The sequence below is a fragment of the Malus sylvestris genome, chromosome 16 (assembly GCF_916048215.2).
Source record: "Malus sylvestris chromosome 16, drMalSylv7.2, whole genome shotgun sequence".
NCBI classification, from domain to species: domain Eukaryota; kingdom Viridiplantae; phylum Streptophyta; class Magnoliopsida; order Rosales; family Rosaceae; genus Malus; species Malus sylvestris.
Genome location: NC_062275.1, coordinates 25,419,662 through 25,559,611, shown reverse-complemented (window position 1 = coordinate 25,559,611; position 139,950 = coordinate 25,419,662). Strand labels below are relative to the sequence as shown.

General features: G+C 38.7%; 3 protein-coding genes and 4 long non-coding RNA genes across 9 annotated transcripts; 3 read left to right on the top strand and 4 right to left on the bottom strand.

The window, feature by feature from the left end:
* Nucleotides 1-36,260: 36,260 nt before the first annotated feature.
* On the bottom strand, nt 36,261-44,982 carry LOC126608992 (uncharacterized). The gene is made up of 4 exons (XR_007618053.1): nt 44,547-44,982; nt 43,822-43,879; nt 36,506-36,576; nt 36,261-36,341 (listed from the first exon to the last, which is right to left on the bottom strand). It is a non-coding gene; the product is annotated as an uncharacterized LOC126608992 (long non-coding RNA).
* Nucleotides 44,983-50,480: 5,498 nt separating this feature from the next.
* Nucleotides 50,481-50,792, bottom strand: LOC126609238 (metallothionein-like protein type 3). Its single transcript, XM_050277215.1, has one exon. It carries the CDS (start codon nt 50,709-50,711, stop codon nt 50,481-50,483), a length of 231 nt encoding a protein of 76 aa, XP_050133172.1. The 5' UTR covers nt 50,712-50,792.
* Nucleotides 50,793-60,778: 9,986 nt separating this feature from the next.
* LOC126608395 (calcium-transporting ATPase 10, plasma membrane-type-like) lies at nt 60,779-90,231 on the top strand. The gene is made up of 34 exons (XM_050276271.1): nt 60,779-61,307; nt 62,572-62,688; nt 62,772-62,814; nt 71,657-71,766; nt 71,855-71,986; nt 72,103-72,192; nt 76,017-76,086; nt 77,322-77,392; nt 77,481-77,564; nt 77,654-77,731; nt 77,822-77,893; nt 78,095-78,178; nt 78,259-78,341; nt 78,422-78,530; nt 78,612-78,667; nt 81,793-81,835; nt 81,933-82,016; nt 82,417-82,554; nt 82,653-82,718; nt 82,816-82,914; nt 83,223-83,333; nt 83,958-84,125; nt 84,294-84,353; nt 85,287-85,451; nt 85,578-85,694; nt 86,339-86,437; nt 87,626-87,763; nt 87,878-87,978; nt 88,602-88,647; nt 88,767-88,892; nt 89,267-89,374; nt 89,467-89,558; nt 89,721-89,820; nt 89,914-90,231. Exons 1-34 carry the CDS (start codon nt 61,167-61,169, stop codon nt 89,923-89,925), a joined length of 3,213 nt encoding a protein of 1,070 aa, XP_050132228.1. The 5' UTR covers nt 60,779-61,166; the 3' UTR covers nt 89,926-90,231.
* A 771-nt stretch (nt 90,232-91,002) lies between these two features.
* Nucleotides 91,003-92,439, bottom strand: LOC126608400 (senescence-specific cysteine protease SAG39-like). Its single transcript, XM_050276277.1, has 2 exons — nt 91,911-92,439; nt 91,003-91,740 (listed from the first exon to the last, which is right to left on the bottom strand). The coding sequence occupies exons 1-2, from the start codon at nt 92,344-92,346 to the stop codon at nt 91,148-91,150; spliced, it is 1,029 nt and encodes a 342-aa protein (XP_050132234.1). The 5' UTR covers nt 92,347-92,439; the 3' UTR covers nt 91,003-91,147.
* Nucleotides 92,440-93,977: 1,538 nt separating this feature from the next.
* Nucleotides 93,978-95,153, top strand: LOC126608405 (uncharacterized). The gene is made up of 3 exons (XR_007617858.1): nt 93,978-94,543; nt 94,630-94,785; nt 95,084-95,153. It is a non-coding gene; the product is annotated as an uncharacterized LOC126608405 (long non-coding RNA).
* Nucleotides 95,154-106,230: 11,077 nt separating this feature from the next.
* Nucleotides 106,231-110,461, top strand: LOC126608404 (uncharacterized). Of its 3 annotated transcripts, XR_007617857.1 has the most exons (4): nt 106,231-106,742; nt 106,967-107,064; nt 108,408-108,487; nt 109,184-109,500. It is a non-coding gene; the product is annotated as an uncharacterized LOC126608404 (long non-coding RNA). The 3 variants fall into 3 exon arrangements; XR_007617856.1 differs by lacking the exons at nt 108,408-108,487; nt 109,184-109,500 and adding an exon at nt 109,923-110,461; XR_007617855.1 differs by lacking the exon at nt 109,184-109,500 and having other exon boundaries at nt 108,408-108,569.
* Nucleotides 110,462-113,942: 3,481 nt separating this feature from the next.
* LOC126608408 (uncharacterized) lies at nt 113,943-114,709 on the bottom strand. Its single transcript, XR_007617862.1, has 2 exons — nt 114,312-114,709; nt 113,943-114,198 (listed from the first exon to the last, which is right to left on the bottom strand). It is a non-coding gene; the product is annotated as an uncharacterized LOC126608408 (long non-coding RNA).
* Between the last annotated feature and the right edge of the window lie 25,241 nt (nt 114,710-139,950).

Here is a 139,950-nt window from a genome sequence, read left to right as displayed (position 1 = left end):
AGAAACCACGACTTCTTTGATAATAACAGAGTTACAATACTTTTGCAAAACCCTAAACTATTCCCTCTTTGTCCCTCTCAGCTGTTTCTAGTTGTTCTCACATATTTCTAGCCAGTAGCGGATACAGAGAGACCTAGAAGGTCCCAGGACCCCTCGGCGACCCTAAATCGCTGCTAGAAATTTTCAGAGGACCCCTCGTACTCAAACACGAGGTCTGTACAGTGTAGGTTGCAGGTTGCAACGGCATCTTCTTCTCGGAGAAGAAAGAAAATCCTCTTTTAACAATTGGCACAAAATGACAGTGCTTTGGCCAATTGTTTTAAATTAAAAAAAAAACAACAGTGGACAAAACACCGTCGTTTGTCCATTGTTTTAAATCCCATCCCCAACCCCACATCTTTCCCACTGTCCCACTATCCCACCCTTCCCCACTCTTCTGCTTCCCCCAATGCCCAACTTTAACATATTCACCCAAATTCTAATCCCCAACTCCCTAGATTTTAAAACCCTAAAATTCTAAATCCCCCCCAATCCCATAATAATTTTATTACTCCAATATCATACCTCCACTTTTTCTAAATCTTTAGGCCACCACTATTTGGTTCACAATTCAATTAAGTTTTTTGGTATTCTAATCTAATCTCAATTAAATTATATTAGATATTGATGGATATTTTTAGTCTATTATTGATATGATTGTTGATATGTTTTATGTTTATACTCATTTGATCATTAAAATTTAAATGGAATTTTTGTTTATTAGTTAATTGGTATATGTTTTGTGTTTTTTGTTAAATGTGTAGTTTAGAAATAAGAAATATGGAAAGATTTTTCAAGCCAAAGCCAATAGGACTATCTATTTGTTCGGGTAGTTCGAGCTCAAGTCAAAATGAGTGTGACATTGATTTTAATAATCTTGAGAGAGACCCAGGAAAAAGAATTCGAATGAAGGACTATCCTCCTAATATTCAAGATGAGGTCCGAAAAGCATATTTGCAAATGAGACCTTGTAGGCCTACAAAGCATGAGTTCCCATACACTTTGCATGCAAAGAAAAAGTGACGATTTTTTGTTTCGTGGTTTGAAGAATATGATTGGTTGGAGTATAGTATATCTAAAGATGCAGCATTTTATCTTCATTGCTATCTCTATAAAATTAACTTTTCACAATTAGGATGTGATGCCTTCACTGGAGTAGGCTTTAAGAAATGGAAGAATGCAAGAGAATGTTTTGACAAACATGTTGGTCCTATTGGTAGTGTCCACAATAAAGCTAGAGAAGCGGCTAGTTATCTAATGAACCAAGACACATCTTGAAGCAGTTATGATCAAACAATCAGAAGAAGAGTGTATGAAATATCATCGTTGCTTGAATGCATCAATAGATTGCACTAAGTTCTTGTTGCGACTAGGTCTTCCTTTTCATGGCCACAATGAAAGTGACACTTCGAATAATAGGGGGAATTATTTAGAGCTCTTGCAATTTCTTGTAGATCTTGATGAGAAAATAAAGGAAGTTGTGTTGGAAAATGCTCCTAGAAATCTCAAGCTAATAGCTCATTCAATTCAGAAAGATATTATCAATTCATGTGCCTTCGAAACCATTAAGGCTATTATGAAGGAAGTGAGAGAGTAAATTCTTTTCTATAATGGTAGATGAATCACGTGGTGTCTCAACAGATGAGCAAATAGCGGTGGTTTTGCGTTATGTGGACAACAAAGGTCAAGTAATTGAAATGTTCGTGGGAGTCCAACATGTTATCGAAACAACTTCTAGTAAGCTAAAGGAGTCAATTGATGAGTTTTTGAAACTACAGGATTTAAGATACTCCAACCTACAAGGTCAAGGCTATGATGACACAAGTAATATGAGAGGTGAGTTCAATAGCCTTAAAAAAAAATTGGATGAAGAAAGTTGTGCATTCTATGTTCATTGTTTGGCTCATCAACTACAATTAGCTCTTGTTGTAGCAAAGAAAAACTCCGATGTTGCCATTTTTTTTCACATTGACTAATAGTTTGGTGAATGTTGTTAGATGCTTATGTAAGCGTCATGATGCACTTAGAGAGAAATAAGAAAAATATCATGAAAGCTATTGAAAATGAGTGTCTTGAAACAGGGCAAGGATTGAATCAAGAAACTAGTCTCAAACATATTGAGGATACATAATGGAATTCACATTATGATGCTTTGATTAGTTTTATTACAATGTTCTCATATGTGGTGGATGTCCTTGACATGATTGTTGAAATTGCTACAATGATAGTGTTAGTGAAGTAAAAGGTTACTAAAAGATATACAATCTTTTGAGTTTGTGTTCCTCCTCTTTTTGATGAAATCCATATTGGGAGTTACTAATGATTTGTCACAAGCATTACAAAAGAAAGATCAAGAGATTGTGAATGCAATGGCTTTAGTCAAGACATGTAAAGAACAACTACGTTGCATGAGGAATGATGAAAAATTTGATATTTTGGTTGATAAAGTATCATCTTTTTATGTCGAACATGAAATTGAGGTACCTAATATGGATGATTCATATGTCATTCAAGGGAATTCATTGTGTAAGGCTCCAAGAAAGACCAATCGTCATCATTACAAAGTGGAACTCTTTTTTAAGGTGATTGATTTCCAACTTATAGAATTAGATGATTGCTTCGCTGAAGGTAACACCGAATTGCTCATTTTCTTGGCATGTTTGAGTCTGAATGATTCATTTGTAGCTTTTGATAAAGAAAAGCTTGTTCGCCTTGCTCAGTTGTGTCCTAAAGATTTCACGGATCAAGATAGATCAACACTTCAAGATCAACTTGATATTTATATTCATTTTGTGCGTTATGATAATGATTTTTCTCAATTGCAGGGGATTAATGATCTTGCTAAGAAAATGACGGAAAAGGGTTGCATTAAACATTTGCATATGTATATTTGCTTGTTCAGTTAGCTTTGGTTTTACCGATTGTAACCGCTTCAGTGGAAAAGGCATTTCCGCTATGAATATCATTAAGGGTCAACTTTGCAACAAAATGAGGGATCAATGGTTGAGTGACAATTTAGTTGTTTACATTGAGAAATATGTTTTTTCATGTATTGGTAATGAAGCTATCATGGAACATTTTCAGACTATGAAACCTGGTTGTGGACACTTGAATTATGATTTAATAGCTTGTTATGTTATTTTGTGTATGATTTTTGAATGAAATGTATTATATTTAACTTTTCAATGTTATGTTTGTCTATAAATTTTTTGACCTTTATTAATGGGACCCTCCGAGTTTAAAATCCTGGATCCGTCACTATTTCTAGCCTTGCCGCACTCTATTTATTAAAATAAGGTGTGAATTATTTGCCTATTCTCTAATTAAGTTTCCTATTCTATATGGAAATGGGAAAGTACTTTATTTCCTATTCTATATGAAATAGGAAAGTACACTTACTTTCCTATTTCAATCAGGCTCCTAGGATGCCTAATAAGGAAGCTTTGATTCTTTCCTAATCTTTTTAGGAGAAGAATCAGTGCACCTTTAATTTCCCTAATACAATCATAAACAAAATAGGAAACTAACTTTGACAAGCCAATTCCTAACAATCTCCACCTTGGTGAGTCAAACCAAGTTTTAACTGTTGCTCCCCAGAGTATCTTCACCTTCTTGAAGCAGCTCTGGAAATCTTTAAGAATCTTCACCTTAGCAAACTTCTTGTTGCCTCATTGCACCTTAAGTGTGGCGATGCTCCACCTTAATCAATCAACAAGATTGATCAAGTAAAAGCAATGTTTGAACTTCTTGGCCGACACTATCTTCATGTGAATCTTTTCAACCCAAATCTCCTTGGACTCCACCCAATCTCGGATTCTATGATATCTCATTTCAATGTGCTTTGATCTTCCATGAAAAAGCATGCTTCTTCACACATTTGCTATCACATTTTAGCTTCACATCCTGAGTGATTCCCATTTGGCTTACCAAGCCACTAAGCTAAATTGCTTCATTTCCAACTTCGACCAAAGCAATATACTATGTTTTTGTTGTTAACAAAGCTGTAATTTCTTGCAGTAATGCCCTCCAATTGATTGGTCCTCCTGCACATGTAAAGACATCACCAAAAGTTGATATTCTCTTGTCCAAGTCCCTTGCATAGTTGACATCAACATATTCCAGCACCCTGCATTTTCTTTTTGCTTCTCAAACATAATCACTTGTCACCAAGAACCTTTCAAGTAACACGGAATCCACTTGACTACATCCCCATATTGCTTTCTTGGATTTGCAATGTACTTGAAAACGACGTTGATTTCTTGAGCTACATCGGGTCATGTGCATACTATGCATACATTAGGCAGCCCACGACATTAGCATAATGCACCTTTTCCATCGCTTGTTTCTCTTTTTTCAAACTTAGAACATTGTTGCCACTTAATCTGAAATGAGCTGCCAAAGGAGTCGAAACTGCCTTTGCATCTAGCATGTTTAACTTCTCAAGAACCTTATGAATATACTTGTCTTGTGATTTCCAGATTCTACCACCGGTCCTATCTCTCTGAATTTCCATGTCTAAGATCTTTTATGCAGCTTAAGGGTGGGTTAAAAAAACCGAAAACCAAAAACAAAAGGGACAGAACAACGAACCGAAACCGAAAAACCAAAAAAAACCCAAAGAAAAACAGGAAAAACCGAACCGAACCAAACCGAATCCCTTTACACTTAATGAATGTATGCCCATAAAGTTTCTTTTGTGAAACTTTGTTGCCAAGTTTGAAACTAAGCCTAGAGCATTTTCAAGGAGCATACTTGGTTCAATTAGGGAGGATATTCAATTGGTTATAGAAAAAAGTTTTGGAAGGTTTTGGAATTTGGAAGAGCTTCTTTATTTGTTTTGTTTTGGAATGGATACGGTAATCATTTTTCTTTGCAATTGAGATTGCTGATAGAATATGATTGATATGATCTTGTAAATGTACAACTACCTTCTCACTTTCTCTATTTTCTTATTATTAGTCTAACAAGCCTCTTTTCTAAATTCCATATTAAAAAAAGATCAAGTTTTATAAAATAAAATAAAAACTTAAACCAAACCGAACAAAACCGAACTGAAAAAAAACTGAATTGAAGTTTTGGTTAGGTTTCGGTTTTGGAAAAAAAGTAAACCTAATGAAACTGAACCCACCCCTAATGCAGCACCTAGATCCTTCATGTTGAACTCCTCGCTCAACATCTTCTTTAAGTCTTGAATTCTTGACTTGTCTTGACAAACAATTAGCATGTCGTCCACAAATAGCAGCAATAATGTAATCATCCCATCTTGGAATGCATGATAGTACACACAACAGTCATATAAGCATCTCTTAAAATTATTTTTCAGCATAAAGAAATCAAGATCTTGTTACCACTGCCTTGGAGACTGTTTCAGACCATAAAAGGACTTCCTAAGTCGACATACTAGGTTTTCTTTCCCATACTCGATAAACCCTTCTGGTTGACCCATGAAAGTCGTCTCATCTAGATCACTATAGAGAAACGCAGTCTTCATATCCATTTGCTCAATCTCTATGTCATGATGTGCTGCGATTGCTAAAAGCAATCTGATAGAAGTATGCTTGATTTCCAATGAAAAGATCTAATCATAATCCACCATTTTCTTCTATAAGTACCCCTTATCCACGAGCCTTGTTTTGAATCTCATGGCTTACTGATCAAGTCGTTCTTCTTTTTTCCTAAAAACCTACTTGCATCCAACTAGCTTTTTATCTTTGGGTTAAGAACCAACTCCCAAATAGAGTTCTTGTAAAGAGACTCCATTTCTTTTGTCATAACGTTTATCCAACTATCTCATTCATCATTTGCTATATCTTCTCGATAAGTAGTTGGATCTCCTTGACTAATGTTAAGAGCATAGTTAAATTCATCTTAGTCAAACCCAAACATGTCAGGTTTCTTCTTGTTTCAAATGAGTTTGTCTTATGCTATGCATCTCTAAAATACATGTAAATTATGCGTTGGAGTTCGAACCTCTTAAGATGTTTGATGAATTAGAGTGCCTTCAATTTTCCTTTTTCCTTACTCCACCTAATTGCTAACTGGTGAATGATGTTAATGCTATTTTGTTTCCCCAAAATCATTAAATTCGACACCTTGTTCAAGTGGCTCCACCTGAGCTTTATCTTACTCTGATATGATTAACGAAAATCTTGTTATTTCAATTTTAGCATTATCTTTCTTATCTCCACTGTTCTTGGCTTTATTCAGAGGCATGGTTGTCTCACTCAAAGATAAAATCTCGGCTGACAACCTTTTTTTTGCTATTGATATCCCAAAGCTTGATACCCTTCACTCATTTCTCAAAACCTAAGAATATGCAGTGTGCAGACTTGGGTTTGAGCTTGGACCTTTCATCACTTGTAAATATGTACATAAGCACTGCAGCCGAACACTATGAGCTTGTAGTAGTTCACTAACTTCTCAGACCACACTTCTTATGCATTCTTAAAATTGAGAACTGTAAATGGTGACTTGTTAATCAAGTAACTTGCATGATTAACAACCTCTTCCAAAAAAATATCAGGCAATCCTGCATGAAATCACATGTTTTTTTCTCTTTCTATGAAAATTCTATTCATTCTCTCAGCAGCTCCGTTTTGTTGGGGATTCTTCTTTATTGTGAAATGGCTTATGATGCCATCTTACTTACAATAATCATCAAACTTCTTACTTGTATACACCTTCATTGTCACTTCTCAAGTACTTGATATTTCTTCCAGTTTGATTCTCGATTTTTGTCTTCCATTCCTTGAACTTTGCAAAAACCTTGGATTTCTGCTTCATGAAATAAACCCAAACTTTTCTTGAAAAAATCATCCATAAAAGTAACAAAAACCTGACTTTACCATTGGATTTAGTTGGCGCAAGGCTCAAACATCTAAATGAATATAACTGAGTTGCTCATTGCTTCGGTTATCACACTGCTACTTGTGAATGATACATTCCTTGACTTTTTTAGAACGCAATATTCACAGAAGTCCAGCTTGCAATGTGGCACACTCCCAACATGCCTATCTTGTGCAATTCTTGCAACCCCATTTGACTTATGTGCCCTAGCCTGTGATGACAGAGTTCAATCTTGTCTTCTATACTCTCCTTTATGGAAACAATTGCTCCCCCAACTATCGTGATCCCTATAAGCTTGTACAATGTATTGTGTTGTAGGTCACCCTTCATTACCACCAATGATCCTTTGTTAACCTTGAGTCTTCCTGCTTTAGAACTGTACCCATAGCCGGCTTTGTCTAAAGCATTAAAGAAAATCAAATTCTTCTTCAGTCCAAGGACACATCTGACATTAATATAAGTGCTGGGGTTTTAGGGGTACGCAAGGATCACGCGTGGAAAATTGCATTCTATAACTTCATGACAGACTTGCCGAAGCCGGCCAGCTATCGGAAGCTAGAACTTGTAGTATTGCTATCTACATATTGTACGACCAATATTTGGTAATAAATAACTTAAGTTAGCTTTTGTAGATTGGTGTTCGGTACGATTCATCCATCATTTGCAAAGGAAACCTGTATATATATCTAAGCTTATCTACTATGTTTCTTATTTATAATGCAACCCTAAATCAAACGAAGCTTGAAGGACAAGAAAATTATGTGTTTTGCTCTGGCCTTGTTCCCCAGAACTGAAATTTTGGTCTACTTTTTTACATTCTATCAAAAGTCGACTGTTGAGCTGAGACTTATCGTACTACATATTTATCCATATCTACCGTCTAGCACGCGTATACATAATATTTGTGTTTAGGTTAATATTTGAACATTAGGCTTAAATGAAGGAAAACTCAAGGATGCCAATGAAATGAGGACTTGCCCGAAGCCCAGCATTGAGTCCAGAGGCAATTGAAGCTTTCTCAGACAAATACAAGCCACGTGCTTGCCATTGAAGTGGCAAGTGATGGAGTCTAACCTACTACTAGCCAAAAACCACTTTCTAGTGGCAGTTCTAGCAAAAAGTTGATGACTCATTACCCTCCAAGTGATTTCGGGCAAGGATAAAGGTTACATCAGTCGGGCAAATTTGCCTATAAAAGGAGGAAGAGGCCTCAGAGACAAAGACACTCAACCAATCAAAGAAACAAACATACAAACTCTGCTCTCAAGCTAGATTTGCATCTAAAAGCTGTACTCAACTCTAATCCCAGTCATTTTCAGGATAATTCCCTACAAAAGACATATTTTGTTTATTATAAAGCTCAGCTACATCCCTTAGTGGTGTAGTATCAATCCCCTTGTGTAAACTTGTTTATCATCCATCTCTTTTTAGCATATAAACCCTGTAAATACAAAGAAAAGTGATTGCAAGAATGTCACATCCTGGCCCGGGCCTCCACCACATCCCGGGCTCGACTTTGTTCTAGCACGATATTGTACGCTTTAGTCCCCGACCACGCCCTCACGGTTTTGTTTATGGGAACGCACATGAGAACTTCCTAGTGGGTCACCTATCATGGGATTACTCTTGCGTGAACTCGCTCACTTAACTTCGGAGTTCCGATGGAACCTGAAACCAGTGAGCTCCCAAAAGGCCTCATGCTATATGGAGGTGGGCATGTACATATAAGGCATATAAGATCCACTTCCCTGGGTGATGTGGGATTTACCAAAGAAGTTCAACCTTAACAGAAGAGGTGAAATTTTGCCTGAAGCTCTTTGTTTGTTTTCTGAATTAGTAGATCTATTACTTAATGCATTCTTCAATATGTATTCAAGTTATTTCCATCAGTTTCCCTAGTTTAAGAATTCCATTTACATTTGGATCCGGTTAGTTTAATGGATATGTTATCATTAAAATCAATCAAGAACCAAGTAAATGACTTAAAGGGTTCTGGACTCCCTCCATTCGAACATACAAGACCATGAACTAAAAGTCCTTGTTTACAAGGGAAGAAAAAGAACTTAATGTGGACTTAACCCATCCACGATAATCCTTTGATAACAAGAAGTTTGAAGTAACTTGAAGCGTAAGTAATCAACTTAAAATACACTTGTTCTACATCTGCTATACTGAGATAGCAGTGGCACGCCTAGCACTTAGTTATTTTTTATTGTGAGCTTCAAGGCCTACACCTAAGGCCCCACAAAGGCACCTTTTAGAACTAACTTTGTTATCTACTTGTAACATCTCAGCAAGCAAAAACCCGACCATACATCCAAAGTGTCAATCCTTTGGGGAGCTATGCTGAGATCCAAGGAGCCTTCTCTTGAAGAATCTTTGCCCGAATATAGTTTTGGCACGCTTGGTGAGATCCATTTTATCTTGTATGCCAAGAAGAAGAAGAAAGAGAAAACCTTCAAGTGGAATATAGACCACCCCAATGTCTACCAAGATCAAGCATGACAGATCATCCGGAAGATTTCCCTTCTTTACAAGGACCATCTATTTTAGAGAGCCCAACTCAATCTGAGAGATTAGGAGGAAAGGTGACCAATGAAGACTTGCAAGCCACCATGAAGCAAGTATTGAAGATTATGGAAAATATCACTCTGGAAACCAGAGGAGAAGTAAGTAGACTCTGTTCCTTAACAGGAAGTCTGCAAAGAAGATTAGATCTAGAGTGCTCTACTCCAAAGAATGGTTATGCTAGGGATATGATAAGAGAAACAACCCCTGAGAAAGAGCCAGTTATTCCCTTATTTCCTTTACTTAAGGAAAAGAGGGATAAAGGGGAAAACAAGAAAAGATTTGGAGTTAGTCAACCAGTATTAGAAGAGGTCCTGGACATAGAATAGCCCTGTTGGATCCTACATCGCCCAGGGGAGTGGATCTTCTATGCCTTATATGTACATGCTTACCTTCATTAGCACGAGGCCTTTTGGGAGCTCACTGGCTTCGGGTTCCGTAGGAACTCTGATGTTAAGCGAGAAAGGGGCCAGAGCATTCCCATAATGGATGACTCACTGGGAAGTTCTGCTCATGTGAGCTCCTAGAAACAAAACCGTGAGGGCGTGGTCGGGGCCCAAAGCGGACAATATCGTGCCACGACAGAGTAGAGCCCAGGTCGGGATGTGACATGCCCGACCCCCTATTTTCACTAGATAATAGGGGACAGAGCGAACATGATAGAAGGAAGTATGGGATGCCCCAAGGAACCGGGGAATCCAGTGGGAAAGGTGAACTCACAACGGTGGACAAACCTTTCCCTTATAGGCCACCACTATTGGCTAATAAGGGAGGAAGGGCCAAGTGGAGGAAGTTCAAATAAGAAAATGAGACGTTCTTGAATAATAATCATAGCCTGAAGTGGGAACTTCCTCATACCCCGCCTAATAATACAACCAATTAGCAACTCAGAGATGAGTTACCTGAGTTAAGGATGATGATAGTCCAGAATGCTCAACCTCAGGCTCGCCCGCTATTCAAGATCACATATCAGAAGCCATACCCTAAGTATATTGATGAGCATAATCCTTTTCCCCTCGACTTCAAGATGCCCACATTCCCAACTTTCAGTGGAGAAGATGGCAGTGTGTCCTCTAGAGATCACATTTTTAAGTTCTCCAATCATTGCTTGGCATTTGAAGACAATCCTAACTATAAGTTAAGATTGTTTGGGAACTCATATTTATACGACTTTATTATCTTATTTCTTTGCATCTACTTAGTTAATTTCCATTTATTATAGTAATTTAAGTTATTTTCGTATTATTGTAGGTCCAGTTGGTAAAGATGACAATAAATAGTCAAATGGAGCAATTTGGAGCAGTTTTGGACTTAGATTGGATAGCAAGTGTGGATAACATATGGGTTGGATGTTTTGGTGTTTAAAAGGGGTTAAACATGTGCTAAAATTTGGAGAAATTAAAGTTGAGGCTTGGAAGGCAAGGAATTACACAAGAAAGAGAAATCCTAGTTGGAGAGAAGACCAAATAAAGAATCATAGATGAATCTGGCTTGTTAGAAGACCAGGAATAGAATGGGAAAGGAATTGGGATATCTAGCCTGATTTGGAGGTGCCAAATAAGGCAAAAACATGTAAAATAAAGGCTAAGTTGCTGGGATCACTTGGGAATATCTTGCAGCCTCTTTTACCCTATAAAAACTTGCCTTTTTGCCACTTTTACATGCCCTTTTTATTCTAGGCGAATTACCCAATTTGCATTACCTAATTTTCCTCTATTTTCATTCACTCTAAAGAAAACCCTAGCTGTGCCCTATATATATATGAAGTGTTCTGCAACATTAAGGGGTGTGCCGCGTCTATCATTTATCCATTGAAGTCGCTAGAATTTTCAGAGTTCTTTCTCTCTTTGTTTTAAGTTTCAATGTTTATTTTAGATTGCTTTTCAGTTATGATGAACATGTGTAACTAAGTTTCTTTTTAGCTAAAGGTGAAGTCGAAGCCATGATCATATGTTTTATATAAATTGATTACATCCAATTATTGTTTCATAAAACATGAATGCGATTTACTTATTTTCTTTATAGAAAACTTATTCTTGTATGTTTATAAAGGATGTATACTTAGTTTGCATGCAAGGATTTGATGCTAGAATATAAGGGAATTTCACCTAATCGTTATGAACTTATATTAACAAGTAGTAAAAGTCACTAGTCATGATTGAGTTAAGTAAATCCTTGGCAGGAGTATCATGCTTTTCATAGTTACGAATGCTTTGTCAATGCTTATGATTTTCATAGAACTTAATCATGTTTGAGATGTACCTCTATCATGCATTTCATAGTTAGGGAACTTGAGAAGAATAATTTGGTTGCATCGCTGAGTCCATTTCAATGAACTTAGGAAAATCTGAGAGTTAATTAGTGCTGTTCATAGTTAATTTGGGGCATTGTCATTCATGGTTTATAAAGAAGAACTGGAAATCGATTTGTATGCATATGATTCATGTGTGGAGAAGAATCATTTAGCTATCCTTTCATTCATATTTCATTCACAACTTAATTTACTTACTGCCATTTACTTTTGTTTTTATTAAATTCGTCCAAAATCCCCCCAGTCATTATTTTGTTGTTAGTTTAACTTAGTTTTCAGTTGTATAAGTTTAATTTGTGTTGATTAGCATCCTTTCTAATCCTCGGAATAGAACGATCCCTACTTACTTGTATTACGATTGCATAATTTATAAGGTTTAATTTGTGTGTTAGTTTCTACCACATCAAATTCTGGCGCCGTTGCCGAGGATTAGTAAAATTGCTAATCACTTTGTTTTTTTTTAATTTTACTTTTGATATTTGATTTAGTTTTATTTCTTTGATTTCAGGTACTAGTGTAGCAAGACATGGCAATTGCTAATCTTCAAGCTCAAATGGGAAATCTTACTTCTCTTATGTTGCAGTATATCGAAAGGTCCACAATGCAAAATGTGGGTACATGTGGTGTGTCCTATAGGCAAGGATATCAAACTAATCAACATCCTCAATTAATTGGGAATGGAGGTTGGAAAGATCATTCAAATTTTATGTAGAAGAAGCCTCAACAAGTTCAACAAGAAGGATATTCGCAGCCATCTGAGGAGTTCTATTCAAGACCTATGCAGCCACCACAGCCTCTCCCATAACAATCCCAACCAAATTCAAGTTCATCAATGGATTATGATAAAATTCATCAAACACTAACTTCTTTGACTTAGGGTTTACAAGACCAAGCTAAAGAGATGGGTGACGTGAGGAATCAAATTGGACAGATCGCATAATTTATGGGACAAATTTGAGAACAAAGCGAACTTTCTAGCTTAACCAGTGTCAATTTGATGGGAGAATTTGAAATCGCTGAAGCTATCACTTTGAGAAGTGGCATGGAGGTCGTAGGTGATTTAAAGGTGTCCAACCATAGCCTAGAAGTAGATAAAGATGAGCTGTTCGAAGAGGATGAGGAAGACTCAGCCATGGCAAGCTTAGAAGAAGCCTTGCCGCAACATCCAATCATCCCCAATCCTAGTGCTGCAGCCACCCTAGCTCCACCACCATCCAATTCTAGTAAGGTTGTTCATAATTCAATTCTTTCTAACCTTAATCCACCAAATGTCCCTTTTCCTTGTAGGTTTTTGCAATCCAAGAAAGAAGAGAGAGAGAGAGAGACATCTTCGTAACCTTTCCAAAGGTGCAAGTTAATATCTCGATTCTTGATAAAGTAAAGCAACTTCCAAAATTTGCTAAAAATAAAAAAAAAAGTTTGTACAACAAGAAGAAGTATTCAAGAGAAAGAAATGGCTGGGGAATATCTAGAATTCATTAAAGATGATGCACTTGAGACTACCATCGCCAAAGAAGTTAAATTTTATGACAAAGGACAAGTCACTGCCTTCACACCAAATCTGGCCAAGAGCAACATTCCTGAAATTTTCGAAGTAGTGTTTGTCCTTGAGTTCTTGTCGCAGCACACAGTTAAGCCATCTCCTCAAATTTCAATTTCATTTTCTACTAACATGTTGTTGATTTCAATGATTTAGGCACCTACTCAAGAATTTAAACCATTACCGGATCATTTTAAGTATCACCTTCCATTTCAAGATCAACTCCATGCCGCTGGTCCTAGTGAGGATTAAATGGAGATATCGTCCGGCTGGAAGACGTTGAAGCAAGTGCTTTTTAGGAGGCAACCCATGTGTTCAAATAAAGAGACCATGAAATTTCCAGCTCCTACACCAGATTTGCTCTCTTTTACCCTTCTCTTTATTGTTTTTTACTTTGCCACGATTGTCTTGTTTGCTAGTTATCTTTTATTGCTTTCTTGTTTAAGTTTATTTTTGAAACATTGAGGACCATGTTTTGTTTCAGTGTGGGGGGTAAACATAATGCTTTTCGTGAGTTCTCTTCGAATTTCACCACCTATCACTACTAATGTTGTTATTCATTGTTTTAAAGTGTTTTATTGTAGGTCATAAAACAATTGAAAAAAAAATCGAAAAAGCTTGAGAAAAAAAAAGTCGTTTTTGTTGCTTGTTTGTGTCTTAGGGTACCTTCCAACACAATGATGAGGATTTGATTTTTAATTGCATGACTGTTAAAGAAAGTTACAAACATGGGTGGAAGTTTGATATGTTCTTTGGTTAATACTTAGTTGTAGTTGTCATTTACGAATTCACATGTAATCACAAGAAAAAAAAAAATCAGTTTTTGTAAAATGCTTGAAGGAAGAAACTCAAACTAACACTACAACCCTGTGAGACTTGAGCCTATTCTTTGTTTGGAGAGTTATTAATCTGTGATATTCTTGTTTTCTAAAGTCGTTGCATGATCTCATTATTTCTTTGCTTAGTTGCTACTTAGAATGCTTTTTCATCATTTTAGTTCCAAATACTAGAACTCATACCTGTTTCATTCAAAGCATAAAATTGATTGCATAACAAATAACAAGATGAAGGTGTTTAGTTACCACTAGAGTAAAAAAGTCTTATCCCTTGCATATGTATTGTAGGTTTAACCCATTTGAGCCTTATTTAGCCTATTTTCTTTGTTAGCCTGCATTATCCCTACCTAGCCTAGTATAGGAATATCCATACCCTTGTTCTTAAAGAACAGTGAAGCATGACTTGTTGGGAATTCCTTTTGATCTACGATTTGCGGAAAAACAAGTGTGGGGGAAGGATTTGTTCTTTTGAATATGAAGTAGTGTTTATGCTTTATGTCTAAAAAAAATTAAAAAAATTAAAAAAGAAGAAGAAAAAGAAGAAAAGAAGGAAGAAAAGGTTGAAAAGAAGGGAGAATGAGTTCATAAGTGTTGGTTGTTGAAGAATGGTCCACAAATGTGAATCTAACCCTAAAGTTGTTCGAATCTCCCCTTTGTGTTTAAAGTTGGGTGCTGCAATCAAAAGTTGAATTCTAAGTGTTGATTTCATTACTTTGCCTACTATCACTTTAAGAACCTTTGCTTATCCTTGACCTTTCTTTGTTAGCCAATACCTTAGCCCTGTTACAGCCTTTAGACTTTTATCTTGATTTTTATGTTATTCAATATATGGAGTTTGAAATTGGTATGAGCATATGGAATCCCTAGTTCTTGCTTCTAAGTAGTGGCATTCTGTTCATGAGATCATATACATGTTTGTATTAACAATTTCAGAAAGTGCTTTCTTTGTTATAACATATGTGAGTGCTAGTCTACATGTTTACATAAATTTTCTCACATATAGTTAGTATAGGGAGTGTAGTCAGAAAATATGTGTGAAAATAGAGAGTATATCCGGTGAGGAATTAAGTGAATTCTCTAAGGCATGTTACTATTTTCAAATGTTGCTTTAATTGATTAAATGTGAGCTAGTGAGTGGTTACTGCGGTTAAGTAGAAACTCAAGAGTAAGGATGGCTAAAATCTATGTGAGTAGCGATTTTTAACATGTCATGTTTCAAGGGTTGGAAGGTTTAGGTTTTGTTTTGTTTTCTTTGTTTTGCTCAGGGACTAGCAAAAGCTAATTGTGGGGGAATTTGATAGGAACATATTTATGCGATTTTGTTATCTTATTTCTTTACATTTACTTAGTTAATTTCCATTTATTATAGCAATTTAAGTTATTTTCGTATTATTACAGGTCAAGTTGGTAAAGAGGACAATAAATAGTCAAATGGAGCAATTTGGACCAGTTTTGGACTTGGATTGGATAGCAGGCGTGGATAGCATATGGGCTGGACGTTTTGGTGTTTAAAAAGGGTTAAACATGTGCTAAAATCTGTAGAAATTAAAGTTGAGGCTTGGAAGGCAAGTAATTACACAAGAAAGAGGAATCCTAGTTGGATAGAAGACCAAATAAAGAATCAAAGATGAATCTGGCTTGTTAGAAGACCAGGAATAGAATGGGAAAGGAATTGGGATATCTAGCCTGATTTGGAAGTGCCAAATAACGTAAAAATGTGTAAAATAAGTTGCTAGGATCACTTTGGAATATCTTGCAGCCTCTTTTACCCCATAAAAACTTGCCTTTCTGCCACTTTTACATGACCATTTTATTCTAGGAGAATTACCCAATTCTGATTACCTAATTTTACTCTTTTTTCATTCACTCTAAAGAAAATCCTAGATGTGCCCTATATATATATATATATATATATATATATATATATATATATATATGAAGTGTTCTGCAACGTTAAGGGGTGTGCTGCGTCTATCATTCATCCATTGAAGTCGCTGGAATTTTCAGAGTTCGTTTTTCTCTTTGTTTTAAGTTTCAATGTTTATTTTAGATTGCTTTTCAGTTATGATGAACATGTGTAACTAAATTTCTTTTTAGCTAGAGGTGAAGTCGAAGCCTTGATCATATGTTTTATATAAATTGATTACATCCAGTTATTGTTTCATGAAACATGAATGCGATTTACTTATCTGCTTTATAGAAAACTTATTCTTGTATGTTTATTAAGGATGCATACTTAGTTTGCATGTAGGGATTTGGTGCTAGAATATAAAGGAATTTCACCTAATCGTTATGAACTTATATTTGCAAGTAGTAAAAGTCACAAGTCATGATTGAGTTAAGTAAATCCTTGGTAGGAGTATCATGCTTTTCATAGTTATGAATGTTTTGTCAATGCTTATGATTTTAATAGAACTTAATGATCTTCGAGATGTATCTCCATCATGCATTTCATAGTTAGGGAACTCGAGAAGAATAATTTGGTTGTGTCGCTGAGTCCATTTCAATGAACTTAGGAAAGTCTGAGAGTTAATTAGTGTTGTTCACAATTAATTTGGGGCATTGTCATTCATGAAGAATAACTGGAAATCGATTTGTATGCATATAATTCATGTGTGGAGAAGAATCCTTTAGCTATCCTTTCATTCATATTTCATTCACAACTTAATTTACTTGCTGCAATTTACTTTTGTTTTTATTAAATTCGTCCAAAATCCCCCCAGTCATTATTTTGTTGTTAGTTTAACTTAGTTTTCAGTTGTATAAGTCTAATTTGTGTTGATTAGCATCCCTTCTAATCTCCGAAATAGAATGATCCTTACTTACTCGTACTACGATTGTATAATTTATAGGGTTTAATTTGTGTGTTAGTTTCTACCACATCAAACTCGTTGGTTGGATTAGCATCTTAGTGGTACTTTCTATTGCCTCCTAATTCTAGTGCTAACTGGAGGCAAATGAAGATGGCTTTTCATGAATAGTTCTATAGAATGGATCCCGAGATGATTATTAATGATCTAGTTGAGGTAAAGCAATACGAACATGAGTCTACTGAGGACTTCATGATGAGATTCAGGAAGACAAGGATGAGATGCCAATTCCTTATCAATCATGCCCAGCTTATATCCATCGTTCAGAAGGCTTTGTGGCTACCATTAAGGAAAAAGTTTTATGATGTACAGTTTAATGAGTTGCAAGAGTTGGTAATTGCTGCCACAAAATATGAAAAGCTGTTGCTTGAAGAACAATAAGTGAAGCACTAATCTAAGGTCCCTCATTTTTACAAAAATAAAGCTGCAATTTACCAAGTAGAGTTTGAGGGAGCAGAACCAAAATAAAGTGATGGCTATAGAAGAGAAGAGTGGACATGTGTGCGACAGAGATAACTATCCCCTTCAAACCGTTAATAGTGAAGGGGTTAGTCCAACTAGTCAAAGATCAGAAAGTGGTGATGAATGATGGGGGATTTGTCCCTATGAAGCCCCCTAAATACCAGAGTTATTCTTTTGATTTAACCAAGGCCTCGGAGATCTATGAAGAGTTGGTGCAGGCAAGAGTAATTGTGCCTGACAACACCAAAAAATTCCTTAGCTAGAAGAGATAAGAGGAAAAAAGTATTGCAAGCTGCACTATACTTCAACCACTCTATAACCAACTGTGTCCAGTTTAGGGATTAGATACAAGACCTTATAGTAAAAGGAAAGTTGTTGTTGGAGAAACCACAGGCTAATATGATCATTGACACATATCCCTTCCTAGAAGTCCAAATAAATATGATTAACTTGACTTGGGCTAAAAAAAGGGAAAGGGAAAGCCACCTAGGAAGTGAAAGCAGAAATGAGGCAAGTTGACAGACCTACAGAAGGAACTATCAAGTTGCCCGAAAAACCCAAAGCAGCCATAGTTAAAGGGCTGGTGTTGTGTAGCAAGTTCCAGTGTGAATGTGAGTTAGAAGTGCCAGCATCATGAGCTATTATTAATTAAGAGTTGATTAGAAGAAAGGAGAAAGAAGAACAAGAAGCCCGTAGAAGCATCATGCTGGCAGTTAAGAAAGAGACCTCCAGGAATGTTTTCCGAAGGTTGGGAGGAGATTCTCAACCAAAAAAATTGTCTGAGGTATTTAGAGATTACGAAGCCTCAGAAGAAGTAGAGGACAAGGAAGCAAAAATGTCAAAATGGGTGGACTTAAGGCCTCCTTAACCAAGCTATGTCGGCGGAGATGTCAGAATAAAATGGAGGATAGTGAATCCAGTCACGAAAAAGAATCTTGCCCAACTTAGGCATAAATGGTATGTAGTTGGAAAAGATGGAAGACCTGTTAAGGAAATGAGAGCTTCTATAATTAGGAGAGTCCAGAGGCAGCATAAAGCCCATATAAACTCACTAAAAGTCCTTGCTACATCAAAAACCTCTGAAAATGTGAAGTTTGATAAAGTACCTCATGAAGGAAGAAATCAACTTCATTGGAGAACCAAAAAGGAGATAGAGAAGACAAATAGCAAAACTAAAGGAGAAGGAGATCACGTGCCACAAAGCCTTCATCCAGGAAAATACAAGATCTTGAGGAGAGCTTAAAAGGATATGGTAATGATGCCAACCCCAAGATGGAGCCCAGAACCTATATGTTTTAGAACTATTTCGCCAGAGAGAGGATTGCCCGCACCTTTACTGGTTGATACTCTCTATGAAATCCTAGAGTAAGTGTAGAACTTTGGAATAACTTAGGAGGAAAAATTGCCCAAACTAATGTAGCCAAAAGAGGTATAAGCGTGGTTAGATGAATTCATGGACCACATTGGGGGTAAGAAGGAGGATCAACCTGGACCTAGCAACTTCCACGTAAACATGACATATGTTCTATCCGCTATGTTTTGCGCTGGGCCTGATCAATCTGCCATTATGAAGGATGATTACTTGGCAACAGAACCTACGACGGCATATGTTAGTGTTAAAGAAGCAGGAAAAAAAGAGTCGGGCAGAACAAGTTTACCCGAGCTCACAAAGAAAGAGCCTGAGAGAGTGTACTCAGACAGATAGCAGTTTACCATGAGGAATGAGCCATGGAACCAGGATTTTGGGAGATGGTGGAGGCAGAGTCATGGCCGTTTCTCCCCACATCTAATGTTGCAGAAACCAGTTTTTACAATCCTAGTATTGAGATTTTCCAGTGCTTAGGAGTTGATGAGAACGGCCGCCTAACCAAGGTGATGGCCAAAAAATTGCTAGAACAAGGGTTGTCCCTCACAAAGGAGGAATGGGATAGACCCCATATTGTCCTAACTCCCCAACACTAGTAATGTTAGAACAAAGAAGAAATGACCAAGTAGTTGTAGTCAGGTCCTTAATTAAGAGACTGTTGGTATATGGGAGAGAAAGAAAGCAAGAAAGAGAGAGCTTAACCGAGGATCAGGAGGAATAAGCTTCAAGTAGCCAGAACAAAAGTGAAAAAGAGTTTTTTTGGAAGGGAGTTAGAGGCAGCCATACAAATGGCTGAATGTATATATGACCTGGAATGGCCAGAAGACTTGCCCGAGAATCCAGAGTTAATTGAATTTTTGTGTACAGAACCTGACAAACCACCACCAGAAGTACAAGACCCCTTAGAAACCATTGATTTGGGGACTGAGGAAGATCTAAGGCCTATACAGATTAGTGGTCTACTAGAAGTGGAAGATCGGGTAAGAATAGTCAACCTTTTCCACGAGTTCAAACACTGTTTTGCTTGGCATTACACTGAGATGCAAGGTTTAGATTCAACCTTAGTAGAACACAGAATGCATATTAAGGAGGCATATAAACCTGTAAAGCAAGCACCACAGAGGATGTCAAAAGAGATCGAAGAAAAGGTCAAAGAAGAAATTGAAAGGCTAGTAAAGGCTAGATTTATTAGGCCTGCCAAATATGTTGAGTGGTTGGCTAACATTGTACCTGTATTAAAAGCTATAACTAATGCAGTTAGGTGTTGTGTTAACTATAGAAATATTAATGGGGCCACAGCTAAAAATGAATACTCCATGCCCATGGCTGACTTATCCATAGATGCAGTTGCAAAACACAAAGTCCTATCTTTTATGGATGCGAACGCTGGTTATAATCAGATAAAAATGGCCAAAGAAGATATACATAAAACATCTTTTAGGAGCCCTGGACATGTCGGAGCCTATGAGTACTTAGTTATGCCATTTGGGCTCAAAAATGTTGGTGCAACTTATCAAAGAGCAATGAATACCATTTTTCATGACTTGATCGGCCACAACATGGAAGTATACATCGATGACATCATGGTGAAATTTAAAACTGAAGAACAACAACTAGTTGACCTCAGACAAGCCTTAATGAGAATGAGGATCCATAAGTTGAAAATGAATCCCAAGAAATGTGCTTTTGGGGTAAGATCGGGCAATGTTTTGGGATTCCTCGTTCACTAAAGAGGAGTGAAAGTTGCCAAAAATAAAGCTCGGGCAATAATGGAATCACCTCCTCCTGCCAACAAAGTACAACTACAGAGGCTACTAGGAAAAATAAACTTCTTGAGGGGATTCGTTGCTAACTTGGCGGGCAAGATTCAACCACTAACTTCTTTGTTAAGATTGAAAGACAAAGAAGAGTTCAAGTGGGGCTCTCCACATCAGGAAGCCTTTGACAGAATAAAGGCTTACTTGACTTCTCCACTAATGCTCTTGCCACCTCAGAGAGGGAAGCCTTTAAAGCTTTATATTTCTGCCTCCGAGAAGTAAATGGGAAGCCTGCTGGCTCAAAACAATGAAGGGGGAAAATAGCAAGCAATTTATTACCTCAGTAGAATCCATACTGAGGTGGAAACAAGATACACACTAGTATAGAGGTTGTTTCTAGCTTTATACTTCACTGCCTGCAAGCTAAGGCATTACATGTTGCCTTGCCACATCAACATTATTGCTAAGACTGATGTGATCAAGTATATGTTGTTAAAACCAATGTTAACTAGGAGGATTGGAAAATAGATTCTAGCACTATCAGAGTTCAACTTTCAATATGTGCCCCAAAGAGCGATCAACGGGCAAGCAGTTGCAGACTTATTGGCTGAGCACCAAGAGTCACAAGATGAGCTTGTCAACATCCCAGGAACTCTGGAAGTGGCCAGTGCATGGATCCTACCAAGCAAAGCCTTCTTGGGCAAAGAAGAATGGATCCAACAAGAGATAAAGAGAATAGCTAGTCTTTGGTTTACTCCTTGGAAACTATATTTTAATGGTTCTTACACTCAAAATGCTGATGGAGCCGGGATTATTATCATTAATCCCAAGGGTGCTCACCATTGTTATTCATTTCTCCTGGATAATCAAGATACTACTAACAATCGGGCAGAGTATGAGGCACTGATAATTGGATTAGAAATCTTGACAAAGTTGGGAGTAACTGAAGTTGAAGTGTTTGGTGGTTAAAAGTTGGTGATTAATTAGCTAAATAGAGAATACAAGTGCAGGCACATCACTATGGATGGTTATTACTTGGCATCCACTCAATTGTTAAACTATTAGGGCTAGGAGATATTAGTCAGCCATATCCCCAGAGAATCAAATATAATGGCCAATGAGATGGCACAAGTGGCTTCTGGAGCACTGAGCCAAGAAATGAGATTCAAGGTAGAGGTGGAAGTACAAAGGAGGAATCTCCCTTCTATTTTTGATAGAGGATTTAGCCTGGATGTAATGACTAAGGAGCCCGAAATGGAAGATTGGAGATCACCTATTCTTTAATACCTGAGGAACCCTACTTTCCCCATAAGCTAGAAGAATAGATAGCAAGAAACTATGTATGTTGTGTGGGAGGAAAATATGTTAAGAAAGTTTCTAGATGGATTGTTGTTAAAATTTTTAGGCCAAGAAGAGTCAATAAGAGTAATAGTCAAAGTACATGAAGGAATTTGTGGAGTACATCAAGCTGGAACTAAGATGAGGTGGTTACTTATAAGATATGGTTACTTATGGCCAAACATGGAGAAAGATTGCAAGGCCTATGCCGGAGGATGTAAAGAATGCCAAAGACATGAACTTCTCCAACATGTGTCATCAGTACCATTAAACCTTATGGTCAAGCCTTGGCCCTTCAGATGATGGGTTATGGACTTCATCGGGCAAATTTACCCAGCTTCTAGCAAGGGGCAAACATTCATAATTGTGGCAACAGATTATTTCACTAAGTGGGTGGAGGCATCAACTGTGAAGACTATCACTTCAATTACAGTCAAGAAGTTCATTGAAACCAAGATATTACACAGATATAAGGTGCCCAAGACATTTGTCATAGACCGTGGGCCATGTTTTATTTCAAATGAGGTAGAGGAATTTCCAAGTTCAAGATAAAGATGATCCAATCTAGTCCTTGCTACCCCCAATCAAATGGTCAAGCAGAAACTAACAACAAGATCTTGGTGAACATCATTAAAAGAATGTTGGCAGATAGTCCAAAGAAGTGGCACAAAAAGTTAGTAGACAGTTTGTGGGCATACAGAACCTCCAAGAGGGCAGGAACTGGAACTACTCCTTATGCCTTGACCTTCGAGTAGGATGTTGTGCTCCCCATAGAGATTAATGTAAGTTCTGTTAAAATTCAAAAATCAATTTGGGTTGCATAATGAGGAATACATTTAGACTATGTGTTAAGGAGTTGAAGATCTAGATGTAACTTGAATTGAAGCTCTAAATAAAATTCAGGAAGGGAAAAAGAGTTGTTGCCCGAGCATACAATAAGAATGTGAAGTTGAAAAACGTCAAGGAAAGAGAATTAATTTGGAAAACAGTTTTACCCTTAGGAGCTCAAGTAAGAGGCTTTGGGAAATAGAGTCCTACTTGGGAAGGTCTTTTTATTATTCACTGAGCACTGGATAAGGAATGATCACTTGGTAGATCTAGAGGGAAACTTGCAAAAACATCCAGTTAATGCTAAGTTTTTAAAGAAATACCATCCAACTTTATGGGATGTGAGAGATTGTTATATTGAGGAGGCCTAAGCAAGTTGAGAAGGGTTGAAGTTAGATTACTATTGGTAAAACTTCAATGTAAAGCAAGAATTGAGACAAGTGAGGATGAATAAGTATATTTTGTTTCATGTAAAAATGATTACAATTGATCCTAGCCTAACAACTTTACATCCTCAGCCAAGGCAACTATTCTGGAATAGTAAGTTTGCATAATGATGAAAATTAGTTCTGGTTCTCCTAGATACATATTGCTATTGGCAAGTTAGTCCTTTGAATCCTCCACTTCTTGAGAAATCTTCTCCATCTCTTCTACTTTATGGGAAATGTGAGTAGCCAGAGTCATCTTCTTAGCCTTCAAAGAAGAGAATTGTTCTTCTAATCTTTGAATCTCAGCGTCAACCACTACAATCCTGTCTTCCATAACTGATCATTCCTCCATTAACTGCTGGAGAGTGGCTGAGGTTTTCACATGTTTTTCTTGGAAGCACTTCACTCTATTGGATGCCCGCTCTGTTTTTTTTATGTTGGTCCCTTAGTGCCCGCAGATTCTTAAAAAAGTTGAGAAAAAACTCGTGTTGCAATGACTGCGCCTTATAGAGCTCGGTCAAAGCCTTCTCAGCATCATGAAGAACCTTTAGGCTGAAAGAAGCTGTGAAGTCATTCTTCATCCAATCCTTGAAAATTTGATGAGCTTTTTGAAGAAGGGGAGACTTGGTAGAAGATGGAGGAGATTGCAGCTTGGTCTTGATTTGCCTGAACTTCTTGACAAGTTCAAGCAATGATGCTGCTGATGGGTTTGGGGGCATCTCTTCAGTAGTAGGAGAAAGGACAGTTCCGATTGGCAGACGAGGAGGACAAGTTAAGGAAATGATTTACAATTCAAATTACAGAAAGGCAAGATAAGGAAAATTGATATGCCTGAGAAAAACTTGGAACCTTGGAAGAAGATGGAGGAGGAGTGTGACATTGGGTTGCTGAGGAAGAACATCTTTGCTTGCTGGATGATGAGAGATGGTGTCCGAACCTTCACCAAAGGCCTATGGAATTGAGAAAGATAAGTGTCAACAGATTTACTTGTGCAAAAAAGAAAAACAGAAGAAGAAAAGCCTCCATACCTTAGCAGGACCCTGAGAATGAGCGGGTGAGCTAGCTCGACCTGCAGTTTGAGAAGCCTGCGAGTTAGTGACATCTGGGACCATAGGGATATCAGGGACTATAGGATCCCCAAAAGCAGATGCTGCTGGTTGATGAGATTTTTGCATTGGGGAGGACTAAAAAGAAAGGTAAAAAGACAATAAGTATAAGGGATAGAGAAAGCTTTAAGCATAAAAATATCAATAAAAGGTACTCACTGGATTACTGTTATCTTCCACAAAGTGCAGCCTCTCCCTAGTGGAAGGATCAAACTACGAAGTTGGAGTAATCACCAAAGGAGTGGAGCTTTGCCCGATAGAGGGTGCAGCTGCTTCAACCTTAGCTTACAAAAGCAAAAGTAGTGTTAAAACTCTAAAAGTAACAAAAATGCAAGTTCAAGATAAGAAATATGAGATATACCTTTGAAGATTTAGCCCAATGAAAGAAAACTTGTACCATTCGGGCTGGAGGTGAAGAGGCCTTAGGCGAATAAATCTTTTCTTCTCTTATGGTATGTTATAGGCAATCAGGCAGAAAGTTAAGAAAAGGGAGAAATCAAAGGAATAAACTTAAAGATGAAAGTTATACCTCCAGAGCTTAAAGGGTGGAATCTTACAAATCATTGGCCTTTTGATACATCTCGGCCCCCAGTGGATCATCCATCGAAACAACGGTAGGCTTCTTGGTTGCTTGAGGCCCTAGATTCAAGGAAAATGAAGTTGTTGGCTCTTAAACACAAAATGCAAGTAAGAAGGGAAGGTTGAAACAAAATTTAATTACTAGAAGCCTTCTGCTTTTTTCCACCCGTTTCAATTAGAGGAACAATGGAAGACTAGGAGAATGTGGCGGTATGTGCCCTTGTTCTCTTCTTGGTAGGGGTTTCCCACAGACCAGGTATGGAAAGTTGAGCTCGAGGTTGATCTTGCTCGGACTCTGAAGATTTTACTACCATCGCCCTTGTCCACCGTGTGGCCCAAGCCTCCACAACAGGCTCAACCTTGCCATTTGAGTCTCCAAGTAACTCAGAGACATCTCTACCTGCTTCAACATCTTGTCTCTCTGCCTCAGTCGCGACTTCTTGGAGAACAAGGGCGTCTGCAGCCTTTTCATCCTGCCTGAATTTCCGCGGGATTACCTTGAGCTGCAAGTGTAAGAAAACCAAGAAAAATATTAGAAGAAAGCAGATTCATGAAATTTCATAAAATTACAAGTTAAATAAGTAAGAGGTACCTATTAGAAGGAGTTAGTTCTTCTGATGAATCATTTCCTTCCAATTCTCGAGCTTGCCAGAGCTTGGATAAAATTTGATAGATAATTGCTTAAAGAGGTGATCATGGGCTTCGCACAGATTTCCTCCATACCTTTTAATCCATTTTGCCTCCCACTAAGAAGAGAAGGTTGGGATGCATTCGAAGTTAAGAGTTACAGGCTTTTGGGCAACCTTGCTCAATACCTCGAGATTGGGTCAAACAGCTCAGAAAGTGACTTCTTGAGGGGAGCGAAGGTGATATGAGGTGCTGTAATGAATTGAGTTGAAAAAAGGGTACCTAGATGGCTTGTTTAAACCCCAATTGTCTAGCACAGAAGTTAGGGTGGTAAACCTCTAGCCCGAGCTTGTAGCGGTCACTCCTTACTCCCAAGCTAGGTCCCTTAGTTGAATACAACTGATAAATCCCTCTCTGCATAATAGACTAGTGTCTACTCCAATAGTATCTTGAAAGGCTTGGTCAGAAAACTAAATATACTTCCTAAGAACAGACGATCCCTACTCAAGGTCTAACCGAGACTCTGAAGAAATAAAGGCAGGAAAATGTGGAGTGATTGGTGGGTGAGGCTTCAACAAGGATTTGGGCAGAAGCAACACTCTTAAGGAATTCAAGGTTGGGAGCCTGAAGCTCGAGGAAATACCATTGAAGCCAAAGTTGAATCATCCAAGTTGTACCGTTAAGGTCGGTTTCAAATGGTTCTCCCCGAGTCATCTCAAAGAGAAGATGGTAGAGATAAGAGAGAAGGAAAAGACTCGTAGCTACATCGTCGAAGTTGTGAAATGCTTCCACTAGAAAGATCCATTCTACCTTCACTCATTTGGATTTGTTAGTAAATACATGTTTGTTGAGCCAGTACAGCAGAAAGTACATGTGCTTTTGGTCTTTGTTGGCATTGAAGGAAGAGGGGCCAAATTCCTTCTTGGAAAACGGGATAAAACCCGTGAAGGAAGTTCCATAACTCTTAAAAGTCACAGAGTTATACTCCAATTGAATCATGGGAACATAGCTGCTTGAACTCTCAGCGGTCGAATAAGAAAAAGGTGCTCAGTCATGGGTGACATCCACAACTCTGCATAAGGGCCTTAGCCCAAAGACCTGCACCATGTCAAGAATGGTAGGAGACATGGGGCCTATCCTAAAGTTGAAGGTATTGGTGCCCGAGTTCCAAAAGAGAAGAACCATTGTGAGTAGGTCGGGCTTGGCAATAACGGTGGTCTTCGAGAGCATTATCAGCTCGTATATCTCGTTGTTCATCCACTTCCACTTGAAAGTAGGCTCGAGTTCATTTATCCATTGCGTCCAGCCTTCATCCTTCATTAGAGGAAAGCTGCGACGGTGGTTTGACAATTTGGAAGATGAAATGCTTGACTTGGCGTGAAATGGGTTGGGGGTATACAAATTCTCCTTGGGCATGTTGGTCTCCACTGCAATAGGGACTGAAGAGGTCCATGCAGGTTCTAATGAGTGTGTTCCTCCCTCCTCAAAGAAAAGTTCGGTATGCAGGCCAGCCCCGATGGTGATGAAGACCGTTGAGCAAGCAACGCATGGTGGAAATCCCTTCACCAGTCTCACAAGAATATTAAGTTTGAACAACTTTGGGAGCCATTGAGGATTTTGAGAAAAAGATAGGAAGAGAAGTTGAAATTAGAAGTAAAGACTGAGAAAGTAAGGAGAAATTTCTAGAAATTATGAAAGTTCTGAGGATTCTGGGAAGTTCAGGAAATTTGAAGGCTCGAAATTGCTAAGGTATTTAGCTAGAGAGTTTAGGTGAGGATTATATAGTAAATGGTTAGTGCAAAGGTTTTGTTAAACAATGGTTGTTTGGAATGGTACAAGTCCCGAGTAAGTGCATGCGATGGCTATTCAATCATTATTAACACCTTGATTCGTAGACTCAACAATGATTAAGGGGGGGGCACTATTTGGGTTAATATTTGAACATTAGGCTTAAATGAAGGAAAACCTAAGTATGCCAATTAATGGAGAATTTGCCTGAAGCCCAGCATCGAGCCCAGAGGCAAATTGAAGCCTTCTTAGCCAAATACAAGTCACGTGCTTGCCATTAAAGTGACAAGTGATGGAGACTAACCTACTACCAGCCAAAAAGCACTTTCTAGTGGCAGTTCTTGTTAAAAACCGATGACTCACTACCCTCTAAGTGCTTTCGGGCAAGGATAAAGGTTACAACAGTCAAGCAAATTTGCCTATAAAAGGAGGAAGAGGCCCCAGAGACAAGAACATTCAACCAATCAAACAAACAAACATTCAAACTCTACTCTCAAGCCAAATTTGCATCTAAAAGCTGTACTCAGCCTCGATCCCAATCCTTTTTAGGATAATTCCCTACTAAAGACATCTTTTGTCTAGTATTAAAGCTCAGCTACATCCCTTAGTGGCGTAGTATTGTTCCCCTTGTGTAAACTTGTTTACCATCCATCTCTTTTCAGCATATAAACCCTATAAATACAAAGAGAAGTGATTGCAAGAAGTTCAACCTTAACAGACAAGGTGAAATTTTGCCCAAAGCTCTTTGTTTGTTTTCCGAATTAGTAGATCTATTACTTATTGCATTCTACAATATGTATTCAAGTTATTTCCAACAGTTTCCCTATGTTAAGAACTCCATTTACATTTGGATCCGGTTAGTTTAATGGATACGTTATCATTAAAATCAATCAAGAACCAAGTAAATGACTTAAGGGGCTTTGGACTCCCTCCATTCGAACATACAAGACCATGAACTAAAAGTCCTTGTTTACAAGGCAAGAAAAAGAACTTAATGTGGACTTAACCCATCCACGACAATCATTTGATAACAAAAAGTTTGAAGTAACTTGGAGCGCAAGTATTCAACTTAAAATACATTTGTTCTACATCTGCTATACTGAGATAATAGTGTCACGCCTAGCACTTAGTTAGTTTTGATTGTGAGCCTCAAGCCCTACACCTAAGGCCCCACAAAGGCACATTTTAGAACTAACTTTGTTCTCTGCTTGTAACATCTCAGCAAGTAAGAGCCCAACTATACATTCAAAGTGCCAATCCCTTGGGGAGTTGTGCTGAGGTCTGAGGAGCCTTCTTTATAAGAATCTTTGCCCGAACAATTTGGATATTAGTGGAAGTTCATAACCTTATTACCAAGCAATTTCAGTCACATAGATCCATTTTTCTCTTTTTTCAACATGCTTAGAATAAAGATACAGATATTGTGTAATATTTAATGACTTCGATCGAATTCATTCATTTTTGCATCTGTCATATTCGGCGACTTAACGGTCAGCCTTGCATGGAAAATAAAATTAAAAGACATTGAAAGAACTTCAATACATCGGTCCCTTTGATCTTCACAAAAGTGCTTTAAACGCATGCATTGGGCCGGATGACAACAGAAGAAATTATGGAGTTGTTGCTTTAATTATTTGGTTACCAGCTGTGATCCTAAAATTTGTATACAATCAATCAATCTCTCAGATATGGCCCCCGACCCTTGCATGATACCTGTTAATTAGTTGTTGATCTATCATTAGCCAGGTAGAAATTGAAAACATATATACCTGATGGGTCCTGGAATATATTGGAGTGGATGGCAAGCTTTTAATTGTTATTGTCGTTTAAGGGTTTTTCTTTCACCTAATTTTTCTTGTGGGACAAACATACTTCGATCCAAATTTATATATGGGTATATTTAAGTAAACATATCCTACTACAGCAATAATTCCTTTGGGTATATATAAGTAAATATGGGCGTACGTACAAAAAAGAAAAACAAACAAAAAATGATGTGTGGTGATGAGTGGTGAGTTGAGAATAGTCTAGAAGAAAGAATGCTTTTCAATGATATATGTATGTCATCTGAAACAAAGGTATATATACAACCCTATACAAATATGGGAAAGAATAAGGGGAAAATAATTACATCCTAACTAGGAAACCAAATATGGTAGGAATCCCACAATTATAGGAATCCTAATACAAGTCAACACTCCCCTTCAAGTTGGTGCATAGATGTTGCACATGCCCAACTTGTCTAGAAACCTGGAGAACTTGTCACTAGAGACCGCCTTCGTGAGAATATCTGCTACTTGGTCATCCGTTCCTGCGGGAGGAACCTCAATTACTTTACTATCTAGCTTCTCTTTAATAAAGAACCGGTCAACCTCTACATGCTTGGTCCTATCATGTTGCACGGGATTATGAGCAATATCACGAGGAGCTTTATTGTCACAAAATAACTTCATTAGCTGATCATGTTTGACCCCCACATCTTGTAACAGAAACTTAAGCCACAAGAGTTCATAAATACCGAGTGCAATGCCTCTAAATTCGGCTTCTGCGCTTAACCTTGATACAACATTCTGCTTCTTGCTTTTCAATGTTACTAGATTTCCCCCAACAAAGGTGAAATACCCAGATGTCGAGCGCCTATCATCCGTTGATCTTGCCCAATCAACATCCGTATAGCACTCAATTTTGAAATGCCTATTTTTCTGAAATAAAATTCCTTTACCAGGGCTTCCTTTCATGTAACTCAATATCTTCATAACTGCATTCATGTGTTGTTCTCCTAGATTGTGCATATATTGACTAATCACACTTAAGGCATGAGCAAGATCCAGCCTATTGTGAGCCAAGTACATTAATCTTCCTACTAACCTTTGATACCTCCCTTTATCAACCGGTACTTCATTCTGATCGATACCCAACTTCATTTCTTCGGCCAACGCAGTAGATACCGGCTTGCATGTCGTCATACTGGTTTCTTCCAACAGGTCAAGAACATACTTCCTTTGTGATAGAAATATCCCAGACTTGACTCTCAACGCTTCAATCCCTAGGAAATATTTCAAAGAACCAAGATCTTTCATTTCAAATTCTGTGGACAAATAATTTTTCAAGGCTGCTTGCTTAACAGGATCGTTACCAGTAACCACTATATCATCCACATATACGATAAGGGTTGTAACCTTTCCGTTTAGACATTTCAGGAATCACGTGTGATCCCAATTACTTTGCCTATACCCGAATGCTCTCATGGACTTGGTAAATCTATCAAACCAGGCTCTAAGAGACTGCTTTAACCCATACAATGATTTCTTGAGCCTACATACCTTTTGTTTCCTTATGTCCGAATCATTGCACCCTAGTGGAAGGTCCATGTAAATCTCCTCAGTTAGATCTTCATGGAGGAATGCATTTTTTACATCGAATTGTTGCAAAGGCCAATCCAGGTTTAATGCTAATGACAGTAGAACATGAACTGTATTGATCTTTGCCACTGGTGCGAACGTATCAGTGTAGTCAATGCGATATTTCTGTGTATACCCCTTTGCCACCAATCGTGCTTTAAAGCGATCTATTGTTCCATCTGCTTTGTATTTCATTGTATAAACCCATTTGCATCTCACAAGTTTCTTTTCGGCTGGCAAGTCAGTTATTTCCCAGGTAGCATTCTTCTTCAACGATCTTAATTCCTCATTCATTGCATCTTTCTAGCGGGAATCTGCTAAAGCCTCTTGCACATTGTTAGGAATAGATACAGTAGATAATTGATATACAAATGACTTATTTGGTTTTGACAGGTGACAGGTAGACACATAATTGTTTAATGGGTATCTCACTCTTGAATCGGAGTTTGGCTCACTCACGGAATACTTGTGTTTACACTTAGGATCTGCCTCATAAATGGGTTTAGGAATACCTCGATTAATACGCTCTAGAACGCGACGGAGTGTAGGTGCATCCAGTGTAGGAAACGATTGGTTATGAGAATTAATAGAAGATGAGTTCATACTTGGACTTGATATAACTTCGGGAGAAAAATCCTGTGACAAATGCTGCAATTGTTGCTCAATTCCACTGCAAATAGTAGGACCCGTGGGCTGTTTTTTCTCTTGATTTTTTTGCTGATCCTCAGTGGGCTACTCGGTGGGCTGATAACCAAAGCACACAGGCTGCTGCCCTTCTTCAAATGTCGTGGGCTGATTATTGCAACACATGGGCTGCTACCCTTCTCCAGATGCCGTGTACTCTAGGCGTGATGACTATAATGGTTGCTCTTCATGTAGCTCGTTTCTACCCATGTGAGAGTAATCAAAGATCAAAACTTCACTATTATCTTGGGTCAGAACTTCACTATTTCGGTATTCCCCCTAAAGTGAGGACGCAAAGGATCCAAAAAATATTTCATTCTCATGGAAAATCACATCCTGAGTAATAACCATTTTTTTACTCGAAGGATGATAACAACGATATCCTTTCTAGGGAGTAGCATAACCCAAAAAAAACACAACGAATGGCTTGAGGTTCAAGTTTATTATTCCGTTGAGAGGGATGAAGATGAACAAAAGCAACACACCCCAAGACCCGTGGAGGGAGATTGGGAGTTGGTGGGTAGTCTGAAATGTGAGAGCCTGAAATAGCGTATGGAAGTTGATAGTATAGGAAGGAAGACGATTAATAAGGTAGGCTGAGGACGTAAGTGCCTCTCCCTAATAATGTAGAGGCAAATGTGCCGCAATGAATGAAGCACGAACCATTTCTAACAGGTGTCTATTTTTTTGTTCTGCAACCCCATTTTGTTGATGAGTATATGGGCACATGGCCTGATGAATAATACCATGTAATTCTAGGAAGGAACCGTTGTATTGCACATCAACCATTTTATGGAACCGTTGAAAGGCCGAACTAACTTCGCTTTTCAACTTTAACAAAATAACCCAAGTCATTATGGTACAATCATCAATAAAAGTAACAACCAGTGAGCACCACAAAGAGTATCTATTTTGGATGGTCCCCATACATCAGAATGCACAATCATAAAAGGAACAGTACTTTTATTTAAATTGGGAGGAAATGAGGTTTGATGGCTCTTAGCCATTTCACAAACATCACACTTAAACTGAGAAACATCATTCTTGACAAACAAATTAGGAAATAACTTATGCAGATAACCAAAGGAAGCATGCCCAAGGCGCCGATGCCACATCCAGATGTCTGACACTTTATTAGTATCCCCTTAAGAGTCATCAACGGAAAGAGCTTGAGTCAGCAAGCTATAACTACTGGTGGTTAACTCCAAGTAATAAAGTTTCCCTCTTCTAATACCATAACCAATTGTCTTTCGCGTCCGGATGTCCTTCAAAACACAAAAATAGGGCCAAAAAATAACCAAACAATGTAAGGCAATGGTTATTTGAGCAACAGACAACAAATTATAATTTAGAGATGGAACCACAAGAACAGTGTCAAGTTTTATTGTATCGGAAAGGGAAACAGTGCCTTCCCCAATAACAGGGATGACATTACCATTAGCAACATTGACCTTGGTATGTGTGGATGTTTTTAGTGATGGAGCCTGTCTACAATCATAAGTCATATGCTCAGTAGCTCCGGAATCAATTATCCATGTATTATTCACAACTAAAGTAGAAGTACTTAGTGCCTTACCATCACTACCTGCCGCAGTAATCATGGCAGATGCCTTGTTCGCTATTTGATCATAATCATTCTTGGTTTCTGCAACAGAGGCTCGAGATTTTTTGCAACGAGGATCATGGGTCTTATCCCAATTCTCAGGATATCCAATCAGCTCAAAACAACGATTCTTGGAGTGTCCTATCCTGTTATGCCATAGTGTGTGCACTTACCTTGGGGACGATCCTGGCTTGTCTGGCTAGGCCGAGTTTGTCCTGGCCGGTTTTATGACCCTTCTCGGTTCGACCCAAAAGATAATCCATGGGCATTTACTGCCATGGCAGCGAGTTCACTCTTGTCAACCTCCGTCTTCATTACTTCCTTTCGATCGGCTTCTTGACGAACATATGCATAAGAGGCCTACAGGCCAAGTGAGGGATCCTTCCGCAGCACTTCTTCACGCACCTGATCAAACCCATCATCGAGACCACCAAGAAACACATAGACTCGTTGTCTCTCAATGGATTTTTGAAACACTTTGATGTCGTTTTCACACTCCATGGATACCTTATTAAAGTGATCCAATTCTTGGAAAATCTCAGTCAGCTCCCCGAAATAGATAGCCAAAGGTCGGCCATTCTGACGAAGACGTGATGCCTTCTGATTCAACGAATAAATTCTAGCCTCATCATTCTCATCAAAGTAGGCTACCTTAAGGGAGTCCCAAATTTCCTTCGATGTAGACAACCAAATGTACCATTTCATAATCTTAGGCTTCATTGAAGACAAAAGCCAACTCTTAATTTTTTGACCTTCAGAGAACCAATCATCATATTTAGGATCGTCTTCGTTAGGTGCATTGATAGACCCACGAAGATATCTCATCTTCTTCCTTCCAGCAATATGGATTTGAATGAGAGGAGTTCATAAATCATAGTTTTTGTCATCCAAAACCATACCAATATTAAAGCTTGAATTCTCTAACTGTACCATAATTGGAGCAGCCGCTGGAACAATCTGAGAACCAACTGCCTTTTCTTCAGCCATCTCTCTAGCTTGCAACGTGGATGAGACCTTAGAACTTGGTACTAACTAATACAAACTGGGCAAAAAAAAAAAAAAACACTGTAGCGTTGATGAGGCTTTGGAACAATACAGACGAATTGACGGGGCAGCAACAACTTCTCAGTTGCTCGCTGCAATCGATCAGGAAACGAGTAGCAACAACTCTAAGTTGCTCGCTGCAATTGATCAGGGACACGGCAGAGAAAAAAAAAACAATTAGGGTTCGGTGTTTTCCTTTTCTAACTCGGCTCTGGTGCCAAGAAGAAAGAATGTTTTTCAATGATATATGTATTTTATCTTAAACAAAGGTATATATACAACCCTATACAAATATGGGAAAGAATAAGGGGAAAATAATTACATCCTAACTAGGAAACCAAATATAGTAGGAATCCCACAATTATAGGAATCCTAATACAAGTCAACAAGTCTCGATGGGCAATTTCCTGGAAGTCAGTCATATTTTTTTTTTAAATAAAAAAGGGGGACATTGGTGGCAAGTCACGATTATCCACCCCTTTCGGGGACTGAGAAGACTCACATAGGCATTTCAGGCTCCCCCTGGCCACAAGTCTGGCTTCCACACCAGCAAAGGGTTTCGAACCTCGAAACCTTCAGTGCTTAGTTTTAAGGAAACCTTGTAATCCGTCATTTACTGCTGTGTCACCATCTCGTGGTTCTGAAAGTTAGTTATTGAGTCTAAATTATTATGACAAATCCCATCTCCGGCCCACAGTCATCCTCAGAAGTTTCAGTACTATTGATACAATCGAGTCATATTACACACACAGAAAAGGAAATATATGCAACAGAATTATTCAGTCCATAACTTTTGATGATATATTCTCTGATCGCTCGAAATATTTGCATCACTGTAAGTACGTCAGTACATTTTTAATTATACATACTACTCGTTTTTGGAAGATACATGTCTTGAAATTGTTAGGAAGAAAATAGATTGATGCAAAGGCCTCTTTTCCAAGAAGCTATATATCTTTTTGCCAATCATGTTTTGTTCTTTTACTATTTTTTATTTTTTATTTTTTTAATGAAATTGTTCTTCTCATTTTTCGACATCTGGAATAGAAGATCAAACACAAGTATATATGATCATCTTGCATTTTTTCGTGTAGCTGATTAGATATTTTGAGTCACTACTACTGACCCAGTAACTTCAATTTCCTTCTGGTGCAATATATATACACGAAGCTTCTTGGAAATTTCCTTCTATTGGTTTTCGATAAGGTACCTATAGGTGTATATATCTTTTTTAATATCAATATAAATATCATATGAAGAAGGATAATGCCTGTGTTTCTCATGGAAAAACCTATTTGTCTCCTCACTTGTGATTACCATATTTTTGATGTATGAACATCCTAATCGAAACCTTTCTTTCTCTTTATCATCATCTAAAGATCAACCAAGTTGAATAATTTTTGCATATATGATATTTAGATGAATATAAAGAAAATGAACAGTTCTGATTATGAAGTTTGTACATCAAAAATACGTTAATCATAATTTGGAGAACAAGTTTCTCTATGGGGGAACATAAGCATTATTCTATGAGGAATCTCTCTCTCTCTCTCTCTCTCTGTATCTATATATATATATAGAGAGAGAGAGAGAGAGAGAGATTCTTCATAGAATATATATATTCCCCTTCCATTGCTAATCCCTTAATTAATTTTATTTGAGGGACACCTTGTGGTGCTCATTCTGTAACTTTTTTTAACGATCCAAACCATTTATATTTTAATACATCATTAATAGATCATTCTTGAAACAAAAAATTAAATAAATCCAAAACCATTAATACACCTAATTGTAGTGAAGATAATATATGAATAAAGTTTTTTAAAGAAACACTACTATATATGATGATTGCAATTTCATCCAATAGTTAAATAATACTTACGTTCCTCCCATGGGGAAATGCACAAATCTCAGCTCATTCGAATAATGTATGTTCACGGTATAAATTTTATAATAGGAATTGTTCAACTCATTAATCTTAGAAGATCATCCCTACAAAAAGTCATTAAATTGGAAATCGTTTAGTTATCCAAATGTATGAAACAAACAATGGTGTGACTATCAAGTAACATATTCGAGATGAACCGTTTATTTATTTGCACTACATAAAAAGGGTCATTTGCGAGGGTCAAATGTTGTCGAAAAAGGCATTTTGTCATTGCAAATACATGTTTACGACGGGAAAAAGCCCTCGTTGGGCGTCGCAAATTGATCCATTGGAAATACTTTTTTTTTTCGACCAGCCGTCGAAAATGCTTCATGACCCACCCCAACCAAGAATGTCCACTTGGACTTCGAATCAAGTTGTGCTGGCCGACACCTGGAAGGTGACGAAGCCATAAAGTTTAGTGTGGTGGAATATGTGAATAAATTTAAACCTAAAAGTGCCTAAATATAAAAGTACGTTGTGAGTGGGAATGAACCCATTACACACGTGATGTCAGAGCATAAGTACAATACAATAAGATAAGGTGAGAATTATACCATCGAAGGTAATCGTCTACACCAAGGTTTGTCAAGAATCCTCGTCGATAAGAAAGCTCAGCTACTAAAACCTAGAAGGGGGAATACAAGGGTGAGTAGGCCTGAAAATAAAGTTTTAATAAAAACCTTTGAAAACGTTATAACCCCTCGCCGTAAAACATGTATAGTTTCTAAGATATACATGCTACATATAGTATGAAAATACTCACCATAGCCTGCAAAATATCAAGATATCAATACGGCACAATAGTTCATATATAAGTGCATGATGTCAGTAATCGTATACTTTCACATAAGCAAACATATCAAACCAAGTGCTCATCGACACATGCTGATACACAAGTTCATGCAAAGTTATTCTGACATGAACATGACTGTGTGTAATAGTGATATACGTTCTAGTGCTATAAGCAAGTGAAGACTAGTGCTATTTGCGATCACATACGAGTTAGAGTTGCCTATTGCAACCTATATGACAGGACTAGCACCTACTTGGATCCAAGGCGAGCGTGTGGTGCATATGTGAACATACACATGAAAGACTGGCCCTGGCCCTCGACGAGCACTAACACTGGTGCAGCAAACGATGAGTATAAAACATAAATATAGTCATGCCATAGTGGTTCGATAGTTCTAATCAACATAATATCATTCATAACCGTAGGTATAATCATGGCATCAATAAACATACACATACTTGTGCATCCCGTAGGATTTATGATCTCTTCGTAATTTTCTGTTATTTCACTAATTCTTATAAGCATTAGTCTAAGCTAGGCATATGTAGTAAATTATCTTTCAATGTATAAATGGAAATTAACAAATATGCATATACCATATAAAAGAAAAAACTAACTGACTTGAAGTCCGCGTTACAACTCCCTAACACAAATATCAAGGCAACACGAACGATCGTCGCCTAGAACAAATATCAAATCATGTCTCAGAATTCTTATCCATAGAACACGTAACTTACATAAAACACATCCCCAAGGATGTTCTAGAATGATTTGTAACCCATTGACCAAAAGTCAACTGTCGGTCAAAGGTCGACGGTAAGGTCCATAACCCTACGTAACTCAATCTAGAAGATCCACAACTCGGATTTCCGATCTGTAAATTCCTAAGAGTTTCAATAAGCTTCTAGAACAACATCGTAAATTTTCAGAATGATTCAATGATCGAATCTCCGCCAATCGCTAAATTAAGTGGCGGCCGATGTTAAGATTTACAAACTTTGAAAACCCATCTGGGAAGATCTGTACGTCAGATTTCTGATCCGTCAGTTTCTAATGTCCTTAAATATTATGTACTATTACATATTAAAGTTTGGTGACAACCCAATGGTCGAATCGTCGAATCATATAATAACCAAGTGGTGGTCCTTAACGGAAATATAATCGAACAACGGAATTTCACCAATCGGATGTCTAATATGGAATCGGGGCACCCATTTTAGCCTAGGGAGGTCAAGTGGTGTCTCTGCCCACTCGTTGCCGCACACGGTGGCTGGCCGCCCCGACTCGCCGGAAAATTCAACTATTTCCAAAAATTACCAAATTTCATAGAAATGAAGATCTCAATGAGTAAAACAAGTTTTATACATGTGGCCAAGTCCAATTTCGCTGGGGAAAGCTCCAATTTAGCCCGCACCCGTCGGAAACCCTAGAATAGGTGAGCTTTGATTCGCCATCGTCGGTGCTCCGTCACCCCTACCACCGGTTGGGTCTTGTTCCTGGGGTTGAGAGGAGTCTATTGGTGGTGGTGGTTGGTAGAGTTACCTTCGAATTTGATGGATTGTCACCCCGAAGCCCGTTGCATCCATCGTTGCAAATTTCCCACAATTCTGAACCCAATCTCCTCAAATTTGGTGTGGAAATGGTAAGAGGAAAGGGCGAGATAATGATTGGGAGTGGTGGATCAACCCAATTCATCGGAAAAATGATGAATTTCGCCAGAGAAACTGACCGGTCACAACCGAGTCGCGGGTCGAAAGGGAACCCGACCGGTTATTGTCATTTTCTCCTTCCTCATTTCCCCTCCTTTCCTCTCTTCCGATTGGGCAGTTTCTCTCCATTCTTTTCTTTCTGATTGGTTGGTCTTTCATCCTCTCTTCCTTTCCGACTAAATCTTACTTTCCTCCTTTCTCTCCTCTAATTGGGCAGCAGCCCCCTCTTTTCTTCTTTTCTCTGTCCATCATTCTCCTTTCCTTCATTTCTCTCACCCAATAATAAAATATTAATAACAATGACTATGAGAGATATATAAACTAATAAATAGTCATTTTTACAAAAGTACTTTTCGGATTTGTAGTTCCGTAAAACCCCTATCGTAACTTCAATTTCGATTCAGATTACGCTTACGCGATTGTCCCGTCAAGAACTTCGAGAGTACGGTAAAATAATAACTCGTACGCGTCACGAAAGGTGGTCAACGAAAGTCAACACTTTAGCCTCTAGGGTATTTTTGTCAATTCACTCATTTAAAAATTAATAAAATCATAAAGTTAGGGACTGGTTGTCAAAAGCTAGCCACCTTGAAAAAAAATTTCATCCCTGAAATTTGAAATCACTTGCTATACATAATATACTCCAAAAGATAGGAAGAAAGTATATATAATGAAGAAATCAAGCTAGAGCGGTTGCATAAAATTGTCATTCTGTCGTGATTGAATTGCAATGATTCCTTTTTCATGCCTCCAAACTTAAACTTTCCTTCTCATTCATTACAATACTATAATATACTGCTTTTATAAAACATAAAGTTGAAAATATTTATATATGTATAATAACATCCCGTCAAAATACATACATACATACATACATACATACATACATACATATATATATATATATAGGGATAGGATCAAGGGACAAATATTTTGACAAACATTTTTACACTTCTTTGTAGCCTTTAGATTTTATAATATCCAAGGCTTCTTATTTATTCATTAAGTGACTTGGATCCTTATGTGGATTTTAACTAATATTAAAAATAAAAATAAAATTGAAAAAACATAAAATCTGGAAGAAAATTAAAAAAAAAAAAAAATATATATATATATATATATATATATATATATATATATATAAAGGAAGAAACCCTAATAGTGAAAATAAGAAAGGAGGTCTGAAACCTCTATCTCCGATTCCCAGGTTTGCAACTTCCATTTGGGCAAAATTTGTGATGGATATTCATGCCAATGAAGGAGTCTCAACTCGTTAGGGAGATAATCAATTTCTCCAGATAGGTGCACATTACTATTTACAAAAACTATTTGAAGATTTTTCATCTTTGAGAAGCTTTTAGCATTCAGACATATCTGATCTGGTTCAAAGCCTTCAGGGATCTGTAACTTAATGCCTTTAATTTTATTTGTTCCCTAGGATTAGAAAATATTAACATTAGCCAATGAAGTTCAAAAAAAAAAAAAAAAAAAGGAAGCTACTATTAGCACTCTAAAAAAATCATCACGCACTTCATTCCTATTGTAAAATATAAGAACATAGGCCTGGTTTTCTTTGTAGCCTTCATACCTCCTTTCTTATTTTCACGATTAGGGTTTCTTTATACACACACACACACACACACACACACATATATATACACACACACATATATATATATATACACACACATATATATATATATTTTAAATTTTCTTCTAGATTTTATGTTTTTTCAATTCTTTTTTTAATATTAGTTAAAATCCACATAAGTATCCAAGTCACTTGATGAATAAATAAGAACCCTTGGATGTTATAAAATCTAAAGGCTCCAAAGAAGTGTAAAAATGCTTGTAAAAATATTTGTCCCTTGATCATATCCCATTTATATATAATACCATAAAGTTAAAGTAATTGTACTGAAATTAAAATTGAACATAGACTATTTTTCACCTACACACTCGCTGCGTTACGTACTCCGAAGATAAGTGTGTAATATCTTTGGGTCGAGCCCAAACAATGAATAACTAATTAAATAAGTAAATACAAATGCCAATGTAGAATGACTTACTTGTCTATTTGCTTAACGAGTCCAACAAATAAGTTATCGATATTACAGTTTGCAGCCTGTAATACCAACAACTCACAGTTGTCTCGATAAGTAAGTAACAAATTATCGAGGGTGCAATATTACCATCATGCCCCTCATTGGGAAATACATATAAAGCATCCAATTAGCGCCTCAATCGCGTTCACGTACTACCCTCTCGGGTGACAACACAAATAGCACACAATTTGCTACATTGTAATCTCAATCATTCAACTACCTGTTCATAACACTCTTCTGTTAATCATGTGCTATGCATAAAATTTCCATACTAAGTCTCAACAGTGCTATACCCAAAACAAAAAATTGTAACCGTAGTTACAAGCAACTAAAATAAAGATAACTATGTGTTACAACCATGTTAATTGTAGAACGGACAAAATGCAACATGTCCACTAAGGTTTGAGTAGCTCGTTTGAGACTAATCGTTAGTCTGAGGGTGAAATGTGGTATGTGACTAGTCTTCAAGAAGGCTTCCCAAGACTTGGAATTGAAACACGTGTCACAGTGAGATATAATAGTGACATACACACACACACACACACCCTATATAACCAAACAATGCAATTCATAACGCCATAGTAAGCAGGTTCACATTGAATTTCCCTCAAGTTTAGCAAAACTAGGCCAAGAAGAACAATCAAGAATTTAAGGGTCAAACAAGTCCATCAAATCTAGAATACAAGGTAATTGAAATTAATGCATGACATCTCGCTACAACAGTAGCTTTTGGAACATTCAATCACCAACAGTAAAGATTCACTTATCAGAGTATTTGTTGGGTGATTGAGGAATTAATAGTCATAACTAAAATCTAAATGTTCGGGTGATTCACCTAAACATTCTATTTGCTTCAAAATTAGTACAAAGTGCACTAGGGTAGACATGTACCCAAGGGTGACTAGAATGCCTTCCGACACAAAAGATGAATATGAAATCACAGTCAAAGTAGATGTTGATCTAAACGTCAAAAAAATCTAATAATTTCAAGAATGAGTATTTTTCTCAAGTGATCTAAAATGTAGTCCCTCTGGACCAACAAAAAGTAAGCTAACTTGTCAAGTCCGTCAATAATCACCAAAACATCATCGTAAAATCCACATGTACAAGATACCTCGTACCAAGAGCTTATGGTGATATTTTCCATCTCCATTAGGATACAGAAAGTGAGTATAACCACTCGAACGATTTCTTGATAATTTGTAAGTAACGTCAACCCAATGCTTGTGAGTTTCAACTAAAATGAAATAGGACAGGCCGAAAGCATTTCGGGAGTAGATAATGTCTTTTATTGCAGTAAACAGTAATTACGTTTACACTATTGCAGTAAATAGTAATTACGTTTACACAACGGGGATGATACACGATTGTGTAATCATAGATGTTGATTTAGTTCCTCTATTGCCATTGTTAGAAATCTAATTCTTTTCAAATAGATATGTACTTGTTTGAGGTCTAAGATTAATAGAGATTTTGGACACGTTTCTCTACAGAGAAGTGGCATTCGGTTTTCAAGTAAATATGGTAACTGTTGACTCTAAGTCATGAATAAGATGGTTCATGTTGAACAGTTCTACATGTTAGGAAATATATACGATACTCTGCCATGCATCCTCTACACGGTCGAAACATCCAAGAAAAACGTCACCGTGGATTTTGAAATAATCCATGTCATCGAAAGGTGTAAAACAGAGGTAAAGTGAGACAACAATTCGGTTGTCAGAAACTTTACTCATATTCAACATCCCAAACTAAACTAACTTTCCTCGGTCGTAAGTGAGGAAAGACACTATAGCCGAAACATTGCTTAACAAATTGTCGATAAATCGACAAGATCGAAGATATCTTGAATTTCATAACACTTTGTGAGAATTTCAACCTTCTTCCACTAAACCCTTTTAGGAATAAGAAAAGAATATCATCCACTAAGAGCACATTTCCCCAAGAAACGTATCTGCTCTAAACAAGTTTGAAGAATTTGGTATAAAGCTAACTATTAGTGTTTAGAGAATTTGGGCTCACTGCCATGGTAGATGAGAAAGTCGTCGATAAGACCACTATGAATTTGTTAGGCTATGGAAGAAAACTCGAGTTACAAAGTTTGGTTGGCTAGACCATCGACTCAAAGTAGGGTTTAAATGATTTTTAATCGTCACCCGATTGAGTTGCTAAAATCTAGGTACGATCCTAAGGTTCGGTCTTTCGCCTTCGTGGATGTACTTCACTCCACCATTTGGTGATATCCCAGGTAAAATTTTGGAACATAACGCTAGAGGTGTACGCCATTGGACGTAACATACTACTTCCTTTCACTACGCCATATGCGAATAGGTCTTCATATCTTCCTTGATACTCAAATCACTCTAACAGTGAGAAATCGACTCGTACTCCGATTTTACTGTCCAACTGCGAGTTTATGGTCCTCCTACAACACTTGCTCCTAAGTTTCCATAATTTGATTTCTTCAGCTCAGTTAGTCACTGTTAATCAGTCTATCAGTCGCACTGCTAATTAATGCATATATGATATTTTGATATTGTTCGCTACCCTGAAACTATGAACCGACATTCTGGTATAAAAGTATCACTCCCAAATACTAGCACATATGTCTGGTATTAGAAATCATACTGTTTGAATACTGGTTAACAGTTCTTGGATATCGGACAGTATCGTCAATTAGTAACACCACTATAGGCTGATTATAGGCTAGAGCCAGCTTAGGCAATTGGTTTCAGATGATTAGTAAGGAATTGGTCCTGTGAGTTGGTTTCATTAATTTTAGGGAAAATACTTACTACTTCAGGGTTTTCTAATGACCATAGGTATAACAACTCGTACAATTGTGCCTATGCTCGTCAAAATGACAAGTACATCACCAAAAGAAATTCAAAAAACTAGCATTGGTCGAAACGTCCTAAAGCCGGAAAGGAAGTTGTTATTCATCTACTTTAAAACGGACTTAAACAGAAGTCGATCTTCCTCCTGAAGATCCAGAATTATCACTAATGCGTTTGAAAAGATTAGTGCTATCGGGGACCAAAAGTGATTGTTCCAAGATGTTCTTCCGTCAAGTTTTACCGTTTTAGCAGCACATTGTCACACGAGACATTTCTGGAAATTATGATCTCTTCGTAATTTTTCGCTATTTCTTTAATTCTTATAAGCATTAGTCTAAGCTAGGCATACGTAGTAAATTCTCTTTCAATAAATAAATGGAAACTAACAAATATGTATATACTATATAAAAGAAAATACCTACTTACCTGAAGTCCGCGCTACAACTCCCTAGCACGAAATCAAGGAGTCACGAACGATCGTCGCCTAGAACAAATATCAAATCACGTCTCAGAATTCTTATCAATAGACGTGTAACTTACATAAAACACATCCCTAAGGACATTCTATAATGATTTGTAACCCACTGACCAAAAGTCAATCGTCGGTCAAAGGTACAACCCTACGTAACTTAATCCGGAAGTTCCACACCTTGGATTTATGATTCGTAAATTCCCAAGAGTTTCAATAAGCTTCTAGAACAACATTCTAAAGTTTCCGAATGATCAAACGGTCGGATCTCCGCCAATTGCTAAAATTAAGTGGTTGCCGACATTTAGATTTACAAACTTAGAAAACCCATCTGAGAAGATTCGTACATCAAATTCTTAATCTGTTAGTTCTTAATATCCTTAAATATTATGTACTATTACGTATTAAAGTTTGGTGACGATCCAATGGTCGGATCGTCGAATCATATAATAACTAAGTGGCAGCCCTTAACGGAAATATAACCAAACAATGGAATTTCATCAATCAGATGTCTAATATGGAATCAGAGCACGCATTTTAGACTAGGGAGATCAAGTGGTGTCCCTGCCCACGCGTCGCAACACGTGGCGGCCGACCTCCCCGACTCGTCGGAAAAATTAACTATTTCCAAAAATTACCAAATTTCACAGAAAGAGCCCAATGAGTAGAGCAAGTTTTATACCTGTGGCCAAGTCCAATTTGGTTGGGAAAAGCCCCAATTTAGCTCGCACCCGTCGAAAACCCTAGAATAGGTGAGCTTTGATTCGTCGTCGTCGGTGATCCACCGCCCCTACCACCGGTTAGGTCTTGTTACTAAGGTTAATGGGAGTCTATTAGTGGTGGTGGTTGGCAGAGTTACCTTCGGATTTGATGGATCGCCGCCCCGAAGCCTGACGTACCCATCGGTGCAAATTTCCCACAATTCTAAACCCAATCTCCTCAAATTTGGTGTAGAATTGGTAAAGGAAGGACCGAGATGATGATTGGGAGTGGTGGATCGACCCAATTCATCGAACAAACGATGAATTTCACTGGAGAAACTCACCAGTCATAATCGGGTAACGGGTCGAAGGGGAACCCGACCGGTTCCTCTCATTCTCTCTTTCTCTCCTTCCTTATTTCCCCTCATTTCCTCTCTTCTGATTGGGCAATTTCTCTCTTTTCTTTGTTTTCTGATTGGTTGATGTTTTATCCTCTCATTCTTTCCGACTAGGTCTCACTCACCTCATTTATCTCCTCTGATTGGGCAACAACCCCCCTATTTTCTTCTTTCCTCCGTCCATCATTCTCCTTTCCTTCATTTCTCTCAACCAATAATAAAATAGTAATAATAATAACTATGAGAGATGTATAAAATAATAAATAGTAATTTTTACAAAAGTACTTTTTGGATTTGTAGTTCCGTAAAACCTTATCGTAACTCCTGTTTCTATTCAGAGTACGCTTACGTGATCGTCCCGTCGAGAACTTCAAGAGTATGGTAAAATAATAACTCATACGCATCATGAAAGGCGATCAACGAAAGTCAACAATCTAGCCTCGAGGGCATTTCGTCAATTCACTCATTTAAAAAATAATAAAATCGTAAAGTGGGACAGGTTGTCACACTTCATTTACAATGCTTATGGCTTGTCGTTACTACTTATCTTTTAGTCGGAATTGATATTTCAAAATGAAAAAATTATTTTATTTTCGACACGTCTGTGTGGTCGCAAATACTTATATGGTCGTCGAATATACTTTCGTGATGATTTTCTTACAACCAAAACATTATGTCGAAAATGATTTTCCAACAGTAAAATGTTGTTAACAAGAGCACACAATCGTCGCAATTACAATTATTGACAATTAAGAATTGTTGAAAATACGCATATTTGTGAGGGTCAAAAGTCGTTGGAATTATACATTTACCTTGATCCTACTTTGTCGACAAAAATAAAAGGATGCAAATACAATTTTTTTTTAATTTAATAATATTTTCTATGCCAATTTTTATTGAAAGAATTGTTTTATATTAATAATCATATATTCAACTACATATACAAAAAAATCAATGTAAAAATTTTACAAGTACTTGTTACAATCCTATGATATGTCTTATAATGCTAGTTTTTCATGTCCACTTTAACCAACTAGCAAGGAAGAGCTTGACGATCTCATCAGTGGATATATCGAGAAGAGCATCCAAATCGACACCCCTACTTGCGTTGTACTCTGAGTTTCCACCCTTCTCTATCAGACTACCAACCTTATCAACATGACATAACAACTTGAATCCCACCTCTTCTTCCATAGCCATCTTGTTACTGCTTCCAATATTTTCAGGCCCGGGATTAGAAGAATAATTCCTTTAGTGATAATTTGATGCATTAAAGCCAGGCCCAAAGCCCCGATGAGCAATAGGGTCCACTTTTGTAGGTATACCAGTTTCGTGACTTGATCCCCCTGAAATTTTGGTAACACCAGAGTTAGCTACATCTACCTTAGGGTTATCCTGAAGACAAACTGAAATAGGCAGAAGTGCTTTCTTCACAGCTGAAAAGTCTCATGTTATCTGCATATCAAACCAACAGAAATATAGCTTTGAGTAATGCATTAGCACAACAAAACCAAAACATGTTATTTGCATCCCCATGGTAGGTGAAGCATGCTTCCCGCATAGTGTTAACAATCATTGTCTTGTTTGTATTTATTAACCCTTTTCACTGCCCTTGGGTAGGTTTTCAGTTAAAGTCTTACCCTCTTTGCCTGGATGAAAACGTCTAGTAATGGTAATCATGTCTCTATAGTTTTATAGAAAATTCATAATGTGGTCTTCCTCATTCATTCATATTTTTAATAAGATATGAAGAGCACTCGCTGACATTTAGTCTAAGCACCAATACCTAGTACATCATTGTATTTAGAAGAACTTCGGACTTACACATCACACCAAGTCATTATGCAGACATGACAAGTCTAATCACTCAAAGAAATTCATTTCTTCATATAAAGATACTAAACCAATAACTTTGAAATAAGCTACCTAAAAAGCACACAATTACAATGTACCAACATTTCTATCATCTCCAATGCAAGTAAACAAAAGCAATCTAAATCGAAAAAAAAAAGCATTCTTTACCTGAATCAACTCATCTGCAAGGGATGTACATGGTGGAATCTGGTATATGGGCAAAATCCTAATGTGGGCTCTGTTGATGCACAAAACCAGAGGTCTTGAAACAATATAAATCCGTCCGTGAATCTGCAAGAAATGTAAATAACACAAGATGTATCGTGGTTCACCCCAAGGTTTTGGGCTACGTCCACACTGATTATGTATTTATCTGAGAAGTGAGGGAGAGAGATTCAGAGCCTCTAAAGGAGAGAGTGATGTCTCTGATGACCTAGGAATTGGCCTCCCTTAATTGTGAGGGTGAGGGGTCCTTTTATAGAATAAGGACTCCTCACTTATTACATATTTGCCCATTCCTTTATTACATAATTATATTTAAGTCCCTCGAGTATTTATACGTGGTCTAAATACGTAGCCCTAAATATGGTATAAACAGTAATCCCCCAAGTCTTCAGTCAAGAGAGTCTTTTGGCTGGAGACTTGAAATTCAGTCCATGTGTGTGCCGAAGTAACTAGATGTTGTCTTGAACTGATGCTCGATATGAGGCGATGCTCAATCTGAAATGATGCTTAACTAGAAGTAGCACACGTTGTGAGGATGCTTGGCTCGTGGCTTATGTTACCTTGGTTGGCTCGGCTTGTGGCGTTTGAAGGTGAGGGAGTCCCTTTTATAGAATAAAGGCTCACTCCTCAATACATGGATGATGGGCTAGAGTTGATGCTCTCTAATGATGGTAAGGGAGTCCCTTTTATAGAATAAGGGCTCGCTCCTCAATACATAAATGATGGGTTAGGAGTGATGCTCGCGGCGAGGCGGTTGCTCAACTGGCGGCGATGCTCTCTAACGAAAGTGAGGGAGTCCCTTTTATAAAATAAGGGCTCGCTCCTCAGTACATGAATAATGGGTTAGGAGTGATGCTCGTGGCGAGGCGATTGCTCAGCTGGCAGCGGTGCTCTGTAACGAATGTGAAGGAGTCCCTTTTATAAAATAAGGGCTCGCTCCTCAATACATAAGTGGTGGGCTAAGTCCCCCACGTATTTTTCATGAGTGCTCTCTAATGAAAGTGAAAGAGTCCCTTTTATAGAATAAGGGTTCGCTCCTCAATACATAAATAATGGGCTAAGTCCCTCAAGTATTTTTCATGAGTGCTCTCTAATGAAAGTGAATGAGTCCCTTTTATAGAATAAAGGCTCGCTCCTCAATACATAAATAATGGGCTAAGTCCCCTTAGTATTTATACGAGGTCTAAATACGGAGGCCCTAAGTATGGTACAAACAGTAGTCCCCCAAGTCTTCAGTTAAGAGAGTCTTTTGGCTGGAGACTTGAAATTCAGTCCATGTGTGGGCCGAAGTAACTAAATTGCGTCTGGCACTGATACTCGACATGAGGCAGTGCCCAATCTGAAATGGTGCTCAACTAGAAGTAGCACATGTTGCGAGGCTGCTCGGCTTGTGGCTTATGTTGCCTTGGTTGGCTCGGCTTGTGGTGTTGAAGGTGAGGGAGTCCCTTTTTATAGAATAAAGGCTCGCTCCTCAATACATAAATGATGGGCTAGAGTTGATGCTCGCGGCGAGGTAGTTGCTCAATAGGCGGCGATGCTCTCTAATGATGGTGAGGGAGTCATTTTTATAGAATAAGGGCTCGCTCCTCAATACATGAATAATGAGTGCTCTCTAATGAAAGTGAGGGAGTCCCTTTTATAGAATAAGGGCTCGCTCCTTAATACATAAATAATGGGCTAAGTCCCCCAAGTATTTTTCATGAGGCCCAGTTGAGGCCCAATATATGGTACATAATGTAATCCCCCAAGTCTTCGGTCAATAGAGTCTGTTGGCTGGAGACTTCAAATTGAATCCATGTATGGGCCGAAGTGGTGGTTGTTCGGAGGCAGTATTTGTATACCCTGCACTGAAGCTTTGTAAGTGAAGCTTTGCAAGTGAAGCTTTGAAGCTAGAGCTCTGTAAATGAAGCTTTCGAAGCTGGAGCTTTTGTAAATGAAGCTTTTGAAGCTAGAGCTCTATAAATGAAACTTTTGAAGCTGATTGATATGAGTGATGCTCATGAATGTTTATGTTGATTGACATGAGTGATGCTCATGGATGTTGTCATGAGTGATGCTCATGAATGTTAACATGAGTGATGCTCATAAATGTTGACATGAATAATGGTCATGAATGTTTATGTATGATTGTCATGAGTGATGCTCATGAATGTTTATGTATGAATGACATGAGTAATGCTTATGTATAATTTGGAGTACTGAGCGTACTTTTGATCACCTGGTTGGTGGCATGAAGGAGAGTACGGGTTGTACATTTCATCACCTGGTTAGTAGCATGAATGGCTAGTTGCCAAATGATATTAGAGTACGGGTTGTATATTTCATCACCTGGTTGGTGGCATGAATGGCTAGTTGCCAAATGATATTAGAGTACGGGTTGTACATTTCATCACTTGGTTGGTGGTAATAGCGGCAGGTTGCCGAATAATTTTGGAGTACTGGGCGTACTTTTGATCACCTGGTTGGTAGTAATAGCGGCAGGTTGCCGAATAATTTTGGAGTACTGGATGTAGTTTTGGTCACCTGGTTGGTGCTATTTTGGGCTTATGGGATTTCGCTCTCCACACAACATTCCAGCCCATTTATTTTGGGCTTTGCCATGTTTTTTTTTTTTTTTACTGTTACCCTCTGATGGGGTTTATACAGATATCTCCGAAAGATACGAAAAATAAATTACATCATTCAAAAATAAGAAAAGTAAATCACATTTTTTGGTGGGGTGTTTATTCCTTGCTTTTGCAGTGTCCCCATATGCCTCCATTTTGCTTTCTCTTTATTTTTCTTTGGTAGATGACAGACAAGGGAATAATGTCATTTCTTGTTTTTTGCTTTTGCTTTCGTTTTCTCTTTTCTTTTCTACTTTTGTTCCACTTTTGCTTTCTCAGTTGTTACCACCCTATAAAGAAGATGCAGGGAATAGGTCGCGACTGAGCACTTCTGGATGGGACTTCCTCCTCTTCTTTGTCTCATTCACACCAATGCAGTTGAATAGGGCATCGATGAATTGATAGGTGACAAAGCGTTGCTAGCAACCCTTTCTTTGGCAAATATTGGAGTTTATCACACTCCCTGATGACCAATTTGTGAAGCAATAAGAGATTTCTGAGCCTCTCCAATATGGATCCAAGATCTGGGAGTCTTTGGATGATCAGGGATGTTATATTGTGGAGTTTGTGAAGCCTCCATTCATCTACAGGATTGAGCTTTTCACAATCTGGTGGGCAGACCTTGCTTTTTCTTCTCACCTCAATCTCTCTTGCTCATCGAAGAGATAACGTAGGTGTCGAGGGGGCTCAATTTTCTTGAGCATGTTCGAAATCACAGAGGACCCGCGGTTGAACCCAGACTTCCGAGTCGAGACGAAATTGTCCGACACGCCACCGCCGTTGACGCCAGAGATGAGGTATCGGACGGAAGAAGTTGAAACGTCCTTAAGGTCTAGGTCATCTTTAATTTGGTTGTATGGGTTTTGTGACCACAGGTGCAGCTCACACATGAGCAGCATGTGCCACACTTGCACTTTCCGTTGTGCTCGGCGGCAGGAGCATCCACGACGACGGTGTCCATGGAGCGGTTCTCAGTCTCAATGATCACCAAGTCGTAGCTATTTCCCTTCTTCACGCATTGGGTGCTGTCAGCACAGTCGCAGTTGTCGCACTTGCCCGACATGTTGCAGATGAACTTAGAACTTGGAACTGAAGTGTGTTTTAGGGTTTAACTCGAATGGTATTTTGCTTACTGTGCATTGTCTTTTTCCTCTTTCCATTCTCGCCTTCTGTCGTCCCTTTCAAATCTCACTTTGTGTTCGTTTCAGCTCTTTGTTTCCTCACTTAACACCGTATCAATGTAGCTGAGAAGTGTTGCACTGCTCCAGATTCCTTTTGTTTAAAACCTCTCAGGAAGCAGTGATTGTCGTCATGCGCTCCAGCAACTATAAAGAAAACAGCTTTAGGTACACTTACTCTCTGATGAAAATCTCAAGTTTTTTTTTGGAACAAGGTTCTGGGTTTCTACAGATTCACGGCAGAGGTGAAAAATTGATAGAGAACCGACACAACTTTTCATATCGATTCCCACAAACGGCGCCAAATGTTGATGCACAAAACCGAAGGTCTTGGAACAACGTAAATCCGACCGTGAATCTGCAAGAAATGTAAATAACATAAGATGTATCGTGGTTCACCCCAAGGTTTTGGGCTACGTCCACACTGATTATGTATTTATCTGAGAAGTGAGGGAGAGAGATTCAGAGCCTCTGAGAGAGAGAGTGAGGTCTCTGATGGCCTAGGAATTGGCCTCCCTTAATTGTGAGGGTGAGGGGTCCTTTTATAGAATAAGGACTCCTCACTTATTACATATTTGCCCCTTCATTTATTACATAATTACATTTAAGTCCCCCGAGTATTTATACGAGGTCTAAATATGAGGCCCTAAATATGGTATAAACAGGCTCCACTTTCTTGCCTAATCTTCTCCATAATCTTGCCCCCTCTCCCAAGCACACATCCAACCTGGCTGCTCGCCACCAGCACACCCTACACACCAAGCCACCTCCGCCACTATTACCCTTTTATGCTTCACTGGCGTTGTCCAATGCCGCCTTTCTGAAAACCCTTACCAAGGCTTGCTAGGCAATGGACAGACGAATCAATGGAATGAGTGACGGAGGTGAGAAAAATGGCGAAACAAAGGCTGAATTTATAAGGTTTTCAATGAAATTGGGGAAATTTTCTCCAAAAACAAAGCTTTTGATGGCAATTTTGAAGAGACAAATACATATTAATCTAGAAAAGTTAAAACCAAAGTTTACCCAAATTATAGATTGCGAAGTGTGGATGTGCAGGTGGATGGCCATTAGAGGCAAGTATCTGCAAATTCAAAACCAAATTTATAAAGAAAAATGATAAAAATATGAAAAACATTCAACCTTAGAACATTGGCCGAAAAACTGTGGTCTCGTGAGTCTAAGAGATGAGGATTAGGTGTGGATTTGAGTTTTGTTGGAATGGATCTCTTAGGTTCTTGAATTTTCGGTGGTGGGCAGCAAGCGACAATAAGAAGAGGCCATGGGTTGCGACAAAGTGATGAAGAGAGAGAAGCTGCGAGAGATTTTGAGAAATGAAGGATGGAGGCTAGGGTTTTGTTTTTGAAAGAGGAAAGGCAGAGAAGTTCTGAGAGAGAAATGAAAATGAGGAGAAAGCACTAAGTGGCGTTCTCTTTGGAAATACAATTTAGTTTTTGGGCGCCATGCCAAAATTTGGGCAGCCCGCCAAAAACACTTTTATGATTTAATTGCTAAATTAAATTCAACGGTAAGGATTTAATCTCACATATGTAAGATTAAATCTTATGGCTATTATTGTAGTTAAGATTTTAATAGTTTTTTAATTAATGTAGAAGTACAAAAACATATACAAACACTTGTAATATCAAGCTCGACAACTTTTGTGAAAATGTAAATTCCGAAATTTGTTACTATAATCTCATAAACTATAGATTAAAATTTAACCGTTGTTGTTGAAGTGCAAAAAAAAAAAATATATATATATATAATTGCTCGTAATATCAAGCTCGACCCTATAAAAGTATGATGAATGAATTCGATCTTCGATTTAAAATATTTGCACAAGTGGATACCACAAAATATTATGTTATACTTAGTGAATGTATAAAATAAACTCCCAAGTGTTTGTTGAATCTATCGTTTTGAAGGAATACACATTCCACAAAATTAGTTTCAATGATCTAACCGTCAAACTCATTTGTATATACTCCAAGATCGCATACATAGACATTCAAATATTAGGTAACGGGACAAAACATTTTGTCAGTTATAAACAAAAACTCACGATTTAACGGTTATTTTAACTCTGATTTTGATGATTTTTTACAAATACAGTCCTCAACCCTATAAGAGTACGATGAATGAATTCGATCTTCAATTTAAAATATTTGCACTAGTAGATACCACAAAATATTATGTTCTACTTAATGGAAGTATAAAATAAACTTCAAGTGTTTGTTGAATCTATCGTTTTAAAGGAATACACATTCTACAAAACTAGTTTCAACAATCCAACCGTCAAACTTGTTTGTATATGCTCCAAAATCACATAAGTAAAAAATCACCAAAAAGGGACATTCAGATATTAGGTAACGAGACGAAACATTTCAATGGTTATAAACAAAAACTCATGATTTAACAGTTATTTTAATTTCAATTTTGATGATTTTTTACAAATACACTTCTTAACCCTATAAGAGTACGATGAATAAATTTGATCTTCAATTAAGATATTTTCACTATGTTCTACTTAATGGAAGTATAAAATAAACTTCAAGTGTTTGTTGAATTTATCGTTTTGAAGATATACACATTCTACAAAGCTAGTTTCAACGATCTAACCATCAAACTTATTTGTATATGATCCAATATCGCATCCGTAAAAAATTGCAAAAAATAGACATTTAGATATTAGGTAACATGACGAAACCTTTCGACGATTATAAATGTAAACTCACAATTTAGATGTGGTTGTACTTTGTTCAATGTCCAGGACAATTGTTATGAGTTAAAAAAGGCATGCAAATTATCTCTTTATCATAGAATACTATGTTAAATTATACACCTTTTTGCTCAATGGTTTTATTTTAATTTTATGGTCCAATCTTCTCCATATGTATTCTAAGTTATATGATCTATTTATTGTAGAATTTAAATTAAGTATTAAACTTATTTCAAGAATATTCCAACGACACATGTGACCATTAGTAAATAATTAATTCCAACAAAACCATATGCCTTAAAAATTTATTCTGACAAAGAAAAAAGTTTGTTTGAAAAAATATGATTATTTCCGACAACAATTAATCACCCTAAAAAATATAAAGGCATTACCGAGAGGACTTTTTTCCCCTAAAAAAATATAAAAACATTACCAAGGGGACTTTTCCCCCTAGAAAATACTAAATCAATTTCGTCAACATGAGTAAACCTTCAGAAATAACCATTCTATTTCCAATAAAAACTTTGCTCATCGTTAATACAACTGGAGCCAATTCTTCCCGCCAAACAAAAGTGCATTTCTGACGAAACTTGAGACTTTTTCTGTGTCCATTATGTGCGTTGGTAATAAAAATTTGTTTCATGTCATATTACCGACGACTTGTATTTTATGGTCGCAAAATGTGCTTTTTACGACGGTTTTTATGGGCCCTCGGAAAATCTTCGTTGGTAATGACTACTTTTTTTGTAATGTTGATACATTTAGATGACTAAACAATCTTTGATTCGAATAATTTTTTTTTGGAGGGGTGATCTTCAAATGAAGATTAACAAGTTGAACAATTTTAATTATAAATTTTGCTTGATGAATATTTTGTTCGTAAAAGGTGAAACATGTGCCATTGGAAACGCAAGTATTATTCTATTGATCCCATGAAAGCCCTTGTAATCATAAATCTCCTGACACATCATTGTTTAGATAAAATGCAACAATGATTGATGGTTTGGTATTGTTGTGCTTTAAAAAAAAAAAAAACAACTTCTGATGTGCTGTGAGAATAAGCTCATTTTTGCTGCTTCACATTTTCAGCTTTTTTTTACCCAAAACTGTGACAATGAGCTATTTTTAAGTGTTTACCAAACACCTTTTTTAGCTTAGTTTTTTTTAATATACCCACTTTTTATAAAAGCATCTCAGTAACAAAACCAGTTCTAAGTGTCAAAAGGTTCAAACATGTTCTCGCAATCCATTATTCATATTGTTTCCAATTTTTTAGGTGTGAAGTCTTATTCAAGTATCAATGCAATTAGTAATGATCCCATTCGATCAATATAATGGAATTTAACTTCAAGATGTTTCTGTTGTAGGACATATGCTTTAATATCTTAGAGCAGTTCCACCGGAACACCATTAGGCAGGCACCCAGTAAAAAAAGGGGCCGGGACTCAATCAATCCACTCTAGCCTGTTCAATTGCCAGGCACCCAGCCTAAGCTGGTCTCCAGACCAGCCTAGAATTGACAGAGCCAGGGACCGGGCTATTAGCGTGAGTTTTTTGGGAATGGTGCCGAGGAAACGCAAGACGATTGAGCAAGAAGAAAAACAGCTAGTGGCGTTGGCGAAATCAAGCTGGTGACCCGTTGCTTGACGCCCTCATCTTCACCTTCCTCCTCTTCCTCACCTACTCAATCTTCATCGGCACCGTCGACATCCGATCCTACTTCCTCCTGCTCCTCCCCTCATTGCCCCCTCTGGTTGTCCGGTCCCTCTGCGCCACCACCACCCCGCCTTTCAAGGTCTACATGTACGATCTCCCACGCCGCTTCAACGTCGGAATTATGAAGCGCCGGAGTGAGCTAGAAAAGAGAGAGAGAGAGAGAGAGAGAGAGAGAGAGAGAGAGAGAGAGAGAGAGAGAGAGAGAGAGAGAGAGAGAGAACCGGTTGGGGATGTAGAGGGGAGAGTATAGAGGGTAGTGGAACCTGAAAGCCACCTACCTTTCGAAGGAAAGAGAGCGCAGATTCGAGTCCATGAGGAGTGAAGGACGACAGAGCGAGAAAGACGAGGTGGCAAGAGGGATGTGAGAAATCAGAGAGAGAGAGAAGCGTGACAGATTGAGAGAGAAGAGGTTCTTGACTTTTTTTTATATATATATAAAATTATTATTTTTATTATTTTATAATAAAAAATATTAATATTTTAATAAAATTGACTAGACCATTTTTTGTTAGGGGTGAAGATACTTTGGCTTATTATTGTTCACTGGGGTCTATTACTGTTCACTTGAGTGGATAAATACGCTGGGTGCTGGCGCAAAGTCTTTAGGAGTGGACTTGCTCTTAAGTAGCCAGTATGTGATGACATCCGCCCCATCTAAATCTAGCATCCAGGTCTGTTTTGCAAGAGGCTAGGTCTTGTGTGTTGAGTTTTGTCGATCCCACTTCTTTGTTGATTTGCATGGTGTTATGTGAGCCTCCACCTTAACCTGCAGGTGATGAAGACATTTGTCGATCATATGTAACAGTGTAAGGTAACCTCTCAATCTAGCCTGTCACAGATGATAGAGTCCTTCCATCCATAAAACTAATTACAAGACTTTCAGAATAAAGATTAACATTTAACAAGATTAATTAGGACAGGGATTAGATTACTTGGGCGTGAAATCATGCACCGTAACCTAAATCAGAGAAGAAACTCAAGAAAGCTTATAAGACAGCCTGTGACGACTGTTCCAATCGGATGGTAGGTTCTTCCACACACGTTGTTTAATTTATACGCATGGATGGATAAGCAGTGGCAAAACCAATTGACAAGCAAAGGCCGCCCCACTTAAAGCATACAGATCGATGTACCAAATAAGACCAATTAGAAAAAATAAAGTAAAATAAAGCACAAAAAGAAAAAAGAAAAAAAAGAAAGGTGGTCCAAATATAGTATGTATTCACGGAGAAGCTTTATACCTTCCTTGAAACATCATAAAGCCATACATATCTGAATATGAAAGTTGTTAATTATAAAGAGGTGAAGATCAATTCTTTTCATATACATTTGGGTTCGAATATGGCAAAGTTATTCTTAATTCGTTTAATATTACTTTCTCTAAATTTGGATATGACCATTTTTAATTACTTGTAGTCGATCAATGACCATTTTTAGCGACTACTATCTACTTTAATCGTTGGAGAAATTTTAAACTTTAAATTATTGGACGACAATTGTTTGATCAGACGTGTTAAATAAAAAATATCCGAATTAGACTCAACCATTTACATTTAAGTTGAATTTTGCGACCAACTAAAAGTGCTTAATTTGACAAGAAGCGTATAAAAGTCAGATTTTGCATAATTTTTAAGGAAAACTAATGAAAAATGTTTGAAAATTTTGAGTTTTAACGATAAGTACAAAATAAAGGGTAAAGTGAATAGTACTAGAATTGACTTTTTAGTGTAAAAATATGATTTTTCGTTAAAGTGAACAATACCGAGAGTTTTTCGTTAAAGTTACCTAATTTTTATACCTTTCCACCTATCCACAAAGTTATTCCAATCCAACCTAACATACATAGAACCTTTTTATGTTTTAAATTCCACCCTAGATCTATTTTAGCTTGTATATAAATCTGCTGTATCCAGTTTACATTAGTCCGTTTTGATTGAGAGTACTGCATGCTTTAGGAAGAGTAATTACTGGAAATTATTTTAGAGCATGCACTCTTACTCTTAGACACGAAAAATAATATACGCATGCATGGTGGATTATTATAATAGCAGGTCAGGCTTCTTATGTATATAAGATCTCAATCTCGTTGGCGATGCAGAGATATTGGTCATCATCGTTTTTTCTTCTGAAGAACATATCAGACAACACTTCGGCGGTGTTCTGAATATATATTCTGCAAAATCTGGTACGTACTAATTTACTTAATCGGCTTTAATTAATTAATTTTCAGCGTTTATTCATTCATATCTGGAAGAAAAATATATGTATCAGATTCAGACAAAAAAGAAAAATTTATAGAATAATATAATATGTATTGATATTAAGCAATATACAAATTAAAATCTAGGGAAAAATGGGAGGAGGGAGAGTTATTGCCTTAAGTCATCATCTTGTTTTGTTTCTTCCTGTTTATTTTTTTTTCGTACATATTTAAAATGCCACTTTCTTGTCTGGGCTCCAAAATATTGTGACCAAACTTTTCCAGCTCTCGAAATTTTATCTCCTCACTGTTGGAGTTTTATACCTTAGTTTAACTTCCACCCTAAAAAATGTTTTTATAATAATTTCTACTCCATCCTTACATGAATTTGGATTTATATGCCGACCCATAATTTCTAGTCACTGCATTATTTTATTCTCGACCAAAGTAGTTGTGTATCAATTCCCCAAAAAAAAAAAAGAAAAAAAAAAAAGTAGTTGTGTATCGAAGGATGATGTTTTCTTCTTTCTTTATCTTTCTCTCTTTATCTATTCAACTCTCTCAGGCTTTCTCTTGCCCGTACTCCCTTATTCCAACATACAACAAATTCTAGTTCCAAACTGCCACAAGTCACGCCCATATGTTGCCTCGCAGTTTTCCCAATTAATGCCTTACACTCGAAACTTTGGACAGTCTGCTCTAACTTTCCACCCGTCAACAATCTTAATCTGTAGTACCACCACACGGCATCGATCGACATCAAATATATATAATCCAGGTGTGACCAAATCATGAATGGTGATGCTCCAGCAGTGTCTTCAGGGCCGACTCAACAACCTTTCCATAATTGCCCTAGTTTCTATACCTTTGTTCTCACTTCATTATTTTCTCGCCTAGCTAATTCAGCATTTTAAAGCTAATTCCCAAACTAGGTTTTTGTTTCCACATGTTAAGAGAGTCACTCAATCTATTTTCTCCATGGAAATGATAGCCTAGTGAATGTAGTAGTACACGCGTGACTGAACAACTAGGGCCAAAGCACGGCCACGAGAGCGGTATTAAATTGAAGTAAACTTTCAATACTAGATATAACCTCAAAATAACAAGAGTCAAGGTCGGTCAGTAAGATGGTAGGATGATAACCTTCATCATCGAGAGAAACAATCCAAATCACCAGCTAAGCTGACTACATAACCGCTCAATGATCAAGGAGGTGGAGTGTAGAGATAGCCAGGAAATTTGCTTAGAAGCAACCATCCTTAAATGAGTGTGTAACAACATTGATTGAGTGCTCTTGCGCAAAAGATAAATTGCTGAGCAATAGTATAACTATCTCAAATATTTTCATATTTTGATTATTAAATTTCTTTTTTGAAAGTAGTAGATTTTTTAGGCAAAACTTTATCATCACCGTTTGATTCTTTCCTTGCTTCCAAACAAACATCAAATCAAATTCCCACTACATGATTCGATTCTTTTCTTCCAAGAAACATCACGCCAATTAATTTACTCCCTAATAAGGAAATTAACTAATTTAGTATCCCACGGAAAAAAAAAGTCAGAAAAGCAAACTAAAGGAACAATAAAAGGCACTCACGTTCATATCCAGCATTAAACCACTATGCAAATGAGAGATTTTTAGTGTGATCGGCATATGATGTGATAAACTACTATTATTATACAAATAGTAAAATATGTGTGCTAAAAAAATTATAACTTAAAAAATAAAATTTCTTACCACTTATATAAAAACACATGGTATACCACTTATGTTCCTGTTACAATAAAAAATTTCTCCTCATCCGAATCCTCTTGTGATGATTTTAAGAATCCTTATATCCTATCCGTTCATTATATTAAATATTATTTTAATTTTTTTAAAATTAAATACAAATACTGCCTAACTAAAATTGACGTATAATACCTAGAGACGAATAGCATGTGAGAGGTCCTCATCTTCCACCCACCGCCACCACGCGGAAAGGCACGTCATTCACTAATAACGCGTTTCTTCATCAAAGCCGCAAAACACTCTCTGTACTCCCCTCATTCGGTTACTTGCCGCGTAGGGCTACAAGAAATACCCCTATAGTAATTAACACTGTAAATACAATTTATTGTACGAACCAATTTCCACTTCTAACCTTTTTTCCATAATACCCTCCGATGGTCAAAGCAGATTTTTGACACGAATAAAGTTCTCACGTGTCTCGTTTCTTATCTGTCTATTTGTTTGTATAGAGATTATATTTATACATTTTAAATTACTTCTCTCAAATTTTTTTTAATCTTTTAATATTTTCTACGCACCACTACCCTTTGATAAAAAAATATTAAAAAAATAAAACGGTGTGTGAGAAGTAATTTAGGATGTGTGAATATAATTTTCCTTATTTTTAAACTCTCATTGATCAAAATGGGTATTTAACAGGAAGATAATTGACTTGGACACTTGTCTTTTATGTATCAACCGTTTTTATTTTCAACTAAAAACTCTGTTCTTTGTTCAAAGTTAAACTCATTTAACGGCTTGATTGGTGCAGGTAAGACTCATATTGCTTTCCTTTTACCACCAATTACAAGGTATACTAGTTTTTTTATTTGTTTTTATTTTAATCTCCACTCTTGTTATGAATATAAAATTTTCTTCTAATAACGCGATATTCTAAATTATTCATACATCTTATACGTGTTATGCCAAGTCTAATTATTGTTGAAGCAATTGTTTTTGTTTGAATTTTTAAATTGGTTTTATTTTGATTCCAATTTTTTGGATTTTTGTGAGAAGGAATAAGATGAACTAGAAGCTCAAGACAAATCTTCAAAAATTAGAATATTGACACATATATTGGTTAAAAAAAAAGGAATATCAACACATATATTCGATCAAGAGATAATTGAAGTAATGATTTCTCAATTTTAACTCAATCACAATTTTAGTCTCAGAACTAAAAATTCATGAATATTAGTCTATGAATTTGTAATGATGTAAAACAATGGTCATTTTGACTAACTCTTTTAAAACTTCCATCCATCTTTTGCCCCTTTAAACCCTTTATTCTAGAGAAAGTTATAACGGAGTTAGTAAAAAGATCATTACTCCACATTATAACAAATTCAGGATCAATACTCACGAATTTTTAATTTAGCCGAAGCTCTAATTTGGCTAAAGTATAGGGACATTGCTGTAATTTTCTATACGAGAAGCGTACAATCTAGGAAGATTCCCGGGGGAATATTTTGAAATTACCTTTTTGGCCTTGTCCAAAGTATCCATCCTATTCGTACGGTGCCTTCACTAGTCTTTTGAGAAGGTAGTAGGAAGTTTCCCGTGGAGTCTCGACTGAAAAAGTGAACGCACTATCAAGCTACACATAGTAGTCAAACCTTTCCGGTTTTGGTTTTGGATCCCCAACGTTTCTTCCAAGGTTTAGAGAAAGTGGAGAGCCGGAGCGTTTTCGAGAGCGAGAAAGTGCGGCGGAGCGGAGGGAGGTTCGGGGCCGGAAGTTGCACTAGTTTTTACTATGGGTTAGACAGTAGGAAAATCAGTGACGAGCGTTCGAGTTTGCGAAAATTTGAAGTGAAATTAGAGATTCGGGGCTGAAATTTGGTTCGGAGAGTGAGAATTTGGGAGTGTGAGAAGGTTTTCGAGTGGTTGGGTGCAACTAACAGCGCCATCTCTCCTGCGACAGGTTTTTAACGATGAATCAATCGAGAGGCTCACGTTCGGATTTGGAGGCCAGCGGAAGCCGCTCCGGTGACTTGGACGGCGAGTCCTCGTCCAGTCCTTTTTACATTGCCAGAACTAAGGATGCTTCGGTCGATCGCCTCAAGCGCTGGAGGGTATGCTTTCCAATTTATGTCACATTTTGCAGTTTTACAGTTAATTTGTATATATTTTATTTATTTATTTGCTACTTGTTCTTCATCTCTGTATATGTTGATGTTGTTTTGGAGGTGTATTTTTGGTTCATATGTTCTAGGGTGAATTGCCGATTTTGTCCTTGAATTATTTTTTTGGTAAAAAAGTTCCTAAATTCATTAAAAATTGCTAATTTCTTCCTTAGTATAATAATCAAAGCTATTTTATCCAATTTTTGGTGAACTTAAATCACTTGACACACTTTAGAATGTAATACTGTCATTTTCTCGCCTATAAGCCCTTAACATTTCATATAGGTTGCTAATTTAACGTCTAATTTACCTGCCAAAGTTAACTCCATACATGCAAGCAACATAACTTAAATTGACGGAAAATTGAATATAGTAGTTTCGAATCTAATATTAGGGATGTAATTGGCAAATTTTTATAATTCAAGCACTGATTTTTTTAAAAAATAATTTAGGGACCTAATTTTCAATCAGTTGATAATTCAGGTACTAAATTGGTAGTTTACCCTATATCTGTTTGTGTATGTATCTTCCTCTGCGGTTTAGGTTTTGGATTCTAATGTTGGTTTTCAGTACTAATGGTAAATTTCTATTAATAGTGTAGTTGCTCCCTCTATGTGGAAAAGATTAGTCTCATTTTTAGGGAGAGGGGAAAAGGACTTTTCGAACGGTTTTAGGTTTAGTATGGCTAGAATTATAAATTTAACCAATAAAGTAATGGATATACAATTGAAATAAAATCGGAAAGTTCTACGAGTATCTTTTGTATAGGAGTGTTACCAAATGAAATTATGATTTTTGAGGTTCTCTTTGTATATTTGTTTATGTATTTAACCGTGGGGAGTTGTGATGAGCGACTCTTGACTTCCCCACATATGATTGATGGGAGTTATATACGTATTTGTTCACGTTTCAATCTTCTCAATTTAATGGTTTGGTTAATAGCAACACATTGCCAAAGGAAATTACTATTTTGGATATGATAATAAAACACAAAATGCCCATCTTTCAAGGGAATTATACCCTAGATGCCACCAGGTCAGGCTTGGTGAGAGTCCATGAAATACCTGGTTTCCATGTACTTTTAAACTAAAAATTGGAAATTTCGTTTGGGTGCTTAGTTTACATTTTTAGCAGAAGTCATTTGTTTTATTTGATTTGATCTGATCTTTTTGTCGAGGCTTTTGGCTAAACTATTTTTTTTGTTTTGTTGTAGCAAGCAGCACTTGTGCTGAATGCTTCTCGTCGATTCCGGTACACCTTAGACTTGAAAAAGGAAGAAGAAAAGCAGCATACACTAAGGAAGATTAGAGCACATGCACAAGCCATACGAGTAATTCACTTCAAAATAAACGTGTCATATATCACTCATGTCCTAGTATCCTAACATATGATTTTTCTTTATTTTTAAAATAGGCTGCATATCTTTTCAAGGAAGCTGCAGATCAACAAGTGAATGGTACTTTTTTTATTATTTTAATTTCCATTAATTCTATATTATCTGTGTGAAAAAACATGTAGCATTAATTTGATATTGCCCCATGATTCAATTATTTAGATCCAACAGTGGTATGATACTAGTAGAAGAGTATTTATTTCGAAAAATTATCTCACCGGTCCCAAGCCCGGATAAAGGAGGAGGGGGAGGGCATCAGGTAGTCGACAGCCGGCACTCCATGATCACGTCGAATCCTTATGAAAATGAATCCAGAATAAAATCGGGCTAAAGCTAGGGCGTCACCCGTAAGTGGCTCGCTGTGTGGCCCGAGCACAGTGATAAGTGAGCAAGGGTCGCTGTATCTCCATCGGCACCCGGATGCAGTGTTAAATGAGCAAGGGGGCCGTAGAAACTTCTTTTCGAACGACTCCACTCAAAGTTGTTTGAGAGCATATGCTCCTATCAACTTTACACGGGACACACAAAAGAAGTACTTTGATCCTATTAGACGGGGGAGGGTGAAGAAGCTAGGACAGAAGGGTAGAGTTCAAGAGAGCAAAATGCGTTTAGGAACGTGGAATATAGGAACCTTAACGGGAAAATCTATGGAAGTAGTGGAAGTTATGGTGAGGAGAAGGATAAATATTATGTGCCTACAAGAAACTAAGTGGGTTGGTAGTAAGACAAAGGATCTAGAAAACTCAGGGTTTAAACTTTGGTATTCGGGCACAAATAGAACGAGAAACGGTGTTGGCATCATCGTGGACAAGACCTTGACACAAGATGTTGTAGATGTCAAGAGGGTAGGAGATAGAATCATGGCAATCAAGATTGTAATAGGACAAGAACTTATCAATGTGATTAGTGCGTACGCACCTCAAGTAGGGTTGGATACGAGTTCGAAGGAGAAATTTTGGGAAGACCTTGGAGACTTGGTGCAAGGAATTGCTCAGACGGAGAAGTTATTTATAGGAGGAGATTTAAATGGACACGTGGGCAGGGAGACAGGCAACTATGGAGGTTTTCATGGTGGCCATGGTTTTGGGGAGAGAAACGAGGATGGGGAAGCTATCTTGGATTTTGCAATGGCATATGATCTCTTCTTAGCCAACACCTTCTTTAAGAAGAGAGAAGAACATGTGATCACCTACAAGAGTGGGTCGTCAAAAACACAAATAGATTTTCTTCTAATGAGGAAAGGGGATCATATAACTTGTAAGGATTGCAAAGTTATACCAAGAGAGCGTGGCTAATCAACATCGCTTGTTGGTGATGGATGTACATATCAAAAGAGTGAGACAAAAGAACAAGACTTGGAAGTGCCCAAGGACTAGATGGTGGAATCTAAAAGAAGAAAAACAAGCCATTTTCAAAGAGAAGGTAATCTCCCAATGTGTATGGGATAGAGAGGGGGAAGCTAGCCAAATGTGGGATTCCATGGCTAGTTGTATCCGAAAAGTAGCAAAAGAGGTATTAGGAGAGTCCAAGGGTTTTGCCCCACACCAAAAGGAATCTTGGTGGTGGAATGAGGAGGTACAAACAAAGGTGAAGGCTAAGAAGGAATGTTGTAAAGCCTTATACAAGGAGAGGACCGATGAAAATGGTGAAAGGTATAGAAAAGCGAAGCAAGAGGCGAAGAAAGCTGTCAGAGAAGCTAAGTTAGCGGCTTACGACGATATGTATAAACGACTAGATACCAAAGAAGGAGAGTTGGATATCTATAAACTAGCTAGAGCAAGGGAAAAGAAGACAAGGGAACTAAACCAAGTGAGGTGCATCAAGGATGAGGATGGAAAGGTTCTTGCTACAGAGAACGCGGTTAAAGACAGATGGAGAGGTTATTTTCATAATCTTTTCAATGAAGGACATGAAAGGAGTGCTTCTTTAGGGGAGTTGAGTAACTCAGAAGAGTGTAGAAACTACTCTTTTTATCGTCGAATCCGGAAGGAAGAAGTGGTTGTAGCTTTGAAGAAGATGAAGCATAGAAAAGCAATAGGCCCAGACGATATACCAATCGAAGTGTGGAAAGTTTTGGGAGAGACAGGTATAACATGGCTCACTGACCTTTTCAATAGGATTTTGAAAACGAAGAAGATGCCAAATGAGTGGCGAACGAGCACTTTGGTGCCTATCTACAAGAATAAGGGCGACGTACAAAATTGCATGAACTATAGGGGTATTAAGTTAATGAGTCATACAATGAAGCTCTGGGAGAGAGTCATTGAGCATAGATTGAGGCAAGAGACACGGGTTTCGGACAACCAATTCGGGTTCATGCCAGGGCGTTCAACCATGGAGGCAATCTATCTCTTACGAAGATTGATGGAAAGATATAGAGATGGGAAAAAGGATTTACACATGGTCTTTATAGATTTGGAAAAAGCGTATGATAGGGTCCCAAGAGACATTCTTTGGAGGATTTTAGAGAAGAAAGGAGTACGAGTAGCATATATCCAAGCTATAAAGGATATGTATGAAGGAGCAAGGACTGCCGTAAGAACTCATGAAGGACAAACCGAAAGATTTCCCATAACTGTAGGATTACATCAAGGCTCATCCTTAAGTCCTTATCTTTTTGCGTTGGTAATGGATGAGTTAACAGGACATATTCAAGATGATATTCCTTGGTGTATGCTTTTCGCAGACGATATAGTGTTGATAGATGAAACTCAGGAAGGGGTAAATGCAAAGCTTAACCTTTGGAGAGAAGTGTTGGAATCTAAAGGTCTTCGCCTAAGCCGATCAAAGACAGAATGTATGGAGTGCAAGTTTAGTGCAAATGGAGGCCAAAACGAGTTAGGGGTGAGGATCGGAGATCAAGAAATACCAAAGAGCGACCGTTTTCGTTACCTAGGATCTATCTTGCAAAAGAACAGAGAATTAGATGGAGATCTCAACCATAGAATACAAGCTGGATGGATGAAGTGGAAGAGTGCATCTGGTGTGTTGTGTGACCGCCGTATGCCACTGAAGCTCAAGGGAAAATTTTATAGGACGGCAATAAGGCCGGCGATGCTGTATGGCACAGAATGTTGGGCGGTGAAGCATCAACACGTACACAAAATGGGTGTAGCGGAGATGAGGATGCTTCGTTGGATGTGTGGGCACACGAGAAAGGATAAGATTAGGAATGAGGATATCCGGGGTAAAGTAGGAGTAGCCGAAATTGAAGGAAAGAGAGAAAATCGGTTACGGTGGTTTGGACATGTGCAAAGAAGGCCTACTGACGCTCCGATTAGAAGATGCGACTATGGGACAGAGGTTCAGAGCCGAAGGGGTAGAGGAAGACCTAGGAAAACTTTGGAAGAGACTCTAAGAAAAGACTTAGAGTACTTGGATCTAACGAAGGACATGACACAGGACCGAGCACAATGACGTTCTAAGATTCATATAGCCGATCCTACTCAGTGACTTGGATTTTCCAAGTCTCCAACCGAGAAGTTTTCCTCACTCGGAAAATTAAGGGAACACTACCCCAACCTACATGCTCCACTCAGAAAGCTTCAACATACAAGCTTCAACAAAAGAAATTCAAAGAACTTAGCGAAGAAGGCTTTGGTGTATTTAACACAATACGTTGAAATGAAGGAAAACTTATTTATTGATATCCCCGATAAGCTACAAATATGTACATACACATGAGTCAAAATAAACAAACAAGATGGAGCCTTCACAAAGGTTGCTTAGGAGAAGTCTCAGCAGTCGGTAGAGCCCCAGAAAGAGAAGGCATCGAAGGGGGATCATTCGGAGCCTCAGTACTGGACAGAACCCTAGAAGGAGGAGGCATCAGAGGTTGATCATTTGGAGCTTCATTACCCGGTACAGCCCCAGAAGACGAAGGCAATAAATGCCTTTGGAACAAACCCACAAATCTCTGATGATCAAGTAAATCCTGACCATCAGTTTCCTTCATCTGGTCAAGCTTCCTCTTGATGTTTGTAGCATAGTCATGTGCGAGCCGGTGCAACTGTTTATTCTCATGCTTGAGCCCTCTAATCTCCTGTTTGAGACTCATCACTTCGGCCGCCAATGATTCAACTTGGCGGGTTCGAGCAAATAGGCGTTGGGCCATATTAGACACAGAACCTGCACACTGAACACTGAGAGCCAGCGAATCCTTAACAGCTAACTCATCAGACCGTTTGGAAAGTAGTCTGTTATCTTTGGGAGTGAGAAGGTTCCTGGCCACCACCGCAGCGGTCATATCATTCTTCATCACGGAATCCCCAACGGTAAGAGGACCAGTAGGGGAGACGAAGGATGGGCGCCATATGTTGTCTGGAGAAGGCGGGGCTGCCTCTTCAACAAGGTTCAAGTCAAAACGACGGTCGGAGGGGCCAGACATTTTCAAAGGTGTTGAAGAGAGAAGAAGTCGGACAAATCAAGATCTTAGAAGTGCAAGAATGGAGCTTCTACTGGTGGAGATTCAAGTGTGCTTTGGAACTTAATGCCAGCCCCTATAAAAAGCTGCACTCGACGGAGCTTCAGACATCGAAGAGGCGCCTGCTCAGAAATCGAAGAGGCGTTTGCTTTCTCAAAAGCTGGGCTGCTTAGAGACCACGAGGGTGATCTCATAAATCGAAGAGGTGTTTGCTTTCTCAAAAGTTGGGCTGCTCAAAGACCATGAAAGCCGATCTCAGAAATCGAAGAGGCGCTCGCTTTCTCAAAAGCTGGGCTCCTCAGAGACCACGAGGGCCGATCTCAGAAATCGAAGAGGCACCTACTTTTCCAGCCTTGTCAGCACCTGTCACACGCACACTCAGCTTTGCGGAAATTATGGGTATTCTGTCGAAGACTTCTGGGGAAGTAGAAAACACATGAATCTTACTGTCCAATCACCCACTTCCCACACGCAATAATAGCTCATGGGTACCACAGATAACTTTGCCAAAGTTCTCTGCCAAAGTTGAGCACGTGAAGCTTGCAGCTCCCACTACATCGCTCTGACCAAGAAGGGTAAAAGAATAGCAAAGAAACAGCACTAACAAAGTTTAGACCCATAAATTTTGAAGGTCTAGCTACCATATTATTACCCACAAGGGTAAAGGAACAGTACCACTGCTGGATAATTGGAAAGTCCCTGTGTGTCAACCTCTGTGCCTCGTGGCAAGGTAGACTAGCAAACATGCCCAACCTTTACTCACATTCGAGAAAACACTCCCAATAAGATTGCTTGCTCCAAAATCGAAGAGGCACCGTTCTCCGAATCTCGAGAGCCAGACTCCCAACATGACTACTTTCTCAAAAATCGAAGAGAGGGTAAAGGAACAGTACCATTGCTGGATAATTGGAAAGTCCCTGTGTGTCAACCTCTGTGCTTCGTGGCAAGGTAGACTAGCAAACATGCCCAACCTTTACTCACATTCGAGAAAACACTTCCAACAAGATTGCTTGCTCCAAAATCGAAGAGGCACCGCCCTCCGAATCTCGAGAGCCAGACTCCCAACATGATTACTTTCTCAAAAATCGAAGAGACACTGCTCCCCGAATCTCGAGAGCCAGACCCCCAGCATGATTGCTTTCTCAAAAATCGAAGAGGCATCGTTCTCCGAATCAATCGAAGAGGCGCTCGCTTTCTCAAAAGCTGGGCTGCTCAGAGATCACGAGGGCCGATCTCAGAAATCGAAGAGGCACCTACTTTTCTAGCCTTGTCAGCACCTGTCACACGCACACTCAGCTTTGCGGAAATTATGGGCATTCTGTCGAAGACTTCTGGTGAAGTCGAAAGCACATGAATCTTACTGTTCAATCACCCACTTCCCACACGCAACAATAGCTCATGGGTACCACAGATAACTTTGCCAAAGTCTCTGCCAAAGTTGAGCATGTGAAGCTTGCAGCTCCCACTACATCGCTCTGACCAAGAAAGGTAAAAGAATAGCAAAGAAACAGCACTAACAAAGTTTAGACACATAAATTTTGAAGGTCTAGCTACCATATTATTACCCACAAGGGTAAAGGAACAGTACCACTGCTGGATAATTGGAAAGTCCCTGTGTGTCAACTTCTGTGCCTCGTGGCAAGGTAGACTAGCAAACATGCCCAACCTTTACTCACATCCGAGAAAACACTCCCAACAAGATTGCTTACTAAAAAAAAAATCGAAGAGGCACCGCCCTCCGAATCTCGAGAGCCAGACTCCCAACATGATTACTTTCTCAAAAATCGAAGAGACACTGCTCCCCGAATCTCGAGAGCCAGACCCCCAGCATGATTGCTTTCTCAAAAATCGAAGAAGCATCGTTCTCCGAATCTCGAGAGCCAGATACCACATACCACTTTTTCAAAGTGCTCTGACAGAGTTAAAACATGTGAAGCTGGCAGCTCCTACTACCGTGCTATGACCAAGCAGTGTAAAGGAATAGCATTACTACTTGTTGTTAGGTAGACTCCTATATATGTCGACCTCCATCCCCAACGGACAGGCAGACCTGCAAAAATGCTTAACCCTTCCTCATATCTGAGAGGGCACTCCCAACGAAGCCTTTCGAAATATTCAGCTTTCTTTCCCCCCGATAATACCTCTGCAAACAAGCTATACTAGAGCAAGAATATCTCATATCATCAGGGTTAAAAGCAAGAGTATCCCATATCATGCTTTTTCCCTGTCTTTTCCTTTGGCCTTGTTTTTACCTGCAAGACAAGGAGAAAGAGAGCAATCAGTCAGCACTTGAAATCAAGCTCCCAACCAGGAACTGACTGCCTGGAACCCCTTACCTGATTACTTACCTGGCATTGCTCTCGAGTACTCATCTTCAACATCTTATGTTTCCAGGGAAGATACCGCATCTGCTTGAGGAACAGATAGGGCAAGTGCGAAGGATACAAGGAAGCATGTGGAGACAAGCGTAACAGCACACGTGCCTATACATCCATTACTCTGTCAAAAGCAAAAGTATCCCATATCAGCAGGGTCGAACGTACTCTAGATTTGATGGACTTGTTTTGACCCTCAAATTCTTCAGTCGGCCTTATACTCTGGAGGAAACCAGAAAACCCTCCAGCTCAGTTCAAGAATAAGCCTGTGGAAAGTTACTTCTTCAAAAGCAAAAGTATCCCATATCATCTCTTCTCATTTTTCTTCTCTTTATCCTTCATGCTGCTGCAAGATGGGGAGAAGGTGAACAATCAGCCGGAGCTCTGATTGCTTACCTTGTCTGTCACCTCTTTCAGCAGATCCCCTAGCTCGGCAACTTGGGGGACTCCTACTACATGGTTTGTATCGCGCTTGACCAAGCCTGAAACTACAAGTAAGCTTCAAGTGAAATTGATACATTACCTTGTGCATCTCCACCAGTTAAAGATACCACCCCTGGATGGAGGAAGAGTACTTCCAGAGAAGCTGCCACATCTACCTATGAGACAGATAAGGCAAGTCAAGATGATACCACACTCCGATACTTAGAAGTTTCGTGATTACGAGATCATTCTCCCACAATATTTCCTAATGTCATTTGTACTCTAATGTCATTTGTACTAAATCATTCACTTGTACTCACTAAAGGAGAGCTTAAACCTATGTACTTGTGTAAACCCTTCACAATTAATGAGAACTTTTCTATTCCGTGGACGTAGCCAATCTGGGTGAACCACGTACATCTTGTGTTTGCTTTCCTATCACTATCCATTTATATACTTATCCACACTAATGACCGGAGCAATCTAGCGAAGATCACAAAAAGCGACCGTTTTCGCTACCTAGGATCTATCTTGCAAGAGAACGGAGAATTAGATGGAGATCTCAACTATAGAATACGAGCTGGATGGATGAAGTGTAAGAGTGCATCCGGCGTGTTGTGTGACTGTCGTAGGCCAATGAAGCTCAAGGGAAAATTTTATAGGACGGCAATAAGGCCAGCGATGTTGTATGGCACAGAATGTTGGGCGGTGAAACATCAACACGTACACAAAATGGGTGTAGCGGAGATGAGGATGCTCCGTGGGATGTGTGGGCACACGAGAAAGGATAAGATTGAGAAAGAGGATATCCGAGGTAAAGTAGGAGTAGCCGAAATTGAAGGAAAGATGAGAGAAAATCGGTTCCGGTGATTTGGACATGTGCAAAGAAGGCCGATTGACGCTCCGGTTCGAAGATGTGACTACGGGACAGAGGTTCAGGGCCGAAGGGGTAGAGGAAGACCTAGGAAAACTTTGGAAGAGACTCTAAGAAAAGGCTTAGAGTACTTGGATCTAACGGAGGACATGACACAAAACCGAGCGCAATGGCGTTCTAGGATTCATATAGCCGACCCCACTTAGTGGGAAAAGGCTTTGTTGTTGTTGTTGTTGTTGTTCTCGAGCATGCCATTGTTCGGTTCTGAGCAAGTGTGTGTAGTCTTGCCTAGCTCTTCTTGTAGAATACCTGGTAACAAGCAGATGTTTGATTTCCTATATTGTGCATATGTTCCAATTGTAAACATTCATTTTTCGTTCCTAAGACGGCATGGCAATTTGTTTGTCATAATCTGTTCATTTCTGGATCATTGTTATTTAAATTGTTGTTGGATTTGTGAGGTTGCTTTCTTGTTTCATTTTTTTTTTTTTTTTTTTGGAATCTAGTGTCTCCGGGTCTTTGACCCGACTACTCACTAGGCCACCCGCCTGACCCCACAACATTTGGTAGGCAAGAAACTCTAGCAATTGCTAGGTGGGTGCCTTGAGAGGTGTCGAACCCCAGACCTCTTGGTAACAAACCAAGGGCCTGACCATTAGACTAAACACTCTTAGGTTTCTTGTTTCATTTTTTAAGGATTGTGTTTTAGACATTTATCTCATTCGCTCCACCATCATGATGCATAAATCCTGTTGTGTAAAATGTTCTTTGCGATAGTTCTATAGTCAACTTGTTGCTTCTTATTGTCAGGGATTGTAGTGTCGAAACCAAGTCCTACTGGCGATTTTCCCATTGGACAAGAGGAACTAGTTCCAGTGACGAGGGATCATAATTTTGCTGCTCTTCAACAATATGGGGGGGCAAGTCCACCACATAACCTCTTTCATGATCTGAAGTTGGTGCATAAACACTGTTGCTTATATTTGTTCTGTTGTTTTCTTACATCAGGTCACAGGCTTGGGGGATTTATTGAAAACAAATCTCGACAAGGGAATTCATGGAGATGATGCTGATTTACTAAAACGGAAAAATGCATTTGGGTCGAACACATATCCTAGGAAAAAAGCAAGAAGTTTCTGGGTAAATTTGCTACAGTTGTGAACTTTTGAAGTTTCTACATTGGATATAATAAGAAAAAAAAAAGAAGGAATTTTTTTTCTGTTATAATATGGTTCTTCTCTTTTTCTGTCTGATAGAGATTTCTTTGGGAAGCTTGGCAAGATCTTACTCTGATCATTTTGATGGTAGCTGCAGTGGCTTCTTTAGCGCTGGGTATAAAAACAGAGGTGAGCTGGCATTGGCTTCTTAATAGCTGCGTCCTTCATCACAATAGGATGTGAAACTTTTAGGGTGGCCATATGAATATCTGCTAGTTGTGGTGATCTTTCGTATTCTGATAATGTCCTGTTTGTTTTGAAGTCTGAGTTATTGTTGTAGCATGATTTATCTTTTCTTAAATACTACGCCCTAGTTGATTGCATATATTGCAAAGGCCATGGTGTTCCAAATTTAGAGAAATGACCTCTATCTTTAATCAATGTTTTAAAAAACTAGTTTGAGACCAGCCTAGGCAGTTTTTTGGGCGGTGCTATCAAGAAAATGCCTCTGCCCAGCGGGAGTGGGTTATATTTCTGTCTAGGCGTTGGGGAGGCACGATGTGGGTGTTCGATTTTTTATTTCTATTTTTTTTTACAAAAGCCAAACCCAAAATGTTAAGGCTAAGAAGGAATGTTGGTGGTGGAAGGTGGAGGTATAGACAAAAGTTAAGGCTAAGAAGGAATGTTGTAAAGCCTTATACAAGTATACAACCGACGAAAACTGTGAAAGGTATAGAATAGCGAAGGAGGTGAAGAAAGCTATGAGAGAAGCAAAGCTAGTGGCTTTTGACAATATGTATAAGCAACTAGATACCAAAGAAGGAGAGTTGGATATCTATAAACTAGCAAGAGCAAGGGAAAAGAAGACGAGACCTGAACCAAGTGAGGTGCATCAAGGATGAGAATTGAAAGGTTGTTGCTATAGAGAACGCGGTCAAAGATAGATGGAGATGTTATTTGCATAATCTTTTTAATGAAGGATATGAAAGAAGTACTTCTTTGGGGGAGTTGAGTAACTCATAAGAGTGTAGAAACTACTCCTTCTACTGCTGAATTAGGAATGAAGAAGTTGTAGTTTTGAAAAAGATGAAGCATAGAAAAGCAGTGGGCCCATATGATATACCGATTGAAGTGTGGAAAGTCTTGGGAGAGACGGGTATATCATAGCTCACAAACCTTTTCAATAAGATTTTGAAAACGAAGAAGTAGCCAAATGAGTAGCGAAAGAGCACTTTGGTGCTTATCTACAAGAATAAGGACGGACAAAATTGCATGAACTATAGGGGTATTAAGTTAATAAGGCATACCATGAAGCTCTGGGAGAGAGTAATTAAGCTTAGATTGAGGCAAAAGACATGGGTCTCGGACAATCAATTTGGGTTTATGCCAGGGTGCTCAACCATGGAGGCAATCTATCTCGTAATTGATGGAAAGATATAGAGATATTAAAAAGAATTTGCACGTGGTCTTTGTAGAATTGGAAAATACGTATGATCAGGTACAAGAGACATTCTTTGGAGGATTTTAGGGAAGAAAGGAGTACGAGTAGTATATATCCTAGCTATAAAGGTAATGTATGATGGAGCAAGGATTGCTGTAAGAACTTATGAAGGACAAGCCAAAAGCTTTCCCATAATTGTGGGGTTACATCAAGGCTCATTTTAAGTCCTTACCTTTTTGCATTGGTAATGGATGAGTTAACATGACATATTCAAGATGATATTCCTTGATGTGTGCTTTTCGTAGATGATATAGCGTTGATAGATGAAACTCAAAAAGGAGTAAATGCGAAGCTTAACCTTTGGAGAGAAGTGTTGGAATCTAAAGATCTTCGCCTAAGTCGGTCAAAGGCAGAGTATATGGAGTGCAAGTTCAGTGTAAACGAAGGTTCAAATGAGTTGGGTGAGGATTGGAGATCAGGAAGTACCAAAGAGCGATCGCATTAGCTATGTATGATCTATCTTGCAAAAGAATCGAGAGTTGGATGGAGATCTCAACCATAGAATACAAGCTAGATGGATGAAGTGGAAGAGTGCATGGGGTGTGTTATGCGATCGTCGAATGCCACTAAAGCTCAAGGAAAATTTTTATAGAATGGCAATAAGGCCAACAATGCTTTATGGTACGGAATGTTGGGCGGTGAAGCATCAAGCACGTACAGAAAATGAGTGTAGTGGGGATGAGAATGCTTCATTGGATGTGAGGGCATACGAGAAAGGATAGGATTAGGAATGAGGATATCCGAGGTAAACTAGGAGTAGCCGAAATTGAAGGAAACATGAGAGAAAATTGGTTAAAGTGGTTTGGACATGTGAAACGAAGGCCTACAGACCCTCCGGTTTGAAGATGCAATTAAGAGATACGTTCAGGGCCGAAAGAGTAGAGGAAGACCTAGGAAGATTTGGAAAGAGACTTTAAGAAATGATTGAGTAGACGTGCCACAGAACCTAACGCAATGGTGTTATAGGATTCATACAGTCGACGTCACTTAGTGGGATAAGGCTTTGTTGTTGTTTGTGATGATCTTGACTATTATTTGATTTATATGCTTGTTTTTGGCTTAGTTGTTTAAATGACAATGGATATTTCTTTTACAAAGTATTATATTTTATGTATATATATTAAGTACAATGTATTAAAAGCGTGAGGCGTGGGCGAGGCGTCCGAGGTGAAGCCCGGCCTAGGCGTGAGGCGAAGCCTCACGGGATTTAATTTTATATATATATATGTTTTATATATTATACATATAATTGTATAAAAATAATACTATGTAAAATAAACATCCATTCTCAATTTTTCATTCAAATCCATAATCATTCAAAAGATAATATCATCTAAATTCATCATTCAAAAGTAATATCATCCAAATTCATCATTCAAAAGGTAATACAAAGAAAACAATAAACATTTGATGCATGCATAAAGTTAATGAACTAACAATTTATTAATTAATTCATATACCGACAATTTCCAACAATTTATTAATTAATTTATATACCCCTGTAGTCCCGACCACTTAGGCCTAACAATTTCCAACCTACTAGCACCTTCCACTAAATTTATAGCCTAACCTTCCCCAGAAAATGCAGAGGCAGATTAATAAATTTATAGCCTAAACAAGGCAGCACGCAGAGGCAGCACGTAGAGGCAGTAGAGGCAGATTAATAACTTTTCTGTCTAACTATTAACCCCTCTATTATAGCAAAACCTTTCCCAGAAGACTAAATCCCTAATTTCAGAATTTCAAAAACCCTAACCCTTGGGATCTTGCTGACGGCGCTGGGGCTGGGCTGACGGTGCTGGGGTGACGGCGGTGGGGTGATGGCGGTGTGGCGATGATGTTGCTCCAAGCGGCGGCATGGCGACCGGACCGGTGTTTTGGGCTTCTGGGCATCTGGCGCGCGGGAGAAGAAGAAGCAAGAAGGCAGAAGGCAGAAGGTAGAGGCAAACAAAGGCAATCGAATTCGAAGGTATGGTATGAAGACTGAAAATCCTTACCCAAACGGCTCAGTTTTGGGTTTGGATGGTTTTCAAAAAAAAAAAAAAAAAAAGGGTCTGACAAGGTGCCTGGACGCCTTGAGGCGCGCCTCCGCCGCCTCGGCGTCTCCGGCGAAGCATTTCGCCTACTCCAGCAAAATTGAGGCGTTTGCCTCACCGCCCAGCCTCAAGGGCGCCCTAGGCGCGCCCCGAGGCGAGTTCTTTAAAACATTGATTAAGTATTATAATAATTTTAGGTACTGTGAGACTTTCGCCTCACGCCTTGAGACTATTGCCTAGGCGAGGCTATGGAAGAAACGCCTTGGCCTTGCCCTCGCCTTTTAAAACATTGATCATCACAGATATAGTGCTTATATGGTTGCAAATCTGTCACTTTTTGTGCGAGTGTTGATGATTTCATAATCATATTTGGAGAAAAGTGATATCACAAATCCTTGTGAATCCCATTTTATTTATTCATCTTAAACCCGAAATTTCTTTACGGTGTTCATCTATGCGTTCTTTGTTGCTTACAGGGTATAGAGGAGGGATGGTATGATGGGGGCAGCATTGCTTTTGCAGTTCTCCTTGTCATTGTTGTCACAGGTATTGATTGAGCAAGTGCATTCACTGATGGCTAAAATGTATTTATTTTAGTGTCATTTTTGTTTCCAATATTTTAGTTAATTTGCTTGTAGGGGCTGTTGTGTTGTATGCAATGTTTTAAAAGGCTCGCCTTAGGGCGCACATAGGCGTCCTTTGGGGCTGGGCATGAGGGTTGCTGCCTCTGTTTTGAGGGAGTGGGCGTCGCAGAAGCAGCCTAGGTGCACCTTAGGGTTTTTGTTTTTTTATTTTTTATTTTTTACTCCCAAACCCAAAATTTGGGTAGGGTTTTAATTACCTCATACCTCTTCCTTGCACCATTGTCTCTCTGCCCTTTTTTTTCTGATTTTTATTTTTTTATATAATGGATGTGTGTGCTGTCTGCGTGCATTGTTATATGTGTGTTCATTGTGCTTTTCATCTTCTATTTTATATATAATATAATATATGTATATGTATATATATATATATATGTGCTCACGATGATTATTGATTAATAATTTTTATTCTTTTTTTTAATATAATATGTGTACACTCAGTGTATATATTAAAAAATTTAGGCCTCACGCCTAGGCCGGGCTATCCCTCTGACGCCTCGCCCACGCCTCATGCAAAAAATACATTGGTTGCATGTACTAGTCAACTTGCTTCAAATATTAAACATATATATATATAATTATAGAGTTTTAACAGTTTTCTTTCTTTCCCTCTCCATATTCAAATAAAATTCTGTGAATAAGCTCTGCAAGTTTTGTAATTATTTCCCAAAAACTAAATTGAATGAAGACTGTTCATGGTGGCCAGAATACATCAATTCCCTAATTGTCTGTGTGTGTGTTTTTGTTTTCCCCGGGGGGGGGGGGGTGGAATAGAATCGGGGGACACATTTCTACTTTCCTTTTGAGCCATTAGATTACATAACATCCAAGGGTCCTCATTTAATCATTGAATGACATGTATATCTGTGTGTGTGTTTGTGTTTATGTGTGTGTGTGTGTGTGTGTGTGTGTGTGTGTGTGTATCATTATTGGAGGGGGTACTATTTATGTCACTCATCACCATATATGTGATTTACAAATTGGATGATGTTTAATCATCTTTGTTCTTTTTTGGGGTGTTTAAGCATATGTCAGTCATGAGCGTTTACAAGTTTATTACTTGAATTCTAAATACATGGAGTTTCTATTAATCTGAAGTGGTACACGCTCACAAGCTTTTCCTATATTTTTTACCTGCAGCCGTTAGTGATTACAGACAATCTCTTCAGTTCCAGAATCTAAATGAGGAAAAGAGAAATATACATTTGGAGGTGCGCTTCTGGTTCTCATCTCTGTCAGATTTATGGGAATTTTATTTCTTCTCATGCGCTGATATTTAGCTTTGGAGGTATTGTGCAGGTTATTAGAGGTGGTAGACGTGTTGAGGTCTCAATTTATGATCTTGTTGTTGGTGATGTTGTACCCCTTAACATTGGCGATCAGGTATGCACATTTTTCAGAAAATGTTTCATATATATTTCACAATTACATTCCAATTGAAAATTTTATTGATATTGTGATTCTATATGTAGGTCCCTGCTGATGGCATTTTAATAACTGGACACTCACTTGCCATAGATGAGTCTAGTATGACTGGAGAGAGCAAGATTGTGAGCCTCAATACATGTTCCCATCCTTGTTTGAACATTGACCATTTATTTTCTGTAAAACATATGATGTATATATTTTCCTTTTTTCAGGTACGCAAGGACTCCAAAAATCCATTTCTAATGTCAGGCTGCAAAGTAGCAGATGGAAATGGTAGCATGCTGGTAAAGATTCCAATCTCTCTTTTCCTTTTCCCATGACACATAGATTTATAAGAGTTTTTTTCTAGAGTCAGTCAATGACATATCTGAAATTCTTTCTGATTACTGAAACTTTGTTTTCCGTAGGCTTGTTTTTATTTGCTGCCCATGTAATTTTGAAATATAACTTTCAATTTTTTAATATTATTATCATTTTTTCTTCAGGTAACCAGTGTTGGGACTAATACTGAATGGGGAATGCTCATGGCTAGTATTTCAGAAGATACTGGTGAAGAAACTCCTTTGCAGGTCAGCAATGAACTATTAACTTGAATATAGTCATTCGATGCATGAAATCCTGTACTCAAACATATTACATCTCTGAACAGGTGCGCTTAAACGGGGTTGCAACTTTCATTGGTATTGTTGGACTCACAGTGGCTTTACTTGTCTTGATAGTCCTGTTGGTTAGGTATATTTCGATCTTCACCAGTGACCCCTTCTCTATGACAGTGACACTTGATTTATGATAAAGTACTGTTACGTGTGCAGATACTTTACTGGCCATACAAAAAATGCAAATGGAAGACCTCAGTTTAAAGCGGGAAAGACAAAATTTGGAGATGCCATAGATGGAGCCATTAAAATTGTTACTATTGCGGTGTGTCAATAACTCCTTGGATATTCACTCTGCTTCATGCGAGCGTTTGTGTGAATTTGACTAATCTGAAAACTGTTTTAGGTCACCATTGTGGTGGTTGCTGTTCCTGAAGGGCTCCCATTAGCTGTTACCTTGACGTAAGTCTTTTATATCATGTGTTGTGTCCCTGGGCATTAGGGATGGCAACGGTTTGGTTTGGGGACAAAAATGATATATCCATCACCATAGCCACAAAAGTTAACCATATCCATAACTGCAAATTAACCATCGGGATTATCCATAACCATATCCACTGGGTAACGGTTTTTCAATTAGTTATCGGTTATATCCATCTTCGTCAAAAAAATAAAAAAAAATTATATTCATCCAATTGACACTATAAATTTTAGTAGATACTAATTCCGTCATTAAATAACGACATCCAATTACAAAAAACATAACAATATATTTGAAGTTGTTCATGATAAGCCAACATGATAAATTGGTCCAATAAAAAAGAAAAATAGGACAAAAGCAAATACGAAAGGAAGACAAAACAAATTGTCTAATAATTCCAAAACTTGTGACGACAAATGAGAACGAAATATTTGCACTTAGTTTCTAGTTCCACCAAGCTAGCATCATATTTCATGGTGCTCCTCCTTCACACCCATCAATGGAGCATGATGACGAAATAATTAATATGAATCGTTGTACACAATTTACAAAGAAGATAGTTATATACATATAATGTAATTGCCAATACTTACCTTATCCATATCCATATCTTCAAAATAAGTGCAGCAACCGACTTGTGCATTAGAACAAGAAGCTAGTTGTGAAACATAAATACTTAACTTGGTTCTAAAACTGAATGCATACTAATTAATTAAGTTTGAAAAATAAGTTCGAAATTAAGATTAAAGAACATACACAAATATAAGATGAAAATAAATTTATACTTTGGGGTACCTTGAATTTCTTTCCATAACCAATTTTGGGCACACATTAAGGCTTCCAATGTCTTTGGATGAAATCTACTACGGTGTGGACTTACAAATCTCCCACTAGTACTGAAAGCTGATTCGGAAGCAACTGTAGATACAGGAATAGCTAATATATCCCTTGCCAAAGCACTTAAGATAGGATATTTAGTCCCATTTGATTTCCACCAACCCAAAATATCAAAATCAGATGTTCTAGGCAAAACAGCCTCATCCAAATAGTGATCTAATTCTGACTTTACATTATCATTACTTACAGTACTAGAAACAAACAAGTCAAAGTTATCCATTAAAGGATTCATCTCTTCAAAGTCAGATTGATTCAATTTAGATGAAGTGAATGATGGTTGATGACCCATGTTAGAGATATGATTAGATCCACACTCTTTTACCAAATCGTAACAATATTTGCGGATCTTATCAATTTCGTTCAAAGCATAAGATCAATCATTTTATCATTTGTAGTGCAATTATCTATGGTTAAGGTAGAAAGCTTACGACCGAGGTTCCAATCTAGCAAGCACTCCATCAAAACAACTTAAAAGTGTCTCGGCGGTATGCGGACAAGGCACATAAATAAATCTGAAAAAGTTACAAAGAAGATGGTTACAATAAAGAATCTGAAATATAAATCTAAAGCTAGACGATAATTAAATAGAAATTGAAGTATTAAAAATATCACCTTATTATTCGGCTCTGCAATGTCCAAGAGTCATCAATAAAATGTGTCGTTATTACCATAAATCCTCTGTTTTGATTACTTGCAGTCCACATATCAGTAGTCTACTCTTATTTTCATCCAACAATTGCATTGTTTTCGAACGCTCATAATCATATATTTTTAGGATATCACTCTTGATTGTGTTTCTTGAAACAACCTTAAACAACGGTTGGACAACACTCATGAAGTTTCTAAATCCAACATGTCCAACCATGGAAAGAGAGTACTCATGCAATATTATCATTTGGGTGAGAGCTCTCCTTGCACTTTCTTGATCAAATGTATACAACTCTACTTTCCCATCTCCCACTTTTTGGGTTAGCGTTTGCTTCAATTTTTTTTGCCTTCGACCGGACATAACGTCACACGATGCCTCAAATGGCTGGTTCCATTTCCAGTGTTCCTACCAAGCTTCTTGTTACAATAATTACATATTGCTTTTATCACCCCCATCAACTACTGTTCTTGTGTAATGTTGCCACACCAAACTACGAAGTCTCGAATTATTACCTTCACCATCATCACCTCTAGGTTCCTCAATCTCACCAACGACCTCATTTGGAGTTGGTATATCTTGGGGCCGAGCAATTTGATTTGGTATTTCTTGTTGCACGACACTTGGATTCAATGTAGGTGCTAGATTACAATCAGTTGGGGTAGATATTGTTTCTTCTTGAGACTTAAATTTTCTTTTAGATATTTTGATTGCTGCATACACAGCCAAATCCATTAATATGTAAACAAATACATGGTATAATACTGATTTAATATGTAAACTAAATATATTACAACAAACAAGAAGACAATTATTTATTTAATTTTTCATAATTCTATGGGCTTGTAACATATGTAATAAACTAGAAAACTGACACCAATTGAGAATTTGCATGAATCAAATAACATGAAAAAGAATGAAAGAGTACCTATTGAGCTGACAACGTGCACAAATTTCTTGACAGTGAGACTCTTGAAGAGAGATGAATCTGATAAACTTGGAACATTTGATAATTGATATATAAAATGATTCAATGAATTAATTTGGTTGAGTATAACAATAAGAGTATTGAATTGATGAGGTTGTTGGTATGCTTCATGCATGATGTTTGGTGCATAATAAAGATAGTATAGGGTTTGATGCATGCATAATGAATTAGTATAGGGAGGGTTTGGTAAATTGAATAAAATTATATTATATATCAAATATATATATATATATATATATAATATTCGGGTCGGATTCGGGGACGGATATGGATTGGGGACCCCTATAACCATATCCAAAACCATAACCGAATAAAGTTCACGGTTTTTCCCCATATCCATACCATACCCGAATTTTCATATCCAAATCCAATCCATTCGGGTGGTTATCCACGGTTATCGGGTTTAACAGTTAGAATTGCCATCCCCATCCCTCCAAGCCAAACGTAAAATAAAAATTGAACGCTCTTATGTTTTATCTTCTCTTGTAAAAACATACGTTTCTATTGCACACAAGCATCTTTCTACATTCCTCATTTCATACTTTCCCCCCTTTCATTCTTTGGCTATGACACAGGCTTGCCTACTCGATGAGAAAAATGATGGCAGATAAGGCCTTGGTATGTCTTAATTGTTTTTCAGTTTTATGGCTTTGTAGAACTTTAATTTTATATACTTTTGTTGGGGTTTAAGCATATGATGGAGCTCTAAATGTAGGTGCGGAGGCTGTCTGCATGTGAAACCATGGGCTCTGCAACTACTATATGCAGCGACAAGACTGGAACCTTAACGTTGAACCAGGTGGGTATAACTTACCCCACGATGGAGTTCTAAATGCACAGTTTCTTCTGTTGTTCAATGTATGACGACAGAGGTGTTGAGGTCTTATTGACCAGGCTAGTTTTGATGATGTTATTTTGAGGGTTCTAATAAGCTAAAGTGATGTCTCACTAAAACAAAATCTAGTCAATTGGTGTGGCTGTTGTGAGATTAAAAATGGTGGTGGATGTGAGCAGAACAAATGTTGTGGACAGTTTTTTAGTAATTGTGCATAGGACAGGGGAAGACACTGGTGGTTTGTGTCTCTCTTGCTCTGTCACTCTCTCTCTCTCTCTCTCTCTCTCTCTCGCTCTCACTTTTTTGTTCTCTAGTTTAAGATTGCTAATGAGTGATATTCTATTTTACATTCCTTTGAGTATAGATGACTGTTGTTGAGGCTTTTACTGGTGGGAGGAAAATCGATCTCTCTGGCAGTAAGTCAGACGTGTCTCCAATACTATCATCTTTGCTTATTGAAGGCATTGCGTTGAATACAAATGGCAGTGTCTATACGCCTGAGGTATGCTTAATGTATTTGTGTTGCTTTCTTGGTACATTATTTTAGCAGAATATTGAGTGGTAAAGGCTGAGGCTCAGACTGTGTCTTCCCTTTTGTAGACTGGCGGTGATATAGAGGTTTCTGGATCACCAACTGAAAAGGCAATTCTGCAATTGGGAATCAAGGTTCTCTAGTTGGTTTTCCAATTCATGTATCTTGCCACTTCTCACGGGTGACTACATCCCTTAAACTCGCTACTAATTGTTGATAACTTCTTTGCAGCTCGGAATGAATTTTGATGCCATCAGGTCCAAGTCTTCAATTCTTCACGTGTTCCCATTCAACTCAGAGAAAAAACGAGGCGGTGCTGCAGTTAAATTGGTAGGCAACTTAAGAATCTTACCTTGCCACACTAAGCTTTCTTGGTTATATGGGATATATTATGCGGCACTTTACTTTTGTTTAGTAGTTATACATTCATTAGTGTGTCTATTTGTTACCTTCGTGGATGCAAAAAGTATTTCAGGAATCTGGATGATTTAATATTATATGTTCTCTTTTGTAAAATGTCTTCATATATCAGTTACAGTACACAGGGAAGAATATTAGTATTCTCATTGTGGATAACTTCTTTTGCATTCAAGGGATACTGCAAGTAATGGTTAATTGTCTTTTATCTATCTGTACAGCCCAATACCGAGGTTCATATTCACTGGAAAGGGGCTGCTGAAATAGTCTTGGCCTGTTGTACAAAGTACCTGGATCCTAATGACCAGTTAGTAGCTATGGATGAAGACAAGGTAGGAGAAAATTTTGGCTTTTACATGATAAAATGATAGTTAACTTCTGCAGTTTCACCTTTAGTGAAACACTCGTATAGTACAGTCTCTATTTTTTCTTCCTATTATTTTAGTCTCTTCTTTCCAGGTTGAGATGATTTTAACACCCCTGTAAGTTTTTATGATCTTGCAAGACAGAATAACCTTTTTTTATAAGCTTAAAGAACAAATTTGAAGTTGTACAATTATCCAGAATTATCATTTATAAGAATCTTGTTCCTAAACTCATTTAAAATTTTGGCTTTTACATGATAAAATGATAGTTAACTTCTACAGTGTCACCTTTAGTGAAACACTCGTATAGTACAGTCTCTATTTTTTCTTCCTATTATTTTAGTCACTTCTTTCCACGTTGATATGATTTTAACACCCCTATAAGTTTTTATGATCTTGCAAGACAGAATAACCTTTTTTGTAAGCTTAAAGAACAAATTTGAAGTTGTACAATTATCCAGAATTATCATTTATATGAATCTTGTTCCTAAACTCATTTTATTACTATTTTGTGTTCCCTTTATGTTTTCTTTGAACTTTGGAAGGTTATAACTAATGCTTCATTCGAATGAAATATACCTTTTTCTGCAGTCAACCATGTTCAGGAAGTCAATTGAGGATATGGCTGCTCGCAGTTTGCGTTGTGTTGCCATTGCTTATAGACCACATGAATTGGAAAATGTTCCAGCTGATGAACAACTATCTGAGTGGGCATTGCCTGATGATGACCTTGTCTTGCTTGCTATTGTTGGTATAAAGGTAGTGCGTTCATAAATTCAGACATTGCATTACTAACTTCTATGAGGAGCATGTAACATTTAACATCCTCTGTTCTAAGCTGATATGTTGCTTCTTTTGCGGCACCTTCCATATTTGCATTCACTTGTAGTTTGTTTAGCTTTATTTAGAGAATTAAAAAAATTGCAGGATCCTTGTCGGCCTGGGGTGGGAGATGCAGTGCGACTATGCCAAAAAGCTGGTGTTAAGGTATTATTTAGTAACATCAATGTGCGTGGATTTCTGAATTTTTGTTCTTCATTATTTTTGGATTACGAGGTCGCACTTGGTGCGATGGCAAGTGCCTTCGCCCATGAGCGGTAGGTCTCGGGTTCGAGACTTGGGAGCAGCCTCTCCATAAATGGGGGTAAGGCTAGCCGACATTCACCTCTCCCAGACCTTGCGTAAAGCGGGAGCCTTGTGCACTGGGTACGACCTTTTATTATTTTTGGATTAAGAGTATTAGGCCGGAGAGAACAGAAAGGGTTCAGTCCCCAACTTGTAGAAAGCCCAAAGATTCTATGCTAATAAGTTTGGCTGTCAACTTGTATCAATTTCTTGTTTATTCTGCAACAATGGTAGATCAACTTCCCTCTTTGTTTGTCATAGGGGTGTCCTATGCATATTAATTCAGGGTGGTGCAATCCACGCACCCCTTTTTACCTTCCAAACACCACCTGGTAATTTATGTCCTTTGATCCTCCTCAATTCATTTGATCTGATGGCTGGAATTGAGAGGGGTGTCTGGAAGGTAAAAAGGGGTGTGGATAGTACCACCCTGAATTTATTGTATTGTTTTGTAGATTTTTTTCCGGCCTCCACTTGCTCCCTCATTTCCTTGCTCTTAAAATTTTTATTTTTATTTTGAGTTTTATACACTTGGTCTAAATGCAGTTGTTTTTGCACTGGTGGTAAGGTCATTATGTGGCAATATATGTCCTATTGTGATTATTTTTAGTTAGGTTTAGATATATGTCTATCTGTATTTTAGTTGTACAGTAACTGTAAATCAGAAGAATCAATTTAGTTTATATAGAAATTTACTACTGTTTAAAATTTTGGGTATCCTTTTAATTATTGTTCTTAGAAAGTGAACATGTGGATGTTGTAGCTTAAGTTCTTCCAATCTGATAATTTTTGTAGGTACGCATGGTCACAGGTGACAATCTTCAAACTGCGAAAGCGATTGCTATGGAATGTGGTATACTTGCTCCAGATTCAGATGCTACCCAGCCAACTCTCATTGAAGGAACAGCTTTCCGTGAACTTTCAGATAAGCAGAGAGAAGATTGTGCTGAAAAGATTTCGGTACGATCTGAGTAATTGAATATCTAATCGTATTTACTTTCATATTGTTTCTGGTGACATGTTTTGATGATTGAAGTATGAACACCAGCTTTGTGGAAAATAGATTCTTTTTTGTGTAATGTGCAGGTGATGGGGCGGTCTTCCCCCAATGACAAGCTTCTGCTTGTGCAAGCATTGAGGAGAAGGGGTCATGTTGTTGCTGTAACTGGAGATGGCACTAATGATGCTCCTGCACTGCACGAGGTCTCTCAAATGTTTTAACTTCAGTCTTTTTGTCTTTTTATTTTATTTTATTGTAGCAGTTAATGTGTTTGAATCCCTGCACTGGTTTTGTCAAGGTTCTAAAAAACACTAGGCGCTAGTCGAGCGGCAGGCAGGGCCAGTGGATTTAAGTAAATTTATTATATTTCATGTGATAAGTGTCTGCTTATACATAAAAATATATATACTTTCATCATAAACTACAAAATAGAATGACATACATATTAAGAAGTATTGGAACATAATGAAAACATGGGGAACAAAGATATAATGCGAGTTTATATAAGTATGTAACAAGTCTCTTACAATTTATTGAAAAAAATAAAATGCAAAATGAAAGTTATCTATTTTCTGTCTAAGTGAGTTGCAATCTAGGTGGGCGCTTAAGCAAGGGCTAGGCAGGTGCCTCTGCATGTCTAGGCACTGTTTCTTAATTTTCAAACGCCTAGGCATTAATTGAACGGTGGCCAGCCGCCTACAGCCTAGGCGGTGCTACGCGGGGATTTTTAGAACAGTGGGTTTTGTAGTGTAGCGGGCCATTTATTGTCCCTTTTAGCTTTAGTGTTAAATGAGTTTATGTTTTGATGGTTTTTTTTTCTTTGGAAATAATCAACATTCGAGTTCAGGCTGACATCGGTCTTGCAATGGGTATTCAAGGGACTGAAGTTGCCAAAGAGAGTTCAGATATCATTATCTTGGACGATAATTTTGCTTCAGTTGTGAAGGTTAGTAACTGTGAACATTTTGCAATTTTTCTTAGTAATATCATTGTGTATTGTGTTGTCGCACTCTGTTCTACCTTTCTGTTCATAACTCCTTTCTTTAATAGACATGTTGTCTAGTGCTTTAATTAATCAGTAACATACACACAAGCTCATTCTTCTATCTGGACTGTAACAAAAGTTCAGGTGCTTCATTCAGCAATTCCATCCAACAGATGATACATACTTTTAATTAATTTATTACTTTGTTCTCTCTCAGTTCTCACTTTTAATTTTTCTCACATCTCCCTCACCCTTCAGTGAATAGGATATCACTCAGTGTGCATATATGGTGTCCCAAATGTACAACTTACTTTTCCACATTAGGCTTTTATACTTTGAAGTTTGCTTTTCGTTTAGTCATACAATTACAGAAAAATAGCATCGAATGCATTGTCAAGAATATTGCTTCAATAAAACTGCTAGACGAAAATGGCAAACAACTGAGAACATCAGTGACCTTTTTATCCTCAATAGCACAGCATCACTGAAACAAATTAATGCCTGGAAAAGATGGGAATTCAAAAAGATTGAGATTATATCCAATTAAACCCATCGAAGCAACACAATTTAATAGTGGTTTGTAGATGATATTAGAAAATCTCTGGTTTTCTGCTGAGGTAGAAATGGAAAGTCGTCGTGAAATTGGTTTGACCATTCGGGGAACCATCCAAGAAATCATTCCTCTAATCTTCCAATCTTTGCTTTGGGAACCATTTACCCATGGGGAGGGTTTGTTTTGCATTTTGAAATTGGTGGTCAGGCTGAGAGATGTCAATAGTTTTGGAGATGGCTGAGAGTTAATTCCTAGAGTGTGGATTTAAAAGAAAATATGTTGAGAGGATAGAGTAGGGGGAAGCAAAATGTGGGAAAGAAGGTGCATACAAAGTTTTGATTAAACAAAAAGAAAAAAGGCAGTTGTTTAGGGAGTGTCAGCATGGTGATAAACTGACCAGATTAACCATATGCCATTAACTGTGTTTACATGTCACGTCTGAGTTGTTGAATGTACTGTTAAAGTCCGGATTGGAGAAAGGCCGTATGTGTATCTAATATCTATTTTGGTCTGTTTTTTCATTATTATTTCAAGTGCCAATTCAGAAACCAAATTTGCAATATTTAGCAGTGTTTTTGTTCATCTAATGGTTGTAGGTTGTTAGATGGGGTCGATCTGTATATGCAAATATTCAGAAATTCATCCAATTCCAGCTTACAGTAAATGTAGCAGCACTAATTATAAATGTCGTCGCAGCCATTTCATCTGGTGATGTACCGCTAAATGCTGTTCAGGTTCTCTCTCTCTCTACTCTCATTATCTCTCTCTCTATCTCTGTGTATATGCATATATCTCTCGTCCTCCATGTGTACACCTGTTGATGCCTCTTTTTCTTGTGCTTGATGCAGCTTCTGTGGGTGAATCTTATCATGGATACTCTTGGAGCACTAGCATTAGCTACGGAGCCACCTACAGATCACTTGATGGACAGACCCCCTGTTGGTCGAAGGTAAGATTTATGTGATGACGGCTTCCTTTTACAGAACAAAAACATAAAATCCCATTAGATCACGAAATACGCTATCTTAATCTATATGTTAGTCACCTAAAGTTTGTGAAAATTTGGGAGCATTTTGTTTTAGTTGACAAAAAATTATCATCTCTTCCTTTATTTATTTTGTCATGCTGTTTAGGATAAAGTTCTTGTTTATGTTGTGCTCCGGATCTCTACCCTCACAAGGGATGCAAGGGAACAAGACTCCATATTTTCTATGACAAACTTAGTTACAGTATTTTGTGCCAAATTGTGTTTCAGTTAGGTTTCTTTTTTATCGATTACATCTAGTTTTCCAGGTCCTTATCAACATTTGACAATGCATATCATAGCCATATTATTTAAATAACTATAACAAGAAACTAACTTCTGAAATTGTAAGGCATCCGTGGGATTGCGAGAGAAATTTCCAAATCTTTTTTACAGTCTTGTGCACAGAATCCAAAAGTATTGTGTTATTGTTTTGAATGTTCATGCCTTCTTCTTGGCCCATATTTATTGGATATTTCATGTCATTAAGCAGAGTATTTGCATTTCGGATGGTTATAGTAATGAACTTATGGTACAATGTTTTACAGAGAGCCGCTCATAACAAATATAATGTGGAGGAACTTGTTGGTTCAGGTACATGCGTTTCTTAAGATTTTTTTGTAAATTGAAGTATTGGTGCTCTATAACATGTATTGTCATGCCATACTCTGCTTTTGTCGTTTGTATTTTTGATATTATTGTGTGAACTTCAGGCTTTCTACCAAGTCACTGTCCTACTTGTCTTCAACTTCCGAGGAATAAGTATACTGAAGCTACATGGTCCCAATGCTAACACAGTGAAGAATACTCTGATATTCAATACATTTGTCCTATGTCAGGTAAGTCATAGCTCTTTTTATTTATTTATTTTTTTCTGGAAAAGTAGCTGGTTAATATTGAGTAGTCTACGTTTGTTGTTTTCTCTGGTGCCCCTTGTCAAGTAAGTCTGAGCAATCAGCTTCTCATGTCAAGTTTTCCTATTAAGTTCTGTACTAAGTTGCTACAAAAGTTAATCTGTCGAAAATGATATGTAACTTGTTAGTTCAGATCTAATGGAATATTGTTTGGATTTCTAGTGTTGTTACCAGCTGATTGAGGATGAAGCTGCCAGAGTTTATTCATTTGTACTTTTAAACATGATTTATCAAAAGGACGTCTTTAATCAGTGTGACGTTCAACTTGCAACGTCTTTAATAAGTGTAATAACTTGCAGATTTTCAATGAATTCAATGCTCGAAAGCCTGATGAGTTCAATATATTCAAAGGGATCACCAAGAACTACCTTTTTATAGGAATAGTGACAGTAACTCTTGTACTTCAGGTGATACTTTAGTGCTTTTGTTTTTCTCATGGGATTTTGGTGAAAGTTTGCATTTGTTTACACTTGGCTTTTCCCTCTCCTTTTTTTGTCAGATTATCATCGTCGAGTTCCTTGGGAAGTTCACTAAAACAAAACCACTTACTTGGAATCTTTGGCTAATTTCAGCTGTAATAGCTTTTATCAGGTGAGTTGGTGAAGATACCGTTAAAGTTCAATTGATGTTATGATGATATTTATTATTTGTCCGAAACGAAGCTATGATTATGGCGTGTTTTGTAGTATAAGTTAAACCCTCTGGTGTCTCTAGTTTTCTTTTGTTGGTTGACTCAACTCTCCTCTTCTGCAGTTGGCCTCTTGCTGTTCTCGGGAAGCTGATTCCGGTTCCAGAAACTCCTCTCTTCAAGTATTTTACAAGAATGATACCTGGGCGAAGAAACAGTCCAGAGGTAAGAGTTCTTGTATATTTTAGCTTCGGGATTAAGATGTATTACTATATTCCAAGCCCGTGACTAATAGTCACCTGCACTTTGGTCTTTCAGGGTAGTCGGTAGGAAGTGTGAAGATATACCGCACTTACAGCAGCTGGTTTCATAGTTTTCTGGATCTGCATCATTCTCTTTTTCGGTTTTTGGCTGATGACAGATCATATTTCACAGAATCCACAAACTAATCTTTTGTTAAGTAGGGAATGTACTTGCAGCGATTCGGCTTTACAGAAGCCATACTTGGTTTGGTCTCCACTGACCGGAATTTTACTTTTGCAGTTTATGTACTTAAAGACTGATTTGGGGTTTTACAGTTCGACTTGTTTTTGGAATGATGGATTGGTCTATAAAAAAGAAAAATTTCAACCTAAACCCTAAGCAGTAAGATCAAAGGTAAACTGCCGAAAAGATCAGTATTCAAATCCCAACTACCGAAATGATCAGTTTTTTAATATGCCGTCTGCGTCTGATCTTTATGTTGTCAATAGTTGATTTGGATTTTGAATAGTTCATCAATCGAGATTTGATTTCTGATGCCATCAGTGGTTCTCGAAAAAATAATAATGATATGCAAAACATGGTTAAGCCGGATGGCTCTCTTCCCAGCAACATTGTGGGAGAACAGGTCACATATGACAAATACAAAGCCAGTGAACATATGTATATAGACATTAATCATTCAAATTCAGAATTACATTTAACAAAACCATAAGGAGCATTTTGATTAAAGACAAATTTCCTCGCGTCCATTAGAATAAAAGGAAAACTAATGAAAATGACTTTAAAACTTTGAGTTTTAACGATAAGGACAAAATAAAAGGTAAAGTGAATAGTACCAGGATTGATTTTTTAGTGTAAAAATGTGGTTTTTCGTTAAAGTAAACAATATCGGGAGCTTTTCGTTAAAGTACATGGCGCTGGTGAATCGCACAATCGTAACCAGGGGGAAGTTGAAATGTTGTTGCGAGTCTTTTCAGTCTTTGGAAGCGTGGATCGCCGTGGTGAAGCTACCAATTAGTCCCCTTATTTAAAAAAAAAATTTGAAAACCAAAACCTTAAGTCGTAATTATATCAGTGTGTATTTAGTTGTTACGTAATGATTCCAAGCAAATGGTAAATGTACGCGTAACTGGACAATTCAACTAAAATAAAATGAGTTCTTTATTTGGTAATTATAAAAGTTGCTAGTTTTAATACAGAAACCATGTAACATATTGTACCAAACGTACAAGTTGATCATGTACATATCTTGATATATACCAGGCATTGGTTTTTATGGTAATTCAAATTATGCAGTGGGGTAGGAAGCTTCCATAGCAATGCCACAAAGACCTTCCTTTGCCTCAATACCTCTCTGCATTCTTATGTACCCTTCTTCACCCCATTCTGTGCCCCATGAATTCTTCACCAACCAATATTTGGTACCATCATCACTAACTCCATAACCAACAGCAGTGACACCATGATCAAGACTCGTTCCACAAGTTCCTGTAAAGACACCACTTGAATAGAATTGAAAGTCGGAACCGCTAGCGTCAATGGCAACAGAAATTGGTTGATTAGCAACGCCCTTCATTAGGGCATCTTCACGGTTTGCAGGCACATCTTCATGACCAGTTATCTTGGCTGCACGATTGGCCTCCTTCTTGGTGTTGCAAGTACCATCAACTCCAGTGTACGGGTAATTAGCCTCGGTACTAAGCCCATGGTTTTGATTGATGAACTGAAATGCATCATCCATCAAACCACCCTCACAACCTTGGTCTACACCGCTTGTGTCACAATCAACCAGCTCTTGCTCAGACAAAGATATCAATTTACCAGTTGTGAGCTTTGTAATCCCTTCCATTGCTGCCACTGCTGAAAAAGCCCAACAACATCCTGCATGTATATAATTGAAATTAAATATTGTGTTGTTTTTGCTTGATAAATTAAACCAGGGTTAGATTAATAGACATTGATTTTTAATCTTGCAATTAAATCGTAATTTTTTTTTTAACAAACGATATTATCTACACAAAGAGGGTGGGGCTCCAAATAAAATTGATTACCACATTGGCCTTGGTCCTTGATGGGTGTAACGGCTCCTTTCTTTCTCCAATCTACAGTTGGTGGTACAGTAACATTTTCATATTTGAAACAAGTCGTCTTTGCTGAACATTCGTGCCCCATGAATCCATTTCTTGAGGCTTTGAATTCTTCATTTGTAAGGTCTGCAAATTGATTGTCGCTCAATTTGTAAAGTTTGTATGCATCCTTATTGGAAGATTCAATAAATGCCACATTTTCCTTGAATATGTTGAAACGCTTCTCCTTCTCGTTAATGTCGGTATATACACGTCCATAACGAGCCATCCATTGCTCGTATTTCCCATACATTGATGCATCTTGGAGAGCGCGAGAAGTGGCTTGAGAAGACAAGGCTCCCAACATGAAGATCAAAGCCAAACAGATACATTTGGAGTAGTACTGGTTAATGGACTCCATGGTGTATAGCTAGTAAGGGAAGCAACTAGAGTATTTGATGAAGTAAATGAATTCAAGCAACTAAGCTATACTGAAATGGCAGTCTCTTCACGGTTTATACAGGTAAGAGAATAGCGTTGCGATCTCCGTGCCCCAAAAGTTGAGCTGCAATCTTCGTACCCTAAGATGCTCTGACATATATATATGCATGCCTGCGAGGTTTTGCATGTATTTTTATATTATTTTTGTTTTAAGTCACAATATAAATTACTAGCAAGACATGTCCTTATGTGCATATATACTGGTTCATATAACCTTAGTCTATGTGAGTCAATACAAATATATAACTTTGTTTTATTTGCAAAATTCATTAACTTGGAGAACTAGGCTGAAATTTTAAATCTCATGTTCTAACGCAAATAACTTTGCTTAATTAGAATATAAGTAGTTTTATATTTTATTATTAAGGGGAGGGGGAATGTTGAAATTGTTACAATTGTTTAGGAGGGGGAATTTTGAACCCGAGACACATGAGTGAAAACTCAACACCTTATCCACTAAGATATTGAGCCATATGTCAAAATGCAAAAATGTAGAATACAAGTAGTTAAATAAGCCACATTGGGTTACAATATAACTTTATTTATTTATTTATTTTTTATTTTTTTTGTGTTTAAGTTTCTATTTTTGTTACGACATGAATAAGCCATGTGAAACTTAGAGATAGATAGGGGCCGGTGGTGAAGGATATATAATCAAAGGCAAAAATGTAACTTGTTGTACAAAACAAATATGTACGTGTAAAAAGTGGATAACGTTTCTACACTTCCATGTAAAATCAAACATAAAAGCTTGCATTCCAAATGAACTCCTTTTTTCAGCCTATTCCATTATAATCCATTCATTGTAGTAGCATGACTGGTTTTAGAAATGAGAAAATGAGGGGTATAATTACACGAGTATCAAGTGGGAAATTAAATACACCAACTGAAGAGAAATAACTCTAACCACAAGAGAGAAAAATAGATAAAACATCCTCAGCTGTCGATTTTTATCCTTGGCCTCTGGGTTGGCAGCAAATTCTTGTTGGAAATTTTAGCAATATAGATGCTACTTCTCCTACAATAAATTATAAAAAAAATTAATATTAGTATAACACAATTTTATTATGTTGGAATTTTATTAGTTTAGCTTCACATAGATTACAATTATTATTATTATCTATACTAAAGTAGGGGGGAGGGCAGGCACTGTTCATTTTTTTTTATTCTGCTTTATTTACAACAAAACCATGTGATTTGGAGATGGGTTGGAAGACAGTTATTAAAAGTTAGGAGGGTAATTTTGTCTTTTGAGGTCAATTCCTGCCCCTTCGATTTTGCTTTATTTACAACAAAACCGTGGGATTTGGGGCTGGGTTGGAAGGTAGTTTTTAAAAGTTAGGAGGTTAATTTTGTCTCTGATCAGATTTCAAAATATTTACGGTTTTACCAGGATTGCTCTGCTTCAGAAATTTTTTATTGTGTTGAATGACGAGACTGCCATCTCATCTTCAGATCCCATGGTGAGGATGATGAGATGGAGGGGGTAGAATCGTCTGTTTATCATGAGACTGCCCCGTCACTTCATTCTATCTTCGGCACAGACAAAGCCATGTTGATCCTGGCATGGGTGAGTGGGAGGGCGACGGTGAGAGAAGGAGAGATTTCAGGTATTTGGGGGTAGGGAGAGTGATTTCAGCGATTGGCAATCCCATCCCGTGTTTTCCTCTCATCTCTGTCACACTCCTCTCTCTAACCCTTTCTCTTTCACTCTCTTTCAGAGTCTCCCTTTCTCCCAACTCTCCATCTTTCTCAACTTTAGTCCTAGCCCTAATTTGTTCTTTCATTCCTCAATTTTCTCCATCCGAGCAATGAAAAATCGAACTGGGTTTTCAGATTATTGATGCACAGGGATTCACGGACAGAGAAGGCAGAGGGAGAGAGAGAGAGAGAGAGAGAGAGAGAGAGAGAGAGAGAGAGTTGATTGAGGGAGTTGGTGAGTATGGGCTTGCACAGAGGGAAGAACGCAGAAAGAGAGGTCAGAGGCATCGTTCACAGAAGGGTTGATGGGTTGCAGGTGGAGAGGGGGGTTGGCGGGAGGGGTCCTAGGTGGACAGAGAGAGAGAGAGACAGAGATCGTCCAACTTTTCTCTACTTGGATGATTACGGAAGATCAGGTTTGATAATTTTCGTACTTTCTCGAATCGATTCAGTGAATTTTTTTTTATAAATTACTCAGTTTTGGGTTTGAATCTTTATCTAGAAATCCAAAACGAAAAAAACTGTGCTCTGCAACACGATTGACGATTTCGATGTCGGCTTCGTGAGATCGATCTCTTCGATCTTTACTTCCCCATCTGTTCGATCTCCTCGTCGCCCCATCGTGCTCCCAATTTCTGTAAATTTGGGGTTTCTTCGGGTATAATGTTTTCAAACTCTGTTACTTATTGGATGTGAAGATCTAATTCAATATGGTGATTAATATAATTAGATTGTATTAAATTTTTCATTATTTTGTAGAATTTTACGTTTAAATTTGTGGGGTTTGGAGAATTCTTCATTAAATTTCTGGGTTCTTTTGATGTGATAATTAGTTAATTTTTGTAGCTTTTGTAAAATCCTTCGATTAACTGTTTTTGTTTTGTTCTCTTTTCGTATTAGCAAGTTATGGAACCAACTAAGATCAATTAACTTATAACTGATTCTTATCTCCTCAGGTTCATGGATTGTTAAGCAGAGTGTGGGAAAGAAAGGGTGCCTCACTGGTTAGGCACTTGAGATCAATTACTGAATCCACCAACTCACCCCCCTTGCCCACCCCTGTCACCATTAACGCTGCTGCTCAGTTACCTCTAAAACTCACACCCACCAACTTTCCTTCTTGGCGAGCTCAATTCAATGCCCTGCTTCTTGGGTATGACCTGATGGGTTACATTGATGGATCAAAACCACGTCCTGCTGCCTCCTCTACGCCAACAAAACACGCTCTCGGGTTCTCAACCTCAAAGAGCGTCTTACGCTCATGCGTCGTGATACACAACCTGTGTCAGTTTTTCTACAAGCTATCAAAGCTATCATTGATGAGCTTGCCATCATTGATTCTCCACTCTCCGACGATGATGTTGTTCTACACATCCTCAATGGTGTTGGACCTGCCTTCAAAGAAATTGCTACCGTTGTTCGAGCTAGCGATACCTCCATCTCCTTTGAAAATCTGTATGACAAACTCATTGAACATAAAACTTTCCTCCAACAGGATGCACCACCAGCTGCTGTTACCCCTATGACTGCCATTGTTGCTCAAGCTCCCCGCTCATTCCAGCGTGACTTCAGGGCCACATAAGCCTCCCAACAACGTCCAACAAATACCACCTACAACTTTAACCGTGCTAACCACCACAACTCCAATCATCGTCGTTCTACTACGGGGTATCGTGGTTTTTGTCAATGGTGTGGTACTCAAGGGCATAGTGCAAAACGTTGCCCTCAACTTTCTTCCGCTCCACCCACAGTCAACCACACCACTATCCGCCCCTCAACATCATCTCCTTGGCTGCTCGACTCGGGTGCCTCTCACCATGTCACTTCTGACTCCAGGAACATCCCGGACTCCACTACCTATGATGGTCCTGATAAGATTGTTATTGGTAATGGAACAGGTTTAAGTATTACACATGTTGGTTCCACATCACTCTCTTTTTCCTCTACCACCCCATTTCACTTAAATGATGTCCTGTGTGTTCCTTCCATTTCCCGTAATATTATTTCCATTGCCAAATTTAATAAACAAAATGCCACCTCTATTGAATTTTTTCCATATTCCTTTCTTGTCAAGGATCTCAACACGGGAGCGGCACTTCTTCGAGGCCCTAATAAGAACGATACATATGAGTGGCCGTGCTTGATGCCTCAAAAACAAGTTATGAGCAGTGTGATGGACTCCTTCAATGTGTGGCACCGTAGGCTTGGTCACCCCAACCATCGAACCTATCTTCAAATCCAACGTACCTCCTCCATTCTTATGTCTTCAACTCCTTCTGTTTGCACTTCTTGTCATTGCAATAAGAGCCACAAGCTCCCATTTGGTCATTCTACGCTTGTTAGTAAGCGTCCCCTTGAACTAATTTATAGTGATGTATGGGGTCCTGCTCCCTATTTATCTACTGATGGTTTTTCATACTATGTTATCTTTGTCGATCATTTCACGAAATATATTTGGTTTTATCCCATGAAACACAAATCCGATGTTTTCTCAATCTTCACAACCTTTAAAGCTCTTGTAGAAAACTACTTCCACACCAAAATAATCACCTTCTACTCTGACGGATGAGGAGAATATGTTAAACTCAAACATTTTCTTTCCACAAATGGCATCACTCACCTCACCACTCCTCCACACACTCCTGAACACAATGGTGTTACTGAACGCTGCCACCGCCATGTTGTCGAAACAGGGTTAACACTTCTCCACCAAGCATCCTTACCCCTAACTTATTGGTCATATGCTTTCAAAACTGCTGTGTATCTTATTAATAGGATGCCCACTCATGTTCTCAATAATATCTCTCCATACAAAGCTCTCTTTGGTGATCTTCCTAACTACATTAAGCTTCGTGTGTTTGGTTGCTTATGTTTCCCTTGGTTAAGACCCTATAATTCCAACAAGCTTCTTCCTCGATCTCGTCCATGTCTCTTTCTTGGTTACTCCTCTACTCAAAGTGCTTATCTATGTCTTGATCTCCCTTCCCGTCGTATGTTTGTTTCCCGTCACGTTCGATTTGATGAAAACACTTTTCCTTTTTCTTCTCGTGACTCCGTCATCCCTTCAATTCCTTCCCCCGACTCTACTGCATGGTCTGCTGTCACTCCAGCCGCCATCTCCATTCCTGCTCACATTGCCGAAGTGCCACCAGTTCCATCACACACCTCTTCTCAGCATGCTGCCACTCATACATCTTCGGAGGTCTCGGAGTTGTGTCTCTTCCCTGCACCATCACCATCTGCGACTGCTCACCCCCCATCCCCACATCATCTCATACCCACATCTATCATTCCTTTACCCCCACCACCACCACCAAATAATTTCAACCATCACCCCATGACCACCAGAGCCAAAAACAATATCTTTAAACCTAAACAACTTTGCACTGCCACCAAACACCCATTTCCTTCTCCCATTGAACCAACATGTGTTTCTCAGGCTATCAAAGATCCTCTTTGGCGTGCAGCAATGTCCGACGAGTTCAATGCGTTAATCCGCAATGGCACATGGGAGCTTGTTCCTCCTCAACCTTCATAGAATCTTATCGGGTGCAAATGGGTCTTCCACATCAAAAGACATTCTGATGGCAGCATTGATAGGTACAAAGCACGCCTTGTTGCTAAAGGCTTTCACCAATGTCCTGGCGTGGATTTCTTAGACACATTCAGTCCAGTTGTCAAACCAACCACCATCCGTATTGTTCTTCATTTGGCTCTCACTCATGGTTGGCCTCTTCGTCAATTAGACGTGAACAATGCCTTTTTGCATGGATCACTCTCTGAAGATGTTTACATGGTACAACCCCCCGGGTTCGGTGAATCTACTGTTCCAACACATATCTGTAAACTTCGCAAAGCTCTATATGGCCTCAAGCAGGCACCCCGATTATGGTACAAGGAGTTGAGCACCTTTTTGCTCAATCAAGGATTTGTCAATGCCATCTCAGATACCTCTCTCTTTATTTTTCGTCAGGATAATGATGTGATCTTCCGTCTAGTTTATGTTGATGATCTTGTTCTTACAGGAAATAATACCAGTCTCCTCTCTACATTCATTCAAGCCTTGGCAAATCGTTTTTCTGTCAAAGATTTGGGGAACCTTCATTATTTCCTTGGGGTTGAAGTGATACCCACCACCACGGGTTTGTTTCTTTCTCAACATAAATACATCCATGATCTTCTCGCTAAAGCTAAAATGGATGGTGCTAAGGATGTGACCACACCAATGGCTACCTCTACTCCTTTGATTCTCTCTGATGGCTCTCATCTCACTGATGCTACTACCTTTCGACAACTTGTTGGAGGTCTCCAATACCTCAGTCTCACCCGCCCTGACATCTCATTTACTGTCAACAAACTCTCACAGTTCATGCATCGACCAACTGAGTCTTATTGGTAGGCCTTGAAACGTCTCATCCGCTATCTAAAAGGCACTATTTTTCATGGCATTCTCTTCCGCCGCAGTGCCTCATCTCGTCTATATGCCTTCTCAGACGCTGACTGGGCTGGTGATCGTGATAACCGTAAGTCTACCACGGGTTATGTCATCTATTTGGGTGGCAACTTAATCTCTTGGAGCTCTCGCAAACAACGTTCTGTCGCTCGATCGTCCACGGAAGCAGAATACCGCGCCATAGCCTCTACTACTGCTGAACTAGCTTGGCTTCAATCCCTTCTCCATGAGCTTGGTGTCTCCTTAATGGATAAGCCAACCATTTCCTGCGACAATATTGGGGCAACTTTTTATAGTGTCAATCCTATTCTGTGCGGCCCGAGCACAGTGATAAGTGAGCAAGGGTCGATGTATCTCCATCGGCACCCGGATGTAGTGTTAAATGAGCAAGGGGGCCATAGAAACTTCTTTTCGAACGACTCCACTCAAAGTTGTCATATGCTCCTATCAACTTTACACAGGACACACAAAAGAAGTATTTTGATCCTATTAGACGGGGGATGGTGAAGAAGCTAGGACAGAAGGGTAGAGTTCAAGAGAGTAGAATGCGTTTAGGAACGTGGAATATAGGAACCTTAATGGGAAAATCTATGGAAGTAGTGGAAGTTATGGTAAGGAGAAGGATAAATATTATGTGTCTACAAGAAACTAAGTGGGTTGGTCTTAAGGCAAAAGATCTAGAAAACTCAGGGTTTAAGCTTTGGTATTCGGGCACAAATAGAATGAGAAACGGTGTTGGCATCATTGTGGACAAGACCTTGACACAAGATGTTGTAGATGTCAAGAGGGTAGGAGATAGAATCATGGCAATCAAGATTGTAATAGGACAAGAACTCATCAATGTGATTAGTGCGTACGCACCTCAAGTAGGGTTGGATACGAGTTCGAAGGAGAAATTTTGGGAAGACCTTGGAGACTTGGTGCAAGGAATTGCTTAGACGGAGAAGTAGGAGGAGATTTAAATGGACACGTAGGCAGGGAGACAGGCAACTATGGAGGTTTTCATGATGGCCATGGTTTTGGGGAGAGAAACGAGGATGGGGAAGCTATCTTGGATTTTGCAATGACATATGATCTCTTCTTAGCCAACACCTTCTTTAAGAAGAGAGAAGAACATGTGATCACCTACAAGAGTGGGTCGTCAAAAACACAAATATATTTTCTTCTAATGAGGAAAGGGGATAGTATAACTTGTAAGGATTGCAAAGTTATACCGGGGGAGAGCTTGGCTAATCAACATCGCTTGTTGGTGATGGATGTACATATCAAAAGAGTGAGAAAAAAGAACAAGACTTGGAAGTGCCCAAGGACTAGATGGTGGAATCTAAAAGGAGAAAAACAAGTCATTTTCAAAGAGCAAGTAATCACCCAGTGTGTGTGGGATAGAGAGGGGGAAGCTAGCCAAAGGTGGGATTCCATGGCTAGCTGTATCCGAAAAGTAGCAAAAAAGGTATTAGGAGAGTCCAAGGGCTTTGCTCCACACCAAAAGGAATCTTGGTGGTGGAATGAGGAGGTACAAACAAAGGTGAAGGCTAAGAAGGAATGTTGTAAAGCCTTATACAAGGATATGACTGATGAAAATGGTGAAAGGTATAGAAGAGCGAAGCAAGAGGCGAAGAAAGCTGTGAGAGAAGCGAAGTTAGCGGCTTATGACAATATGTATAAGCGACTAGATACCAAAGAAAGAGAGTTGGATATCTATAAACTAGCTAGAGTAAGGGAAAAGAAGACAAGGGACCTAAACCAAGTGAGGTGCATTAAGGATGACGATGGAAAGGTTCTTGCTATAGAGAACGCGGTCAAAGACAGATGGAGAGGTTATTTTCATAATCTTTTCAATGAAGGAAATGAAAGGAGTACTTCTTTAGGGGAGTTGAGTAACTCAGAAGAGTGTAGAAACTACTCCTTTTATCGTCGAATCAGGAAGGAAGAAGTGGTTATAGCTTTGAAGAAGATGAAGCATAGAAAAGCAGTGGGCCCAGACGATATACCGATTGAAGTGTGGAAAGCCTTGGGAGAGACGGGTATAACATGGCTCACTGACCTTTTCAATAGGATTTTGAAAACGAAGAAGATGCCAAACGAGTGGCGAAAGAGCACCTTGGTGCCTATTTACAAGAATAAGGGCGACGTACAAAATTGCATGAACTATAGGGGTATTAAGCTAATGAGTCATACAATGAAGCTCTGGGAGAGAGTCATTGAGCATAGATTGAGGCAAGAGACACGGGTTTCGGACAACCAATTCGGGTTCATGCCAGGGCGCTCAACCATGGAGGCAATCTATCTCTTACGAAGATTGATAGAAAGATATAGAGATGGGAAAAATGATTTACACATGGTCTTTATAGATTTGGAAAAAGTGTATGATAAGGTCCCAAGAGACATTCTTTGGAGGATTTTAGAGAATAAAGGAGTACGAGTAGCATATACTCAAGGCTCATCCTTAAGTCCTTACATTTTTGCGTTGGTAATGGATGAGTTAATAGGACATATTCAAGATGATATTCCTTGGTGTATGTTTTTCGCAGACGATATAGTGTTGATAGATGAAACTCAGGAAGGGGTAAATGCGAAGCTTAACCTTTGGAGAGAAGTGTTGGAATCTAAAGGTCTTCGCCTAAGCCGATCAAAGACAGAATATATGGAGTGTAAATTCAGTGCAAATGGAGGTCAAAATGAGTTAGGGGCGAGGATCGGAGATCAGGAAATACCAAAGAGCGACCGTTTTCGCTACCTAGGATCTATCTTGCAAAAGAACGGAGAATTAGATGGAGATCTCAACCATAGAATACAAGCTGGATGGATGAAGTGGAAGAGTGCATCCGGCGTGTTGTGTGATCGTCGTATGCCACTGAAGCTTAAGGGAAAATTTTATAGGACGGCAATAAGGTCGGCGATGTTGTATGGCACAGAATGTTGGGCGGTGAAGCATCAACACGTACACAAAATAGGTGTAGCGGAGATGAGGATGCTTCGTTGGATGTGTGGGCACATGAGAAAGGATAAGATTAGGAATGAGGATATCCGAGGTAAAGTAGGAGTAGCCAAAATTGAAGGAAAGCTGAGAGAAAATCGGTTACGGTGGTTTGGACATGTGCAAAGAAGGCCTACTGACGCTCCGGTTAGAAGATGAGACTACGGGACAGAGGTTCAGGGCCGAAAGGGTAGAGGAAGACCTAGGAAAACTTTGGAAGAGACTCTAAGAAAAGACTTAGAGTACTTGGATTTAACGGAGGACATGACACATGATCGAGCACAATGGCGTTCTAAGATTCATATAGCCGACCCCACTCAGTGACTTGGATTTTTCAAGTCTCCAATTGAGAAGTTTTCCCCACTCGGGAAATTAAGGGAACACTACCTCAACCTACATGCTCCACTCACAAAGCTTCAACAAAAGAAAAATTCAAAAAACTTAGTGAAGAAGACTTTGGTGTATTTAACACAATACGTTAAAATGAAACAAAGCTTATTTATTGATATCTCCAATAAGTTACAAATATGTACATATACATGAGTCAAAATAAACAAACAAGAGGGAGCCTTCACAAAGGTTGCTTAAGAGAAGTCTCAGCAGTCGGTAGAGCCCCATAAAGAGAAGGCACCGGAGGGGGATCATTCGAAGCCTTAGTACTGGACAGCACCCTAGAAGGAGGAGGCATCAGAGGTTGATCATTTGGAGCTTCATTACGCGGTACAGCTCCAGAACACAAAGGCAATAAATGCCTTTGAAACAAACCCACAAACCTCTGATGATCATGTAAAATCTGACCATCAGATTCCTTCATCTGGTCAAGCTTCCTCTTCATGTTTGTAGCATAGTCATGTGCGAGCCGGTGCAACTGTTTATTCTCATGCTTGAGCCCTCTAATCTCCTGTTTGAGACTCATCACTTCAGCCGCCAATGATTCAACTTGGCGGGTTCGAGCAAATAGGCGTTGGGCCATATTAGACACAGAACCTGCACACTGAACACGGAGAGCCAGAGAATCCTTAACAGCCAACTCATCAGACCGTTTGGAAAGTAGTCTGTTATCTTTGGGAGTGAAAAGGTTCCTGGCCACCACCCCAGCGATCATATCATTCTTCATCACGGAATCCCCAACGGTAAGATGACCAGTAGGGGATAAGAAGGATGGGCGCCATATGTTGTCTGGAGAAGGCGTGGCTGCCTCTTCAACAAGGTTCAAGTCAAAACGACGGTCGGAGGGGCCAGACATTTTCAAAGGTGTTGAAGAGAGAAAAGGTCGGACAAATCAAGATCTTAGAAATGTAAGAAGGGAGCTTCTACTGGTGGAGATTCAAGTGTGCTTTGGAACTTAATACCAGCCTCTATAAAAATCTGCACTCGATGGAGCTTCAGAAATCAAAGAGGCGCCTGCTCAGAAATCGAAAAGGGTTTGCTTTCTCAAAAGTTGGGCTGCTCAGAGACCACGAGGGCCGATCTCAGGAATCGAAGAGGCGTTTGCTTTCCCAAAGGCTGGGCTGCTCAAAGACCACGAAGGTCGATCGCAGAAATCGAAGAGGCGTTGCTTTCTCAAAAGCTGGGCTGCTTAGAGACCACGAGGGCCGATCTCAGAAATCGAAGAGGCACCTGCTTTTTCAACCTTGTCAGCACCTGTCACATGCACACTCAACTTTGCGAAAATTACGGGCATTCTGTCGAAGATTTCTGGTGAAGTAGAAAGCACGTGAATGTTACTGTTCAATCATCCACTTTCCACACGCAACATTAGCTCACGGGTACCACAGATAACTTTGCCAAAAATCTCTGACAAAGTTTAGACACGTGAAGCTTGCAGCTCCCATTACATCGCTATGACCAAGAAGGGTAAAAGAATAGCAAAGAAACAGCACTAACAAAGTTTAGACACATAAATTTTGAAGGTCTAGCTACCATATTATTACCCACAAGGGTAAAGGAACAGGACCACTGCTGGATAATTGGAAAGTCCCTGTGTGTCAACCTCTGTGCTCTGTGGCAAGGTAGACTAGCAAACAGGCCTAACCTTTACTCACATTCGAGAATACATTCCCAACAAGATTGCTTGCTTCAAGATCGCAGAGGCACCGTCCTCCGAATCCCGAGAGCCAGACTCCCAACATGATTACTTTCTCAAAAAGCGACGAGACACCGCTCTCCGAATCTCGAGAGCCAGACTCCTAGCAGGATTGCTTTCTCAAAAATCGAAGAGGCACCGTTCTCCGAATCTCGAGAGACAAATCCCCAACAGGATTGCTTGTTCGAAAACCGAAGAGGCACCGCTTTCTCAACTTCGAGAGCCCCTTAGATAAAGCTTGTCTGTAATCCTCACACCGCTTTCTCAACTTCGATAGCCAGATCTTCTTGGATAAAGCCACACGTAACATCAGCTTTCCAGATACCACATACCACTTTTTCAAAGTGCTCTGACATAGTTAAAACACGTGAAGCTGGCAGCTCCCACTGCCGTGCTATGACCAAGCAGGGTAAAGGAATAGCATTACTCCTTGTTGTTAGGGAGACTCCTATATATGTCGACCTCCATCCTCAACGGACAGGCAGACCTGCAAAAATGCTCAACCCTTCCTCATATCTGAGAGGGCACTCCCAACGAAGCCTCTCGAAATACTCAGCTTTCTTTCCCCCCGAGAATACCTCTGCAAACAAGCTACATCAGAGCAAGAATATCTCATATCATCAGGGTTAAAAGCAAGAGTATCCCATATCATGCTTTATCCCTGTCTTTTCCTTTGGCCTTGTTCTTACCTGCAAGACAAGGAGAAAGTGAGTAATCAGTCAGCACTTGGAATCAAGCTTCCAGTTCGGAACTGACTGCCTGGAACCCCTTACTTGATTACTTACCTGGCATTGCTCTCGAGTACTCATCTTCAACATCTTATGCTCCCCGAGAAGATACCACATCTGCCTGAGGAACAAATAGGGCAAGTGAGAAGTATACAAGGAAGCATGTGGAGACAAGCGCAACAGAACATGTGCCGATACATCCACTACTTTGTTAACAGCAAAAGTATCCCATATCAGCAGAGTCGAACGTACTCTAGATTTGATGGACTTGTTTTGACCCTCAAATTCTTCAGTCGGCCTTATACTCTGGCGGAAACCAGAAAACCCTCCAGCCCAGTTCAAGAATAAGCCTGTGGAAAGTTACTTCTTCAAAAGCAAAAGTATCTCATATCACCTTTTCTCCTTTTCTTCTCTTTATCCTTCATGCTGCCTGCAAGATAAGGAGAAGGATAACAATCAGCCGGAACTCGAAATCAAACTTCTGATCTGGGACTGATTGCTTGGAGCTCTGATTGCTTACCTTGTCTATCACCTCTTTCAGCAGATCCCCTAGCTCGGCGACTTGGGGGACTCCTACTACATGGTTTGTATCGCGCTTGATTAAGCCTGAAACTACAAGTAAGCGTCAATTGAAATTGATACATTACCTTGTGCATCTTCACCAGTTAAAGATACCACCCTTGGAGGGAGGAAGAGTACTTCCAAAGAAGATGCCACATCTACCTATGAGACAGATAAGGCAAGTGAAGACGATACCACACTTCGGTACTTAAAAGTTTCGGGATTACGAGATCATTCTCCCACAATATTTCCTAATGTCATTTGTACTAAATCATTCACTTGTACTCACTAAAGGAGAGCTTGAACCTATGTACTGTGTAAACCCTTCACAATTAATGAGAACTCCTTTACTCCGTGGACGTAGCCAATCTGGGTGAACCACGTACATCTTGTGTTTGCTTCCTGTCTCTATCCATTTACATACTTATGCACACTAATGACCGGAGCAATCTAGCGAAGATCACAAACTTAATATTTAAGATGATATTCTTTGGTGTATGCTTTTCGTAAACGATATAGTGTTGATAGATGAAACGCAGGAAGGGGTAAACGCGAAGCTTAACCTTTGGAGAGAAGTGTTGGAATCTAAAGGTCTTCGCCTAAGCCGATCAAAGACAGAATACATGGAGTGCAAGTTCAGTGCAAACGGAGGCCAAAATGAGTTAGGGGTGAGGATCAGAGATCAGGAAATACCAAAGAGCGATCGTTTTCGCTACCTAGGATCTATCTTGCAAAAGAACGGAGAATTTGATGGAGATCTCACCCATATAATACAAGCTGGATGGATGAAGTGGAAGAGTGCATCTGGCGTATTGTGTGACCGTCGTAGGCCACTGAAGCTCAAGGGAAAATTTTATAGGACGGCAATAAGGCCGGCGATGCTGTATGGCATAAAATGTTGGGCGGTGAAGCATCAACACGTAAGTGTAGTGGAGATGAGGATGCTTCGTTGGATGTGTGGGCACACGAGAAAGGATAAGATTAGGAATGAGGATATCCGAGGTAAAGTAAGAGTAGTCGAAATTGAAGGAAAGAGGAGAGAAACTCGGTTACGGTGGTTTGGACATGTGCAAAGAAGGCCTACTGACGCTCCGGTTCGAAGATGTGACTACGGGACAGAGGTTTAGGACCGAAGGGGTAGAGGAAGAACTAGGAAAACTTTGGAAGAGACCCTAAGAAAAGACTTAGAGTACTTGGATTTGACGGAGGACATGACACAAAACCGAGCGCAATGGCGTTCTAGGATTCATATAGCCGACCCCACTTAGTGGGAAAAGGCTTTGTTGTTGTTGTGTGTGGAGGGGATGAGATTTAAATGTGTGCCTCTCATGATTTGCATAAACATAACTTGGATATGAAAGTATAAGATAGCATGAATCATATGTTATTTTCTTATTTGGATACATTATGTGAATTATTGCTTCTTTAGAAAAGATTAAGGAAGTTGAGTTCATCATGGGATTTAAGTTTTAACAATACAACTTCTTAAAATTGAGTAAATGCTCACATTTGATAGAACTTTGAAGATGGATTTTCAGGTTCAAATTTTGGTTGTGTATTGGTACTGTGGAGTTTTTACTTTTATTTTATTTGGATGTATGGTTGGGAATGAGATATCTGAAAATTTTGGAGAAAAATTAGCGGCTATTGTTTACTTGCAAAGTCAGTAACTTTCTTTTAGCTTTTGCAGTACGTTTGGGAGCAAGCTAAAATTGATATCATTGAGCACGAGACAAGAATAAGCCTCCATTTCCATCTCATAAAAGCAACAAAAGAAAATTAAACAAGCATTTTCATACAACTGGAGGCTGTAAGTTGTTTATGTTTTTCCAGTTATAACTTATTTGATAATATTTTGTTTTTCTGGTGAATTGTCATAATTATTTGAATTATGTTTCTTACCATAGTAACTAAATAATTTAAAAAATCTAAACAGGTATTAGTATGCAGTTTGTTGAATCTGAGTGATATTTATATATGCCCTCATTTTATCTGAAAAACGGCTTTTATGCTTGGTGACAATGTGTTTTTCAGTTTGTTGCAGCCAATGTCAAATTCTATCTAATTGGGGAAAAGGTCCAACAGATTTCCACTGGATCCATCTAGCGCATTATAAGGCTTTCAAAATTTATGTAAGTTTTTCTTTTGTTTGTTCCTTTAAGTTTGCGTATATGATTTTTTGCATTTAAAAGAGTTAAAATCAAAGTTTTTTTTTTTTTTTTTTTTTTACTTTTCTGGGTTTTTCTTTTTAGTGATTTTTTTTTATGAGAATGCAGGTTTTGGATTTAGCATTTGATTTTCTTTAATGGGATTTTGAATTTATTGTGTGGAAATTGGGTTTCATCTAAATCTGAAAAATCCGAATGTTTAGGGTTTTTGTTTGCTGATTATTGTTTGTTTTATCTGTATTTTTTTAGTTATATTTAGGGGTGGTTTGGGAGTGAGGTGCTTAAAAAAAAAGCACCCATGAAAAAAAACTACGAGGGTTTTAGGTGTTTGGTAAACTGAAAAAAAAGGGCTTATTTTGGAAGCTGCTGTGAGAATTAGCTAAAATCAAAGGAAAAAGTTGAAGCTGCTATTTGCAGCTTTTAAAACTGGTTTTTTTTCAAAGCACACGGAGCTACAGTGCTCCTTTAATGAAAAGACCCACTATCAGACTGTTTTTTTTTCCAAAAGCACTTTTACAAAAAAGTTTACCAAACACTGCTGATTTATTTCACAGCCGCTTATTCTCACAGCAGCTTTTTTTTCAAAGCACAGCAATACCAAACCAGCCCTTAATTTATGTTTATATTGGGAGGTATCCTTAAGGTTTAATACAATAGATGAGTGGGTAAGGTTTTTCAACTTTTAAATTGTTTTGTTATCAACCTGCAGCACCCATGCTCACAAAGTCCTAAACTAATCCTATTAAATTAAGGAGTTGGCAGACCACTTACAAAATGATGGACTCAATGAATAAAAAAAAAACCTGGTCCATTTCCCACTGTCCTAACCCGTCTCCCCTTACCATTTTCTGCCGTCCATTAGGTCCTGTAGCAGAATTAAATTTTTGTTTTGAAGTCTATGCCATTTCGGAAATTTGGGATTGATTTTGAGCACGTTATTAAGATTATTAATCACACTTTTTCATGGTAATTTAGATGAAAAAAAAATGCTGAATTTGGGAGCATGGGGGAGTGGGAATGCAGAGATAGAATTATGGGTTGAGTAATGATGCTGAATATGGGGTTATGGAAGAGTGGAAATTAAAGAGATAGAGTGAGGGAGGAATGGGGTTGGTTGGGAATTGCAGAGAGAGTGAGGGAGGGATGAGGTTGGTTTTGAAAGATTTGCTCCACCTAAGATTGTTCCTGTAAGATTTCGACAGCTTTCTCTCTAAAATTTGTACCCTTTTCTGGCGTTTGTAGGGTTTAGGTTTCATCAGATGGCATTTGTAATGTTTCTGAACCGTCGACTTTTTTATTCTTTGTAGGTGAAATTGAAGGTCAGTAGTTCTCTTAAATTGATGAGGGGGCTACAATTCGTACAAGGGAAATGCATTGAGTACAAGAAGTATATGCATGAAAATATCAAAATGCATGTCTTTTTATCCTATTGATCTTAAATTTAGTCCTCTCTATATTCATATCTTGAATTATTCATGTCTAAAGTTTTGTACATCTTCTGTTTTGGGTTTTTTCCTATTTTAGACCAAATAAAAAAATTATTATGAAGTCTGGATGGTCATTTAGAATTTTGGTGATATTGAGAGTTGATGAAGTAGGTGATGCAGGAGGGGGGGGGGACGGAGAAGGTGAAGGTACTGATGGAGAAGGTTATGATATTGGTGAATTTAAGCCTGAAGGCACTATCGAATGTTTTCAAAAAGTCTGAAGGCACTATTATTTTGCTAATTTGCACCACTGATATATAATAATTTTCATCAGAAGCAATATGTCGAACTACTGCTGCTTCATTAGAATTAGCAGTTAAAACAATCGAGTTTATTTAATTATGATTTTCCTTATTAATTTGACCATGAAAATTGTCAATTATTTTCTAAATATTGGATGCTTTAATTCCTAAGTTGAGCAGTTTGTGTTACCCCTGTTAGTCATTTTCATGCTCATTATTTAATTGTGGACATTACACTAAATGTGTTCAGTCGGTTTCACAATTTCTGATAAGTTCATGCCCATTGAGCGCATCAACTTATTATATATATATATATATATATATGTATATGATATATGTGACTGCTTGAATTAGGATTTATCGAATGAAGGCAGCAGCAAGGGAATTTGAGCCTTGGCCTGTAGAGATACCATTTTGCAAGGAAGCTAGGTACCTTTCTAAACTTATTGGATGTGAAGATTTGAATGATCAAATTTGTGATTAATGTAATGGGATTTTATTAAATTTTTCATGATTTTATAGAATTTTTGGTTTAAATTTGTGGGTTTTTTTCATTTAAATTGTGGGTTTTGGAGAATTCTTAGTCAAATTTATTGATTCTTTTGATGCGAATTTATGTGAGATTATTCAACTGCAATGTCAAATAGGTGGGCAAGTTCATATGTTTTCCAATGTTGAAGTCTATGCCATTTCGGAAATTTGGGATTGATTTTGAGCACGTTATTAAGATTATTAATCACACTTTTTCATGGTAATTTAGATGAAAAAAAAAATGCTGAATTTGGGAGCATGGGGGAGTGGGAATGCAGAGATAGAATTATGGGTTGAGTAATGATGCTGAATATGGGGTTATGGAAGAGTGGAAATTAAAGAGATAGAGTGAGGGAGGAATGGGGTTGGTTGGGAATTGCAGAGAGAGTGAGGGAGGGATGAGGTTGGTTTTGAAAGATTTGCTCCACCTAAGATTGTTCCTGTAAGATTTCGACAGCTTTCTCTCTAAAATTTGTACCCTTTTCTGGCGTTTGTAGGGTTTAGGTTTCATCAGATGGCATTTGTAATGTTTCTGAACCGTCGACTTTTTTATTCTTTGTAGGTGAAATTGAAGGTCAGTAGTTCTCTTAAATTGATGAGGGGGCTACAATTCGTACAAGGGAAATGCATTGAGTACAAGAAGTATATGCATGAAAATATCAAAATGCATGTCTTTTTATCCTATTGATCTTAAATTTAGTCCTCTCTATATTCATATCTTGAATTATTCATGTCTAAAGTTTTGTACATCTTCTGTTTTGGGTTTTTTCCTATTTTAGACCAAATAAAAAAATTATTATGAAGTCTGGATGGTCATTTAGAATTTTGGTGATATTGAGAGTTGATGAAGTAGGTGATGCAGGAGGGGGGGGGGACGGAGAAGGTGAAGGTACTGATGGAGAAGGTTATGATATTGGTGAATTTAAGCCTGAAGGCACTATCGAATGTTTTCAAAAAGTCTGAAGGCACTATTATTTTGCTAATTTGCACCACTGATATATAATAATTTTCATCAGAAGCAATATGTCGAACTACTGCTGCTTCATTAGAATTAGCAGTTAAAACAATCGAGTTTATTTAATTATGATTTTCCTTATTAATTTGACCATGAAAATTGTCAAACCAATGCATGTGAAATAGATGCAATCATCAACCTTATTTTCAATGAAACCAATTTATGTTACCTTTTGATCGAACTTCATAAACAATTGTCTTAATGCTTGTTTCAGCCCAGATATCGGTTTGCTTAATTTGCAAAGCAAATGACCTTTTCCTTCTTCTACAAAACCAAGAGGCTACTCCATGTAAATATCCTCTTCAAGATCACCATTGAGGAAAGTGGTTTTAACGTCCATTTGATGAAGTTCTAGGTTGAAGTGTGCCACCAATGCCAAGATTATACGAAGATAATCTTTTGATGAAACAGGTGAGAATGTTTCGTTGTAATCCACTCCTTCCCTTTGGTTGAAACCCTTCGCTAGGCTTGGCAATTCCTGACATGACCCGATAACCCAACACGACATGACACGAAATTAACAGGTGTTTGGGTCGACACGCTAACGAATCGGATCATTATCAGGTAACCCGATAAGCACTTGTTAAGACAACGAGTTAGTTCAGGTATACACGTGGGTAACACGATACATGATAAGCAAAATATTAATTTTATAATTTTATAACCCTAAAAAAATACTATAATAATTATATATATATTAATTTAACAATTTTATACCCCTAAAAACTATAATAATTATATATATATATAATTAAATTTAAAAAATTGGTGACCATTGGATCGGTTGAGATTTAATCTCAGCCGTCCATGTTGCATTAGGTTGGAGACTATCATTCTCTTCTTTCTCATTCACTCTGATCTCTCCAGTCCAGACTTACTCCCGCGCCGTCTCTTTAATTCGCATCTCTTTCGCATCCTCCTCCATTCACTTCCTTCAACTTGACTTTGGCAGCCACAAGAAAACCACACACATGCAAGCACACGCTAAAGGTATGAATTTTGTATTTTTGGGTATTCTGTGTTTTTTTTCAAAAACTAGTGATTTGGGGTTTTCGTTAAAATTAATACTAATGCCTGGGGATTTTCTGGGTTTGCGGTTTCTGGAGTTTTCTAATTTTGGAGATTCTGGAGTTTCTGGGTTGGGGCATGTTTGCAAACATTAAAAAAAACCCAATGATCGAACAAGCGTGCTTCGCGTTGGCTTTGCAAGCTTGAAAATCACAAAAGGACGAGGCAGAAATAGAATCAAGCATTAGAATTCGGGAGTATAGATGTAGTTATGTAAATTAACTTTATTATGTCATGCTATTTAGTCGTATTGTAAGTCGTAAGGTGAGATTCATTACTTAATGTCATATATATATTGGGGATATGTTATCAGGGGATTGGGGAGGTTATATATTATATATATATTTGGGATATGTTATCAGGGGATTGGGGAGGTTAGAATTCAGGTGGCCTATGAGGTAGGCAACGACATAGTAGTGATGCCCCACCTTTTGCTGTAGTAGATGCAATGTCTTAATTATTTGTATGGAATTATTTGTCCCAAGTATTGGCAATTGGCAGGCAGGTCTTTTTATTTTTTTTATTTTTTTTATTTTTTTTTATTTTGAACGCCGCAAGTTCATTTGTATGATTGTATCTATGTTTCACAACCTTGAAAACAAAAACTCTTTCATTTTGCATATCCTTGCACATTTAATATTTTGTAATAGACTAGTAGTGTATGGATGCTTTTTTATTAGGCTCTTATTTTCGAGTGTAGATGTAGTACTTAACAACAAATGTGTTTTAATATTTTGAAGTAATATTTATGTAGCAATGTGTGGTATGTGCAAATTTAAGAATTTTTTTTTCTTAACGGGTCATAACCACTTTACCCGTTGGGTAAAGTGACTCGACCTGTTAAGGACCCACGACACGACCCGTTAAGATAACATGTGTTACACGAAAACGACACGAACATGACAGACACGACCCGTTTGCCAGACCTACCCTTCACCAACAATCTTGCTTTAAACCTTTCAACTTTGCCCTTCGAGTCCCTCTTCGTCTTATACACCCATTTGCATCTAATGGGTCTCATTGAATCTGTTTTCTCCACCAATGACCACACTTGATTAATTTGCATGGACTTAATTTCCTCCTCCATTGCATGCTTCTAAGACTGAAAATTCTCACCGTTCCTTGCTTCCATACAGGTTGCTGGATTAACCAACATTCCTTCATCATACTCCACTTCAATCAAGTAGGTCACATAATCATTAGAGATCGCTGACCTTCGAACCCTTTGCGATGCTCTTCTCAGTATTTCATTTATTACTGGGTTTTTCCTAGCAACTTCCTCGATAACAGGTTCATGCATTGGAGCATTTGCAAGATCATTGATTATACTACCAATTTCAGGAATAGGTGGCACTACCTCAGGTTCGAACATAATGGTTTGCATGGCATTTGACCCTTGTTGATTATCTCCTCCATGAAAGTCAGTGGGATCCTTATGTTCTTAGAAAATAAAGCCATTTGAATATCCTCCATCATGACTGACTTCTTCTTCAATAAACTTCGCATTATTGGTTTCAAAAACTCTAATGTGCAAGTTTGGAGCATAAAACTTGTAACCCTTAGATTTTTTAGGAAAACCAATAAAATGACAGCTTAACAGCTTACGGTTCTTGAGTCACGTTTCTTTTCTTGTGGATTATACATCCTAGCCTCTGCCTTGCACCCCCAAACATGAAGATGATTGAGACTAGGTTTCCTCGAGGTCCAAATCTCAAATGGAGTTTTATTCACAGCTTTGCTCAAGACTTGGTTCAATACATAATTTGCCATCTTCAAGGCTTCTCCCCAAAGAAAATGAGGGAGAGTTGTGCGGCTCATCATACTTCTCACCATCTTTTTCAGCGTTCTATTCCTTCTTTCCGCGACACCGTTTTACTCTAGTGTCCCAGGTGTGGTATACTGAGCTTGAATACCACATTCTTCAAGATATAAAGCCAATGGTCCCTTCTGTTGCCCAGCCTCTGTAAACCTACCAAAGTATTTCCCTCCTTTATCCGATCTCAAAACCTTTATTGTAGTGTCCAATTGGTTTTCAACTTTGTTTTTAAAAATTTAAAACAATTTGGAACTTGTGATTTTTTTGAAATTAAAAAGAATATCCATTTCTTGAAAAATCACTATAAATGTTACAAAATACACATTTCCACATATTGCTTTTGTGGGAAAAGGACCACAGATGTCGGAATGCATCACTTCCAACAATTTTAGACTCCTTGTTTAATTCTTCTTTTTAACTTTTGTCAACTTCCCTTTGCGACAATCCACACAATCATGTAGGTTGGTGAAATTTAAATCAGGCAAAATATTTTCTTTCACCAAACGTTGCAATCTTGTTTTAGATATATGACCTAATCTTCTATTCCAAAGCATGGAAGAAAGGTCATTTAATAATGGTCTTTTAACTTGCAGTGAAGAATCAATATTATAACAATTTAAATCATTCATGATGGTGCAATCCATTTTCCAAAATCATTGTCTAAAAGACAAACACCAAGCAAATAATTCAAATCATTCTTCATAAATAACCTTATGCTTTCATCGTCTTTGATGAAAGCAAAACCATTCCTTACAAGTTTTGAAGCAGAAACTAAAGACCTAGTTAACGATGGAACATAAGAACATAAAAAAGTTCTAAAACAAAGCCAGAAGATAGTCTAAGCTTGAGGTTGCCTATTGCTTCCACAACTACTTTATTTCCATTACCAACATGCACTTCGAAAACTTCATTACTTGTTGACACTCTTCTTGAAAAGCCCTGCAAGGAATTGGTAATATGTACCGAGTTGCTAGTGTCAAACTGCCAAGTATTTGGAGGAGCCTCAACAAGTAAAGTTTGAAAACAAACAAAAACATTGATAGTTTTATTACCTTTCTTCACTGCCCATTTCTTTCTTTTCTCACAGTCCCTTATCAAATGTGCCAATTGTTTGCAAAAATAACACCTCATGTTTTCCAAGTGCACCTTATAGTTTTGAGTTCCTCTAGAGGAGGAAGCAATATTGGCAGCAACATTAAAGGTAGTACAGGGCTTAGTTTGCTTACCAATGTTCACTATAGGCCGTTTCGCAGCATTGAAGTTGACCAAATTCACAGTCCCAGATTTGGTCTTGCTCAGCCTATTCTTGTCTTGCACACAAAAGGAGATCATCTCCTCAAGGGTCCACTTCTCCTTTTATGTGTTGTATGATATCTTAAGTTGTTCAAATGACTCAGGTAGTGATGAGAGTGCCATATGGACAACAAAAGAATCATCGAGTGGCATCTCGAGATCCCATCGAATTTCAAAATGTGCTTACGAACACTAGTTTTTCTATTGAACTTGAGTGATGTCAGAGTGGTCATCAAGTTGCCCATTTTAGCATTCTCAGAAACCTTAAACTTTGCATCCACAACCTCCAGGAAGTCTTTCGCCTTCTCGCACACTGGGATCCCACCTCTGACTGTCTTAGTGATTGACCTCTTCATCACCATGAGAGCCATCTTGTTGGATTTCTCCTACCTTTTACCCTTCATCATTAGCTCATTGGTGCTATTTTCAGTCACAGCAGGTGGTTGGTCTTCCCTCAATGCAAGATCGTAATCCACCAGTCCTAGCACGATCTCAACATCTTGCTTACTTGAAATTCCCTCCATTCAAGGGCTCAATGGAGGAGAAACTTTGAGCATTCGAATTCACTAAAGAAGCCACGAAAACAATCAAATAACTTCATTGAAAAAATAATCAATCATAGATACATGTAACACCTTTGGGCAAGATACATGACTGCATTTTATGCATATGGTCTGATCATGCATCCTTATTGTATAGCCTTCTTAATTAGGGTTCAAGTTACAACTAAAATTCTAATCTGTGGATGAGAAAATAGTTGGCTCAAAGACTAACTAAAAACCTATACATTCATTAATAAAACCAACCAGTTAACTTAGTACCCTTTGGAGTATAGTGTTTATCATGTCATGTATTACGAATCACTCTCCATGCAACCTCCTTAATAAACAAAATTTCATTAAAAAGCCACTTTGGTGTAGATTTTACAAACATTTGTTTTAATGGTTTATCAACATGATTTCCTTTAAATGACAATGAAGTTGGATTTCATATCAATTTGTATCAACTTTGCTCCTGAAGAAGCACACTCATGAAAACACGACATTAGTCATCACAATAAACAAATAGTACATAATGCATCTATGAAGAGCTAAGACTTGCTCTGATACCAAATGTTGGAATTTTATTAGTTTAGCTTCACATAGATTACAATATTAACTAGAAGCAAAGTGTAAATCAAACTTGAAAAAGCCATTGTAACTGAGTTCGCAGAGGTAAGTCTTCTACTCAATGGGGACCTTATGTTCTCACTAGAATAGGGCTAGTTGCGCATTTCCCCTTGAGCAGGGATTGAACCTTTATAGACGTGCAACCTCAACCATTTCCTCCTATCATGAAAACGGTTTGATTAAACCCCACGTCCATTTGATTTCAAACGTGTGATATCCACTCTCTACCATGTTTATCCTTATTGTATAACTTTAAAGAAAATAATATTTATTCATATATTAACTCTAACTGATTTTAGCTTCCACTAAACTTAAACCCTGATGTGATAAGTTTAGAGTCCAATAGGGTTCCAACATATTACAACAATTTATCAAATAAAATAAACCAAATACGTACGATAAAATAGTTGTCTTTTGTAGGTAGAGAATGCTCTTCTTCAATCCTTGATTAGAACAAGATTTTAGGTTGAGGCGTGTAAATTTGTTGTCTTTAAGAGTAGATTTTGCCCCTCTAAGACAATGTCTTGATGTAGCAGGTTGTGGTGCCCTACTTTCTAGGATACAACAACCTATAATCCTTGTAAGCGTACACTCGCAATACTGGGATCGAGTGAACAACTTGATTCTTCCATTGGTACAAAACAATTGAATGACATATCAACATTTGAAAGAATGAGGGATCCATAGACGAGAGAGGAGATAATTGGAGGGAGAGTTTTTCTGAGAGTGGTTCAAAGGAGAGAATCACTCGATCAACTCTTACGGAATGGCTTATATTTTGGAGATCTAAGGATAATGATTCACTTCAAAATAATGACTAACACTTACAAAGGAAATAATTGATATCAAATTAAGATGCCAATGAATGCACAAGCAAAAAGGCTACTATAGCTATATATATATATATATATATATATATATGGCTGTTATAGAAACGGTACTCAAGAAGTAATAGATGCCAACCAATTAAGTGATAATATTAACGACCATAATTACTTTGTATTTTGAAATACCATAAAAATTCCAACGACCCCCCCCCCCCAACATACTTCAAAATACAAATCGAATCACCATAACGGAACTTGAAAAACAAAAGTTTAAAGAGGACAAGGAAGTACCAATAGAAAGTGAGAATCCAACACATCAAAACTAGTGTTTTTAGGACTATGAACTAGCCTTAGGACGAGCTAGGCATAGCTCACAGAAATTTGGTGAAAATGAAATTTTCTATGAACCAAAATTTCTTTGTGTGAATCATAGGACTAACCACCCACATTGAATCCTTGGAATCGAGCCTGTTCGAGCAGGTTGGCGCAAATAGGCCATGCGCCCACTTGGATATTCATGAGTGCTTTAGAGAACCTACCTAAGTTCTCATAGGAAGCGGCCCCACTCCCACACTCATATAGGTGAATCCATCAAGTGTGCACTACAGTCAAGCACAACACCCATATATAGGTTGTGGCATTCATTATGAACATGAGTTCAACCTTGGACGCTGCAGTAGTTGCACTATCTACACCATAAGGATAGACTTTCATCAATAATAACATTAGATATAAATTGATAGTGTATGCCTAATCAACAAGTGACTTGTTTTTACCCATATAAACCTACTTCATGGGATCTTCATTCACATAGGTTGAGTTACCATCACTCTTGATCGATGTTATAGGCATATGTCTCATCCCCCTCGAAGTAATAATCCTCACTAGCATTTAGCTTTGTGAAATTGTCAGAGGATTAGCTAGATCCATTTTTGACCACAAACGTATTATGTCAAACGCATATATGCAAGATAAATTTATATTTAGCTCAAGCTCTCATAGCTAGGCTATTGCCAGATATACACAAATAAACTGGTCTCTTCCACAAATAGTGGGACAGCTCAATAAAAAACATATCAAGGACTAGTCTCTTCCATAAAAAGGATTTTGGAAAAATTTGTCCTCCTATTTTAGCTCTCTTTAAGACTACCAATTGGTATTTCATAGTGGACATGCATGTCTAATTTGAATAGCTCTAGAACATTGCATCTCAACATATCAAGTACAAAAGTTAAAATAAGCATCGTTATAATTTCATGCATAACGGAACACTCATCACTCAACGGTCAACAAGTAAGAAGTACTCCTCAAAGTTTTAGTACTTACTACATGACTTCTTCAATAGTCCATGAAACTTTTGAGTGTATCTGCTCAAGATCTCAACTGCATAATGAGTTAGATGAATTAATGTAATACATGCATGACGAATTTATACTTACTTCCAGATGAACCCATGATATATATGCAATGGTTTTAGTATACTTCATATATAGGTGTTTCATCACATATGAAATGACGACCGCGTATCGTTGTTGTCTGGGTATATTTTTAGCTTTACCCCCATATTTCCATGTATGTCATCACCTGAAAAAAGACTTTTCCATACGAGGGATCTTCACCCCCACAATTTGAAATGATCTTTTAAAATTGGTTAATATGTTGCCAATCTCACCCAGCTTTGCATCAAAACTACTGACAATATAGAATATTAGTCGCAAAGACTAATTCAAGGCAAACATTTAGTACGAACAAATTTTGTTCTTATGCCAAATCATTATATGAAGATAAGAACCCCTACAATTTCAACTAAGTAACGAAGTTCATGTATGGCATTCATTATACTACTTTTCAACCATGCTCACAATGTATTAGTAGTTCAGCAATATTGGTTACTTCAATTACCTGGAATATTCCACAACCAACCTGCAAGAATTGTATCAAAATTGTCCCATCGCACTGAGTTTATGACTTAAACTCCATAGGCAATAACACTCCTCAGTCAAATGGATTTGAACCTTCTCGAACTCTAGTTGTCAACAAAATCATCACAACACTTGTACGCCCGTTCCTTTATAGTTGCTCTGATTAATTTATAGTATTACAAAGACTCACCAACAGTATCATTAGTTCCATACAGATCGAAGTGAGTGAATATAAGGAAACTTCACAATTAATTTCAAAATGGTGATAACCCCCACAATTTCTAATTATATTCCAATAAGAGAGTTGAAGACAATAATTGATATTTTTTTTTATAAATCACAAGGTACGGTAAAGAAAAACCTCCACAAGTTATGGGAAGTCTTAAAATTTTAATAAGGTAGTGTTGACCCTAAAAACTACCAAGCCTACGTGGCGCGCAAGCCGAGTAATCTATGAGCTAACTACGTTCTTTGATTGTGTGCGGGGCGTGCCAACTCGTCGGCTGACGCCACGTAGGCTTGGTAGTTTTTAGGGTCAACATTTTGGCATGCCCAGTGGGACCCAGTGCTAAAACTACGAAGTTCTTGCCAATTGAAACACGATTGGTTAAAAAGAAAACAGTTATGGGAAAATCAACAATCGATTTGCCAATTCAAAACATAGGACAAAATGTACCACAGGCACAAAATCCCCTTAGCGCCGTGACACCTGAGTCCACAAGTGCGACTCGTCGAGAAAAGGAAGTTAATCTCGGCAGTCAATTTCGTAGTCTAGAAATCCATAACAAAAACACCTGCGTTCTCAATGAAGGGATAGTGGAGGACTGTGATGAAGATGGTGGTGAAGGCTCTGATCCACCAACAAGATCGTTTCTTCGAAGACGACTTGACGAACAGTCTCGGACGGTTGAACAGACATTTAGTTAAGGAATCGATAAATTGCACAACATGATACGCAGTACCAGTGACACACAAATCAGATTGCTCGAAATACTGGTTAGTAAGGTCGGCGACGACAGGTCCTTCGATTTTTCCCGGCACTTGCCACCAAGAAATAATCTGTTACCAATAGTACATGTCGAGCCAATCCCTGCTCGGCTCAAACCAATTGACTTAGAAAAAAGAGAAGGATCGAGTAGTAGGTCAGATGGATCCGACTAGACAGTGGAAGCAACACCCGTTGATATGACCGAGGTCCAGCGGATGATCGATTCGGCCATGAAAAAGGGACCAAAGTTCCCTAAATTTATCCATCCGTATCCAGCTTATGTGGAAACGTTCGAATATCCTAAAGGTTTCAAAATTCCAGATTTTAGCCTTTTCGCTGGGGAATCGTCCTTATCCTTGTTAGAACATGTGGCTCGTTTCACCACGCTATGCGGAGATGTTAATAGTGACTTTCATAAGCTACGGCTATTCAACTTTTCGTTGACAGCCTCCGCATTTTCCTAGTATATCAACCTCCCACCTAATTCTATCCAAAGCTGGGAGGAGTTGGTCGAGAAATTTCGCGAGCAGTTTTATCGGCCATGGATAGAAATGTCAGTCTCTTCATTAGCAAGGATGGCTTAAGCATCTGATGAGTCACTAATGGATTATCTTACCATATTTAAATCGGCCAGGAATTGGTGCCGAGTGCCTCTACCCGAAGTTGAATTTGTTAGACTTGCTCTGAACGGCCTCGACGTGGAATACAAAAATAAATTCTTGGGAGCAAACTTTTGAGATATGTATGAACTAACTCAGCATGTCGAGCAATATGATTATTTGCTCCGAAAAGAGAAGATCTCGAAATCCCCATCCCAAAAACTTGACCGCAATACAAATGAAACCTGGTTTTTTGGTGTTCTTTAGATGGGGAGGATAAGTTTCAAGTGCAGATACTTCAGTTATGCCTCGACCGAAGGAGAAGGGTCTCAATACGTCAGTGTGGATGCGGCCGAGATAATAATAGATAAACCATACATTTGCAAAGCATTGACTCAAATTAATTCCAAGGAAGCCAAGACTCGCTCGGCCACGGAGGAAACAGCAAAAACATCGAAAGTTTAGAGTTTTGATATTACAAAGGCCGAAGCAATTTTTGATCAATTGCTATCAGCGAAGATCATCAGACTTCGGCCAGGGCATAACATTCCCAAGGCCGAAGAGCTTAAAGGAAAGACATATTGCAAATATCATAACTCGACAAAGCATGCCATAAACAATTGTGTCATATTTCGTGATGATATCCAGAGATGGATTGACAAGGGCAAGTTAAAGTTTCCTGAAAAACGCATGACGGTTGATACAGATCCATTCCCTTCGGCAACAGTTGGCATGGTAGACGTCCGTTTGCCCAAGAGCAAAGAGAAAGAGAAGGTCGAGTTTGCCCCAGTACAACACATCCTAAAGAGGGGTTCCCAGCCTCGACTAAAGATTGACCTATTTTCCAATGCGCCACCTATTGAGCTTTCAGGACCGGCCACAGTTGAATCCATGTTAGACTCCAGCGAAAGAGAAGATGACGGGCTGATAGTTTTATGCAGCAATTGTAAGGCACGCGTTGTTTTAACTGAGCCCAAGGAGAAACTGCTTCAAACACAGACACCGACGTCACGACAACAATCGGCGACCACGGTGCCACCTTCAAAGGAACCTAGTGAAGGTCAGCGCTAGAAAGTATTCGATCAGCTCGGCCCTAAGAAACAAACAGATGGCCCTACCTCGGTCAGACGACGTCTTGATTTCGACGCACCGTTTTATAACGAGGAGTATTATTCACATAATTCCAATAGCTTAAGCTCATCAACGAATCCAAAAAGTTTCAGGCCGCCTGAGTCACGTGACCAATGTTGGTATAGCTATAATTCTCCCACCGGCATGTATACCGGGCTTTCCAAATCTCAGAAACATTGACGTCAGCGTATAGATTGCTTGGCTCGACGGTAAACGGCCCAGCCTGTTTCGGCCACTAAATGGCAGCCGAAAAAGACGGCAGGGAGCGGAGATGATCAGCCAACCCCAATAATCATGGCCAAGTTACAGGGGTAGAAGGAAACTAATCGCGACTTCGAAACTACCATTAAAGAGTCCGAGAAACCTATCAAACTCCTTCTTCGGCCCGAAGAGATGAAAACTCGCTTTGAGCAATTTAAGAAAGAGGCCGAAAGCCAACTACCCCTGTTACCTTTGAAAGAACCACTAATTAGAGTTCGACGGAATCTACACCCATCATTCGTCGGCGAATCTTTGGAGTACATGAAAGAGTTTCACAAAAAATATTCTGCCAACGATTTGTATGGTTTGCCCAAGGCATGCCAAGAAGCTCTTGACCTGGCATTAACTTGCCCCGATGCTGAGCAGATCGACCAAAAAACCACTGATCCAGCGATGAAAGCTAAATTCCAGCACATTCGAGAGGCTAGGTTTCTCGGCTTCGAGGTCGATCCATACACGGACACTGACACAGTCGAACTTCTTTTTTCTCTCAAAGACCTTCAACATCTTCGATATCACTTCGAAGTCTTTTCGACCGTATCCTTGTTCGGTTTAACGATCGATGAGAAAGATCGGGTATACAAGGAATGCTTGGATCACCTATGAGGAATAAGCTCGTAAGATGCGGCAGGAGCAGAGTCCTACACCAGATGCATGCAACCCCGACGACGACAGTAAAAAAGACATAAAGTCAGATTGTGTGGCACAAACGCATGAATATGTTGAGACGCATAGCGATCAAGCCGAGAATGCTTTAACACACGATGCTATAGTCCTCACCAACCCAGAAGATGACGGCCAGGATCTAATGGGCCCTTCAGTCTTTGAAAATATGGAAATCAGCATGGTCCATGTTCTACCTACCGAATTTCAACTGACTACACACCAACCAAGTTCCTTGGACGGTGATGTGGTCGCCGAGGAAGTAACACAAGTTAATTTCGTCACTACCATTGAAGATGAGTTAACAAACGATGACAATAAACTTAAAACAGCCTTGCAAATCTTGTTTCCCTGTTCTTCCTCGACTAATCTTCAGCATTTAAAACCGTTGTGTGTCACAGCCCATATTGAAGGCTACCCAATCTCCAAAAATTTCATCGATTGCGGAGCAACCGTTAATATCATACCTGTATCCGTCATGAGAGCATTACGACGATCCAACGACGAACTCATTCCTTCAGGAATCACCATGTGTAGCTTTGTCGGTGACAAGTCTTAGACTAAATGGGTACTCCCTCTAGAGGTCAACATTGCAGGTCGCAATCACATGACCGCATTTTTTTTGTCGACTCAAAGATCGAATATAATGCTTTGCTCGGTAGGGATTTGATTCATTAAACGAATTACATTCCTTCTTCTTTATACCAAGTCCTTATTTTTTGGGATGGTAAATCGATCATGGTCCACCTAGCTGATACTTAGTTGTTTGAAACCAACATGATTTAGGCCTGCTATTATGATGATCACGTCAGCTATATTACCTTACAGGGTTTCCATGAAGATGGACGGTCAACTCGGATCTCAGTCCAGAAAGCCATCGAGGTAGGCGCCGAGACTGTCCACCAGGATTCGGCGAGACTCGGTTTGGCCAATTTGCTCCCCATCACTAATGACTGACATCAAAAGCGAGAGGCATTGGGAAGCGATTTCATCCACGATGGAATGCCTACTGGCCCATTGGTATGCTATTTCCAAACATCCACACTCGGGCATCAATTTAATCAAATTTTTGGCCGAGGAAGATAACGGCCCGGTATTATCGTTGGACAAAGTTCAGGCCACACCGGTCGAACTCGAAGACAGTCGGCCCTAAGTTAAGGACCATCTAGAGGAAATAAATGTTGGAATAGCCGACGATCCTCGGTCATTGTTTATTAGTGCATTACTACCCCATACCATGAAAGTTAAACTCCGTCAATTACTTCACGAGTTTAAAGACTGTTTTGCGTGGAGCTATCATGAGATGGCTAGCCTTGACTGAACCCTTGTCGAGCATGAATTACGTATCAAACCTGGATGCAAGCCTTTTCGACAACCTCTCCGACGGTTCTCGACCGAAGTACAGCTCAACATTAAAGACGAAATTGTTTGACTTTTAAATGCCGGATTTATCCGAACTGCTCGATACGTCGACTGGTTGGTGAATATCTTACCAGTACTAAAGAAAAATGGGGCCCTACGCATTTGCATTGATTTTCGAAATTTGAATCTGGCAACACCTAAGCATGCATATCCCATGCCAATTTCAGATTTGCTAATCGAAGCCGCACCTAATCATGACATATTGTTATTCATGGATGGACATGCCAGTTATAACCAGATATTTATTGTCCAGGCCGATATTCATAAAATTGTTTCCGCTACCTGGGGGCACTTGGAACCTACGAGTGGGTAGTCATGCCATTCGGTCTAAAAAACGCTGGTGCCACATATCAACGTGCGATGAACACTATTTTTCATAACCTGATTGGCACAACCATAGAAGTGTATATTGATGACGTCGTGGTCAAATCGAAAAGTCGCCGAACGCATCTTGATGATCTTCGGCAAGCTTTCCTTTGCATGCGTCGACATCACTTTAAGATGAACCTGGCCAAATGCACCTTTGGTGTGTCGACCGGCAACTTCTTAGGATTTCTTGTCCACCATCGCGGCATCGAGGTAAATGAGAACAAAGCTCGTGTAATTATTAATGCCCCACACCCAACGACCAAAAAACAACTCCAGTCCTTGCTGGGGAAAATAAATTTTATTCGCCGCTTCATAGCTAATTCCGTTGGCAAAATGACGGCATTCTCTATGCTTTTAAAACTTAAGGACTCAGACAAGTTTGAGTGGCATGGAGAACATCGAGCGACTTTCACGCAAATCAAGGTTGCTCTTACGACTCCACCTGTCCTCGTACCGCCTTGACACGATAAACCCCTTGAGCTTTACATTTCAGCGACTGAAGAATCCATCGGTTACCTCCTCGCCCAAGATACTGATGTTGGGCGAGAACAACCTATTTTCTATCTCAACTGACACCTCAATCCTCCAGAGATCAATTATTCACCCGTTGAGAAACTTTTCTTGGCTTTGTTCTTCGCCACATCAAAACTGCGGCACTATATGCTCCCATCCGTCACTCAGGTCATCGCTCAGATGAATGTCATTCGTTATATGCTTACTCGGCCAATAGTCAAAGGCTGAATCGGGAACCGGACACTGGAGTTATCTGAGTTTAGTCTGCAGTACGTCCCATAAAAAGTCGTCAAAGGCCAAGCGTTTGCCGATTTCGTAGCCCAACACCCCTCTGTATATGGGTTCGAGGGCAACAACGTTGAAATCGGAATGGTGGGAGCACGTGATAATTATTGGACAATGCATTTTGATGGTTCTAGTACGGCGACATCGACCGGCGTGGGGATCGTACTTTAGTCTCCACACCAACACCTTTGGTTCTTTTCCCTCAAGTTGGATTTCGATTGTACCAATAATCTGGTCGAATACGAAGCCCTTGTTATCGGCCTTAGCGTGCTTCATGATTTACGCGTCGTTCGTGTCCACGTCTTCGGTGACTTGGAGCTCGTGATTAACCAACTCAATGGAATTTTTCGATGCATGAGTTGTACTCTGGTGCCCTATCACATGGTTGCCAGTTACTTGGCCGAGTCGTTCGACGGTATCACGTTCAATCATATTTCCCATGTTTGAAACACCATCGCAGATGAACTCGCTCAAATAGCCTCCGGAGCACAACTCCTGGGGGGTGAGTTTGGCCGAATGGTACCTGTTTTACGGTAATCGTATCCGGCTTTGGTTAATCAACAAGTCCTCCAGTTCAACCAAGTCATCCGTACACGAGTAATGTTTTTACCTTCGTTGTTGGAATGGGAGGATCTTGTAGACATTTGTGCGATCGAGACGTTACCAAACGATTGGAGAAGGCTAATTATGCAATACCTTGATAATCCCAGAGACAAACACGACTGAAAGATAAGAGTCCATGCCACAAACTACGTCTCATACCAGAATGAGTTATATCGAAAGGGCGAGGACGGGTTATTGCTGTTATGCCTCGGCCTGCAAGAAGTCGCCTAAGCAATCACAGAGGTACACGAAGGAATTTACGGAGCCCATCAATCAGGATGCAAGATGTGTTGGCTACTTCGCCGGCACGACTACTTCTAGCCAAGCATATTGAAAGATTGTATTGAGTATGCACGAGGATGCATCCAGTGTCAAATTCATGGACCCATCCAAAAAGCCCCGGCCGAATTACTTCATTAGGCCACCAAACCTTGGTCGTTCAAAGGATGGGCAATGGACGTGATCGACAAAATTACGCCATCTTCTGGAGCAGCGAAACATGCATGGGTACCCGTGGCAACTGATTATTTCACTAAATGGGTCGAAGCAAAATCATACGCCGAATTAACATCCAAGGAGGTTTGCGATTTTGTGGAGGAGCATATTGTGACTAGATTCGGCGTACCAAAAGCGATCATAACTGATAATGGCACAATCTTCACAGCTGAAAGGTTCAAAGACTATACGGCGAGCTTAAAAATTTAGCTTGAGCAGTCCACACCATACTATCCACAAGCGAATGGACAAGTCGAAGCAAGTAATAAGGTTTTGATCGGTATTCTCGAAAAAATGATAAAAGAAAGACCTAGCATATGACATTTAAAATTAAATGAAGCCTTATGGGCATACCAAACTTCACCCCGGTCGGCAACGGGGACCACCCCATATGCGTTAACCTATGAGCATGACGCGATGTTGCCGATCGAGCTAAGTGTAAATTCTTTACGTGTGATCGAGCAGAGTAGTTTGTCCAACGCCGAATACAACCAGGCCATGTTACAAGAGTTAGAAGATTTGGAAGAAGATCGGCTCGACGCTTACAATCTTCTAGTGGCACAAAAGAAAATCACCGAGCGAGCTTATAATCAAAGAGCCAAACAAAAAACGTTCGGCAAAGGAGAGTTAGTTTGGCAAAATGTGTTACTCGTGGGAATTAGAGACCCCAGGTTCGGCAAATGGTTGTCGAATTGGGAAGGACCATTTTTCTTCCATAAAGTCCTCGGCAATGGGGCATACCATCTTAGAGGTCGAATCGGTCTTATTCACAAGTTGCTAATTAATGGAAAGTTCTTAAAAAAATATTACCCAGTCACATGGGAGATGCAAGAATAAAAGCTCGTTTCATTTCATTGATAAGCTGGTTTACAATCAAATCATTCTAGGGTGATGAAGGAAGAAGAGTTCCAAGAATGGCCTTCAGCTCCAACCACCTAACCTCGCCCATTATGACCTCGACCTGCCGGTTCTTCTTGTCCATCTTTAGCTGCTCGACTAGCTTCGCGTTCGCCGCATATTCAGTTAAACAAGATTTTCCACCCGACTCAAAGTCATTCGCAAGCTCAGAAGCAATGGCCCACCTTCGTTTTGCCAGTTCGACCATTTGACGGTTGAGGTCGACCAAGACTTCCCTTTTCACCTTTAAAGCATCAATCTTCAGATGAAGAGTGTCTTGAACGGCCATGGCAGCTTTCAAGTCATTATCAGCCCGAAGAGCGTTCTCAAAATACTAAAGGATTCCCAAGCTCACTCTAAGGCAGACGACGCCTGAACGATAGCTTCGGTGCTCATTTGACCATCTGCTCCGAGGTCGTTTAGATATGCACCCAACAAATCGAGACCTTTACGCTCAAGGACTTATGACACTAAGAGAGACAAAACTTCTTGCAATCATACCAGAGCAATTGAATCGGCAGGAGCAGTCGTAGTGGCCGAAGGACCAGCCGCTCTAGAAGTGCTTGACAAGAGAGCATTAAACTCGACTTCCCATGAAGGCTGCACACAAAAATCATTTTAAGCACAAGGAAATCACGAAAGAATATAGCAAGAAGGTTCTTGTTTTAAACCTGCCTACAGGAGGCTTCGGCCATGTCTTCGAGTTCGTTGCTCGAACCTAAAGAACTTAATGGCCGAGCCCAGTGTCTTAGACTGCTTCTCAGTTCACGCGGTCGATGGAGGTTATCTACGTTCGACGGCCACGGAGGCGGCCAAGAAATATAGATAACACCCTTCGGCACGTAGAATTTTTTATGAAAAGAATGGGTGGGCACCTAACATTTAATATTTTCTCGGTTCAAACATGTTATAATAAATTGACAAAAGAAAGTAATTGAGCCTTACAAAAGTCGAGGTCACTTCTTGAGGAGGGATGTCGAGGTCTTGGTCCTGAGGGTGAAGTGGAGTTTCTGACGTTGCCTCAGGCTTGACCATAGGCCTCTTTCAGCGATCGGCCTTCGGATGATCATCTTGATTGGCCGCCTCAACCACGGGGGAAGGATCAACGAAATGAGCTTGGATTGTTCGAGAGCGACTCGCCAACGGAGTCTGGTCACTCCCATCATCCTAAAACAGAAGTGTTAATAATTGTTTGATACTTAACAAGCAAAGGGATTTGACAGCGTAATCATACCTCTTCTAAGATGACCACCGAATGCTTCGGATTCCTGGAGAGATCATTTCTAATCGAATGAGTAGTTCCCCTCAGAACGGGTACTCCCGCTGACCCTGGAGCTGCAGGCAAGTCAACCGAGGGTGCAGCAACCGGCTCAACCACTACCCCGGGGACCTCAGGTGTTGGTTGAGCTTAGGCTGCCGGGCTGGCAGAAGAAGGCTGATTATCCATTGAAGTCTGAGCAATAGGAACAGGAGGAGAGGCACTCGGGACGGTCATCCTAGTGATGTGGCTGGAGATGACATGAATCTCCCGAGCTCCCTTCTTCACCAATTTCTTGACGCGTTTCGGGGGACGAGGAGTTTCACCTGTCGTCTCGGTAACCGAGTGAAGTTATTTGCTCGGTAGGATTTTTACGGAGGTAGTCTTGGAGGAAGGGGCCAATTTTTTCTTGACCACTACCAAGGCGACGACATCCGTCTGTTTTAGTACCCGACCACCTAAGAAAGCGAAGTCTAGTTAGTAGAATTACCCAAATGTCTAAAAGAAAAATATAGGTAGAAATAGGGGTATACCTTGGGGCGCCTTTTTAGATTGAGGGGCGAAGGGTTTCTTGGGCCGGTCACCAAAAATTTTGTTGACTACTTCCTCGACTGAAGTGCCAAAAAAGTCATGCGTATATTCCTCCCACTAGTCGCCGAAGATATTAGTGCCGAGAGATTTAAGAGAATTTGGTCGAAGATGAAATTTCCTACATCATTCCTGAAATTCTTTCTCAGCGTCTCTATACTCCATTTCTAAAGAACCAGAGACGCGCCCTCTGGTCAGAAGGGAGCGAGAAGAAAGTAAAGACAATGGGCAACCTTGGAGGTAACTGAGCTGCCAGGCGGCAAAGTGGGGGTGATAGACTTCCCAACTCACCCGATGAGCATCACAACCAAGGGGAAGGCCGCGAGTTAACACGAATGACCCCTAGTTTTGACGAAAAGCTGCATCCTCACTATCACTCTAAGTCGATGTGGGAAGCCTGGTAGAGCAAGGATATTCTTGACGACGACATATCAAAAATTCATCATCAGAAAGGACATCCAGGTCGAAAAGGTGTTTGAAGACTTCTCGGCTCGATGAGGGGGCACTGGTCGAAAGGCCAATTGAAGGCCGAGCGTTACAGTAGACTAGAGGTCGGAGACTTCTGGCCGAAGCGTGGAGAAATAAACCTGCAGCCAGAGTTGGAACACCTAGAGGGGTCTATTCTGGTACGGGTCGACCTTGTTGAGGGTCATCTCAGCCAAGCAACGAAGAAGGTTGGTGAGGATAGCGGGGCTGAGTGTTAAAGAATGACCACTAGCCAGGGCTTCCGCTACCGGTATGTTCTCGACCAAGCATTTATTTGACTTGGTACAACAAATAAATTTGTTATACCAGTAGAACAGGAAGGCATCGTGTTCCCCCTTCCGAAGGCTCGCCTCTCCTCGACCAGCAAAATGGAGGATAAGGGTGTTGTAGTTCAGAAAATTCTTGTGCAATTTCTGAACATCGACTTTTGAATGCTCTTAACCTTTCTGGCTCAAAGTCTCGACGGCTCGATCGTCGAATAACGCCTTGAGGTCAAGGTTAGAGGGGCATCCAATAAGGGTAGCGTTGACCAGGATGCCGGAAGGAGAAGTTCCAATGATAGCCGAGATGTTGAGGATGGTAGGAGTTATAGGACCAAATAGAAGGACCAAGGTGTTGGTGGCCGAGCACCAGAGGCTAAGAGCTGCCATGAGGAGCTCTTTATCCATTGTAATCTCCATAGTCGAAAACTTGATAGCGTCGTAAATACTAAGAGTTTTCCACTCTTTGCCGAAGAACCTTTCCATTCGAATGACCCATGCCACCCAGTTTGCATTAGGTGAAGGCCAGGATCCTTGGGGTTTTGTTTGGCACTACTTCGACCAATCGAATCCTTGCAGCAAACCTGCCAAACAATATTTTTTAAACAGGTTAGTGATGGATGACGACACTGTATCCTTGAAGAGTGGGCCCAGAACTTGATGAGTAGTGTTTGATTCTGTTGGAAATGTGCCCTAAAACCAATCATATGATGATACTTTACGGACATTTCACATGTTAAACTAATCTAGTTTAATATCAAGGGCATAGATTATTGTTTTAAGCTGTCTCATATAACTGTTATATGCTTAAACGATAAGTCCAAGGAATATGTAATTAGGAGAATGTAATTTAAACAAGTTAGATTTATGAGACCATTCTCTTTCATATACATATCCTAAACGTTCCTGATCATAGGATTGCCAATTGGGCATTGACAGTCCGTTAAGATCAGTATGTGATATGTCTTCTCTTAGTGAGAGTGACTGGTATCGAGTCATTGGTGTGATTGACACCAAGATAAGCATGTAGGTGCTCAATAACGAATGAGTCCACTGAACACGATCAACGAGGAGTTCTCATACTCATGTCACATGAGAACTTATGGTTGGGATAATGCAAAGTAGTCCTTTGACCTGAGGCATCATAGTTGTCTTGTGGTTAGGTCCTTGATCTTTGATTATGTCAAAGTCACTCCATTCGCGGGTGTCCACGGCATAGTTGGGGTTAAGCCACTTAGCTATGGAGGCAAGTGAATGCGCAACAAGGGATCTCTAACCTTCAAACCGTTTGAGGGAGAATACTCTATGATATGATTAAGAATCTCTGGCCAGAGTATGAATGAGATTTAGGAAGTCATTCCAAATCACATTCAAGGTAATCATATAAGTAAATGAATCACATTGGATAGTAGACATGAATAAACTATCAAACTAAACAATGTGGTTAACAGTATTGTATTAGAGAAAGACCGTATTGCATTGTAATCCTAAACTGAATAAGTTCTCCACCTCTTCTCATTAGCTTGGGTAACCATGATATGCTGCTAGGTGTTACTCATGGTTTGTGGAAGCCCTAAACGTGTATAAACACTAAAGGGAGAATTGAAAGTAAGTTTCAATTCACAATCGATTTGAAAGAGTTTTAATCGCCCACTGCCTCGCTAAAAAGAACCTAATGGATCGTACACCGTGTAAGGTAGAGATTGAAGAAACAACGGAGATGAGTAAGAATAATTAAATGGTTTAATTATTTATGGCAAGGATTAATTAATATGTTAATTAATCAAACGAATAAGTTCGTTAAAGACCTTGGGATAGTATTGGACCTTAAGGCCCAATGGGCTTTGAACGTCAAGTCCATTGACTTAAGTTGTATGACAACTTAATGAATAATGATTCACAAAGGCCCAAATAGCCCAATAATACCCTAAGGCCGGCCATTTAGAGGAAGGGTAGTGAACTTGCTTTAATTACAAGTTTGCCACTCCAATGAATAAAGGTATAAATATGACTTTATAGCCAAAATTCATTTAGGGTTTTTTGAGGAAATTGGAGAGAACACAAAGCTCTCCTTTCTCTCTAAAGAGGCCGGCCACCCTTGGAGGGATTAGCTAGTAATCTTTCTCCTCCAAGGTCACTCATCTCTTCTTCACATCTTACCTTGGTGTGGAGACTTAGAGGTTCTCAATTTTGGGAACTTGGAGAAACCTATTCTTCCATCCAAATCCATGGATCTAAGAAGCAAGGAATGAAGGCCCTATCTCTTGGGTGATTATCCTTTGTTTTTGCAAAGAAGAATCTACAAAGGTATAAATTTCTCAACTCACTTAATTTTGAGTTGAGTCTTGGTTCACCTAACTACTAGGCTTTGAATTTCATGGTTAATGTTTTGTTTTTAAGTGCATACAAGCATGATTCCACCTTTAATTTGTTAATTGCATGCTATAGATGTTGCTCAAATGAACATGTTTTTCACAAAATTTCCTTCAGATTCGCCCTCGAAACGCAGAGTCTTGATAGCGTGTTGATCGATGAAATCCTTGCACTTGTTACACTCAGAAGAAAGTTGTGAGACAAAGGAGGGCATTGATAAAAGGTTAGAAATTGCTGAGAGGAAAGTGTCAGAATCCTTGGTTTTTGAAGGTTTTAAAAGGAAACAGAACGGCAAGAAAATTTCAAATGTTTGAGAGAGCGTAAGGTACGAATGAAAGAGATCCAGGTATTTATAAGCATTTGGGAACGAAAGGCTAAACGGTTGGTTTTCAAAATCAAGGGTAAAATCAAGCGGGAGATATACTAATCATTGTACATGATCAGAAAATCAAGGCGAGAGGATCGAGGTTTTCGCGGATTGAGGACGCACAATGGCGTGTTTGGCGGTTTTAACGCAAGAGAGACGTTTCGAGGGTCACATGGTTTCGAGGATCATGATTAAAGGCTACTAGGGTAACCAGGGGGTTGACACGCGACATGACGGTTTGGAAATCGAGATTGAGGGATCACGCCTCATAAGTGCGCATGGTGGCAGTTCCCGAGAGTCGGTTTCACTTCTTCAAGGTCGAGGCTCGAACTAAGGAGTATAGGTCGATGACCTCAGAAGTGAGGGGGCAATGTTTGGGCCCAAAAAATACTGTTTTGGGCAGAGTTAGATCTTTTTCGGCCTAGTGTGGGATAGGCCGAGTTTAGATTCATCCTTAGCCCAGAAGTTGTAAACATGTGTCATTAGAAGATATTCAGCCCATAGGCTGCGCGGTCGAAGTGAGTAATATCCTATCGGAAAGTGGAATGTGGACAAATCTTGTTATGAAAGGGAGTCTCGACGAGATCATAATGCTGAGATTGAACACAATTTGATAATGAGTGGTGTTCAAAATCCTAGTAGGAATAGGATTGGTCGAGATAAAGTTGGATTATGAGAAGGAGTTCTAATCCGGGAGTGAATGAGATTCAATACAGGTTGGCTGCTATAAGTAGGGAGGGAAGACATCGAAACAAACCCCTTCAATTCAACACATAACTGCCCTGTGCAAATTCTCTCAACAACCTTGAGATTTTTTCTTTTCTTTTTTGCCGACACATCTTCAGTTGGCATAAACAGCACTGTGAAGGCAACCGGTGATATCTTCAGTTGGCATAAACAGCACTGTCGCCGTAGAACCAGCCGATCTCGCAGCATCTTCAGTCGGCATAAACAGCACTGCGTCGAGGGCAACTGGTTATCTATTCAAGTCTCGATCGAAAAGGATTTCCGAATCCTAGTTGGTCGAGGTCATCTCATTAGCATTCTCGACGAAGTGAGGTGTTACAATTTATTAGGCTCGGCACATAGCACGCCGAGTTATTTTATGATTGGATACTCTCAAGTGGGGTTTAGAGTTCGGCACTTCGACGGTCGAACCACGTTTACTATTAAGACTTAGCTTTGAGTATTTGTGCCCTTACACTTTGGTGTCGATTCGGCGTGAGTTTACTCTGACAAATACCATCACAGTGACCGAATCCAACGACGATGATTTGTGAACTTCGTAAGAATAGCAGCCTTGTCTTCGGGTTTAAGAACCCAGGAGGCCGAGACAAGTTCCTTCCTCGGCCGCAATCGCAAGACGCAGAAGTCAGCCGCGCACCCAACGCAACATCAACATATTTTACTCCTCGGCCGAGCTTGGCCGACGAGTTGGCACGTCCCGCACACAACCGAAGGACGTAGTTAGCTCATAGATTACTCGGTTTTCGCGCCACGTAGACTTGGTAGTTTTTAGGGTCAACAGGTAGATAATAAATCATACTTGATTTATTGTCATATGTATTGTACCTACTCCCACATAATATATAGTGTGGTAATTTTTGTCCCAGTCTTTTCTAAAGCAATAGGCAGGGCAAAACTTTACACAATGAAGGTCAATATTGTGACATGATCCATTAAATGAGCCTTCCTTAAGGTGTTGATCATCACAAACACCTCACCACTATTCCTAGGATCACTCTTTGTTGCAGCTTCACCATAGAAGACAAACACAATACTACCCTATAGATATCGCAGACAAGTCAAATATATAATTGACAAATAATAGTCCATTAGAATAATCTAAAAGATTGTGGCACTTATAAATCAAGCTCAAGCGTGAGACTCGTACCTGATTTCCATTTTCAAGGTATATAAGAATGGCGTACTATTCTTTAATAATCAAAGCCATTACAAATAAAATATAGGATAAATTAGATTCTCATCCTTTCTTTTACTACTCCATTGATTAAAATCATATTCCTTTTCAATTTTTGATCAATGTCCTTGGGTATTAATAACATCATTAATTATTTTAATAATAAATTTTTTTTTATTTCTAAATATATTCATTTAATGTTATGTTACAATTAGTGTATTTATATTTATGACTAAATTTTTTATCATATATTTTTAGTTTTAGTTTGTACCCATTTTTAATTTGTAATTTTTTTTTTAATTTTTACCAATTTTCTTTTCAATTTTAATTTGTACTTATATATTAATTTGTTTTTGTGCCCATATTTTTTAAAGTTTATTTGTATTTGTACCCATATATATTTTTTTATTTGTACTTTTTATTTTGGTAAATGTACCCATGCTAATTATATGTACCCATTCATGTAAAACTTTTTAATCTAAAAATGTACTCATTCTTAAATATACCAATTTGTTATATGTAAAATGTACCATTTTTTTTATATAAAATCTATTCAATTTTTTTCTAATCCATTTTTAAACTTATATGGGTACATTCTTTTTTCTTTGATTTTAAAATGTATCCATGTCAAGTTTAATTGAAGAAATTTACTAATGTTATTAAGCCTAATATCTTTCTTTTTTTTTTGTGATTTTGAAGAATGTACCCATGTTTTGATACAATAATTTTTTTGGTTAATTTTGATGAATGTACCAATGTTTATATATATATACACACACACAATAGTATATTTATATTTTAATATTTTTAATCCCACAAATTATGGTTATTTAAATTCTCATTTATATAAACAACTAAATTTTTTTATTTTTTATTTAAAAAACATAGTAATGTACATAAAAATAAATTATCACATTAATTTCAGGGACCTTGATCAAAAATTAAAAATCAACAAGGTTTCAATCAAAGAATATTCATAACTAAAGACCGCATCCAAAGTCTCCATAAAATATAGATGCCTTGCTCTTTAGCTTTAGATTTACAAAATCACAGGAAATTAGCCTCCTTGATGGCACACAAACACAGGCTCACGTAATGAACTATTAGAAATGTTTAAGTTAAGGTAATAATTCAATGACTAAAATAATTTGCGGTACTTATCTGAAAGCTCCATATATATTGCAATCACACTTCCCTTTTAAATTATCCATATCGCTAATATTTCCAATAATCTTAAGAATAAATTTTGGCTACTACTCCTACTACTTCTCAATCACATATAGTCCTTGATGGCAAATTTCTATCCACCCAGTAACCAATGATCCTTTGATCCACAACAGTAGCACATATCCATTTCAATGGAATCCGATTGAACAATAGCTTTTCCCTTGTTCTTGAAGTTTGGGGCTTTTCCCTTGTTCTTGAAGTTTGGGCTTTTCCCTTATTCTTGAAGTTTAGGGCCTTCGGGACAAGGGGTTGGTGCTTCTAGGTTAAGTTTCCTCTCTTGGATGAGCCTCTGTTTGGTGGACCTTGGGCCTGTGGTTGGCCTTGTCACCTTTTTCCATGGCCACGACGGGTTTCCATCAAATGTGGCTGCTAGAATTTGTCGTATGCGCTTTAGGTAGTGTGTTTGAGCCAGTAGGTCGAGCTTGATGATTCTTCATCTAAAGCTAGTTCTGCTTTTCAGCGAAAAGTATAACAAATATCAAATCTGAAAATTTGGTGAACTTCTGTGCCCTATATTGTTGCTGCAGAACAATATTGGTGGCTTTGAAAGTCAAATATGTATCCTCCAGGAGATCCTATTCGGTTAAATCCTTTTTACAAAACTTAAGTAGTGATCGGATTCTACAAACTTCAAAGTTGTATTCATTCACAGACTTAAAGTCTTCAAAGTGTAGATGCTTCTAGTCGTGTCTTGCTTCAGGTAAGAATATGTCTTTCTGGTGATCGAAGCGATCCGCCAGGACGAGCCAGAGGGTATATGTAGTGCATCATAGATGTGTCTTCAGATGAAGATCATAGCAGTAGCTTTCTAAGCTTCGTCGACGGGTTCATCGTCGATTGGTTCCTCGATAGTAGCTCTAAGACTCTTTGCAGTAAGATGAAGCTTCACATCTTAAACCCACTTCAGCTAGTTTCTTCCAGAAACTTCCAGAGCGGTGAAATCGAACTTGTTCAACATGTCCCTAAACAAAGGGTACAACAAGACGTGGTTAGTCATATGGAAAGCCATAGACATACATCGTAGAACATTTAGGTTCTATAGACATGTATTGGTTTAATTTAGGCATGAAAGCTATAGGTTTCATGTGGTAAGTTTTGAATGAAAACTTTGGGTTTCAAAGACACTAAATTCAAAACTACATGTTCGATTTAGTTATCAACGTTTAGTTTATATATAGGGGTACCTGCAAGAACACATAATACAATATACAATAAAGTATAGTGGATTTGTGGATTGCTTTAAGAACCCAAGTGTGAGTGCTTCGGGACTACAAAAAATAGTCAACTGTTCAAAGAAACGAAATAATTTATTGAATCGTTAATTGCCAAAAAGTGATATTCAGGCCAATCATTTTAGATTAATTGTCAAATTAGTGGACTGCTAGTCACTTTAATTAATTCAATAGATTGAGACCATTCAAGGTCGATTGTAGAAGTAAAAATAATTATAACATTCAGGTTAAAATTATTTAGAATGCAAAAAAATAGCATTTGGATTCGAAAACCATAGCCCAATCACAGTAGGCATGGGTGCCGTGAGTAAGGCAAAGCCCTAAGGGCATGTAGGCCTCAGGTGGCTACAACGGGGTCGCCCAAATCATGCTTGTAGGCCATGGGCCGAGTGATGGGAAGGCTAGCAGCAAAGCTGCTGGCATTTTGGGCCAAGACTAGTGCACGGGGCAAGCCTAAAGGCTTGCGGATGGTGCGAGGAAACCCTAATCGAAGTTGGGTTTTGGTTCTTAGGTTGCAAGGACAAGCCTAGTCATTTGGGCTGGCTTTTGGTGTCGTGGGTCGTGGCAAAAGCAAACCCAGCAAGCCAAGAAGGCTGATGTAGACGGGCCGAGGCTTCAAGCCCGTGACAGGGACAAGCCCAACATGGCTTCAAGCATACAGGTTATGGGTTCAGGTTTGGACCGGGGGCTGTAGGCTTGTGCGGTATTCAACCCAGACCGAAGTCTGGTTGGGTCCGAGAGAGACAGCAAGCCCAGAGGGTTGTGCGCATGGTCCAGGGCGTCGGAGCAACGCCGTCCCTAGGTGGTCCATGCTACTAGGCTTCAGGCCAGCGAGGTGGTCTTGACGGTGGTGCCACGGTGCTGTCACAAAAATCAGAAAGCTAAAGGTAGCATAGAAATTTCAATCGACAGCTTATCTGCGAAGTAACTTGGTAGGATTCACTTTGAAATATATTTTAGGATCTGAATCTTCTAGTTTTTAACTATTTTTTCAAAGAGTTTCATTACAAAGGATCACTCAAATTTGAAATTATTTAGTCACTCAACTAAATGATTGTTATTTTAGGTTCCGATAATTAAAATACAATCGACAGTGAACCTCACAAGATATCCTCAAATACACTTGTTTGAGGAATTTCTTAATAGGTGGCATGTATCTTGAACTTCTCCTTTTGAAGGTACAATGTTTAATTTATAAAGAAAAACCATACAAGAGGATTGGGTGCTTGTGCGGCCTTATTAAAATTTTGCCAAGGGTTTGTACCCCAATCAAAGGTAAAATAGTACATACCTCGTAACAAAAACCAAATGTTACGCTTTTAGAAAAATAAAACAAAAAAATTCGGTTGTGTTGCAATCCTATTGGATTCGGAATGTGATTTTGTAAATCCTAGTGTATCTACGAGCATCTTGTATATTCCCTTTAGTAGTTTAATTTCTTTTAGAGATGTAATCCTATTAGGGTAAGGATTCTACCTATCCTACTACTATAAATAAAGGCATAAGGGGGTGATACAGCAAACACCTCAAAATTGAACTTCTTTCTTCTCTCTCTGTTGCCGCCGGCCCCTCTCGCTCTCTATCCTTGATAAAGTTCAGTCAAATAGGCCTATAACACGTTATTAGCACGCTCTTACTAAAAGCTAAGGAACTGAAGGATCGTAGGAGGAGGCTCTCTTTACCAATTCAAAGGCTTTCAATTGTTTTTCTGCCAATGAGGTTCTTCTAAAATAAATTAAGATATTTGAAAAAACCTTAAAGCATGAAAACATTCCCCATGATGCATGAACCCCCTATATTTATATTTTCCTTTCAATTATATATATTGTATAAATGTTCATATATTTTGTCAATATATATACTTGTTCATGCATTACGCGTTTATGCTATGTGGAATTGTAAGTCAAAGCATCGAAATTAACTTAGAAGCAATTAGGGATTTTTAACCCTAGAATTCGAAAAAAAAAAAAACAACTAGAATTCAATATTCCCCAACCAAATTAGTATTTTAAGCATGTTATGTTTTTATTTGAAGGAATACAATGAATGGTTTTTGAAGTGATATATATATAATTTATTTGAATGAATACAATGAATGGTTCAACAGTTAAATTATTACATTGCCTTTCTTAACTCTTCCAAGTGACAAAAGCATTTTGAGATAAGACTGTCAATTGTCAAAAGATAACTTTAATGGTTTAGAGGGAAGTTATCTCTTTCTGGAAATAGACACAGCTGTGATTAGACTTTAAAAACCGCTCCTTTGCATCCATTAGCTGCAGTTAACAACCCAATATCTTCGAATTCGGAAGATCCAAACCTTGGAGATCCAACAATCAATAAATAGCATGCGGACAAGCACGACGATCGAACGGTCAGATAGTGGTTAATTACATAAATCGAACAGCGGTGCAAATATCCCAAAAATCAAATAATCGAATTTTAAAATCAGTCTTTGGATATGGGCTTAGGGCATTGAGAGCATCTCTTTGCCCAAAATCCATGTCGCCATAACTTCTCACATGCCGCTGCACGCGGTGGTTCTTGGCAAACGGAAACTCAGTTTTCCTACCAACTCTAAATTTTACAAGTATGTAAAGCTCAAAACGAGAAACAACTTTTTACCTACCACAAAGTTAAATAGTAGAATTTTTTCGGCATCGATTCGCTGCATATAGTGGTCCAAGGAGGACGGGGTCAGATTTTACTCCTGGGATGATGGACTACAATAACCAGGTAGTGGCGTTGGTTGTAGTTAGCCAATATTCCGAAAAAAAAGAGGAAAGGTAGTGGGAATCACAATAGGTGTACTGGTAATTGTAGATCGTTGAAACCTTAGAATTTTTCGGCCTTGTACTGCCACGTGTTATGGTTTATCAAGATGGTTCTTAGGTGAGTTTTGTAGAGGAAAGTGAGACATTCAAGATGGTGGTGATAGCATCGACCAATTCCACCAGAGATGGTCGAAATTCGCGTCGAAAATTTGTGAAGGTCGCAGGTCAGTGGATATGGAATTCTCGGTGCTATATGAGTTAGGTTTTCATAAATGGAAATTTTCTATTTTTCGAAATCTCTAGGTTTCCCAAAAAGGAAACTTTCTATTTATAGTAAGTGCAATATGGCCAGAATGCCCCTCACTTTCAAGGCTCGCAACTTCATTGTTCAACTCGATTTGCGGATGGTTTTTGCCAAACTTTCGTGAGACCAAACTCTATCCATCTATTCTAAATGCACCTCCAAATCTACCAAAGTGAATTTAAGATGACTGAAACGCCTCTAAAATTAATTTTTTCCAAAATTGTAAAATGAATAAATTTAGAATGGGATGTCAAAACTATTTAGTTATGGACAATACTTGGGTAACCAATTAGTAGTGACCAAATACGTGGCTCAACAGGCCTATTACATATGTCAAGTAACAATTCTCCCATGCATTACCTATCAGTACAACTAAACACTACATCTCACCGGCCCTCAATCTCTTCGTTCTTTTACCGACCCCGACCCCAACCTCGCACAATCCTTCTCTTCTCCTGCAACCA

Coding starts and splice junctions, on each gene's coding strand:
- LOC126609238 (XM_050277215.1), bottom strand. CDS start 50,711: ATGTCGGGCAAGTGCGACAACTGCGACTGTGCTGACAGCACCCAATGC.
- LOC126608395 (XM_050276271.1), top strand. CDS start 61,167: ATGAATCAATCGAGAGGCTCACGTTCGGATTTGGAGGCCAGCGGAAGC. Junction 78,668..81,792: donor CCATTAGCTGTTACCTTGAC/GTAAGTCTTTTA, acceptor GCTATGACACAG/GCTTGCCTACTCGATGAGAA. Junction 85,695..86,338: donor ATGCTCCTGCACTGCACGAG/GTCTCTCAAATG, acceptor ATTCGAGTTCAG/GCTGACATCGGTCTTGCAAT.
- LOC126608400 (XM_050276277.1), bottom strand. CDS start 92,346: ATGGAGTCCATTAACCAGTACTACTCCAAATGTATCTGTTTGGCTTTG. Junction 91,741..91,910: donor CAAGGACCAAGGCCAATGTG/GTAATCAATTTT, acceptor ATATACATGCAG/GATGTTGTTGGGCTTTTTCA.